This window comes from Podarcis gaigeae (assembly GCF_964106915.1).
Source record: "Podarcis gaigeae genome assembly, chromosome: 7".
Classification (NCBI taxonomy): Eukaryota; Metazoa; Chordata; class Lepidosauria; order Squamata; family Lacertidae; genus Podarcis; species Podarcis gaigeae.
In genome coordinates, this window is record NC_139683.1 from 1,205,560 (window position 1) to 1,307,578 (window position 102,019).

The 102,019-nt window shown below is 51.4% G+C and overlaps 3 protein-coding genes across 3 annotated transcripts; 2 read left to right on the forward strand and 1 right to left on the reverse strand.

The window, feature by feature from the left end:
• Positions 1-5,075: 5,075 nt before the first annotated feature.
• Positions 5,076-36,802, forward strand: DGAT1 (diacylglycerol O-acyltransferase 1). Its single transcript, XM_083749263.1, has 17 exons — positions 5,076-5,293; positions 14,351-14,438; positions 18,871-18,911; positions 21,096-21,181; positions 21,604-21,656; positions 22,386-22,491; positions 25,885-26,004; positions 26,899-26,973; positions 27,465-27,568; positions 29,371-29,409; positions 31,343-31,384; positions 31,733-31,777; positions 32,586-32,698; positions 33,304-33,369; positions 33,663-33,750; positions 34,363-34,425; positions 35,589-36,802. The coding sequence occupies exons 1-17, from the start codon at positions 5,091-5,093 to the stop codon at positions 35,733-35,735; spliced, it is 1,479 nt and encodes a 492-aa protein (XP_083605389.1). The 5' UTR covers positions 5,076-5,090; the 3' UTR covers positions 35,736-36,802.
• A 3,802-nt stretch (positions 36,803-40,604) lies between these two features.
• On the forward strand, positions 40,605-66,403 carry LOC310849205 (casein kinase II subunit alpha-like). Its single transcript, XM_083749308.1, has 14 exons — positions 40,605-40,833; positions 45,647-45,899; positions 54,215-54,350; positions 54,447-54,558; positions 55,639-55,740; positions 57,668-57,718; positions 60,224-60,283; positions 60,712-60,795; positions 61,558-61,668; positions 62,147-62,248; positions 62,977-63,077; positions 63,357-63,505; positions 64,562-64,651; positions 65,862-66,403. The coding sequence occupies exons 3-14, from the start codon at positions 54,250-54,252 to the stop codon at positions 65,975-65,977; spliced, it is 1,179 nt and encodes a 392-aa protein (XP_083605434.1). The 5' UTR covers positions 40,605-40,833; positions 45,647-45,899; positions 54,215-54,249; the 3' UTR covers positions 65,978-66,403.
• Positions 66,404-71,577: 5,174 nt separating this feature from the next.
• Positions 71,578-88,937, reverse strand: LOC310849280 (fucolectin-like). Its single transcript, XM_083749472.1, has 4 exons — positions 88,850-88,937; positions 74,685-74,776; positions 73,196-73,490; positions 71,578-71,800 (listed from the first exon to the last, which is right to left on the reverse strand). The coding sequence occupies exons 2-4, from the start codon at positions 74,773-74,775 to the stop codon at positions 71,641-71,643; spliced, it is 546 nt and encodes a 181-aa protein (XP_083605598.1). The 5' UTR covers position 74,776; positions 88,850-88,937; the 3' UTR covers positions 71,578-71,640.
• Between the last annotated feature and the right edge of the window lie 13,082 nt (positions 88,938-102,019).

Genomic DNA, 102,019 nt, shown 5'->3' on the forward strand with positions numbered 1-102,019 from the left:
GAAAGCTACACTCCCAGCCATCAGATCCACTTTGTTGTTGTTGTTGTTTAGTCGTTTAGTCGTGTCCGACTCTTCGTGACCCCATGGACCAGAGAACGCCAGGCACCTCTGTCCTCCACTGCCTTCCGCAGTTTGGTCAAACTCATGCTGGTAACCTCGAAAACACTATCCAACCATCTCGTCCTCTGCCGTCCCCTTCTCCTTGTGCCCTCCATCTTTCCCAACATCAGGGTCTTCTCCAGGGAGTCTTCTCTTCTCATGAGGTGGCCAAAGTATTGGAGCCTCAGCTTCACAATCTGTCCTTCCAGTGAGCACTCAGGGTTGATTTCCTTCAGTATGGAGAGGTTTGATCTTCTTGCAGTCCATGGGACTCTCAAGAGTCTCCTCCAGCACCATAATTCAAAAGCATCAATTCTTCGGCGATCAGCCTTCTTTATGGTCCAGCTCTCACTTCCATACATCACTACTGGGAAAACCATAGCTTTAACTATACGAACCTTTGTTGGCAAGGTGATGTCTCTACTTCTCAAGATGCTGTCTAGGCCTGTCATTGCCCTTCTCCCAAGAAGCAGGCGTCTTTTAATTTCATGGCTGCTGTCACCATCTGCAGTGATCATTGAGCCCAAGAAAGTAAAATCTCTCACTACCTCCATTTCTTCCCCTTCTATTTGCCAGGAGATGATGGGACCAGTGGCCATGATCTTCGTTTTTTTGATGTTGAGCTTCAGACCATATTTTGCGCTCTCCTCTTTCACCCTCATTAAAAGGTTCTTTAATTCCTCCTCACTTTCTGCCATCAAGGTTGTGTCATCTGCATATCTGAGGTTGTTGATATTTCTTCCGGCAATCTTAATTCCGGCTAGCGATTCATCCAGCCCAGCCTTTCTCATGATGAATTCTGCATATAAGTTAAATAAGCAGGGAGACAAAATACAGCCTTGTCGTACTCCTTTCCCAATTTTGAACCAATCAGTTGTTCCATATCCAGTTCTAACTGTAGCTTCTTGTCCCACATAGAGATTTCTCAGGAGACAGATGAGGTGATCTGGCACTCCCATTTCTTTAAGAACTTGCCATAGTTTGCCGTGGTCGACACAGTCAAAGGCTTTTGCATAGTCAATGAAGCAGAAGTAGATGTCTTTCTGGAACTCTCTAGCTTTCTCCATAATCCAGCGCATGTTTGCAATTTGGTCTCTGGTTCCTCTGCCTCTTCTAAATCCAGCTTGCACTTCTGGGAGTTCTCGGTCCACATACTGCTTGAGCCTTCCTTGTAGAATTTTAAGCATAACCTTGCTAGCGTGTGATATGAGTGCAATTGTGCGGTAGTTGGAGCATTCTTTGGCACTGCCCTTCTTTGGGATTGGGATGTAGACTGATCTTCTCCAATCCTCTGGCCACTGCTGAGTTTTCCAAATTTGCTGGCATATTGAGTGGAGCACCTTAACAGCATCATCTTTTAAAATTTTAAATAGTTCAGCTGGAATACCATCACTTCCACTTGCCTTGTTATTTGCAGTGCTTTCTAAGGCCCATTTGACTTCACTTTCCAGGATGTCTGGCTCAAGGTCAGCAACCACACTACCTGGGGTATACGAGACATCCATTTCTTTCTGGTATAATTCCTCTGTGTATTCTTGCCACCTCTTCTTGATGTCTTCTGCTTCTGTTAGGTCCTTTCCACTTTTGTCCTTTATTATGGAAATCTTTGTATGAAATGTTCCTTTCATATCTCCAATTTTCTTGAACAGATCTCTGGTTCTTCCCATTCTATTGCTTTCCTCTATTTCTTTGCATTGCTCGTTTAAGAAGGTCTTCTTGTCTCTCCTTGCTATTCTTTGGAAATCTGCATTCAATTTCCTGTATCTTTCACCATCTCCCTCACATTTTGCTTGCCTTCTCTCCCCCGCTATTTGTAAGGCCTCATTGGACAGCCACTTTGCTTTCTTGCATTTCCTTTTCATTGGGATGGTTTTTGTTGCTGCCTCCTGTATAATGTTACGAGCCTCCATCCATAGTTCTTCAGGCACTCTGTCCAGCAAATCTAAATCCTTAAACCTGTTCCTCACTTCCACTGTGTATTCATAAGGGATTTGACTTAGATTGTATCTTACCGGCCCAGTGGATTTTCCTACTTTCTTCAGTTTAAGCTTGAATTTTGCTATAAGAAGCTGATGATCTGAGCCACAGTCAGCTCCAGGTCTTGTTTTTGCTGACTGTATAGAGCTTCTCCATCTTTGGCTGCAGAGAATATAATCAATCTGATTTCGATGCTGCCCATCTGGTGATGTCCATGTGTAGAGTCGTCTCTTGTGTTGTTGGAAAAGCGTGTTTGTGATGACCAGCTTGTTCTCTTGACAGAACTCTATTAGCCTTTGCCCTGCTTCGTTTTGATCTCCAAGGCCAAACTTGCCAGTTGTTCCTTTTATCTCTTGACTCCCTACTTTAGCATTCCAATCCCCTATAATGAGGAGAACATCCTTCTTTGGTGTCACTTCTATAAGGTCTTGTAAGTCTTCATAGAATTGGTCAATTTCAGTTTCTTCAGCACAAGTAGTTGGTGCATAAACTTGGATTACTGTGATGTTAAAAGGTCTGCCTTGGATTCGTATCGAGATCATTCTATCATTTTTGAGATTGCATCCCAGTACAGCTTTCGCCACTCTTTTGTTGACTATGAGGGCCACTCCATTTCTTTTACGGGTTTCTTGCCCACAGTAGTAGATATGATGGTCATCCGAACTGAATTCACCCATTGCCGTCCATTTTAGTTCACTGATGCCCAGGATGTCAATATTTATTCTTGCCATCTCATTTTTGACCACCTCCAACTTACCCAGGTTCATGGTTCTTACATTCCAGGTTCCTATGCAATATTTTTCTTTACAGCATTGGACTTTCCTTTCACTTCCAGGCATATCCGCAACTGAGCGTCCTTTCAGCTTTGGCCCAGCCGCTTCATCAGCTCTGGATCTACTTGTACTTGCCCTCCGCTCTTCCCCAGTAGCATGTTGGACGCCTTCCGACCTGAGGGGCTCATCTTCCAGCGTCATATCTTTTATATGCCTGTTGTCTTTGTCCATGGAGTTTTCTTGGCAGGGATACTGGAGTGGCTTGCCGGTTCCTCCTCCAGGTGGATCACGTTTGGTCAAAACTCTCCACTATGACCTGTCCATCTTGGGTGGCCCTGCACGGCATAGCTCATAGCTTCTCTGAGTTATTCAAGCCCCTTCGCCACGGCAAGGCAGTGATCCATGAAGGGGAATCCACTACCTCAAAGCAGATCCCCAGTGAGGGACACCTCAAGATCTTTTCAGACTCTCTCCTGTCTCACACAGAGTTTACACATTATTCTCCTGAGCTGAGATGTGCCGGTGGGTGTAAAGGGTGCCCTGTTCCAGGGTCCAAAGGCCTCTTCCATTTAAAAGCCTTACGGAAAATATTATCCAGGCATCCATCTATGTGGAACATCACCCACCGGGGCCAGTGGCCAAGCAACTTGCCTAACAAATGTTATGGGCAGATCCCAAATTATAGCTAAGTTGGAACTGCAACAGCGCTTGCTGAGATATGCTACGTAATTGTTTTGCAGAGGAGTTTCCAAAATTGCAAAGTGTTGCAGCTCTTGATGAGGATGTGATAAGGAATGTAAGTGTGTATGTTCATTTATATATTTATTCATTCAGTTAAAAACCTATTTTAAATATTTCAAAGTAGACCAATTTTTTGTAAGTTGTACCCAACTTTACTCATCCTAATAGCAGACCAGTTTAAATCAGTGGATCCGAGTCACTTTGATTCATCCATAATGATCTCAGTGGGTTTGAGTTCAAATCACCTCTCAGCCATGAAGCTCACTGGGTGACTTTGGGGACCAGGCACTGCCTCTCTCAGCCAATCCTACCTCACAGGGTTGATGTGAGGATAAAAATTGAGATGAGAAGTGTGCAGCCACCCTGAGCTCTTTGGAGAAAAGGCAAGATAGGAATTGTTGTTCTTTAGTCGTTTAGTCATGTCCGACTCTTCGTGACCCCCTGGACCAGAGCACGCCAGGCCCTCCTGTCTTCCACTGCCTCCCGCAGTTTGGTCAAACTCATGCTGGTAGCTTCGAGAACACTGTCCCACCACCTCGTCCTCCGTCGTCCCCTTCTCCTTGTGCCCTCCATCTTTCCCAACATCAGGGTCTTTTCCGGGGAGTCTTCTCTTCTCATGAGGTGGCCAAAGTCTTGGAGCCTCAGCTTCAGGATCTGTCCTTCCAGGGAGCACTCAGGGCTGATTTCCTTCAGAATCAGATAGGTAGCCGTGTTGGTCTGCCATAGTCAAAACAAAAAAAATTCCTTCCAGTAGCACCTTAAAGACCAACTAAGTCAGTTCTTGGTATGTGTGTGTATCTGAAGAAGTGTGCATGCACACGAAAGCTCATACCAAGAACTGACTTAGTTGGTCTTTAAGGTGCTACTGGAAGGAATTTTTTTTGTTCCTTCAGAATGGAGAGGTTGGATCTTCTTGCAGTCCATGGGACTCTCAGGAGTCTCCTCCAGCACCAGAATTCAAAAGCATCCATTCCTCGGCGATCAGCCTTCCTTATGGTCCAGTTCTCACTTCCATACATCACTACTGGGAAAACCAGAGCTTTTTACTATACGGACCTTTGTTGGTAAGGTGATGTCTCTAATACTAATTTATTATTATTTATACCCTGCCCATTTGGCTGGGTTTCCCCAGCCACTCTGGGCGGCTTCCAGAAAAAAATAAAAAAAAATATTAAAACATCAGTCATTAAAAACTTCCCTAAACATATATCTGAAGAAGTGTGCATGCCTTGGCGCAACTTCCAGCAGGGACGCCCCGAAAGGGTTAACCTCCGAGCGGCCGCCTCCCCCCCCAGAACTACTCCTCCCGGCAGCCCCCGCGGCCACCCTCCAATCCGGCGCCTCCCAGCATGCTCAGGGCGCGGCGCCGGAGTACAAAAGGCCCCTCCTTTCCCTCGGCTCTCCTCCGACCCTCGGCGCCCCGTCCCGCGACTACACTTCCCGTGGTGCTCCGCGCGGGGCGTACGGCGTCCGCGAGGCGAAGTTTCGGCCGGCGGGGTCATGGAGGCCGCTTGCGAGGGGGCGGGGCGCGGGGACGCGCCTGAGGAGAAGCAGCAGCGGCGGCGGCGGCCGGAGGAGCCGAGCGGCGGGATGGGCGAGCGGGGAGCGGCGGGGCGGCGAGCGGCGGGGGCGCCGGCAGGAGGGGGCGACTCGCGGAGGGGCGCCGGAGACGCCGCCCAGCCCCCCGAGGGCGGAGACTTCAGGTAAACTCGGCGCCCCTCAGAACCGCCGCCGTGACAGGAAACCCCCCTCCCCTCAAGAAGGCCCCCCCTTCAGGGTCCTCGGGGGGGGAGGCTGCCCTCCGCCCCAGTGACCCCCCCCGTCTCCCCATCCCTCTTGGGGGGCTCGGAAGGGCAGCAAGGACAACGCCCCCACCCAGGGGCGCGGGGGGGTCCGAAGGGGTCGCGGCAGCCCCTGCTCTTTGGGGGGAGCGGAAGAAAGCGGGGGCCTCGACGGGGTCCCCCTCGCCCGGGACCCCCAGAGCGGCTCTTACCTGCGTTGGGCGAGGGGGGGAGGAGGCTGCCCTTTGGACGGGGCGGGACCCCCCGGGGGGCAGTGGGGTCTTCAGCTCCACCCCGTCTCCTCGTCCGTCTTGGGGGGCTCTGAGGGCAGAAAAGACACCGCCCCCCACCCAGGGGCGCTGCTGCCCCTCCCCTTTGGGGGGAGGCAGAAGAAAGCGGGGTCCTCGACGGGGTTCCCCTCGCCCGGGACCCCCAGAGCGGCCCTTACCTGTGGGGGGGAGGTGGAGGGACTCACCTGTTGCCAGGTACACGGGGAGGTTTTTTGGGGGGGTCCCTCCTCCCTTTGCACTACCTTGCGGGAGAGGTACCCCGTTTTCCTGAAAGTAAGACATCCCCCGAAAAGAAGACTTACTTCCAGTTTTGCCTCTGGCTGTAATATAAGGCCTCCCCCAAATATAACGCCTCCCCAATAATAAGGCAACTCCGGAATATAAGGCCCCCGAAGCTGCTGGAAGGCGTTGTACCGTATACAGGTAATAAATTTCCTTTTTTGGTGGGGTTCAACAATAAATGTGTACAGTATTCTTCTTCATGGAAAAATAAGACTTCCCCTGAAAATAAGACCTAGCGCATCTTTGGGAGCAAAAATTAATATAAGACGCTCTTATTTTGGGGAAAACAGGGTAGGCAAAACTCACAGGGGGCTTATGTGTTTCCCCCCTTCATTCCACCCCATGGGTAGGCAAACTAGGACCCGGGGGCTGTGCCCGACCCATTCGGCTTCTCAATCCGGCCTGCGGACGGTTCGGGAATCAGTGTGTTTTTACATGAGTAGAATGTGCCCTTTTATTCAAAATGCACCCCTGGGTTACTTGTGGAACATAGGAATTCATTCATTTTCTTTTTCTTCAAAATATAGTCCTGACCCCCACAAGGTCTGAGGGACAGAGGACCGGCCCCCTGCTGAAAAAGTTTGCTGATCCCTGTTCTACTTCCTTCTCCCCTAAAATCTAGTTTGGGGTAGAAATGGGTTGCTGAGATGATGGCTCTAGGGCACCCATTTCACGCCCTGGGTAAGCTCTGAGCAGAGTTGGTAAACCAACCCTTCTTCCCTCCTCCTTGTGCTCCCTGCCCCCAATAAAGTAGCTGGCCTCTTCTCAAGGGGCAAAGCAGGGCAATAAAGAGGAGCAGTGAGCAGGGTGTGTCTCCTGTCACCGTCCCCGCTTGGGTTCAACTTCTGACCCTGTTCTTGGCTGCTTTTCTTCCCCTTCTGCCTTCCTCCCCCCATGGCCAGGCTGCCTATCCTGCGTGACTCACCCTAGGATTTCACATACACTTTGAGTGTCTCTATATGTTCCCTGCAGCTGCAAACGTGCTCCCTGGGTATGCAAACCGACTGTCACAAGGAGTTCTTGGCCATGGCCCCGGGGAAATCCCAAAGCCCTGAGGCCCCACAGACTGGCTGGTCAAATGTGGCCCCCACCTGCCACTGCCTTCCTTTCCCAAATGTTGCCCATCTCCTAGACTTGCTCTATCAATAGTTAGGAGGAATGAGGGTGGCTGGGTTTGCCTACTAAAACGGACATTTCTCCTTCAGCTTTCCTGGCCTTGTAAATAGAGGCAGGGAGGGTCTCTGCAAAAGCGCCCCCCCCAACTCTCAGCAAAGCCCCCACGTTGACTTAGAAATGCTCAGGTGTTGGGAGGGCTTGATGCAGGCAGATTCCTTCGCATCGACCCTCTGCTTTGGGGCTCTTGCTGGTGGTGCAGAATAATATTTGGGTTGAGTTAGGTGTTAAATTAAGGGATGCGGCGGGCGCTGTGGGTTAAACCACAGAGCCTAGGACTTGCCGATCAGAAGGTCGGCGGTTCAAATCCCTGCGACGGAATGAGCTCCCGTTGCTCGGTCCCTGCTCCTGACAACCTAGCAGTTCGAAAGCACCTCAAAGTGCAAGTAGATAAATAGGTACCGCTCTGGCGGGAAGGTAAACGGCATTTCCGTGCGCTGCTCTGGTTCGCCAGAAGCGGCTCAGTCCTGCTGGCCACATGACCTGGAAACTGTACACCGACTCCCTCGGCCAATAAAGCGAGATGAGCGCCACAACCCCAGAGTCGTACATGACTGGACCTAATGGTCAGGGGTCCCTTTATCTTTTAGGTGTTAAATTGGGATTGCAGGAGGAAGAACCCAGTAGATGCAGAGAGGCTGAGCAGTCCCTGGTGGTATATTTGCAGATAGCTATGACGTTGTCCCATTCCCCTGTGAGGATGGGCAGGGGAGCCAGGTGCCCTTGGGCCATGGAGGGCTTTTGGTGGGGCAAGTGCATCTCATTCTTGCCCCCCTCCCTTCTTCCAAGAGCATCAGAGGGTTCCCAAAGGTGACAGGGCTGCCCCTTCCATCTTGCCTTGGGACCTGACTCCTAGTTTTGCTGACTGGGGCTGATGTGAGTTACGGTCTGAAACACTGGAGGGGGCATCAGACCAGGGTAACAGTAAGCCCAGAACATCTGTCTGGGTGAGGTTGCAGCCCGAGCAGCTGGGAAACCACGAAGCAAAGTGTGCATCCATCAACAGAGGTGGATCAGAGAGCTACCTGTTCTACAGGTGGAGCAAAAACCCATTTAGCACCTACTGTTGTCTTGGACTACCTGCCCAGGTACTTCTGTTTTCTCTGGAATGTGTGTCATTACACAGCCAGTCTCTTGTGCTGAACCAGCACTTCTGCTCTTTCACTGGAACTGCATGAAAAGAGCAAGTGGTTTTAGGTAGCACCTGCATATTGATTGTCCTTCATCCCAAATCTCCGGGTTGCCTCTCAGCAGCTTCAGGTGCCTGTTGGTACGCTTGCGGAGGAGGGCTGCACCTGACTGGCCTGAAATGGGGTACAAAGGATGCAGACTCCGTCTAGGACTTGCAATGCAAATTCTGCTCCAAAATCACAGAAGTGGTCTGGGGTGTTTGTGCGTCCTGAAGATGTGGGATACAGCAGGACGTTTTGCTACTACAAAGCAGGTGTGGACCTTGTGGGTACCTGTATGGAGGTATTCCAAGGAGCCGCCTTTGCACTGCCTTTACTGCCGCGGAGGGAAATGATCATAATTAAACAGTGGCTCTAGTTGTGGGTGGAGGAAGAGGGTAGTTAGACATTGCATGTTTTGAGGCATGTGATTTGTGCCAAAATGGAGCTGCTTCTGGACTGTTAAATGCCAAGAGGCATTCTTCTGTTTCATAGAAAGGAGCCTCTCCGAGACCTGAGTTACTAGTCCCTAGTGATCCTGCGCATGTTAAATCTAGCTGAGTGGGTCCCAACCTACCTGTGGAAAATGATTAGAACCATAGAATTGTAGTGTTGGAAGGGATCCTGAGAGCCGTCTAGTCCAGCCCCCTGCAATGCAGGAATCTCAACTAGGTCATATGCGCCAGGAGGCCACCCAACTTGCGTAAAAACCTCCGAGGAAGGAGATTCCACCACCTTTTGTGAGAGTCTGTTCCCTGACATACAGCATTGTTTCAGGTAAACTAACTTACTCCACAACTTTGGATCCTGCCTGTCTTTTGAGTCACCTCATTGGTTGCTCTACCTGTCTAAGAATCTGGACAAAAGATACCTGGCAGCAGGTCTCACCAGCTTGTGCCTCGCCTGTTTTGCAAACAAAAGTGGAGGGCCCTCTCTGTCCTGTTTGCCAGCCCTGTTTTATCGAAATGGCGACACCTTGGTCTCCTGCCTGGGGCTCTGTGCTAGGGTGGAGCAGATACTTGGTCTGAATTAGGTGCCTCATTCCCTCGCTTGCCAAAACCTGCCTTGGAAGGAGACATGGAGGTGGCCGTGCAGGGGACACCTGGCTCTCCAGCTTTGGCAGATCAGGAACGACTTATGGCACCAGGCTTCCTAGGGAGCCCACAGCTGAGCAACAAATGAGTCTTCCTTGGTCCAGTAGACCTGAAGGAGTGTCTCCACCCCCATCGTTCTGCCCGGACACTGAGGTTCAGCGCCAAGGGCCTTCTGGCAGTTCCCTCCCTGTGAGAAGTAAGGTTACAGGGAACCAGGCAGAGGGCCTTCTCAGTGGTGGCGCCTTCCCAGTGGAACAACCTCCCACCAGATGTCAAAGAAAACAGCTACCAGACTTTTAGAAGACATCTGAAGGCAGCCCTGTTTAGGGAAGCTTTTAATGTTTGATACATTACTGTATTTTAATATTGTGTTGGAAGCCGCCCAGAGTGGCTGGGGAAGCCCAGGCAGATGGGTGGGGTAATTATTATATTATTATTATTATTCCTCTTCAACTCCCAGCCTGGGATTGTGGACAGTTTGTCCCTCTATCTCTGTAAGGCAGTGGTAGGCAACCTAAAGATTGGGGGCCGGATGCGGCCCAATCGCCTTCTAAATCTGGCCCACGGACGGTCCGGGAATCGGCGTGTTTTTACATGAGTAGAATGTGTGCTTTTATTTAAAATGCACCTCTGGGTTATTTGTGGGGCATAGGAATTTGTTCATATTTCTCTCCCCCCCCCAAATATAGTCTGGTCTACCACATGGTCCGAGGGACGGTGGACCGGCCCCCTGCTGAAAAAGGTTGCTGACCCCTGCTGTAAAGCCTCCCCTGGCAGCAGCCTTGCAAGGACTTGGGCAAGGGCCTTTTCCCACGGAGGGGTCTCTGCCTTCCCTTGCAGATGCTGAAGGTGACCCTTGGGCAGGAATGGCTTTTGTGCCTCCTGGTGTCCCTGGGGAGGCTGGTGGTTGTAGTCTGGCTGGGAGACACTTGGTTCAGCGGCCTGATCAAAAGAGCGTCAAACGGTGTGGCTGCTTCAAAGCCGGAATGAGCAAGGACTATTGTGGGGCAGAGAGAAGCTCTTCGATTCAGGTAGCAGCAGGCGGCTGGTCTCCTGCGTCTCTGCTCAAAGGGCACAAGGAATCTGAGCTGAGCTGCCGCTGAGCATGGCTGACCCAGAAACGCTCCGTTGTTGGCGGGGTTTTTTTTTTGGGGGGAGCCCTTTGAACTCAGCCCCCTCCTTGCTGGGCTCTTGGCCTCTGTGTTGCAGTTCCAGCATCACAGCTCCTAAAAGTGGAAGGCGGTATTTTGAGACATTTGGGTTTTTAATAGTGCTACCTTGGGATGCAAACGGGATCCGTTCCGGAGCCCCGTTCGCATCCTGAACAGAACAGTAGACGCAACAGTGTGTCTGCGCGGGTCGCGTTTTGCCGCTTCCGTGCATGCGTGTGACGTCATTTTGACCATCTGCGCATGTGCAAGCGGCAAAACCCGGAAGTAACGTGCTCTGTTACTTCTGGGTCGCCGCGGAGCGCAACCCGAAAATACTTAGCCTGAAGCGTATTTATCCTGAGGTATGACTTTACTGGGACGTGGGTGGTGCTGTGGTCTAAAGCACAGAGCCTAGGACTTGCTGATCAGAAGGTCGGAGGTTTGAATCCCCGCGACGGGGTGAGCTCCCATTCCTCGGTCCCTGCTCCTGTCCACCTAGCAGTTCGAAAGCACGTCAAAGTGCAAGTAGATAAATAGGTACCGCTCCAGCAGGAAGGTAAACGGCGTTTTCGTGCGCTGCTCTGGTTCGCCTGAAGCAGGTTAGTCATGCTGGCCACATGACCCGGAAGCTGTATGCTGGATCCCTCGGCCAGCAAAGCAAGATGAGTGCCGCAACCCCAGAGTCAGGCACGACTGGACCTAAGGTCAGGGGTAAAGGTAAAGGGTCCCCTGACCATTAGGTCCCATCGTGGCCGGGTTCCCATCTTCCTGGACCACTGGTCCTGCTAGCTAGGGATCATGGGAGTTGTAGGCCAAAAACATCTGGAGGGCTGAGGTTGAGGAAGCCTGTTCTATACATTCTTGCCGTCCCTGTTAACTCGGCTCATCTCTCCCCTGGCAGTGAATCCTAAGAGCAGGAGCCGGCAAAAATAATGTTGCGGGGAAAACTGTGAAGCCAGCCCATGGCTCTGCGTAGCTCCATCCTTATTTTAGATATCGGTACAGTATATCAGTGTTTAGCTGATGTTGTTGAAAACCAGACATTGCCCAGCCCTACTGCATGCCATGAATAATTTTATAAATTTCTGTCATGGCACCTCTTATCTTTGTGCCGCTTCCCGTATCTAAACCACCTCCTGCGAGGGAAGGAAAAGTGTAAGTTTGCCTAGGAGAATGTGGTTTTCTCCTGCTAGGTCAGTTCCCTTTCTTGGTGAAATGTAGCTGTGGGTGGCTGGCCCCCAGCTCAGCCAAGAGATCGAGATAAAAGGCTTATCCAAACAGATTAAGGGCTGTGATGGATGCTCCAGCAACACTGCCTTGCTTGGGGCTTAATTCCTGGGATTAAGAAACACCCTGGGGTCAAGTAGGGGAAATGGCTCAGATTTGTGGAGGGGATGGAAGATTGTTGGGCTGGAGAATGCGGAAGAATCCCTTTTGCCGCATACACCTAATACAGTGGTGTCCTAACTTTTTTCAAAGAGGGCCAGGTTTGAAGTTGTTGAGCTCCCCCCCCCCCCCCAGGATTCTGCCCTGGGAATTAAACTGCAACAGGGGCCGGATAAAGCCAACCGCCAGATTAGGCCCCCATAATGGATTTTGGCCCCTTCATGGATCACTGCCTTGCCATGGCAAAGGGGCTTGGATAACTCAGAGAAGCTATGAACTATGCCGAGCAGGGCACCCAAGATGGACAGGTCATAGTGGAGTGTTTTGACCAAGCGTGATCCACCTGGAGGAGGAACTGGCAAGCCACTCCAGTATCCCTGCCAAGAAAACTCCATGGACACAAGATGGTTGGATAGTGTTCTCGAAGCTACCAACATGAGTTTGACCAAACTGTGGGAGGCAGTGGAACACAGGAGTGCCTGGCGTGCTCTGGTCCAGGGGGTCACGAAGAGGCGCTTCTCCCCGCCGCCAGCCTCCAAACCAGGTTGGGGGACAGTGGGATGGCGGCGTTCCGCCTCCCTGCTGTCCCCCGAGCTTGTTGGGCTGGCGGCAGGAAGAAGCACGCTTCTCCCTACCGCCAGCCTCCAAACCAGGTCGGGGAACCGAAGCCTGGGGTGCGCTGTGCAGCATGCCCCGGGCTTCGAGATGTAGGCTGCTATCCGCAAGCCTAGGGAGCCTGACGGGAACTCCTGCGGGCTCCCAAGTCTTGCGGAGAGCTTCCTGAAGCCTGGAGAGCGAGAGGGGTCGGTGCGCACTGACCCCTCTCGCTCTCCAGGCTTCAGCGAAAGCCTGCACTCGCCCCATATGACACGCACACATTTCCCCTTCATTTTTGGAGGGGAAAAAGTGCGTCCTATAGGGCAAAAAATACGGTACGTTTTGATTGAAATTTTATTGATGTTAGCTGCCCTGAGCCCGGCTCTGGCCAGGGAGGGCGGGGTATAAATAAAACTTATTATTAGTCCCGGATCCTGAACTCACAGTGGCCAACCAGGTGCCCCCACGGGAAATCCTCAGGCAGGATCCAAGCACAAGAGCCCCCCCCTCTCTCAAGGTTTTCAGCGACTGCGAGGGCAGAGCACAGCTTCTCTGGATAATAGTTATTGAGAGCCCAATCATAGAATCTGAGCTGGAAGCAACTAGGGCTGGGCAACACCTGCCCTCCAAGCATTGTGATATACAGTGGTACCTTGGTTTAGGAGCTTAATCCGTTCTGGAAGTCTGTTCTTAAACCAAAACCATTCTTAAACTGAGGCGCGCTTCCCTAATGAGACCTCCTACTCCTGGTGCCAGTCCACCGTTCGGATTCTGTTCTATTCTGACACTGTTTCCGGTTTGGCGGAGTTCGTAAACCGAATCGTTCTTAAACAGAACTGTTCTTAAACCAAGGTATCACAAGCTATAAACATTGTGATGTACTGATAGAATAATGATAATACGACTAAAATTTATTATTTCTATGCTACACATCTGACTGGGTAACCCCAGCCACTCTGGGCGGCTTCCAACAATATCTCACAATGTCTGAAATAAGGATGGAACTCTGTAGAGGCATTCATGGTTTCTCCCCCCCCCCCCCCACCTTGTGATTTCTGCACACACATATCATGATTTGTGATATATTGCCAGGTCAAAAATTATGCAACCAATATCATGATATGGACTTCAAACCAGTTTTTGGGATGATACTGCATTGGCCTGAATATAAGCCTCACTCCCCCCCCCCCAAATTCTGACTGTGAAAAGTTAAACTGCAGCTTAAATTCGTGACCTTACAAAAATTGGCTTTTGTAATATCGCCGCTGAAATAGACATGCGGTAAAATGGAATGGGTGAGAGTGCCTGCGGAATTTTAAGGGAGCGGCTTATCTTCGGGTATTGTCGTTTTTCTCCCCCCCCCCCCCCCGAATTTTAAAGGTGCGGCTTATATTCGGGCCAATACGGTATATCGCCCAGCTCTGGAACATTGCAACCCCCTGCGATGCAAGAATCTCAGCTGCAGCATCCATGACGGGTGGCAATCGAACCTTTGCTGAAAAACCTCCCAAGGAAGGAGAGGTCCACAGCCTCTCCTCTGTGAACTTGTCTAACCTCCTTTTGAAGCCCTCCCAAGTTGGTGGCCCTCGCCGCCTCCTGTGGAGCAGCCCCCCCTCTGCAAACCCCCCGATGCCTCCCAGATGCTTTGACTCCCAATTCCCATCCGCCCCAGTCAGCACTGGGGAGAAGCCACAGAAGGTTTTGGGCATGCGTGCTTTGGGGTGCGAATGTGGCTGTGCATTAACCTCTTCTCCCTGCCTGCATCTAGGGCCGGCCTGCTTCTGCCCCTGCTTCCTCTAACCTCTCCATCCTTCCTTTCTTCCTCCTTCCCTCCCAGATGCCACAGACTTCAGGATTCCCTGCTGAGCTCCGCCAGTGGCTACAGCAACTACCGGGGTATATTGAACTGGTGTGTTGTCATGCTGGTGAGTAGCAAGAATTTGCCCCTCTGCCCTTGCCCTCCTGCTTTGAGGCTGCTTGGCACCCTGTGCCAGGTCTCTCGCTGCACCTCTGCCCTCCTGAGTCTCAGCGGCAGCAGCAGCTGCCAATCTCCAGACAGAGGCACCCGGATACCTTCCCTGCAGAGGAGCTGCCCAGGAGCCAGGCAGAGGGACACACTCTAGGGGCAAGGAGGCCATTGTGGCCTTCCCTGATGGCCCAGAAGGGCTATTGTGGTGTCGATAGGCCGGCAATCTGGTCCCAGGATGCTGGCTCCTGGGGTAATAATAATAATAATAATAATAATAATAATAATAATAATAAATTTATTATTTATACCCTACCCATCTGGCTGAGTTTCCCCAGCCACTCTGGGTGGCTTCCAATCGAGTGTTAAAAACAATACAGCATTAAGTAATAAAAACCTCCCTAAACAGGGCTGCTGTCAGACATCTTTTAAAGATAGGATAGCTGTTTATTTCCTTGACATCTGATGGGATGGCGTTCCACAGGGCGGGCGCCACCACCAAGAAGGCCCTCTGCCTGCGGCGTTCCCTGTAACCTCACTTCTCGCAAAAAATGAAGTGAAACTGCGTACCTTTGCTGGGGGAGGAGGCATTAATCAGCCTGGGCAAAATGCTTGAACAAATCATGGGGCGAGATAACCCTCCTTCTTCTGGCTGCTTAACTCTTGGCTAGCATGGGGTCTGAGCTTTAATAATGATAATAATAATAATAATAATAATAATAATAATAATTTATACCCCGCCCATCTGGCTGAGTTTCCCAAGCCACTCTGGGTGTTCCACTTGAGTGTTAAAAACAATACAGCATTACGTATTAAAAACTTCCATAAACAAGGCTGCCTTCAGATGTCTTTAAAGATAAGATAGCTGCTTATTTCCTTCACATCTGAAGGGAGGGCATTCCACAGGGCGGGCGCCACCACCAAGAAGGCCCTCTGCCTGCGTTCCCTGTAACCTCACTTCTCGCAAAAAATGAAGTGAAGCTGCGTGCCTTTGCTGGGGGAGGAGGCCTTAATCAGCCTGGGCAAAATGCTTGAACAAATCATGGGGCGAGATAACCCGCCTTCTTCTGGCTGCTTAACTCTTGGCTAGCATGGGGTCTGAGCTTTAATAATGATAATGATAATAATAATAAATTTGTATTCCGCCCACCTGGCGGAGTTTCCCGAGCCACTCTGGGCGGCTCCCAATCGAGTGTTAAAAACAATACAGCATTAAGTATTAAAAACTTCCCTAAACAGGGCTGCCTTCAGATGTCTTCTAAAAGTCAGATAGTTGTTTATTTCCCTGACATCTGATGGGAGGGCATTCCACAGGGCAGGTGCCACTACCAAGAAGGCCCTCTGCCTGGTTCCCTGTAACTTGGCTTGTCACAGTGAGGGAACCGCCAGAAGGCCCTCGGAGCTGGACCTCAGTGTCCAGGCAGAACGATGGGGGGTGGAGACTCTCCTTCAGCTAATCAAGCAATCAAGTCAGTGGAGGCATGCTCCATCCATCTGAAGAGAGCCTCCAAGTTCAGAGGCAGTGTACCTGTGAATATGAGGTGCTGGGGCACACACAACACACACACATGCCTGAGGGATGTCTGTTTCTGCCTTCACGCTGACTTTGTGGGCTACCTGGAGCACTTACGGTTGCCATGGAAATGGGGTAGTCTGGTCCAGTACGTTCCTCTAGTAATAACAGTAATACTTATAATTTTTTTGTTTATGCCCTGCCCATCTGGCTGGGTTCCCACTGCCACTCTGGGCAAGGGGCAGCCCCAGCAGAAACTGGTCCTGCCAAGGTGCACAGAGGCATTTGCCGCTTTTATCAAAATTTATACCCCTACAACATTATTTGGAATCCTCCCCCGAAATTCTACGAAAATACCTTCTGGAAGATTCCTCAAGCTCAATATCATATGAGGTGGCCAAATTTTGCACTTTAGTAATCAGGAAGCGTAAATTTCTTCTGTTGAATGGCACACTGCGAAGTTCCCTTGTGTAATCTCTTTTTTTTCTGATGTTGCTGTTGATTTCTTTTTGTTTGATCTTGTGGTGTTCAGTGTCACTGGCTTTTGCCGCAATAAAACTTGGTCTGGTTCACAGGAAGAGAGCCCAGAAGTCACATATTCAGTCACCAGATATTGCGCTGCCATGATAGATATTTGACAAAAAATGATCTATGCTACAATTCAATCCTAAACGGAAGGCCCATATTATCAGATCCGCACTTCTGAAGCCATATAGCTGTGTTAACTGATCTTTTAATCTTTCTTATAAATTTTTATTCACCCATTATCTATCCTTAATTAAGTATTCTATGTATATGTTTAAATCTACGTTTGGTTCTAGCTCCTATTTATTTAATAATTATTCGCCTGGATTCATACTGTATGCTATTTATGTACAGTATATGTTTTGTCTATGCTGGTCTATGACCGTAATAAAGTACTTGAAGCTAAGCCCTGGAATTAGTCTGTGAAACTGAGCAGGCAGGACTTGGAAAGGAAGACGGGCAGTGTGTCTGTTCTTTTGCTTTGATGCTACTTCTGCAACACTCTTGGGTGGGGGGCGGCCTTGGTGCTTGGCTGGCGAAGGCAGCAGCTGGCACATACTCCAGAGCGCGCTCTGGCCCCGCCAGCCACTGGGCCCCACTCTGAGGCTGCCCTGCCTTGCCAGCTATGTGATGCTTCCAGGAAAGGCTCAACTTCCAGACTGGGAGGTTTATGGAAAATTAGCTTTCAGTGCCTGTTCTCTCCTACCCTGCAACTCCACTTACCCTTTTTGTGTAGGGGGCTTTCCAGTTTCAACCCCCAAACCTTTCTGCTTTGGGTTCAGCTGGAGCCAGCATGTCAGGGGCCAATCCCAAAAAGGCCCCGCTCTTTGAACTGCCGTCTGTGCATCCCCATCCCTATCCAGCTTCTTCCTGAAGCCCCCCTTTGCTGAAGTACCACCCTCCCACACTTCCTAAGGGGAAAACTGTGGCTTGTGGGCCTGATCCCTCCTGCTATGCCCCCTCTTTGTTGTGGGGTGCTAGGCAGGGGGGAGAACACTTCCTTGCCCTGCATGTCATGTTAAGGGTGGGCTGGGCGGAAGAAATGCTCCCTTTTTCCTCCAAGGCAGCCCGGATGTTGTTTAAACTCCCCTCGGTCCGTCTGTCCCCAGCGGAGGAGATGTGAGCTCAAGAACGCAGCAGGAGGGTGGTATTGAAAGAGGCAGGGCAGCCCCCCCCCCTTGCGGAGTCCCTTCCACCTTTGCTCCCCACGACCTTTGCTCCCGGGACATAACCCTGCTCACCCTCGATTGGGAAATCAGGAAGCAGGCAGGCTTGTGGTTCAGCCACATGCCTTGCTATCTTTCCATCTCTTTCCTTGTCGTCCTCTGTAGCAACTGCTCAGGGTGAAACTCACCCACACGGGCTGGAAGGTGTGTGGCAAGACGGTGTGGCTGGTCCTGCTGCCCACCCCACAGCAAAATGATGATGATATTAAGTTAATTAATTTTATCCGGCACTCTGGACGGCTTCCAATAAAATATAAAAACAGTAGAACATTGAGAACTTCCATAAGGAGGTGAGCTGACATTGCAGAATGGAGATTAAACAAAGAAATAGTAGAGGAAGGTAAAAATAATAATTAAAGAGTATTTTGAGTTTGACCTCAATCAAGGGGTGGATGAGAAAGGGGTCTTGGACGGAAGCAAGGCAGTCCTAGGGGCTTACTAATACAACAGAATGCGTATCTGAGGAAGTCGGAAGAAAGTAAAAAATTGGAACATATTAATATTGGGAAATTGGAAAATATTTAATATTGGAAATATTAAATGAGTTAGGAAGGAAAGGGGAAAAAATAATACAAAAACCTGGAAATGTAGAAATATTACAAGATTTACAATATTTACAATATTAAAAACTATTACAAACGGCTCTCTAAGCTGCCTGACCAGTTGCCAGAATTGTAGCTCTGTTGCCCCCGGTTGCTCCCCTCCCAAACTGATCAGTCCCGCAGAATCCTCTTTAGTGCTGGGGGAGGGAAGGGCCTGAGACCAGCCTCCCATTGCATTGCATTTTCTCATTTGTATCCTTATTTCACAAAATTTACACACCTCCAAGCGGTTTACAGAAAAGATAAAGCCATAAAAATTGGGGGTGGGGGCGAGAATTGCAATACATTAAAACGTGCAATAAGTTAAAACACTAAATCAGATTATAATTCCTTCCAGCATTTCTAAGCATGTGGGCAGGCTTGTCTGAACAGGAAAGTTTTAGCAGAAATTCTGCGCTGAAGGCGCCTGCTGGCTATCGAGAGACAGTTATGGCCGGTTTTTGAGATTGGGATTGGAAGGAAGGGGTTTGGGGTTGGCATTTGCTGTGGGATCTGCTGCTCACTTCCATCCCCTCTGTCTTCCAGGTCTTGAGCAATGCTCGCCTCTTCCTAGAGAACCTCATCAAGTAAGTCTTGTACTCCTCTTAGGTTGGGGTGGGGGGCTGGCAGCAGTGGAGAAACCTCCCCTGGGATGCTATAATTTTGCCATAGCAGATCAGAGTGGATGTGACAGGCTGCCTTTGGGGGCAGGCATAGGTAGACTCCAGCCATCCAGATGTTTGGGACTACAATTCCCATCATCCCTAGCTAACAGGACCAGTGGTTATGCTCTGCGCGGTGCTGCCCTTGAAGCTGTCCCAGAAACTCCAGCGGGTGTACAATGCTGCAGCGAGGCTCCTCACGGGGTCTCTGCCATGGGAGCATATTCACCCAGTGCTTTTCCAGCTGCACTGGCTCCCGGTGGAGTACAGGGTCAGATTTAAGGTGCTGATTTTGACCTTTAAAGCCCTTCATGGCCTAGGACCCTCGTACCTATGGGACCGTCTCTCCCGGTATGCCCCACGGAGAGCCTCAAGGTATGGCAACACCCTAGTGGTCCCGGGCCCTAAGGACGTTAGATTAGCTTCAACCAGAGCCAGGGCCTTCTCAACACTGGCCCCGGCCTGGTGGAACGCTCTGCCTCATGAGACCAGGGCCCTGCAGGATCTGATTTCCTTCCGCACGGCCTGTAAGACAGAGATATTCCGCCTGGCCTTTGGCTTGGAGCCAATTTGATTCCCTCCCCCTCTTTTCTTTTTCCTTTCTCCTCCTGTGATGAGGCTGCATTTTAATATTTTAATGTTTCAATATTTTAATTCTTGTATTTTAATCTTGTTTTTAAGTTGTAGTCATTCAACTTGTTTTTATTATTGCTTGTTAGCCACCCTGAGCCCGGTCTTGGCTGGGGAGGGTGGGGTATAAATAAAAATTATTATTATTAGTCCCAAACATCTGGAGGGCCAGAGTTTCCCTATGCCTGCTTTGGGGACCTGTCTCTTGTTGCTCTCAGAAGCAACAAGGAGGGCGGCAGATCCTGGGAACTTGCGGGGGGGGGGGGTAGGAGGGGAGGGCTGCAGCTCAAGGTCAGAGCACCTGCTTGGCTTGCAGAAGGTTGCTGCTTCAATCCTCAGCCTCTCCAGGCAGGACTGGGAGAGAGAGAGCCATGGCTGCCGGACAGTGCAGACCTGTAGGGACATAGGAAGGCACCGTCTGAGTCGGACCATGCAAGCTCAGCACTGGTGGGCTGGCAAGATGGTTTCCTGCTGCTCCAGAGTGGAGGACTCGAACCCATGGCTTCAAGGGACAAGGAGGTGCCAACTAAACATTAGGAGGCACTTTATGAGGGCGAGAGCCTTTCAGCAGCACAGAAGACGACCTCGGGAGATGGCTGACTCTCCTCCTTTGGAGGTTTTTAAGCAGAGCTTGGGTGACCATCTGCCAGAGATTGTTTACAGGTGAAACTCGGAAAATTAGAATATCATGGAAAAGTTCATTTATTTCAGTAATTCAACTTAAAATTCTACTTCTCAGAGGTCCAGTATTGCTCTATTTGCAGTCCTTGTTTTGCTGATTTCATTTATTCTAATTTTCTGAGATTGTTAATTTGGGGTTTTCATCAGCTGTATGTCGTAATCATCACAATTATAACAAATAAAGGCTTGACATATCTCGCTTTGCATGTCATGAGTCTATCTCATATATTAGTTTCACCTTTTAAGTTGAATTACTGAAATAAATGAACTTTTCCACGATATTCTAATTTTCCGAGTTTCACCTGTAGTTGTGATTCCTGCATGCCAGGGGAGCCTCAGAGGGCATGACCCCCAGAGGTCCCTTCCAACTTTATGAAAAACTTTTCTCCTACAACACAGGGCTGTAGTGATGCTAGCCAGTTCTGTCAGAGTTTGCCCATCTCTTCCAAGCCCTCTGGGTGCCTTGCCGGGGCTGGCTAAAATCTGCTGCCTTGTTTCTGAGCGGCTTCTAGTTTCTCCCTCCCCAAGTGGGGTATCCCTGGGCCTGGGGTGGCTTGATCCTGAGAGTGCCTCCTTGTCAATGCGCAGCTCAGCTGCCCAGCACGTCTCCTGGGAAGCCAAATGCCTCCCGTCGCCCTGCCCTTCTCCCAAAGGACATGGAGCCAGCAGACAGGAGAAGGCCTTCTGCATCAAGCAAGTTGGAACAAAGCAGCTTTCTCACGCTCCTTCCTGGGTCTGCGTTGTCCGACTGGGATGGAGAAGAGAGTGCCTCTGACCATGTGCTCCTTCCCTCCTCAGGTACGGCATTTTGGTGGACCCCATCCAGGTCATCTCCCTGTTCCTGAAAGACCCCTACAGCTGGCCTGCGCTGTGCCTTATTATCGGTGAGTCGAGTGATCTCGGCATTTGTCTTGAATTTCTCTGCGCGACCCAGCAGACGCCTGGTCTCCGCTTGGCTCCTGCCACTTGCACCTCTTGAAGCGCTTCTTGCTTAAAAAAACTCCTCGCGGCCTCTGTGTCCTGCAGCTTTTGGGTCCCTGGTGCTGCCGGTCTCCTTCACCGTTCAGATCAGGGCTCTTGAGTGAGGCAATGCATGTGTGTGTGTGTGAGAGAGAGAGAGAGGGGTTGGAGGTGGCGGGGGATGAGTGGATGGGAGTGCCTCTTCTGGGGTTCTACTAGATGAGCCTTGGGGTTCCCTTCCAACCTGCAGGCTTCCAAATTCCTGGGCTGGCTGAGAACAGGGACCCAAATCCTTGTTCCTGGTGCACTGCCCAGCAATGATTGCCAACATCTGCTTTCCCCCCAGTGGCCAATGTGTTCGCTCTGGCAGCTCTGCACATTGAGAAGAGGCTGGCGGCGGTAAGTGTGCTTTGGGGGGCCGGCTGGGATCCCTTGCGAAGCGGGCTCTCTTTAGGGCTTAGGCTCAGGCTATCTGAAGGATTGTGTTCAGCCATACGGACCTGCCTGGGCTCTGAGATCTTCAGGGGAGGCCCTTCTCTCAGTTCCGCCACCCTTAGGGGCATGCTGGGTAGGGGGCGCAGGAGAGGGCCTTCTCGGTGGTGGCTCCTCCAAGACAACTTTGGAGGCCCTTTCCTAGAGAAACCAGACTGGCTCCCTCCTTGTTATCCTCCTGCTGGCCAGTGAAGACTGTGTTTTCCCAACAGGCCTTTGGGAATACTGACTGTTCTTCTTTTTAAGGAAACGCTTGTCATAGTGCTGCACTGTTTTTATTACCAGTATATACATATACATATATATATGTGTATGTGTGTGTGTGTATACATATATATAAATATTATATGTGTGTGTGTGTATGTATATATATATATGTATAACTGTTTTAATCCTATTAGAGTTTAATTCCCCTTTTGACTGTTACATCTGATAATGCTTTCAGCTTTGTATCTGCATCATATTGATTTGTTTAAGCTGCCTTGAGTCCTGGTTTACAACACCCTGATATCTCTTGATAATGGGAGGTTTATAAATTGAAATAATAACAACAACAACAGGCCCCCCTTTTAGGGGTGGGCAGGTAGCGCTTAAGGTGGCCATAGAGCATTGCCCCTGTTTCCCTTCCTTCCGCAGGGCTCTATGTCGGAGCACCTTGGGGCCGTCCTGCACACCGTTAACCTCCTGACAATCTTATGCTTCCCTGCGCTGGTGACTCTTGCTGTCACCTCCATCACGCCAGGTGAGTTGTCCACTTGCTCTGAAAAGGCGGATTTCTATTGTGGGCTCCTGGGTGGCTGGGCCCCTAAATTGGGGCTGGGAAGCCTCAGGCCTGGGGGGCCGGTTGCAGGAGAGGTGTACGTTTCTTTTCTCTCTCTCTCTCTCTCTCTCTCTCTCTCTCTCTCTCTCTCTCTCTCTGCATAACTATCCTATTGTGCATAATAGTCGATCATGATCTTCTGGACATCTTTTGACATGGTCGATCATGATCTTCTGGACCACCGCCTCGCAGACGTGGGGATACAGGGCATAGCCCGTAACTGGTTGTGCTCTTTTATCTCTGGTCGGGGACAGAGGGTGGCACTAGGGAGGGAAATGTCGTCGCGCCACTCCTTGGTGTGTGGAGTGCCGCAGGGCGCAATTCTCTCCCCGATGCTTTTTAACATATTTATGCGCCCCCTTGCCCAGATTATCCGGAGCTTTGGGCTGGGCTGTCACCAATATGCTGATGACACTCAGCTCTATCTGCTGATGGATGGCCACACCGACTCAGCCCCAAATACATTGACCAGATGCTTGGAAGCTGTGGCTGGATGGTTTCGTGGGAGCCGATTGAAACTAAATCCTTCGAAGACAGAGGTCCTATGGCTAGGTCGGGATGGCATGGGGATGAGGGACCAACTCCCTTCTCTTGCGGGGGCCCAATTAGTGCCATTGCCTTCCGTTAAGAGTTTGGGTGTAATCCTTGACGCCTCCCTTTCCATGGAGGCGCAGGTTACAGCAACAGCCAAGGCGACATTTTTCCACCTTCGCCGCATCAAGCAGTTGGTCCCTTACCTTTCCCGCCCTGACTTGGCCACAGTGATCCATGCGACGGTCATCTCCAGGCTTGACTACTGTAATTCGCTCTATGCGGGGCTGCCCTTGAAGCTGTCCCAGAAACTCCAGCGGGTACAGAATGCTGCAGCGAGGCTCCTCACGGGGTCTCTGCCATGGGAGCATATTCACCCAGTGCTTTTCAAGCTGCACTGGCTCCCGGTGGAGTACAGGCTCAGATTTAAGGTGCTGCTTTTGACCTTTAAAGCCCTTCACGGCCTAGGACCCTCGTACCTCCGGGACCGCCTCTCCTGGTATGCCCCACGGAGAGCCTCAAGGTCCATAAATAACAACACCCTAGTGGTCCCAGGCCCTAAGGAAGTTAGATTGGCTTCGACCAGAGCCAGGGCGTTTTCAACTCTGGCTCCGGCCTGGTGGAACGCTCTGCCTCATGAGACCAGGGCCCTGCAGGATCTGATTTCTTTCCGCAGGGCCTGTAAGACAGAGTTGTTCCGCCTGGCCTTTGGCTTGGAGCCAGTTTGATTCCCTCCCTCCCCCCCCCTCTCTTTTTCCCCCTTCTTTTCCTTCTCCTCCTGCGATGAGGCTACATTTTAATATTTTAATGTTCCATTATTTTAATTGTTGTGTTTTATTTTTGTTTTTAAGTTTGTAATCATTCATCTTGTTTTTATTATTGCTTGTAAGCCGCTCTGAGCCCGGCCTTGGCTGGGGAGGGCGGGGTATAAATAAAAAATTATTATTATTATTATTATTATTATTATTATTATTATTATTATTATTATCAGCACCTGCATTTGACGTCCCATCCCCTTTTGCCTGGTCCATCCCACCCGCCACTCACATCTGGCCCCCAGGAGGTTGCTTTGAAGGGAATGTAGCCCTTGATTTGAAAAGCAGCTTTCCCACATGTCTGAAATAAGGTTGGAGCTACAGAGAGGCATTACCTAGCTTCACAATTTCACCCACATTGTGATTTTTGCATAGCGCACGCACAGACACACACGTCATGATTCGCGATATATAAGTGTTGGTGCTGACCTTTAAAACCCGAAACGGCCTCGGTCTAGTATACCTGAAGGAGCGTCTCCACCTCCACCGTTCTTCCCAGACACTGAGGTCCAGCGCCGAGGGCCTTCTGGCGGTTCCCTCCCTGAGAGAAGTGAGGTTACAGGGAACCAGGCAGAGGGCCTTCTCGGTGGTGGCGCCCACCCTGTGGAATGCCCTCTCACCAGATGTCAAAGACATCTGAAGGCAGCCCTGTTTAGGAAAGATTTTAATGCTTAATAGACTATTGTATTTTAGTGTTCTGTTGGAAGCCGCCCAGAGTGGCTGGGGAAACCCAGCCAGATGGGCAGGGTATAAATAATATATTATTATTATTAATAATATTAATTGCCAGGTCAAAAATTATGGAAACGATATCACAATACAGTGGTACGTCTGGATGCGAACGGGATCTGTTCCGGAGCCCTGTTCACATCCTGAGCCGAACGCAACCCGCATCAGCGCAGGTCGCGATTCGCCACCTCTGCGCATGCCATTTTGAGTGTCTGCGCATGCGTGAGCAGCAAAACCTGGAAGTAACCCATTCCGTTACTTCCGGGTCACCGCAGAACGCAACCTGAAAGCGCTCAGCCTGAAGCGACTTTAAACCCCAAGGTATGGCTGTATGGACAGTTTGGGATGTTGTATCGCTCTCTTGCCCAGGCCTACCGCTTGTGGCCCAGGCAGAGGCGGGCCGTGAACTGGGAGGTTTCTCCTTCTCAGAAGATGCTGGCGCACAAAGTCACCTTGTCCTGTCTCCCCCCTCAAAATAGCCTTTGAGAAGAGCTACCTCTTCTCGATGGGGGTTGGTCAGTGTTAACGGAGAAATCTGAGGGCTGGCTTGGACAAAAAAAGCAAGGACACCAACCAGGAATCCCAGAGCAAAACAGCAGCCAGTCGGCTTGGTCTTGTTTGAAGACTGTCGTGACAGGACTCCCACCTGCTTCAGGGTGGAACAAGATGGAAGCCCCAAACAAAAGAGCCCCCAAACTTTTATTAGCTGCTAATCCCCATGTTACACCCCCCCAAACTACATCACTCATACATCACGGTTACATCATGAAAGGGGAGGTCTGGTGGCAGTAATCTGAGCATCCTGGACCCTGCCCCATGGTTCCCCTTGCCCTCCACCAAACACCCATCAGGTGTAACAAAAGAGATATTTACATTTCCCTGTTTCCCTGCCAAGTCAATCACACCCTTTTCTCTTCATCTGGGATTATTATTTCTGGAATGTCTGACACTCAGGTATCAGGATTGTGCAGCAAAGGCCCTTTGAACAGATAGGAAGAAACTGTGATGAAGTGTTTTGTGGGGACAAAAGTCACAAACGTGATTGTTCTGATTTTGGTAATGGGCTGCATGTGCATGATATCTGCTGGAGGGGCAAACCCCCCCACAACCTATACATAAATTCCTGCAACATCAGTGAGTCAGGCTGGCTTCACCCCCTTCCTGCCTCTGGGGCATGCAGATGATCTGGGGCTGTGTGTGTTGCGTCTCTCACTCACCTGCTTCTCTCCTCCCTCTGCAGTTGGGGCCATCTTTGCTCTGAGCGTCCACACCATCCTTTTCCTCAAGCTCTTCTCCTTCAAGGATGTCAACAAGTGGTGCCGGGAGAAGAGGCAAGCCAAGGCCACCCGAACCCGCTCCGGTGAGCCCTGAGCCAGGCCTGGTGGGGGCACCTGAGACTCTCCCCGAGTGCCAACTGGGATGGCTTTGAAAGAGGGTTGGACAAATTCATGGAAGAGGAGAGGGGTGTCCGTGGCTACAAGCCGGGCTGGCTAGGCTGTTCCTTCTCTCTTGGAGGCCACAAGGCTCCTGATATGAGCTTCTGGAAACCACAGCAGGGACTCAGGTCCTGTGTGCCAGTTTTCCATCTGGTTGGCTGCTGCCAGAAGAGGATGCTGGACTGGTCCAGCGCCGAGGGTGCTTTGGTGGATCCCTCAATGCAAGAAGTGAGGTTACAGGGAACCAGGCAGAGGGCCTTGTTGGTAGTGGCACCCACCCTGTGGAACATCCTCCCTTCAGATGTCAAGGAAATAAGCAACTGACTTTTAGAAGACATCTGAAGGCAGCCCTGCTTAGGGAAGTTTTAAATGTTTAATGCTGTATTGTTTATAACACTTGATTGGGAGCCACCCAGAGTGGCTGGGGAAACTCAGCCAGATGGTTGAGGTATAAATAATAAATTATTATTATTATTATTATTATTATTATTATTATTAATTATGACCTCATCCAGCTGCCTCCTCTTCCATTCTAATGTCCTTTTCTGTGCACCTTTCTGGCTTGAGTTGACTTATGGAATGATAGAATTGTCGAATGAGAAGGGACCCTAAGGGTCAGGAATAAGGCAGCGACTGTGGGCAGCTCAGCTGGTAGAGCAGGAGACCCTTAATCTTGGGGCCGTGGGTCCAAGCCCCATGTTGGGCCCAAGATTTCTGCCTTGCGGGGGGTTGTTCTGGATGACCTTTGGGGTTCCTTCCAACGCTGCCGTTCTCTGACCTGTGTTCTCTGACTGATGCCTTTTCGTTGTCTGTTCCAGCTGCCGGGTCGCAGAAGGCCAATGGGAACGTGGCCTCGGGGGCCGTGGCTTACCCAGCAAACCTGACCTATAGAGGTAACATGGCCAGGCAAGACCTCCGTGGTGGGCGGTTCCCTGTGGCTCTGGCGGGGTTGGGGGTCTGGCGGCGACGCCATCCTGGGGCTTACACTCCTGACCTCCCCCCTTCCTCTGGGAGGCCAGAGCTTTGTGGCGCTTGCCTTCCCCTGGCGTGTGGTGGCTCCGAGGTCAAAGGTCCCCTGGGATTATTCTGCTCCCCACCCCCCACATTGGGGAACAGGGGAAGCTGCCTTGTTTGGAGTCAGACCATTGGCCCATCTAGGGCAGTGTTCCCTGCACTGACCGGCAGAAACGGCTCTCCGGGATTTCAGGCATTCAAGTTCCCCCAGCCTTGCTTGCCTGGGGAGATGCTGTTTGGGGGGGGGTAGGTTGGGCCTGGGTCTTACGCTTTCTCTGTGCCTGAGCTGTGGTCCTTTTCCCAAAGGGGAGAGGTCAGCTCCTGTTTGGTGCCTTCCCTTAATGCCTCTCTCCTCCTATTTCCATGGCAGACCTCTACTACTTCCTCTTCGCACCGACCTTGTGCTACGAGCTGAACTTCCCGCGCTCTCCTCGCGTCCGCAAGCGCTTTCTGCTGCGCAGGCTGGCTGAGATGGTGAGACCCCCTGTCCTGGGTCTGGTGGCGACCCGGCCTCTTTGCCCCCTGCCCGCCCCCAGCTCCCCACCTCCTTTGCAAGACAATGAAGGCTGTTATGCAGTCATACCTCAGGTTAAATGTGCTTCAGGGTGAGCGTTTTCAAGTTACGCTCCGTGGCGACCCAGAAGTAACGGAGTGCGTTACTTCTGGGTTTCGCCGCTCACGCATGAGCATATGCTCAAAACGACGTCATGCGCATGCGTGGAAGCGGTAAAACGCAACCCATGCATGCACAGATGCGCAGTCACGTCTTACGTTTTACTCAGGATGCAAACGGGGCTCCAGAACGGATCCTGTTTGCATCCAGAGGTACCACTTTACTTTCAAATTTGGTGAGTCTTTCCTTTGAGTCAAACATGGGGGAAGCGGGCTGCCAGTCCCCATGACGGTAGCTGAATATTTAACGCAGATTGCGCACACCTAAGGACCCCCCCCCCCAACGCCAAGAAGACTCTGCCTGCCTCCCCTGTCATATTGGGGGGGGGTCAGGAATGCAGCCAGTGTAGTGCTGGGGTCGTAGGGAGGGGGCGGGAACCCCTAGCAAGGAAGGCTCAGGGTCTTGGAAGGCCTGCAAGGTTGTGGGAAAGAGTTTTGGCCTGGAGGCTGGGTGTAGGGCCCATCCTACCTGGCTGCCGGCGGAACTGCCGATAGGAACATAAAGAGACCCCTGCTGGATCAGGTTAATGGCTTATCTGTGCTGTGGGTTAAACCACAGAGCCTAGGACTTGCCGATCAGAAGGTCGGCGGTTCGAATCCCCGCGACGGGGTGAACTCCCGTTGCTCGGTCCCTGCTCCTGCCAACCTAGCAGTTCGAAAGCACGTCAAAGTGCAAGTAGATAAATAGGTACCGCTCTGGTGGGGAGGTAAACGGCGTTTCCGTGCGCTGCTCTGGTTCGCCAGAAGCGGCTTAGTCATGCTGGCCACATGACCAGGAAGCTGTATGCTGGCTCCCTCGGCCAATAAAGCAAGATGAGCACTGCAACCCCAGAGTTGGCCACAACTGGACCTAATGGTCAGGGGTCCCTTTAAAGTCAGCAACCAGGTGCTTATGGGAAACCGGCAAGCACAACATGAGCGCAACACCCTGGTTTCAGAAGCCCTGTTTAGGGAAGTTTTTAATGTTTGATGTTTTATTGCACTTTTAATATTCTGTTGGGAGCCTCCCAGAGTGGCTGGGGAAACCCAGCCAGATGGGCAGGGTATACATAATAAATAATAAATAACAATAAAATAAAAATTATCATTAATTATTATTATGCCACTGTCCCCTCTAGGCATTATTATTATTATTATTTATTATTATTATTATTATTATGCCATGGAGAAGCAGGAGTAAGATGTGGAGATATGATCCAGAGATCCAGATTGTGGGGAGCCCCAAGAAATTAATAAATACAATTTGGAGTATAATTTGATTATTATTTTTTTAATTGAAGTATTATAATTAGATATTCAATTGGAGGTTTTTTATTGGAAAACCAATAAAAATGATTTTTTAAAAAATATGCCACTGTCCCCTCCTGGCTAGCAGCCATCGACTGTCTCCCTCTTCCATCCATGTGCCCGATCCGGCTTTTAAAGTCTTCCAGTGTGGTGGCCGTCCTGCCGCCTGCAGGAGTAAGTTCCATAGATTAACGAGAAAAAGGGACTTTCCTGCACCTGACCTGAACATTCCAGCCTCCCGCTTCCTTGAACATTATTGAGTCTTGTGTTGATGGTGTCTCACTCCTGGCCTCTCCTTTTTCTCCCCCCTTTTCCAGCTCTTCTTCCTCCAGCTGATGGTGGGGCTGATTCAGCAGGTAAGTGGGGGCAGGTGGGGCTTGCTCTGTACCTGCTGCTGACACCTTTGAAGCACAGGGCATGGCAGGGGGTCTGGCCAGAGAGCACCCACCTGGGCAGGGTGCCTAAAGCAGACCACAGGCTCTCTCTGCTTCCAGTCTAGAAGTAGTCAAGAGCTGCCCTGTGCCCCCTTCTGGAGGGTCTGGTGCAGAGTTGGGGGGCAAACGAGATGCTGCAGCAGACATGGGAGGCCAAGGACGGGAAGGGGTGCAGAGACGGTCGCCACCTTCCCTGATTCAACTGCTAAAACCGTTTGGAGGTACTGGAACACTCCCGTTGAACATCTGCCTGACTTGGCAGTTCTGCAGGGGTGCTGCATGTGGGCTGAAGCTGATCTGCCTAGATGGAAGCTTGTTACGTTATTACTTTTCGCTCTATAAGACGCACTTTTTGTCTCCTAAAAAGTAAGGGGAAATGTGTGTGCATCTTATGGAGCGAATGCAGGCTGCGCAGCTATCACTGAAGCTAGAGGGATTGGTGCGCACCGATCCCTCTTGCTCTCGTGGCTTCAGGGTTAGCCACGCAAAGCCTCTTGAGCGCAGCGGGAGTGCTGCTGCCTCTTCGCTCAGGAGGCTTTGCATTGAGGCTTCCCACTCGCTGTCCTGGCTTCTGGCTTAGTCACGCGCAGCCTCTTCCGGGCAGGGGGAGCCTTCATCCCGCTGCCCAGGAGAGGCTGAGCATGGCTGTCCCAGAAGCCAGAACAGCAAGAGGCTATCCCAGAAGCCAGATCCCTCTTGATGTTATGGCATCTGGGATTCAGAATATTTTTTTTCCTGCTTTCCTTCTCCAAAACATGGGAGCATCTTAGGTCTGGTGCGTCTTATAGAGCGAAAAATACGGTACTTATTTAAACTTTTGACATACCGCTTCGCTGGAATTGTCTCCCAAGTGGTGTGCAGAAAAAGTAAAAAATGGTGAAAGCTAAGATCAGACTTTGGTGGAAATTCCTGTTGGAATAAAAAGAAAAAATCTTCAGCAAGTGCTGGAAGTCCAAGAGGGGAGCAGGAACTGAAGAAGAGTGATGGTGGTTGGAAGAGGGGTCTGTTCAGAGGCTCTGAAACCTTTCTGTCTAGGTAGGGGTCAGAGCAGGGACTTTCCAGAACTTGGTGGTATGTTTTGGGTCCCAGTAGCTGGAGGAGTTGGGGCAGCCTTGCCTTGTGATCAGAGTTGGGGTTGGTTCTCTATACTGCACAAAGGTGACTTTTCTTTCCTCCGGTTTGGAAATTGTTTCCCATTTGGTTGTGTATTTTTTTTATGCGGTTTACTTATTGTTTGTTGGGACATGGGTGGCGCTGTGGGTTAAACCACAGAGCCTAGGACTTGCCGATCAGAAGGCCAGCAGTTCAAATCCCCACGATGGGGTGAGCTCCCTTTGTCTGATCCCTGCTCCTGCTAACCTTGTAGTTCGAAAGCACGTCAAAGTCCAAGTAGATCAATAGGTACTGCTCCAGCGGTAAGGTAAACGGCGTTTCCGTGCGCTGCTCTGGTTCGCCAGAAGCGGCTTAGTCATGCTGGCCACATGACCCGGAAGCTGTACGCCGGCTCCCTTGGCCAGTAAAGCGAGATGAGCACTGCAACCCCAGAGTCTGCCACAACTGGACCTAATGGTCAGGGGTCCCTTTACTTATTTATTGTTTATGACTTTTGTAATTATGTAAATCTTGCTATGCTGTAAGCTGCCTTGAACATTGTTTTTTAAACTGTGGAAAGGTGGCATACAAAAAATAAGATGATGATGATGATGATGACTTCTGTGCCACAGGGCCAAAGAACATTCCCTCAAACCAAGGAGGCTAAGCTGGGTTGTATCTTATGGGGCTGGGCTAGATGACCCCTGGCTTTAACCTCCCCCCTGGGCCCTATTAACCTGATTTTAATGTGTGCTTGTTGCAGTGGATGGTCCCCACAATCCAGAACTCCATGAAGCCTTTTCGGGTAAGTCATGCCCTGGGGACCCCCTTGGTGCTGAGGAACTACTTGTGGACACACCCCACCCAAGAAAGCAGGACTGGCCCACAACGTGCCCTGAGAGCTGTAATGGGAAAAGTGGGGAGGGAGAAATGAAAGCTTAGCTTATGGTTGGCCTGGTGGCCTCTTAAGTGCTCAGCACCTGCAACTAGGGGAGGGGTCTGCAAGGTGTGTTGGTTGCCAGCGTCCCAAAGGAGAGCTGCCTGGACAGCCCACCCCCCAAGAAGACACAGGGGCTTGGTGCTTTCTGCCATCCACACCCCGGATGGGTCAATGACACTCTGCAGCTGACTCTTGCTCTCCTCTCCCTTGCAGGACATGGACTATTCCAGGATCATCGAGCGCCTTCTGAAACTAGCTGTACGTACCACAAACTGGGCTTCCTTCCCAGGATACCTGGGCACAGAGGGTTGGGATGGGGATGAGAGCAGGCCCTCCGGGGTTGGATCCCGCAAAGTGAGTCACAACTGGTGGCTGTCCAGGTCCTTTGGACTACAGTTCCAATCACTCCCAGCCTCAAACGAACAAGATGGTGGGAGTTGTAGTGGGGGGCCGGACTATATTTTGAAAAATATAAATACCCTGTAAGCCGGTCCCGCAGTTGCCTCCGGACCTGGAGGAGGAACGCACTCTGCACGCGCTCAGGAGCTCTTCTCTGCATGCCTGCTCACCGGCGTTGTTGATGTGCAGCAGCTGCTCCATCAGCCGGTCCCCGCGGAGCTCCCAGGCAGCATGCACCATGCTCTGCGGCCCGTTGTCCGAGGCCAGCTTGGTGGGCAGGCCGCATGCAGCTCGCCCTCCAGCTGCTCCAGTGCAGCCGCTGAGCCGGGTGCCAGGCACGGGGCCAGTAGGCATGCCAAGCTCTGGCTGAAGCCCTGTGATGTGCCCGTCATGATGCCCGCCACCCGCCCGCCTCTCCGTCCATGGGCGTACTGGGTTTACCTGAGCACGCGGGTGCTGAGGCTTTGGATTGGCTGCAGGATCTTCCTGCAGCCAATCCGAAGCTGTGCCAGGGTCACGGAAATCAGTCCCCGCGTGGCGACTGACCGAGCGGGCGGCAGGTGGGCTGGATTTACGAGCGGGCGGCAGGTGGGCCGCATCTGGCCCCCGGGCCATAGTTTGCTGACCCCTGCACTAATGCTGTCCTCTGCCTTGCTGTCCCTGACAGGTCCCCAACCACCTGATCTGGCTCATCTTCTTCTACTGGTTCTTCCACTCCAGCCTGAATGTCATTGCGGAAATCATGCAGTTTGGAGACCGGGAGTTCTACAGGGACTGGTGGTGAGTCAGCTCTGCAGGGAGGGCCTGGCCTGTGTGTTTTGTGACTTGTGTTCTTTTTTTCAATTTTCAGGTTTTTAAGCTGTGTCTCAGATTGTTATAACCTGCCCTAGGACGACAGAAAGAATGGCAGATGGCTGTAATAATAAAAAATAAACAAATCTGTAAATGGCACTCAAAAGATCTGCTTTGGGCATTCAAAGCACCCTGCAGAGCAGCCAAGGCTTGGCTTTTGGAGACTTCCTCACTGTGGGCGAGGACTGGGAGGGTTTTTCCCAGCCCTAACAGGTGTGGGGGTGTGGTGGGTGGATCCCCATCACTTAAGATGATGGTGATTGATGCAGACGCCTACCTTCCGTGTGCGTTGTAGGAAGAGCCTTCGAGGCATCTGATAGGGACGATACTGGCTGGGCTCAGCCTTCGTTGTGAAACTCAGTGACTGAATCCTGTGCACAACCAGACCGCTCACATTTGACCCTGCAGCAATTGGACCCCCTGTCCAAAAGAGAGAGGGGGGACCTGTTTTGCTCTGTTAAGGGTTTCTCTCGATGTCAAGGGTTGTAGGGTTAGTTGATGTGCAGCAACACATGTCCCTTTTCTTCCTTCAGGAACTCGGAGACCGTGACCTATTTTTGGCAGAACTGGAACATCCCGGTCCACAAATGGTGCTTGAGGTACACCTAGGCTGAGTTTTGACAATCCTGGGGTCAAGGGGCGGGGGGTGCTGTAGCTGTCAGTGGGGGATGGCCGGGCTAATTCTGCTCATAGTACATTTTGGACAGATGAAAGGGAGTCCTCCTTCGTGCAGCACGTCTTTAAACTGTGGAACTCGCTTCTGCAGGAGGCAGCTGTGGCCCCCAACTTAGATGGCTTTGAAAGAGCCTTCTCTAGGAAAATTTCTACCAGCAGCCTCCAGGGTCAGATCCAGCAGCCTCTTCTTAAGTTCTCTCTCTCCTTTGCATTTAAGGCATTTCTACAAGCCCATGATGAAGAAGGGGGCTGGCAAATGGGTGGCTCAGACAGGCGTCTTCTTCGCTTCTGCTTTCTTCCACGAGGTTAGTTACCTGTGCATGAATGTCAACAGGAGAGCCCAAAGGGTCCCCCCCCTTTACTGGCTTGCAATCTCAGCCCTCTTCTTAAAGGCTGTGGATTTTGTACCAAAAAGCATCCTTGGTGGTGCTCAGCCAGCCTTTCTCTGCAAGGGTGCGAAAGAGGGAAGCAGCAACTGGTGCGAGAGAGGAAAGCAGAGAGAGGAAATCGAGAGAGGAAATCTGATTGAGGGGGGTGTCCAGGCGGACATGGCGGTCAGCAGAGCTTAGATCATTTCTGCGAAGACCAGTAAGGAAAAGGCTTGGGAGACAATTGCTCACTCCCAAGTTTTGCTTATAGCAAAAATGTGTGTGTGTTGGGCAGAGGTAAACATAAGTAGTTCCTCAGCTCTAAAAATCCACCTGAAAACTCCCAATTTGCGATAATCAGAGCCCCCCCCCCCGAACTTGAAACATGGGAAGTCCCAACAAAAATTTATAATTTAGGCAGAATATTTGGACTATTGGATATGTATTTGTATAATTTGGAACATTCAATGTGATTTGATGCCAGCCAAGCTTCCTTTGCAACCTCTCCTCTCTGGACTGATGTCTTTGTGGGTTTCTGTCCCCACCCAGTACCTGGTCAGCGTGCCCTTGAAGATGTTCCGGCCCTGGGCGTTCATAGGGATGATGGCTCAGGTAAGGATCGGGTCCTCACCACGGGATCACATTCACCCGGTGCTATACCAGCTGCACCGGCTCCTGGTGGAGTACAGGATCAGGTTCAAGGTGCTGGTTTTAACCTTTAAAGCCCTATACAGCCTAGGACCCTCATCCCTACGGGACCGCCTCTCCTGGTATGTCCCATGGAGGACCTTAGGGTCTTCAAACAAAAACTTGGAGGTCCCGGGCCACAGGGAGGTTAGGCTGGCCTCAACCAGAGCCAGGGCTTTTTCGGCTGTGGCCCCGGTCTGGTGGAACGCTCTGTCCCAAGAGACCAGGGCCCTGCGGGACTTGACATCTTTCCGCAGGGCCTGCAAGACAGAGCTGTTCCACCAGGCCTTTGGCCAAGCCACAGTCTGACCCCCTCCTTTGGTCATCCTCACAGAACTCTAGCCCAATGGTTGCCATTAATTTGACTCTGAATTGATTTTAGAATGAAACGATTTTAGAATGCTGTGTTACTTTTATTGTTGTTAGCCGCTATGAGCCCGACTTTGGCTGGGGAGGGAGGGATATAAATTATTATTATTATTTATTTATTTATTATTATTTTGCATGAGTGTCTTGGCAAAGGCCACTTGCCGCCAGCTCAGCCTTCCCAGAGGCTCCCGGTATGTCCCGGTATGTGGTGTCTTGGCAAAGGGGGTGAGGGTCAAGCAAGAGTCCAGGATGCTGCTTTTGCCACCACCCCAGAGAGTTCTGTCTTCTTTCCTGTGAGCCTTGGGGCCTAGGGTGGAGAATCATAGAACCACAGAACTGTAGAGCTGGAAGGGACCCCTCGGGGTCATCCAGTCTGACCCCCTGCAATGCAGGAATCTCAGCTGAAGCATCCATGCCAGATGGCCACCCAAGCTCTGCTTAGAAACTTCCAAGGGAGGAGAGTCCATCACATCCCAAGAGAGTCCATTCCACTGCCAAACAGCTCTTACCACCAGAAAGTTCTTCCTGATGTTGAATCTCCTCCTTGGAACTTGAAGCCATGGGTTCGAGTCCTCCCCTTCAGAGCAGGAGAAAGCAAGCTTGCTCCACCTTCCACCTTTTGAGATATCTGAAGATGGCTGTTGTGTCGCCTGTTCTCCAGGCTAGAAAGACCCATCTCCCTCCGCCATCTTTCCTCCCTCTTTCCTCCTCCTCCGCAGATTCCTCTGGCCTGGTTTGTGGGCCGGTTCCTTCGGGGCAACTATGGGAACGCGGCTGTGTGGATCTCCCTGATCATTGGGCAGCCCATTGCCGTCCTCATGTACGTCCACGACTACTACGTGCTCAACTACGAGGGCAGCCAGTGACCCACCCCCCCGGCGAGGCCCCTCCTGCCTTCCCACCAGCAGAGGGACACCTGGCAAGGGCAGAGCAGCCGTTTCCTGGGCGCCCCACGACTCTCCGCAGCACCAGCAGGGGCAGAGATGTTGCTGCCCTCCTCTTTGCCCTGGAAAGTTGCCTTGTGTGATCTTTTTCTGTGTGTGTCTGTCTGTAACGGCCGCTCGCCAGGTACTCGTTTTTTGAGTCCGAAGTCTGGATCAATGCAATAACTGTCAGTGGGGGCTGCCTTCTCCGGATTGACGCTTGGGCCGGCACCTGGGCTGGGAATTTTCCAGGTGACTCCTGCCATGGCTCAATGAGGGAGGTGTGGTTCCCCCGTCCAATGGGAATACGGTTCGAATCCTACTGTGCCCGAGGGTGTGGCTGGGAGTTGGGGGGTCTGAGCTTTGCCCAGAGCCTGGATGGCCCCCCATGTGGGTAGGCAAAGGCAGCTCCCTCCCTTTGGTGCTGACCTTCAGGGCGCTTTAAAGGACTGTCCCTCACTGGAGGGGGGGGGTCCTCTTCCGTCCAGCCCGAAGGCGTTGGGCATTCAGTTGTGTCCTAGCTTTTGGCTACCGGCAGCTCTTCTGTAGTGAAAGGGGTGCAACAATCCCCTTTTGCCGGCCTTGAGCCCAAGGCCTTATGGGAATAAGGAATGCTGGTTAGCAGGGGCTCCTGCGGCCGTATTTTGGTACTACTGCCTGTGGTGGCACGGGTGATTGGAAGCTTTTTTCTCCTGGGGGGGGCTGGTTTGGGTTCGTGGCAGTTTCTGCCCCTAGAGCTGCCTCTGTTCTCTTCCGTCCCCTTTCCCAGGATCCGTCCTCGCAGCAGGGGAGCAGCGACGGGGGGGGGGGGTGTTGCTCCCATTCCACAGCACCCCTGCTCCCTGCGGAGGTGGCTGTGTTGGCAACTGCTGCTGCCCAGCTCTTCTCAGCCAAGGTGGTTCTTGGCTTTGTGTGGTCATTCCCGTGTTTTGACAACCCAGCAACTTTTTAAAGAGTTTGCAGAATGTATCTGTCTCATACAAAAAGTGATTAAAGCATATTTTCAAAAATCTGTGTTGACAAATGGTTGGGGGGGGGGTCTCATTAAAGGGTCCACAGAACTGTACCTTGTTGACATGACCAAGTGGATTACACTGATTTCTGGCAATCGTTTCTTCACACCTGCAGCAAGAATATATTCCTGAAGTGCTCCTCTGTCCTGGGAGTCATCCAGAGCTTTCCTCTCCCATTCAAAAGGGTTGCTTGCAAATTTGCCTTTTGTTTTACATTTAAAAAAATACAGAAAGCATCAAACCCACCTTTAAGGTGCAGTTGGCATCTTAGAGCCATGCAGAGTGAGCCCAAATTCTGGGCTGGCGAGATAATTTTACCTTAAGCGCACTGCCAGGGTGGCAAGTCCAGATCACAAAAGGCCTGGGCAGATGAAGGTTTTTGCCACTGTCAACAGAGAAATCTGAGGGCTCCCTTGGACAAGAAAACAAGGACACCAGCCAGGAATACCAGAGTAAAACAGCAGCCAGTCGGCTTGGTCTTGATTGAAGACTCTCGCGACGGGACTCCCACCTGCCACCAGGTGGAACAAGATGGAAGCCCCAAACAAAAGAGCCCCCAAACTTTTATTAGCTGCTAATCCCCATGTTAAAAAGGTAAAGGGACCCCTGACCATTAGGTCCAGTCGCGGACGACTCTGGGGTCCTTCTGATTGGCAAGCCCTAGGCTTTGTGGTTTAACCCACAGCGCCACCTGCATCCTAATCCCCATGTTACACCCCCCCAAACTACATCACTCATACATCACGGTTACATCATGAAAGGGGAGGTCTGGGGGCAGTAATCTGAGCATCCTGGACCCTGCCCCATGGTTCCCCTTGCCCTCCACCAAACACCCATCAAGTGGAACAAAAGAGATCTTTACATTTCCCTGTTTCCCAGCCAAGTTCATCCCACCCTTTTGTCTTCATCTGGGTTTGTTCTTTCTGGCATGGCTACCTGTCTGGCCCTCAGATATCAGGAGGCCAGGGATTATCCCTCAGGCAGAGGGGCTGCTGAGCAGCTGAACTCACGTGTCTATAGGAATTTCTGAAGTTTTCCCAGTGAGCCAGTACAGAGATACATTTATCAGTGAATTCTTACATTTGGTATTGTGCAGCAGAGGCCCTTTGAACAGATAGGAAGAAACTCTGATGAAGTGTTTTGTGGGAACAAATCACAAAAGTCATAAAAGCGATTGTGCTGATTTTGGTAGTGGGCTGCATGTGCATGATATCTGCTGGAGGGGCAACCCCCCCCCCCAAACCTATACATAAATTCATGCACCACCTAGGGCCCCAGAGGAAGGACCCAAGTAGAATCTGGAATCTCTGAATATTCCCTGCCTGAAATCCTGGGCAACTTTGTGGGGAATCTCTAGTAGGGCTTCCGTGGAAGATCCTAATTGCCAGGTACGTTCATGGGAGAGTGGGTGGTGGTTGTGCTTTGGGGGTGACCTTAACCCCCCTGCTCTTCGTGTGTCAGCCACTGGGTCACCATTTACAAATCCAGTCTCCTTATGTTTGATCTACCCAAGATTCCCGCATTGCAGGGGTTGGGCTAGATAACTCCTTGGGGTTCCCTGCCAACTCTTGCCATCCTGTGATTCATCGCCAGCTCAAGGGGGATTGTCGTCGGAAGAACTGCGGGAGTCCCAGCGTGTACCTGCATCTACCTTTGATTGGCACCTGCCTGTCTTGGGAGACCAAGTGAAGCATGCACCTTGGGGAGTGGCCAAACCTTGGGAGACTTGCAGCACTTGCTGCGGCTGATGCGGGCAGGATCCGCACCCATATCCAGTGTAAAAGAAGCAGCCCAAGAGGCAGGCACTGCCCCCCCCCCGCCCTGGGAGGCCTGAAGGCTTTCTGCAAGGGGCGCATTGCTGCCTCATCCTGGTTCGGAGCCCTCCAGGGCCCTCCATGAATTTGCCCCGTCTTTTATTTAACTTTATTGCAAAACAAATTACATATAACAGACAATGCCTCAATGACAACTAAACATTAACAACACATTGTCAAACATCGCACATACGTTGACTGACTGAGCTTTCTACATATTCTTAACCTTTATGCATTTCCTGTTATATTTGTCACATATAAAATTCCAACATTTATAGCTTTCCTGAATATTCAAGATTCAATCTAGAATCAGAAGATTTACATTTTCACAATATTGCTTTAGATATTTACTGGTATATGTTATCCATTCTTTACACACTTTCTGGTTTTGAGTTTCCTCCTCTCTGTCATTTTTGCAAGTTCCAAGTCTTCCATCATCTTCACCTGCCCGTCAAGCTTTGTAGGCATTGAGTCACATTTCCAGGTTTTTTGCTACTAAAATTCCAGCTGCCGTAGTTGCATACATAAAGATGGTTCTCTAGTTGTTTTGGATTTCAGTGGACTTAATGCCTAACAAGCAAACTATGTCAAGTTCTTAAAGAAATGGGAGTGCCTGATCACCTCATCTGCCTCCAGAGAAATCTCTACAGTCAGAACTGGATATGGAACAACTGATTGGTTCAAAATTGGGAAAGGAGTATGACAATGCTGTATATTGTCTCCCTGCTTATTTAACTTATATGCAGAATTCATCATGCGAAAGGCTGGGCTGGATGAATCCCAAGCCGGAATTAAGATTGCCGGAAGAAATATCAACAACCTCAGATATGCAGATGACACAACCTGGATGGCAGAAAGTGAGGAGGAATTAAAGAACCTTTCAATGAGGGTGAAAGAGGAGAGCGCAAAATATGGTCTGAAGCTCAACATCAAAAAAACGAAGATCATGGCCACTGGTCCCATCACCTCCTGGCAAATAGAAGGGGAAGAAATGGAGGTAGTGAGAGATTTTACTTTCTTGGGCTCAATGATCACTGCAGATGGTGACAGCAGCCACGAAATTAAAAGACGCCTGCTTCTTGGGAGAAAGGCGATGACAAACCTAGACAGCATCTTAAAAAGCAGAGACATCACCCTGCCAACAAAGGTCCGTCTAGTTAAAGCTATGTTTTCCCAGTAGTGATGTATGGAAGTGAGAGCTGGACCATAAAGAAGGCTGATCGCTGAAGAATGGATGCTTTTGGATTCTGGTGCTGGAGGAGACGCTTGAGAGTCCCATGGACTGCAAGAAGATCCAACCTCTCCATTCTGAAGGAAATCAGCCCTGAGTGCTCACTGGAAGGACAGATCCTGAAGCTGAGGCTCCAAGACTTTGGCCACCTCATGAGAAGAGAAGACTCCTTGGATGCTGGGAAAGATGGAGGGCCCAAGGAGAAGGGGACGACAGAGGACAAGATGGTGGGACAGTGTTCTCGAAGCTACCAGCATGAGTTTGACCAAGCTGCAGGAGGCAGTGGAAGACAGGAGTGCCTAGTGTGCTCTGGTCCAGGGGGTCCTGAAGAGGCAGACACGACTAAACGACTAAACAACAAATGTCTACCCAAAAGGCTTTTCAAGCCACTTGGGGGGGGGGGGGAGTTCCGTCGGTTAACCACGCTGCTCCTCGAACCAAGGGGAGGCCGGGACACACACACACGTGTGCTTCCTTCACCTCCACGTTCGGACATACACGTGCTTTCTTCCGAGGCCCTCCCAGGGAGTTCAGGCGAGCGGGACACGCCTGGGTGCCTTGAAGCAGGGCCCCCTCCCCCCCCTTCCTGGCCGTACACGTGAAAGAGCCCTCCATTCACACGTGCGCCCTGTGCGCGTGGAGGCCGGCGCGTCAGCGCAACGATTGAATGTCCGCCTCTATGGTGCGGCCCTCGTGCCAGAGGGGCTTCTCCCCGATCGGCCCTTCCCTCCCCGCGCCGGAAGCGGCGAGTCCTGGCCGAGCGCCACCTGTCGGCCCGGCGGGTAAAAAACCCTCTCTCGCCCCTCCCTCCTCCCTCCTCCTCCTCCCGCGGCCGCCGCCGCCATATTGTCACCCCCCCAGCGGACCCGGGAGAGGCCAGCCCCCTCCCTGCCCCCCTCCTCCCACCAGGAGCGGACCCGGGAGAGACCTGCTCGACCCGGTCGCCGCCGCCGCCGCCGCCGCCGCCTCAGCGGCCCGGCGAGGTAAAGAAGCGGGAGAGGGGGAATGGGGGGGGGGAAGAGAAGCCCCTTCGCCGCCGGGAAGGGAAAATGGGGGGACCCTCTTCTTAGGGGGGGTCCTTCATTTGGGGGTGGGGAGGGGGCCAGGCTGTGTGTCCGTGGCGGACCTGGGGGGTGTTGGTGGAGGATATGGGGGGGGCCCTTGGAGCAGGGCAGGGGGGGCGACTTGTGGGGGGATGAGGGAAATTGGGGGGGGGGGGAGACAGAGGCCTTCCTACCTGGACGTGGGGTGAGGGGGTGAGAGAGAAGGAGAGAGCCCCCCCTTCCAGAGGTGCGAACTTGAATGGGGGGGGGGTGTTCCAGGTAAGCTCTGCCCCACATAATCGATCACATGACCTGGCACACACACACTGTTTGAATGGCAATGCCCACAATGCCCATCAAATTTTTTTTTGAGGGGGGGCGGGCAGGCGAAGGGTCCTCTTCCCCCAGGAGTGAGCTGGCTCCTCTGCCCGCCTGTCAAGTGTGTGGGGCAGCTATGGGGGGGGGATACGATCTGTGGGCTTGGGGGTGGGGTCAGGATAGGTTTGGGTGGCAAAGGGCCCCTTCTGAATGGGGAGGCCCTTCCTGTCATCTCTCTTTGAAATGGGGCCCCAGACACTGAGCAGCTGTGACTGGCCCCCTGGAGCAGGGTGCCTGTCTGGTAGGGGGTCTGGTACGGGGAGGGTGCCTGCACCTCAGATTCCCTCGGGGGGTTTGGCAGCCTGCTGGGATAGGTGGGCATGGTGCTGGGGGGCTTTGGCACCCACAAATTGCCCACCCCAACCTTCCCTGTTGTCTCCGAAGCTGCCCCATCCCCAGCGCTGGACCCTCATCCTGAGGGCATATAACCCCCCATCAAAGAATGACAAGTTCTGAGACGCACAAGACCCACTCTGCGACTGGAATCAATTCTTTGCTTAACTCTCACCTCTTCCGTTTGCATAGATGCATTTTTATTTTAGGGCCGCAGCTCAGTTGCAGAACACCTGCTTTGCATTCAGAAGGTCCTGGGTTGAAACTCCCTTCCTGAAACCCTGGGGAGGTGCTGCCTGTCAGGGTGGACAATACTGAACTAAATGGAGCAACGGTTTGACTCGGAACAAGGCAGCTTCTTCCTGTGTTCCTCTGATCCAGTGTCCCAAACTTGGGTCTTCTCTTCATGTGTTTTTTGGACTACAGTTTCCATCATTCCTGACCGCTGGTCCTGCTAGCTAGGGATGATGGGAGTTATAGTCCAAAAACAGCTGGCATTTGGAAAACGCGGCTCTAATCGGTTTAGGATCAGGCAAGAGGCTGTTGCCAACTAAGCGCAAGATCGTGCCCCGTGATAAGCCGCCTGGGTGACATGGGAGGAGCACATTGATTTCAGCAGGTCTGCCTTTGGCCTTTGCGGATAAAAAGTCCTCAGCACAAGCAGCCCAGTGCCGGAACGGTGCTCTTTCAACAGCCCAACCAGGTGATCCAGAAAGGCCTGTTCCCTTGTGTGTGTGTGTTTGAGTGCTTCTTTGAGCACTTAATGGGAGTCGCTGGGTTGGAAAGGACCTGCCCAGTGCAAGATCCGGCTTGTATTTCCTGGAGTTGTTCTCCGACAACTCTGGCCTCCCAAAGCAGCTCAGGCAAGGCAAGGGAAGCAGAGGGGAAAGATGGAGGCGAGGCCCCTTCTTCCAAGTTGTGACTCTTGCAATTTGCAGGGTCTTGGGATCCCTTCAATTCTGTGGAAGGCAGGCCAAAGTGGTGAGCTGGAAGTGGGCGTTTCTGCCCAGTTCTGGCCAGGCCAAACTTCCCCTGTTGGTGGTCTTGCTTAAACAGCAGCCCACGGCGGCTTTCTCTGTACAGGGTGGGGTGGGCAGAGTGGCCTCTCCCTTTGCTTCTGCTGTCCTGGGGCAGAGAAGTGGCAGTTGGAGCCAAGGGTTCTTTCCACCAGGGGATGCAGAAACAAGCCCCCTGCAACTGCTGCTGCTCCTCCTCTGACCAGTGGATGGGGCCAGACTGGCCTCCCCCTTGACTTGACATTATTCCCGGGGACAGTGGGAGCAGCCTTTGGGGTGCGGCTTTGGTCCCCTGGCCAGTATCAGGAGCCAGACTTTGCCGCATTGCAGAGGGTTGGACTACATGACTCCTTGAGGTCCCTTCTGACAACAAGTCTCTGATTCAGCTCTATAGCATCCCTGCGGATGAACGCCTGGCCTCTGCTGAAATATCCCCAGCGAAGGAGAGCCTGTCACCTCCGGAGACAGTCTCCTCTGCTGTCAAGCAGCTCTGGCCATAAGGAAGTTTCTCCGAATATTTAGCTGAAATTAATCGGGAAGGACCCATGAGGTTTGGGAAACCTTGGATCAGGTGCTGCATCTGCTGATGTTCTGTCTTATGTAGAACTGGACCAGCTCAGTGCTGTCCACTCTTGCCGGCTGCGGGGCCTTTGATTCTCTCAGACAGTGGCCTTTTCCGGCCCTGTCTCCAGAGATCCTTTCAAAGGCAATGCTGCGTCTTGTGCTCAGTCGCTGAGCTGCAGCCCATCTTTTGACGGCCTTCTGCACTCTTCCCTTTGCAAGATGATGATGGTGATGATAATAATAATAATAATAATAATAATAATAATAATAATAATAGTAATTTATTTATACCCCACCCATCTGGCAGAGTTTCCCCAGCCACTCTGGGCGGCTTCCAATCAAGCGTTAAAAACAATACAGCATTAAATATTAAAAACTCCCCTGAACAGGGCTGCCTTCAGATGTCTTATAAAAGTGAGGAAGTTCTTTTTCTCTTTGACATCTGCTGGGAGGGCGTTCCACAGGGCAGGTCCCACTACTAAGAAGGCCCTCTGCCTGGTTCCCTGTAACCTCACTTCTCTCAATAAGGGAACCGCCAGAAGGCCCTTGCTGCTGGACCTCAGTGTCTGGGCTGGACGATGGGGGTGGAGGCGCTCCTTCAGGTATAGTGGACCAAGGCCGTTTAGGGCTTTCAAGGTCACCACCAACACTTTGAATTGTGCTCGGAAACGTACTGGGAGCCAATGTAGGTCTTTCAAGACCGGTGTTATATGGTCTCGGCGGCCGCTCCCAGTCACCAGTCTAGCTGCCGCATTCTGGATTAGTTGTAGTTTCCGGGTCACCTTCAAAGGTAGCCCCACATAGAGCGCATGGCAGTAGTCCAAGCGGGAGATCTTTGTGCATGGGCCTCTTGCCTCTGTGAGCAAGCCTGGCCAGTACTGGGGTGCAGGCAGGCGGAAGTCTAGTGATGGCGCCTGCAGCATTTTGGGCTCTCGGTGTTGGAGCTTGCTCTTCTTTTCCATCCCTCCCCACCCCCAGGGTTGCTAAGGTGAGAACACAGGAAATTGCTTTATGCTGAAACAATCTTCCGTGGGAGGTGGTGGACTCTCCTTCCTTGGAAGTTTTTAAGCAGAGGTTGGATGGCCCTGTCATAGATGCTTTGGTTGAGATTCCTGCTTTGTGGGGGGTTGGGCTAGATGACCCCCAGGGTCCCTTCCAGCTCTGTGACTCAGACCGTTGGTCCATCTTGCTCAGCATTGTCTGCACTGACTTTTGGCTTTTCAGGATTTCGAGTTACTGGCCCTATTTGCAGAGACTGAACCTGGGACCTTTTGCATCCAAAACAGATGTTTTGTGGCCCTTCCCATTGCTGTGTTGGTTTGCGTTGTGCTTGGGAGCCTGATATATATGTGCAAGATCTGTAAGCATGTGCTGAACTTTCAGAGCAAGCAAGCCTGGTCTGGATAGCTGGACAATTAAGGCAGGGGTCTCAAATATGGTTCCCACCATCCCTGTCCACTGGCCCTGTTTCCTGAGGCTGGTGGGAGTCTGGAGGTCACCCCCATGCTAGGCTTGAATCAAGGCATAACTGATCTTTGCACACTCTCTCTTGATCCTGTAAAAATGGCTGGATCAAACCAGGCCCAGGCAATCTTTGCAGAAATCGCCCCCAGCAGCTGACAGTCAGCCCAGGCCGGTTGCTGTGTGTGTATCTCTGCTTTCTGCTCCCCCCATCAATTTTTATTTTGCTTATTTAGAAAAGTATATCTCGCCCATTACTGCTCAGTAGAAGGTGCTGTTCTCCAAGTGGAATTTGATTCCTTGGCACTGGAGCAGACGGGAGTATTTCCAATCAATGCTCTCTCTGGCACAGTGGGTCAGGGCTGCTTGTTGTTAACGAGAAGATCGCTGACTTCAGCCCACCCAGGGGTGGCTGTAGGCAGGATTCCTACATTGCAAGAGGTTGGACTAAATTACCCTTGGGTCCCTTCCAACTGTAAGATTCTATGATTGTACAGTTCTGTGAGTCTATGATCAAAACCCTTTATGAACCCTACATGTTTTTTACTTAGGAAATTGTTCTTTTAGTTTCTAATATAACCCTTTCCCTCCTCCATTTAAACTGCAGGTATATGGCAGCCCACTGTTACTCAGAGTAGACCCGCTGAAATGAATGAACTTGACTAAGTGAGGTCTCCTCTGAGTAGGACAGAGTTGCTGGCCTATCTGCTGGGATTTTGCCTCTAGCAGAGCCTTCCCCCAACATGGCATCCTCCATATGCTTTGAACTACGACTCCCATCAGCCCTAGCATCCTGCGGCCATGCTGGCAGGGGATTATGGGGAATGGCAGTCCAAAACACCTGGAGGGCACCAGGCTGAGGAAGTCCGGTCCGTACTCTTTCAGTTTAGCATACCGTTCACAACAGCTGAGGTTTTGAATTGTTGCTTGTGTTGTTGGTGAAGTGTGTGTGTTGCGGTGGAGATGAAGATGAGCTGCCTAAGCTTTTGCTGTTCTTCCAGGCACAGGGCGATGCTGTGAAGAGGCGCCTGGGTTTTCGGGAATCTCCTTTGCGTTTTGTCCTCCTGGGCCCGATGGAGACCTGCTGACCCCGTGGAAGAGTCTGACCGCCCCTCCTGAGCTCTGCCCGGCTGCCCACCCCCTTCCTCCCCCCAAAACCCCTGCCTGCCTGGAATGCTGCACGTGCCTTGCTCTGCGTCTCGCAGGACGGCTCCCAGAGGCTGCGGTGGAGCTGCAGATTAACCAAGGCTCAAGGTAGGAGGAGGCGACGAGGGAGGTGAACTCTCTGGCGGTGACACCCTCTCTTTTCTCAGGGCGAGAGGGAAAGCGTGCGCTGGTGCAGAGGCAAGCTTGGGTGCTGGTGCGAACGGAGAGCTTGCTCTGCTGCTGTCCCTGCTCCCTGTTTGCACCCTGCGTTTGGCTGTTTCTGTCTGGCTGTTGTCAAGGATTGCATGCTGATTCTCGGGTCCCGGATTCATTCATTTCTAGCATCTATACCTCACCTTTTCCTCCAAGGAGCTCAAGGTGGTGTACATAGGTCCCTCCCCTGGCCCATTTATCCTCACAACCACCCTGTGAGGTAGGCTAGGCGGAGAGGTCGTGGTCTGACCGCTACACTGGCTCCCAATTCAGAGAGTCTGCGCAGTGTACATGGGGAACCACGTGAAGGTGGCAACCTTCATCTCTTTTGCCATGCTCAGACAGGGCCTGGCGCTGAGGTTTTCTCGCCACACTTGGCCTGCGCACAGAGAAGTGGAGGAAATGCAGTGATTTATCATGTGCAGGAGCCTCAGACAGGAGACCTTTCTCAGAGTTCCAGCTGAACTCCACTTCCAGAAATAGGCGCTGTTTTGACTTAAATGCACACAACCTTGGTGCGAGGCTTACCTCAGGCTCCACTCTGTTTCTTAATGCACCGAAGCACTGTAAACACAGGACTCGAGTTACGTGTTTAAAACCACCCCCTCGTACAGAAGTCCTGGTCAACCAAGGCAGGTCATGCAAATTTGGGTGTTGTGCCTGCGTGACCTTTTCTGCTGGGTTCTGCCTATATAGAGACTTTGAAATATTTTGGGAGGGATTACTGTGGCCAGGGAGGAGTGGGTGGGAAAAGCTCTCTTTTGCTCAAGATTTCAGTGGATGCTGTCTGAATGTGCAAGCACTTGTGTTTTCTCCTGCAATAACATGCTGAGATTCTTGGTGAGCCAAATTCTGCTCTGGAGCCTCGGCTGTCCTATGTGACAAAAAGTATTCAGCAACTGTAGGGTCAGAGAATGAGCATTCAGGTGTGCAGCTGAGCATGAGAAAAATCTAATCAGTGCTCTATTTTTTTATTTAGTTAGAAGAATTTGTCAGCCCCTTAGTCAAAGAGTCCCTAGGCAGTTATATAAAGGAATTGTCAATATACAACTATAGTCAGCAACGTCGTCGTCATCATCACCATCATTATTATTAGCCCAAGTAAAACTTGCATACGTTTCTAGGTAGGTTTGTCAAAACAGAAAAGTTTTGACCAGGTGTCAGTCAACAACAACAACTTATTATTTATACCCTGCCCATCTGGCTGGGTTTCGCCAGCCACTCTGGGTGGCTCTCAACAGAATATTAATAATGATAAAAAAGCAATAAAATATCAAAAATTTGAAATTTCCCTAAACAGAACTGCCTTCAGATGTCTTCTAAAAGTCAAATAGTTGTTTATTTCCTTGACATCTGATGGGAGGGCTTTCCACAGGGTGGGTGCCACTACGGAGAAGGCCCTCTGCCTGGTTCCCTGTAACTTGGCTTGTCACAGTGAGGGAACCGCCAGAAGGCCCTCGGAGCTAGACATCAGTGTCCGAGCAGAACGATGGGGGTGGCGACTGTCCTTCAGGTATACTGGGCCGAGGCTGTTTAGGGCTTTTAAGATCAGCACCAACCCTTTGAGCACAACAAGGCTGTCTGCTTAATGTTACTAGGCAGATTTCCATTTCACAGGGGCTGCCACACTGAAAGATCGGCTCCTCACAGACGTGGAGCAAACTCCATAGGGTACTTGCAAAGGTACAAGTTCCACAGATCCAGGTGGTCACTTGTAAGCTTTGGCAGCTGATTTGCACCCTCTGCTGCATCCTGGGGCCATTTGCTGGGCAGTACCTGTTTGAGAAAGGGCAGCGGCTCAGGGACACATCCCACAGGGGTGCTTTGAACACAGAAAAAAAGCAGCCTCAAGTCTGCTGCACCTCCAGGCAGGGCTGGAAAGGACCCCTGCCTGAAACCTCGGATTGCTGCTGTCGCTCAGTGTGGAGTAACAGTCTGACTCTGTGTCGAGCAGCTTCTGGGGTTCCATATTCCTGGTCATTGCAGGGGGCTGCCCTAGATGAGCCTTTGGGCCCCTTGCAACTCGCATGCTTATGGGAGGCAGGACGGCAGTGCCATTTCCTGGAGCCAAGCATCGAAGCCGCTCTGACTTGGGCTCCCAGCAGAGCGGGCAGTGTTTTTCTCAGGCCTCCGCTGCGGCTCCAGAGGATATCTTTGACCCGTGGGTTACCCAGCGTGGCCGCTGCTTCCAGGTGAAAGACAGCCTCGGCGCTGGCAATCTCTGCTAGATCAGTGTTGTGCTCATTTGCCAGTCAACAGAGGTCAGCCGGGGATATTAGTGGCCCGGCTCAGTTTCCTTGCACTGCGTTCCGGGTTCCTTGTTGTGTCTGGAATGGGCTGGAGCCGGACGGGACGGGGGCCGTGGAGAAGCGCATTCCTACGGCTGCGTTCGTCATCCACTGGCCGAGTGCCCAAAGCAGCCTATGGCTTAGGAGTAAGCGGATTCCTCCGTTGTTTTCGGGAAGTGATTCTGAGAAGGTAGCATGTTAAAGGGAAGAATGCTTGTCATAACTGAGACAACTGACTATCCTTCAGGGTCCCTTCCAATTCTCTGATTCTAATATTTACATCCTTTTCCTGAACTGGGGCTCGTGGCTGCTTACACAAATTAAAACAAGACTGATGAAATACAAAAAGCTAAAAACAGATGAAAGATCATCATTTTAAAAACAATTAAACTTTAATACATTAGAATGGAAACAATAATAAAAAAAGTTAAAATACAGAGGATGAAAACAGCTGTAAAGTTACAGGTAGGTAGCCGTGTTGGTCTGCTGTAGTCAAAACAAAATAAAAAAATTCCTTCCAGTAGCACCTTAGAGACCAACTGAGTTTATTATTGGTATGAGCTTTCGTGTGCATGCACGAATCTGAAGAAGTGTGCATGCACACAGAAGCTCATACCATAACAAACTTAGTTGGTCTAAGGTGCTTCTGGAAGGAATTTTTTTATTTTAAGCTGTAAAGTTGTTGTTGTTTTAAAGGTGGGGAGAGATCTGAACATGCAGTGGAAGGTCCTCTGTGTGAGGAAGACGGAGAAAAGCTATTGGGTGTCGGAGAAAAGGCGGAACCACTCAACACCTAGTTTGCCTCTGTCTTCACCCAAAAGGAAAGCAGTGCCCAACCTGGTGATAAATGATGTAAGGAGGGAGCTGGGGCCCAAGATAGGAAAAGTGGGGGTAAGGGAACAACTAGCCACTTTAAAGGAATTCAAATCTCCAGGGCCTGATGAGCTGCATCCAAGGGTACTAAAGGAGCTTGCGGATGTAATCTCAGAGCCTTTGTCTATTATCTCTGAGAATTCTTGCAGAACAGGTGAGGTCCCTACAGACTGGAGGCGGGCAAATGTCCCCATCTTCAAAAAAGGGGAGGGGGGGAGATCCAAGGAACTACCGACCGGTGAGCTTGACATCAATACCAGGGAAGGTCGTAGAACAGAGAATTCAACAGTCGGTCTGTGAGCATTTAGAAAAGGATGCTGTGATTACTAAGACCCAGCATGGGTTTCTTAAAAGTAAGTCATGCCAGACCAATCTGATTTCATTTTTTGATAGAATTACAAGCTTGGTGGATCAGGGAAATGCTGTGGACATAGTGTATCTTGATTTCAGCAATGCATTTGACTTAGGCAGGAAGGTAAACAGCGTTTCCGTGCGCTGCTCTGGTTCGCCAGAAGCAGCTTAGTCATGCTGGCCACATGACCTGGAAGCTGTCTGCGGACAAACGCCGGCTCCCTCGTGGCGCTGTGGGTTAAACCACAGAGCCTAGGACTTGCCAATCAGAAAGTCAGCGGTTCGAATCCCCGCAACGGGGTGAACTCCCGTTGCTCGGTCCCGGCTCCTGCCAACCTAGCAGTTCGAAAGCACGTCAAAGTGCAAGTAGATAAATAGGTACCGCTCTGGCGGGAAGGTAAACGGTGTTTCTGTGCACTGCTCTGGTTCGCCAGAAGTGGCTTAGTCATGCTGGCCACATGACCAGGAAGCTGTACGCCGGCTCCCTCAGCCAGTAAAGCGAGATGAGTGCCCCAACCCCAGAGTCGGCCACAACTGGACCTAATGGTCAGGGGTCTCTTTACCTTTAAGGAAAACTGAGACAACCTGGGATCAAATAATCAGAGTGGCTTCTCTAAATCAGGGGCCTCCCTGGAAAAAAGGGACACTTGGAGGGTCTGACCTTAGTGGGACTCCTGGCCAAGCCCTTTCGCTGGCAGCTCCTGCCTCCTTCTCTTCTTCCTGCTGAGCAGTCCTTTGCCGCTTGCTTCTCCTGTTCTCTGTGTGCCAGCCTGCCCTCTCTCTTCCTCCTCCTGGAAGCAAACGGGCGGAGAGGGGGAGGCTCTCCAGAGACACCGCTCAGCTGCCTTCCTTTGAGCCAGCCTTCCCTCCTTCGCTCGCTCAGAGCCTCGCCTTTGAAGCTGCACATTGCAGCCTCCAGGAGGGATGGCGCTGCCCCTGCCCAGGCAGGCAGAGTCCAGGGATCCAGCTGCCTCCCACCCCACCCCCGCTTGCTGGTTTCCCCCAGCAGGACTTCTGAGGGATGCAAATCCGAGTCCCAGGTGGCTAAGACTCATTCGAGAGAGCCTCATCCCTGGGAAGCTGCTGAAACTGGTGCCTATGGACAGCTTTGCAGCTGATTTGCTGAGGTGGCTGCGGAAGCAAGCGGGGCTGCAAGGAAAAGGAGACCCCAGGGAAGGGGGCAGTGTTGGGCCCCCAGGCCGTCGTCCCAAGCTTGGCCTCTGTTTAGAAACTGCTCTTCCGCCTGCTAGCAAGGTGCCCATTTGCCTGGGAGCAGGGTGCACAGGAGAGCAGAGTTTTGCTGGGATTACTTGGAGGAACCTCGCTCGACAGCAGGTGTGGCTTGGGGGCCTTCCTTCGCTTGGATCCCCCCCTTTGAAGCGGAAAGAGCATCCTAGTCTGGTGCTGCTGCTGCTGCTGCTGTCAGAGGAAGCTTTCTGGCGTCTTTGTCAGGAGAGAGTCGTACATAAAATACCACAGGAAGCTGTTTTCCATGGGCAGAGCCTGGTCCCTCTCGCTCAGCTCTTAGTGTCTGCACAGACGGCGTTAATCAGGGTGGTGAGTTGGAGGCTGAAATTCCCGGTGCTGGGGACAAGCACACCTTCTAGTCCTGCTTGTGAACTTCCTGGAGGTCTCTTGTTGGTGCCTGTGGGAAAGAGGATGGTGGACCGGCTGAGCCTTTTGTTGCACAGTCTGCCAGGGGATGCTCTTAAGCGCCCTGCCTACACGTGAGGAACCACCTGCAGCCTGAGTCTGATATTTCCAGGTGCTCTGATAGTATTCAACCAGCAGAGTCTGGCTAAGTTGATAGTGTGAAGAGTCTGGCGAAGGTGGGTGTGGGTGTGCGCATGCACATTGCTATCATCTCACTACGTGCAAGCCCTCACCTGATTCAAAGGAAGCCCTTTTGCAGCTGGCTGTTGGGGAAGCTGGAAGATGGCAGGCGTGGTCTGAGGGGTCTCCTCTGTGCTAGGACAAAACTCCCTTGAGGTGCTTTGCTTTCCTCTCTGCTCCCCCTGCAATGTTGGTTGGAGCTCCTGCAGGGCCCTCAGGTTGGGAGGCATTAAAACGGAGTCATCAGTTGGGAACGGACCCAAAGGGTCATGTGGCCCAATGCCCTGTAATGCAGGAACCGCAGACGTATTTCTGCTGATTTCTGCATTGGCCTCCATTGTGGGGTTCTAGGCAGGTTCACTTTCCTGCTCATGGAGCCGGGCTGACCTGCCATAAGAGCCTAAGAAGAGCCTGTTGGATCAGGCCAATGGTCCACCTAGTTCAGCCTCCTGCTCTCATAGTGGCCAACCGGATGCCCGGTTTCCATCAACTGCGATTCAGAAGCATGGCTGCCTCTGACTGTTGGAGCAGAGCAGAGCCATCAGGGCTGTTGGCCATCAGTAGCCCTCTTCTCCTCCATGAACTTGCCTAATCCTCTTTTAAAGCCATCCAGGATGGGGGCCACTCCCGCCTCCTGAGGCAGCGAGTTCCGTAGACCCTGGAGTTTCCCGCCGGACTCTGAAATAGCCAGGAGAGGCTTGGGAAGTCCGCGTGGGGATCACTGGGCTTTAGAGCTGATGGATGTCCCGGCCAGGAAGGCTGGTCCTCTGGCTCGGCATGCCAAGGGGAAGCTGGCCTGCACCCAGGATAGGCATTAAAACCAGGATGGCACCCTCACTTCCTGGGCCTGAGCCCCAGCAGTGGCAGGAGGCAGCTTGGTCCCAGGTGTGGGGTCAGACAGTGTCCTCTGAAAGGGCTTCCTGGAGTAGCAGATATTTAGGGCTCTTTGGGGCCTGTTCTTCATTGCTTCTTGGCACTGGGAAAGCGCAGAGAGAGCAGGTTCCTGTTGCTGGCTTAATTGGCCTCCGGGGCAGAGAGCGTGTGGGTCTGGTGCCAGGAGGAGGAGCTGCCAGGAGGGCTGTTGGCTCTGCAGAGCCCGAGCGCTTCCTGCATCGGCCGGCCTCCCTGGAAGGCAGCAGGGCAGGCTCCTTGCCCTGACAAGAGACCTGCTGGCTGTTCCTGAGGGGCTTTGTCTGGCGATGGCAGCCTGGCGTCTGAACGGAGGCAGAATCCCTAAGAGCCTGCTTGGAGCCCAAGGCCTGTTGCTCAGCACCACAGGAAACAGGCAGCCTCCTCTTTCCCTCCACCTTCCAGGCTGGGCCTGATTCTGTCTAGGGAGCCGCAGCTCGGTTGAAAGTGGCAAGGTCTCCACCAGCTCTGCTCTGAAAGAGCAGTCTGCTCCTGCTGCTCTCCCGCAACCCCACCTGTGGTTTCCTGCTTTCCCTGCAGAAGGCCGCAGGATCGGTCCAAGCATCTCCATGCAGGGTTGGGAAAACGCTCCTGCTTGAAACCTGGAGAGCCACGGCTGTTCGGATTGATCAAGGCAGGTGTCAGATGCTGGTGTGGTTGCTCGAGAGCAAACTGGCAAGACTCCGACCTGTCTCTTCCAGGCTTTATTCTTAGTGCAAAACCATTTACAGTGAAGAGCATGTCTGGTGCAGTTGCTAGCAGAATCTGCGAGTGGCCGGTATTGGACCTCCCCCAGCATAACAGTCGCTTGACCCCCAACCTTCTCCTCCCCTCCCTGCGCTGAAACCTCCTGAGCAGAGTGGGGGCTGGCAAAGGGGTACTTCCCTCCCCTCCGGCTTGCTCAGGGTCGGTGTTGAGGCTCTCCCTAGCATCCCCTGGTCCCACCACCTCCTCCCCACTGGAGGTGGGGCTTTCCTCCTGGCCAGAGGAGGAACTGCTTCGCAAGACTTTCGGAGGTTCCCTATAACACAACTGCCCTTCCACCTCTCGCGTCTGAGCTGATGGCAGTTCCCTGCCAGCAGGCAATGAGCTGAAGCGCTATCAGGCACCCCACCCCTGCTCCCAGATCAGTTTACGATCACAGATTACATGTGTTGGGTGTGAAGGATTTCAGCTATGTGGTTGAAGGCCAGCCGGTTGAAATTGCACGAATTGAATGTGCAGAAGGTAGAGAGCTTTTTTGCATATGCACGCCACCCCCAGAACTTCACCCCCTGTGACGTGATACTATGGATGCAATCTCCGCATCCATCCACCATGCTGGCTCCTTGAGAACATGAGGTGTGCAGGCCTCTTGCTCTTGCTGCTTCAGGTCTCATCCTGAGGGCTTGGGCAGCCAAAGGGCGAGGCTGGCAGATGGAGCGAGGCGTGTGCCCCTGTGTGAGCATGGGCACGTGGGCCTTCCAGGTTCCCATTGCTGGTGCTTCTTCCTGCCTCCTCTTCTCCTGGGCTCTCTCTTGCCACCAACCCTTGACCAAAGCTTCACAAGTGCCCCAACTTAGAGGAGACCCTTCAGAGCTATTTTGGCGGCTTCTGGGTTTGCTTTGTTGTTCTGAGCAAAAGATCTGGGGAGAAGAGCTTTCATTTATCATTTGCTTACTGCATTTACACCCCGTTTTCCCCCTCCAAGGAGGGAATCATGGCAAACATGGTTTTCCCTCTCGCTCACTTAAGCTCCACAACAACCCTGCGAGGCAGGCTGGGCCAAGAGACAGTGAGTTTCATGGCTGAGCGAGTGGGGAGATTCGAACCCCTGTCTCCCAGGTCCACGTCTGACACTCTAACTGCTATACCCCTTTCCCCTCCCTCTTCTCGTTTATCTTAGTGCCTAATAATGACCTTCGGTTCCTTTCTGTAATGCCCCTGTGCTTATCCTCTCCTCCCCCTTTTCCCCAGAGCAATTGAGGCGCTGACCTCCAGGCTGGGAGAGCATGTCGGGCCCGGTGCCAAGCCGAGCGAGGGTCTATGCGGACGTCAACACACAGAGGCCCCGTGAATATTGGGACTACGAGTCGCACGTCGTGGAATGGGGGTAGGGGAACCACAGAGCCCTGTTGGATTAGCCCACAGGCAGCCCACCTGAGCATGCCAACCTCTTTGAAAAAAACCCCTTCTTCTTCTCCAACAGCAATCAAGATGACTACCAGCTTGTTCGGAAGCTTGGCCGTGGCAAATACAGCGAGGTCTTCGAAGCCATCAACATCACCAACAACGAGAAAGTCGTGGTGAAAATCCTCAAGGTGGGTGGGGAGCAAGAGGTCCTGAATTTCTTGCCTGTGACCCCTTTCTCCTGGTGGGGGTGTGTGTGTGTGTGTGGTGTCTCTTTGGCCAGGGGTTGGGCTGGGAGGTTTCCAGTTCAAATCTCATCCCTGGCAGGCACTTGCTAGGCAGCTGCGGGCAAAGCCCTGCATGGGAACAACAGCTGCCTACCTCACAGGGGTGTTGTAGAGGCTGCTGAGGTGGCAGACGTGAAGTGCTACAACCTCTTGAAAGGTGATGTTTCTGCTTTGCTGATGATTTGGTGTTCACTTTACAAGATCCAGACTCCAGTGCAGGAAAAGCACTGGAGCTGATTCAGGAGTTTGGGCAAGGAGCAGGATTCAAGTTAAATAAGAGCCAAACCAAAGTGTTGCAAAAAAAATTAGATAACAAGGAGAGAAAAATCCTTCAAGAAAAGACAGGCCTTGTTTTTGTGAAGAAAGTGAGATATTTGGGTGTGAATTTATCGGTGAAAAATGTGAATTTATATAAAGATAATTAAGAGAAATTATGGAATGAAATTAAGAGATATCTTGAGATCTGGTCAAGTCTAAAATTGTCATTAATGGGCCGAATATCAGTGGGTAAGATGAATGTATTGCTAAAGATGTTGTTTTTATTCCAAGCTTTACCAATTATTGATAATATTGAATGTTTTAAAGAATGGCGGAAAGCATTGTCTAAATTTATCTGGCGGGGGGGAAAACCCAGAATTAAATATAAATTACTAACAGATTTAAAAGAAAGAGGAGGGTTTTGTGTTTATGCATCTTAATTGCAAAAGCAAAGCTTGAAATTGCATTGAACAGCCTCGTCTCCTAAAGGATAGGAAACCTGAGGAAGTCCCAGGTGGAGTTCGTGTCCTCGGGGGGCCTTTGGACCCTCGCCTCCTCCATCCTCTCACCTTTGCCGTGGAATTGCAGGTGCTGCGATCCTCAGCCAAGAACCATAAAACAAAACCTGAGCTCAGTGTGCGTTTGAGTGTGCAAAGTGCTCTGTGCTCCCGGTTGCCTTGATTCCGGACCTTTGCGACAACGACTGTGTTGCACTCTCTTTTTCAGCCAGTAAAAAAGAAGAAAATCAAGCGTGAGATCAAGATCCTCGAAAATCTCCGAGGAGGCCCCAACATTATCAGCCTTCTAGACATAGTCAAGGACCCCGTGGTAAGGGCTGGTGTGTGTGTGTGTGTGTGTGTGTGTACGTGGGGCAGCATTCATGCGCACAGCGCTTGATGAAGCGCAAGGCAGCTGGTCCCCTTTCAAGCTGATTTTCAAAAGAGGCAGGAAGTTCTTGTAAGTGGGGCATGGAAACCTCCCTGGCTTCTCTCCACCTGGATCCCAGAGACGCGGCCTGCCTCCAGCAAGGCAGCCGTGCTGGGCAAAAAAAACAACACCGGGAGTTGTCATTTTGTGGCTGGGAAGAGCATTCCCCCTCTCCGCCATGTTCCTTCCTCCTGGAACCTGGAGCTGCCTGCTGAGCCTGCGCCCTTCTGGGACCCCCAGGCTGCCCTCTCCTGGTGGGCCACCCTAGCTCAGGCTCTGCCTGGAGGGGGCTGCCTTTTGGCCAGAGGGCAGGTCTAGGTGAGCTCTTGACTCCCTGATCCAGTACGTGTTGGTGCTGACCTTTAAAGCCCTAAATGGCCCCAGCCCAGTATACCTGAAAGAGCGTCTCCACCCCCATGGTTCAGCCCGGACACTGAGGTCCAGCGCCGAGGGCCTGGCGGTTCCCTCATTGCGAGAAGCAAAGCTACAGGGAACCAGGCAGAGGGCCTTCTCGGTGGTGGCTCCCGCCCTGTGGAACACCCTCCCACCAGATGTAAAAGAGAAAAGCAACTACCAGACTTTTAGAAGACTTCTGAAGGCAGCCCTGTTTAGGGAAGCTTTTAATGTTTAATAGGTTATTGTATTTTAATATTCCATTGGAAGCCGCCCAGAGTGGCTGGAGAAACCCAGCCAGATGGGCAGGGTATAAATATTAAATTATTATTATTATATATCAGGCTATGTGGGGTGTTTATTTTTATCCACAGCCCATAGCCTACTTCGTTCCAAGCTCCAGGCTAGCAGAGTGTGTCAGGGCAGTTTTTGCAGGGCCTCTCCCTGGGATCCAGATATAAGTTGTTTATTTTAAAGTTATGCTTCCATTCGGCTTTTCTTGTATCGGCTCAGATGGTTATTAGGTGTGTGATCTTTGCCGTCTACTTTGTTGTTTCTTCAGCCTGCAAAGTGCCCTGTGCATAGTACAGTGGTACCTCGGGTCACATACGCTTCAGGTTACAGACACTTCAGGTTACAAACTCCGCGAACCCAGAAATAGTACCTCGGGTTAAGAACTTTGCTTCAGAATGAGAACAGAAATTGTGCTCCGGTGGTGCGGCGGCAGCAGGAGGCCCCATTAGCTAAAGTGGTGCTTCAGATTAAGAACAGTATCAGGTTAAGTACAGACCTGTGGAACGAATTAAGTACTTAACCCGAGGTACCACTGTAATATAGAAAGGCAGAATACAAAGTGAAATGAAATGAAATCCAGCCGTTCTTTCTTGGCTGCTGGAGCCCAGGCCTAGAGCCCCCTAGGACATTGTGTGCTTCAGGACCCCTTAGGAACATAACTCAGTATTTACCCTGACCAGCTCTCCCGGTTTCTAGGCTAGGCATCTCTGCCAGCCCTACCTGGAAATGCCGTTGGGGTGCAACCTGGGCCCTTCTGCACGCAGAGCAGGTGTTCTGCCACTCGGTTACATCCGTTGCCCACCTTGAGCCTGCGGTCCTGCTTCAGAGGGGAACAGGCACCTCTATGCATCAGACCCAAGTCTTCCCTGCCCAGCTTCTTTTTCAAAAATCCTAGCCATTGGTGATCCCCCAGAACTGAGCTGGGAGGCTTCTCAGGGGGCTGCTGTCTCCCTTCAGCCCACCCCCATCCTGGCTCACCTGCCCCATAGATGCAGCGTGGCCACAGTAGCTTTTGGGGGGCTAGGGGAGAAGGAAGACTGTGCTCCTCTCTGCCCCTTCTCACGGCTTGAGACTAAACCCTTCTGGTCATTCTCTGTTTTCTCTCTCTCCTGCCCTGGAACGCTCTGCGCTGGCTCTGCAGTCCCGGACACCCGCCCTGGTCTTTGAGCATGTCAACAATACAGATTTTAAGGTGAGTGGAGGCCGGTTGGGTGATGCGATGCCTCTGGGTCTCTTCTCACTTTCTGATGTGTGTGCATGTGTGTTAGGTGGGGTGGGGTGGAGCTTAACTATGGGTCTAAAGTCCTGGAGACGCAGCGCAATGTCACCCTTCTGTTCCAGGGCTGCTGGAAAACCCATCTTTGACTTGGAGTCAGTGATGGCCGGACTTGGGGGAGGGATGTGGTGTCAGCTTCATTCAGGTCTCCCCCCTCCAGCTCCTCACTGTTGCCCCTCCTTCTATCTGTTGCCCATCACACACACACACACACACACACACACACACACACACACCACCTGAAAGGTGTGGAGAGCAGATGTCAAAGGCAGTTACGCAGGCCCAGCTGTTAGCTCAGTTCCTCCCTGCCCCATTTCCTTTGGCTAATTTAATTTGCCCTATACCACCCCCGAATTTGTGGGGATGGGGGCACTAGGCAGAATGCCCTCCTGTGGATCTTGGTCTCCTGGACGCTGTCTCTGATCCGCACCGCTAGCTGCAAGAACTTCAAAAGGAACAATTAGGAAGAAGCGAATGCACATATTTCAAGGAAGGAGGGGGGAGTAAAGACTGCTAACTGAAGAATTCTCTGATAAACAAGACAAGTCAGAGGAACAAGAATCAATCATGAGAAGATATACCACCTGAAAGGTGTGGAGAGCAGATGTCATCCAAAGGCAGTTACGCAGGCCCAGCTGTTAGCTCAGTTCCTCCCTGCCCCATTTCCTTTGGCTAATTTAATTTCCAGATTAAAGAGCCCTGTCCTTGTTTGGGCCATGTGTGCGATGCTTTCTTTCCTAGGCCACCACCATAAAACCCATCTGAGAGCAGTCAAATGGGTTTTTCTGTCCGCTATTCCTTTGGTCTCTTAGTCCTAGGACGCCTACTTCCTCCCAGTGTGGTGTAGTGGTTAAGAACGGCGGACTTGTAATCTGGTGAACTGGGTTCGTTTCCCTATTCCTCCACCTGCAGCTGCTGGGTGACCTTGGGCCAGTCACACTTCTCTGAAGTCTCTCAGCCCCACTCACCTCACAGAGTGTTTGTTGTGGGGGAGGAAGGCAAAGGAGATTGTGAGCCGCTTTGAGACTCCTTCGGGTAGTGATAAAGCGGGATATCAAATCCAAACACTTCTTCTTCTTCTCCCGGACATGCCAGGGAGGCTGAGGGATGGCAGAGCCGCCTCTCGGCTGGGCAGTGGCTGGTTCCTCTCCCATCTGAGGAGATGGTTTCAGTGCAGGAGATGGCGATGTGCCGTTAGGGGAAGGGGGCGGCACAGGCAGCCTGCAGGAGATGAGGCGAGACAGCGGCTCCCAGATGGATTCGATGCTACTCCCTTCTCCTACAGACCCATCCCTCGCCCTGTGCTCAGGCCCTGGAAGTGTTGGGGTTTCAGGTGGTGAGACATAGCCAGAGGGAGACTTAAGGCTGCCTCCTCCCTGATGGTTCTGCAGTGCGTTGCAAAAAGAGAACATTCTTGAAGAAATTACATCCGAAGGGTTGCCACATGGAAGATGGAGCAGGCTTGTTTTCTGCTCCAGAGTGCAGAACCCAAACCGATGGATACAAACTGCAAGGAAGGTGATTCTGAGCACAATTCAAAGTGTTGGTGCTGACCGGCCTCGGTCCAGTATACCTGAAGGAGCGTCTCCACCCCCATCATCCAGCCCGGACACTGAGGTCCAGCACCGAGGGCCTTCTGGCAGTTCCCTCATTGCGAGAAGCAAAGCTACAGGGAACCAGGCAGAGGGCCTTCTCGGTGGTGGCACCCGCCCTGTGGAACACCCTCCCATCAGATGTCAAAGAGAACAACAACTACCAGACTTTTAGATGACATCTGAAGGCAGCCCTGTTTAGGGAAGCTTTTAATGTTTGATGTATTACTGTATTTTAATATTGTGTTGGAAGCCACCCAGAGTGGCTGGGGAAGCCCAGCCAGATGGGCGGGGTATAAATAATAAATTATTATTATTATTATTATGACTAAACTTTAGGAAGAACTTTCTGACAGTAAGAGCCATTCGGCCGTGGAACGGACTCCCTCGGAAGGTGGCAGAGTTCTCCTTGGTTGGAGAAGTTGGGTGGCCTTCTGGATTAGGGATTCTTTAGCTGCTGTTCCTGCATCGCAGGGGGGTGGACTAGATGACTCCTGGGGTCCCTTCCAACTCCACAATTCTGTGATCCTGTTTGGAGGGGACGTGCGTGAAAGTCATCCTTCAGCTTTGCTGTGAGCAGGGTGGGCTTCAAAGTCTCCCTTTTAAGCCCTCTAACCTTGAAGCCCTTCAGTATCCTTCCAGACCTGACGGGTTGTTGTGATCCCTCGGCAATGCGCAGAGAGGTGCTCTGAGCATAAGTCGAGAGGTGCTGTGCTGGCAGCGCATTGCAGATGCCAGGGCAGAGCCTTGCTGCTGGAAACAGATCAAGCCCAGAGCTCTGGGGTTTGTCTTGCTAATGGAACTTCTGCAATATCTCTTTTCTTCCAAGCAATTGTATCAGACGCTCTCGGACTTCGACATCCGATTCTACATGTATGAAATCTTGAAGGTAAGCAACTGAGAGCAGGGAAATTGGGTGGGGGAGATGAGCTGATCTGTGCTTTGGTTAGCCCCACACAGTGACTATGCCGGGTTGGGGACAGAGCAGGGGCTCCTGACCTGTGACCCAGGAGCCCAAGAGAAGCTGCGCGCATGCTTCTCACTATGGGTGGCGTCCAGTCCTTTCCCTGCTTTGCCTGTGGCTCAGTAGAGGAGCATTGCCCTGGCATGCAGAAAGCCCCAGATCCGCTCCCTGTCGTCTCCAGCCAGGGCTGGGAGAGAACTTGTGTGGTCGTGGGGAGTAGGCTGGCAAAGGGGCCAGATCCTGAGCCCAGAGCTGCTTCCTTGCATGGCTCTTCTTTTGAGGCAAGGCAAGGATGCTCTTCCCAATGCGACCTGTTTGCCGCTGCCCACCTCTCTTCCCCTCTTTCTCTGCAGGCGCTGGATTACTGCCACAGCATGGGCGTCATGCACCGGGACGTCAAGCCTCACAACGTGATGATAGACCACGAGCACCGGAAGGTAAGGCCGTCGCGGGGCAGGTGTTGCGAGGAGCCATGGAGGTTTCCTCGCCTGGCACAGCCAGCTGGCTCAAGGCCAGTTGGCCGGTCCAGCAGTGTCCAGCTAGGGAGCGTTTTCCACAGTCTGGAGACACATCAGGATCTGTGCCTCAGTAGAACAGAACAGAATAGAATAGAATTTATTATTTATACCCCACCCATCTAGCTGGGTTTCCCCAGCCACTCTGGGCGGCTTCCAACAAAGTATTACAATACAGTAGTATGTTAAACATTAAAAGCTTCCCTAAAGAGTTCCCTGTAACTGACTTCTCACGGCGAGGGAACCAGCGCTGGACCTCAGTGTCCAGGCAGAACGATGGGGGTGGAGATGCTCCTTCAGGGATACTGGGCCGAGGCTGTTTAGGGCTTTAAAGGTCCCCCACCTGCCCAAGATTATGTATGTATTTATGCCCCTTCTCCACCCCACCCGCCAGAAGCGGGGCTCAAGGCGGCTTGCAAAAAATTAAAATACAGATAAATCACACAGAGCTAAAAAGATGTAGAAGGTTTTTTAAAAAAACAACAATTATTAAACGATCTGTCACATCTGTTGAAATGCACATAGTAATAAACAGTGCACTCTTTGGATCCCTTTACTTGAAAGCAGGCTTCCTTGGGCAGCCTGTTTGCTCTTGGCTGCTGGGACCAGGGTGGGGGTCCTCTCCCCCCTCCCGGCTTCCTCTGGCGCTCAGGGCCCCCTGGCCTTTCCCTTCCCTGCCTGCAGCTGCGCCTGATCGACTGGGGCCTGGCCGAGTTCTACCACCCGGGGCAAGAGTACAACGTGCGAGTGGCCTCCCGGTACTTCAAGGGTCCAGAGCTCCTGGTGGACTACCAGGTAGGTTGGAGGCCAGGGCCTTGCTCTGCAGCGCTGCCTGGCGCCCAGCCCATCCCTTCCAGGCGGAGGGAGAGCAGGAGGGCACCCCGGGCCCTTTCTCCATTCTCGGGAGAGAGCCTGGGGGCGCCTGCGTGCGAAGAGGGGGCTCTGCTGCCCAGGCACCTCAAAACAAGGGTGTTTTGGCTGGAGATGCTGCTTGGGACAGGCATGGGCTGGACCATCCATGCCACCTGGTTCTCCAGAGGGGCAGGGGGTCGGTGTCCCTGGGGGGCTTGCCCACGGCAGTGGGTTCAGCTGGAGATGGTCTGAGCCGACGGAAACAGAGGGGTGGGCAAGGCTGGGCAGGGGGCAAAGGTGTTTGTAGCCTTCTGAAAGCTTGGTTCTGGGGCAGGGGAGGGGGAAGGTGTCCTCTCTTGGTGGCTCTCTCCCTGCACCCCCCCAGCTGCTTCACTTCTCCCCCCCCCCTTTCCTTCCGCAGATGTATGACTACAGTCTGGACATGTGGAGCTTGGGCTGCATGCTGGCCAGTATGATATTCCGCAAGGAGCCCTTCTTCCACGGACACGACAACTACGACCAGGTGAGGCAAACTCTCATTTTGGTTCTGGCTTTTGCCCAAGGGGGAGGAGGAAACAGGCAGTTTGTCTGGGAGGGGGGTGTCATTAGAGTGGTACCTTGGGTTACATGCACTTCAGGTTACAGACTCTGCTAACCCAGAAATAGTACCTTGGGTTAAGAACTTTGCTTCAGGATGAGAACAGAAATCGTGCGGTGGCAGCAGGAGGCCCCATTAGCTAAAGTGGTGCTTCAGGTTAAGAACAGTTTCACGTTAAGAATGGACCTCTGGAACGAATTAAGTACTTAACCCGAGGTACCACTGTACAAAACACACAACAAAGAAAAACACTTTACAATATAGTAAACTAAACACAAAAAAGAATTATTTCTTCAGATACCTAATTCTCATAACATTAATAACTGACTTCCTCGCATCCCCTCTAACTGAATTTCGTTCAATCACCTGTATGACAGTTCTCCAAATTCATATTTCTAATAATATTGACTCCTAAAATTTACTAAGCTCTTCTCCTTTATTAATATTCTAATCCTTAATATTTACTAGCCCATATTCTGCCCCTAAGCCTATTTCTTACTTCCAAGAATTTTCTAATTCTGCACCTGCTTCAGTTCTAGCCGGGCTGGGCCCTGTCCGCTCCCCTCGCTCGGTGCGTGGGTGGGATCCTGTCTCCTCTCTGCTCCCCCCCCCATTCTGTGCTTTCTCACCGTCTCCTCCCCCTCCCTTCCCAGTTGGTGCGGATCGCAAAGGTCTTGGGCACAGAGGACCTCTATGACTACATTGACAAGTACAACATTGAACTGGACCCCCGCTTCAACGACATCCTTGGCAGGTGAGCGCGGGGCACCCGGAGGCCTTGCCAGGACATTGCAGGGGGTTGGGCTGGATGACCTTTGGGGGACCCTTCTGTGATTCCGTTCCTTGCCAGGCCAGAGTCACTCTCTCTTGGCGAGAGGGGCTTCCAATCAGATACGCTGCCCCCCCAAACCCCTTTCCCTTGTGCGTGGGGTGTGTGGGTTAAGGTCCCGGGGCCCTGGCCTTGCAGCGCATGGCTTCGGGGCCCTTGAGCGCCAGACCTCTGACTCCCCCCGCCTGCCTCTCTCCCGCCCAGACACTCTCGCAAGCGATGGGAGCGCTTCGTGCACAGCGAAAACCAGCACTTGGTGACCACTGAGGCCCTCGACTTCCTGGACAAGCTGCTGCGCTACGACCACCAGACCCGGCTCACGGCCCGCGAGGCCATGGAGCACCCTTACTTCTGTACGTGCCCCCCCCGCCCCTCCCTCTTGGGCCCTGGCTGCCAGCCTTCTCAGAGGCAGGGCCACCCGCCACCGGGGTGCCCATCCGCCTGGGGACCCATTGCTGAATGGTTGCATGGTGGGAAAACTGCTGCTCTGCTCCCACCTCGGATCAGGCCGCAGCCCTCCAGGTGAGGACCCCCCCTGCCTCCCCCTACAATGGCACACTCGGACACCAGGTTCTAGCTGGCCAGTTGCTCCACCCTGCCCTGAGGGTCTGTGGCCCAGCGCACGACTCTGCCATGAGGGGTGCCAGGCCATTTCTCCCAGGCCTTTGCCCACGACCCTGCGGCGGTGTCGTCAAGCACCCAACGTTCACTCCTGGTCTCGCCTCGGGCTCTGCTCAAGCTCTGCAGGCCCTGCCAGTGCCTCCCCCTTGCCCTCTGGGGACCCCAAAGCTCTCCCTCCTGCTCCAGTAGCTATTGGGGTGCTCTTTGGGTTGGCAAGCAGTGGGGACCAGCACAGGCCTCATGATCAAGGCAAGTCTTTCCAGTAGGTCTTTCCTCGATGAGGCAATTGTAAGGACTGAATGTCACCCCCCCACACCTTTCCACAGTCCCCTCCTCTCCAGGGTTTCCCCCAAGCAATCAAAGACTGTGTCTGCATGCAACCAACCTCTCCTCCGCTCTTTTTGTGTTCTGGGAGACCAAGGGGGAAGGGAGTTGGTTGCAGCAGGAGGGAGAGACTCCCTGGATTCTTCAGCAGCCGGTCTCCCCTCTGTCTCCTTTCTCTGAGTCTGGACTGCACTCTGCCACAGCCTCTTCCTGCTCACTAAACCCTGTTGCTGCTCCAGCTTCCGGCGCCATCTCCCTGCAGTCCTCTCCCCCTTTGACCACTCAAGAGTCGCCCCACCGCCAATCCCCAGGCTCTGACCCTTCTCCCTCTCTTGGTTCCTTTGGGGGCTCCCCACCTGGTGCCCCCCACTATTTCTCTGCGCCCACCCAGCCCCTGACACTAGATTCCCCTGGGGGTTCCCTTCCAACTCCACCCCATCTCATTTCTGTTCTCTCCTGTCCAGATCCAATAGTGAAAGATCCGGCCAGGATGGGCTCCTCCACGGTGCTCTCGGCAGCTAACACGCCCGTCAGCTCCTCCAGCATGCTGGCAGGTAGGTTTCCAGAGCCAGGGGTGCCCGTGTCTGCCCTGCTGTGGCGTGGCTCACGCAGAAGAGGTTTCAGAGAATATGGATGAAGTTCTAGTGCACTGTTACCGTCTTGAATGCAGTCAACGCAGTTTCCTTCCTTTGGGTAACATGCTGCTCTGTTTGAATACAAAATACTTAGATCCTCTGGACTTTGGATTCCAGAACTAATTACATTTTCAATTGCTTCTGAGTATCTGAGGACGGCCTCTCCAAATTGTCTGCTTTTAAATAATTCATTTCCTTCAGCTTTCAGTGTTGCTGCAGTGGAAGGGAACAAAGTAGAACTGTTTTTTCCACACCTGAAAAAAAAAAGACAGCCGAGGTTTTACGGGATTCTGAAAATGAAGTAAATGGCTATCTGGACAGTGGCAAAAATAATAGTGAAAAGAAGGACGTAATACAGAAAAATGCAGAATCTTCAGCAGCTAATCTAAGTATCCAGCAGCAAGGGCCTTCTGGCAGGTCCCTCATTGCGAGAAGTGAGGTTAAAGGGAACCAGGCAGAGGGCCTTCTCAGTGGTGGCGCCCACCCTGTGGAATGCCCTCCTATCAGATGTCAAAGAGATAAACAACTACCTGACTTTTAGAAGACATCTGAAGGCAGCCCTGTTCAGGGAAGTTTTAATGTTTGATGTTGTATTGTTTTTAACACTCTATTGGGAGCCGCCCAGAGTGGCTGGGGAAACTCAGCCATATGGGTGGGGTATAAATAATAAATACATTTTTTGCTCTATAAGACGCACCAGACCATAAGACGCACCTAGTTTTTGGAGGAAGAAAACAAGAAAAAAAATATTCTGAATCTCAGAAGCCAGAACAGCAAGAGGGATCGCTGTGCAGTGAAAGCAGCAATCCCTCTTGCTGTTCTGGCTTCTGGGATAGCTGCGCAGCCTGCATTCGCTCCATAAGACGCACACACATTCCCCCTTACTTTTTAGGAGGGAAAAAGTGAGTCTTATAGAGCAAAAATACAATAATAATAATAATAATAATAATAATAATAATAATAATAATAATAATGTATTCAAACAGAGCAGCATGTTATCTAAAAGAAGGAAACTGTGTTGACTGCATGCGGCACATGGGACCCGAGGGAGGGCTGATGGGCCCCTGCTCCCCCACCCCCTTCCGCCGGGGCCCTGACGCTCTGCCCTCTTCCTCCCTCTCTCTCGCAGGGATCGCCTCCATGTCCGCCTCTCAGCCCATCGGCAGCCTGGCAGCCTCCCCCGTCATCTCCTCTCCAAACACTCTGGGCTCGCCGGTGCCCGCCACCGCTGGAGCGCAGCCTTGACCTCGACGGCACCACCTCTGGCTCCCAGCACCGCCAAGCCCGCGGCCTTGCCCCCCGCCTGCCCATCCGCCTGCCTGCCTCTGCAAGGCTCCGTGGCCCCCCACCCGCAGCAGGCAGGAGGGGGACAGCGTGGGGGTGGGCAGGTGCACGGAGGGGGGCGTCCTGTCTCTGGAATATGATATTATTATTATTTCCCCCCGTTTGTTTTTGTTGAGTATGTCAAAGAGCCAAGCCTGGGCCGCTGCTGCCGCCATCGCTCCTCTCCTCCTCCCCCTCTGCGGCAACGAGCACGGACTCTGGCAACGGGCGGAGGAGGTCTGTCTCGAGGGATGCCGGCTGCGCTCTTCCCATGAGGGTGGTGGTTAGGGATGCAGCCGCCGTGTGGGCACCGAAGCGGAGAATAAAATTTATTTTCTATGTCCCTAACAGGGCAGTGTGGCCAAACACTCGTTCCTGGTTGTGTGTGTGTGTGTGTGTGTGTGTGTGTAAAAGGAGAAACAAAAAAAATTCCTTCCAGTAGCACCTTAAAGACCAACTAAGTTAGTTCTTGGTATGAGCTTTCGTGTGCATGCACACTTCTTCAGATACCAGTGTGCATGCACACGAAAGCTCATACCAAGAACTAACTTAGTTGGTCTTTAAGGTGCTACTGGAAGGATTTTTTTTTGTTTTGACTATGGCAGACCAACACGGCTACCTATCTGTAACTGTGTAAAAGGAGGTTATCATGGAACAAGCTTTTTTCTTTGGTGCTCCAGGGATCAGACTCCAACTACCCGGAAGGAGAGTCCCACCAAGTATTAGGAAGAACTTGCTGGCAGTAAGAGCTGCTGGACGGTGGAACAGACTCTCCTTCCTTGGAGGTCTTTAAGCAGGGGTTGGACAGCCGCCTGTCAGGGATTTGCTAGCCGTGTTTCCTTCATTGCAAGGGAGTTCGACTAGATGGCCCTCAGGCGTCCCTTACAACTCTCAAATTCTGACTCCCTTATTTTATTTTAAATATATTTTATTTTTACCAACCACCAAAGCACAAACAGTGAAACCCCCAGGCGGCTGATACATTGGGTATACAATATTCAAAAATATACCTATTCAATAATATTCAATAATAACATATTCAAATTAACCATATGTACACTTCTATATAGGGGATGCGGGTGTCGCTGTGGGTTAAACCACAGAGCCTAGGACTTGCTGATCAGAAGGTCGGCAGTTCAAATCCCTGTGACGGGGTGAGCTCCCGCTGTTCGGTCCCTGCTCCTGCCAACCTAGCAGTTCGAAAGCACGTCAAAGTGCACATAGATAAATAGGTACCACTCCGGTGGGAAGGTAAATGGCGTTTCCGTGCGCTGCTCTGGTTCGCCAGAAGCGGCTTAGTCATGCTGGCCACATGACCCAGAAGCTGTCTGTGGACAAGTGCCGGCTGCCTCGGCCTATAGAGCGAGATGAGCGCCACAACTGGACCTAATGGTCAGGGGTCCCTTTACCCTTTACCTTTACACTTCTATATACCTTAACACTCCTCCTTCCACAATGTTTATTTAACTTTTAACATTTTAATAGCCCCAAATTGTTCAAACCTACCCTTATAAGACTGACTTTGGAGAGGTCAGTGCTGAGGACAGACACACCCCTCCTTCCCTAACCCTGAATTGTGGCACACAAAATACTCCAAGCTTCTGCAGCCTCCTTACAAACTGGGTCGGACCACTGGGCCCATTTTCCACAGGGCTGTGGCCGATTCTCTGTGCCATCGGGATCAGAGGGTCTTGCCTGAGATGCTCTAGCTTAGGCATAGGCAACCTTCGGCCCTCCAGACCCTCCAGACATTTTGGCCTACAACTCCCATGATCCCTTGCTAGCAGGTCCAGTGGTCAGAGATGATGGGGATTGTAGTCCAAAACATCTGGAGGGCCGAAGGTTGCCTATGCTTGCTCTAGCTGGAGGGGCCGGGGATTTTCCCTGAGCCCACCGGCCTGTCTTTTGGGCTGCGGCCCCTCCCACCTCGAGCAAAACACAGTCGGGTGTCAAAACATAAGGGTGGGGGGTCATCCTAGGCCCCTGAGTGACACACAACAGCCCCGCCCACCCAAAGCCAGGGCTGCATCTGCCTTTAGACTGTCCCAGCTCTGATGGTTGGGGAGGTAGGAGGTCTGTACAGCAGTGAGGGGTGGATTCTGATCCGGGAAGCCTCCACAATGTTTTCCCACAAGGCAAAGGTGTTCAGGCCCAGTCCCGTCATGTCCTCAGGGAACGTGAAATGGCCAGGCCGTTGGACTGATCCAGATATGGGGAGGTGACAAGATAAGCTATCTTGAAATAGCTGAAGGGCTTTCTTTGCGTGGAAGATGGACAAGCTTGTTTTCTGCTGCTCCGGAGGGTAGGACTCGAACCCATGGCTTCAGGTTACAAGAAAGATTCTGACTAAACATCAGGAAGATCTTTCCAATGGTAAGAGCTGTTTGACAGTGGAAGGTTGTGGACTCTCAGTTCCTGGAGCTTGGGTGGCCACCTGTCATGGATGCTTTAGCGGAGATTCCTGCATTGCAGGGGGTTGAGCTGGATGATCCTTGGGGTCCCTTCCATCTCTATGATTCTGTGGTTCAGCAGGCTCTTGATGTTCTTCTGCCTAAGGACAGAGGTGGGACTCCTTCAGTAGTGAGGATGAAACAGGCCTGGAGTGGGCTAGTGGTCAGTTTGGATCTGGAGGCGTGAAGTTTGGCCCTTCCGCTGCTCGGAAATGGGGAAATAGAGACTGTTCTCAAGAGCTGCTCTGTGGGGCACAGGCTTCTGCCCCATCAAACAGCACTGGGGTATTAGGTAAGGGGCCTGAGGACTCCTTGGCCCACTGGCATCCTGGCATGCCAAGGGGAAACATCTCAGCGGTTGGCGAGAGACCAGCTGGGGCTTGGAGCTGCTGCAGAGGGCGTCCCAGGGTCCCAAAGGGGAGGCCACAAGGCCCTGGGCTGGTCCTGTTCCTGGGTCAAAGCAGGAGGGCGGGTGGCCCTTTCCAGACAGCTCCATTAGAGGAAGCACCTAGCTTCTGGGTCAGGGGTCAGCAAACCTTTTCAGCAGGGGGCCGGTCCACTGTCCCTCAGACCTTGTGTGGAGCCAGACTATTTTTTTTTTGTGGGGGGGGGGGGAAATGAACGAATTCCTATGCCCGTATTTTTTGCTCTATAAGACTCACTTTTTCCCTCCTAAAAAGTAAGGGGAAATGTGTGTGCGTCTTATGGAGCGAATGCAGGCTGCGCAGCTATCCCAGAAGCTAGAACAGCAAGAGGGATCGCTGCTTTCACTGCGCAGCAATCCCTCCTGCTGTTCTGGCTTCTGAGATTCAGAATATTTTTTTTCTTGTTTTCCTCCTCCAAAAACTTGGTGCATCTTGTGGTCTGGTGCGCCTTATATAGCGAAAAATACAGTAAAAGGACACATTCCACTCATGTAAAAACACGCTGATTCCAGGACCCTCCATCGGCCGGATTTAGAAGGCGATTGGGCCAGATCTGGCACCTGGACCTCCGTTTTTCCTATCCATGTTCTAGGTCTAGCTTCTTCTACACTCTTGTGCAAATTAATTGAAACAAACAATGTATTTTATTGTACAAAACTCATATATACATGTACAAAACTCAAGTATACGTACATTAGTAACGGATATGCCCTCCGCTCTTTTTAAGCAGTATTTGAACACGGTTTGGCATGGAGTCTCCTAGTTTCGAACAGTCACTGTTGATTTTCAGATCCCTGCGCCACACTTGAATCAGCGCCTGAAGGAGCTTCTCCGGAGTTGTACAGTCTGCAGCACGGAGGCAACTTTTGCATACAGCCCACAAATTCTCAATGGGATTTACGTCTGGGGAATTCTCTGGCCAATCAGGTTTCTGTATTTGCTGCTCTGTCATGAATTTCTTTGCCACTTTCAATGTGTGACAGGGGTCTAGGTCCTGCTGCAATATCCCAGGACCGTCAGGACACCTTTTTTCCATCTCTGGAATAACTCTTTCGTAGAACCTCAATATATTGTGGCGAGCGCATCATTCCCTCTATTGGCTGCAGGCTTCCGACACCATAAGGATCAACTGACTTGTTTTGAGTACAGAATGACGAGTAAGATAGAAAACATGCTTTGTTTCAGTTACACACACACACACACACCAGCCCCAGACCCTCCTGAACAGATCCCAGGGACTCTAAACCCCACGAAGCTGCTTTGCTGCCACCTGGCGGAGTCACTCGGCTGCTGCTAGCCTTGCCTGCTACCTCCTCGGTAGCAGCGTCAGAGCCTGCAGGATCAGGCCAGCGTCATCTTCTGCCAGTGCCCGCGGGAAAGCACAAGGGTGTAGGTCTTGCTTGGGCCACGTTTATGTGCCTCATCCTGGGATTTGGGGCCTGAGTGATCTTTCTGACTCAGAAATCCAGCCTTCCAGCTTCCCTGTTTTGGACCAGCTCCAGCCTGGCTCTGCTTGGCCTCCGCAGCTGAAGGCAGCCATGCTTCTGATCCCAGAAGGGGAGAGAGAGGCTCTGGGGCTGCTTGCGGCTTTCCCGCGGGCACTGGCAGAAGATGACGCTGGCCTGATCCTGCAGGCTCTGACGCTGCTACCGAGGAGGTAGCAGGCAAGGCTAGCAGCAGCCGAGTGACTCCGCCAGGTGGCAGCAAAGCAGCTTCGTGGGGTTTAGAGTCCCTGGGATCTGTTCAGGAGGGTCTGGGGCTGGTGTGTGTGTGTGTGGGGGGAGGCTCAGGAGTCCAAGGTGGGGGGGCACAGATCCCTGGGGTGCACAGCCTGTGGGGTGTGGAAGGGGTCGGAACTCCATCTGAGTCCCGCATCACTAAAGTCGCCACCCTTGCTCTCTGCCCCCCCCGTGCCAAAGGGACCCCCCCTTCTCTGAGTTGCTCTCTTCTGGCCTCTGCAACTGCCCTGGTCTCAGAGGCTTTAGCTTCTTTTCCCAGGCTTTGCTCGGCAGAATTTCCCCTGGGCAGAAACTCCCCTGGAATTGCCGGCTGCGGTTCCCATTATTCCAAGGCATGATGTTTGGAGCCAGTGATAGCCTTCTACTTCTCCACGCATTTGCCTAATCCTCTCTGAAAGCTGGTGGCCATTACTGCCTCAAGTGGGAGGGAGTTCCACAGGTTAACTGTCAAGAAATCCCTTCTTTTCTTGAGTGCTTTGGTTAAGAACAAAGGAAGAAAATCTCTATCCACTTTCTCTGTGCTATATATAATTTCACACGCCTCTTATTATGGCCCCCCTTCTTTTTCTCGGCTAAAATGCCCCCAACATTATGACCAGCTTGACTTTGGAACAGTCTCCCCTTCCTTGGAGGTTTTTAAGCAGAGGTTGGGTGGCCATCTTTCAAGGCTGCTTCAGCTGAGATTCCTGCATTGCAGGGACTTGGATTAGGGTCTCTTCCAACTCTACAATTCTATGATTTGACCCTTTCCTCTCTGTGATGAAGTCTCAAGGCCTGAGTGTGGGTCTAATGAAGACTTGTGGGTCAACCTTAGACGGTAGATGGCCTGTTCTGTGCGTCAGGCCAAAGGAGAGCATCTCTCACAGTGTGGGATGCGGGAGAGACAAAACAAGCCAATTCAGAGGAAATTTACCGAAGAATAATTCTTTATTTCACCACCCCCAACACACACACGCCGAGACTGCTGATCCCTAGCACTGGTCTTCTGCCTTGGTGCCATAGACCTCCACCTCGCACAAGGTCAAGTATTCGGCCCTTCCCGGGATGTGGATGCTCACATAGCGGCCCTTGAGCCAATTGCAATACAAGGTGCTGACGGAGCCAAGGCTGGTGTCTGTGATGGTCCCACAGCTGGAGAGAGAAAGTGGAGGTGAATCCAAAACAGCTCAGTCTATGGGGATATTCATACATTTATTCATACGTTTTGTTTCTATGCCGCTTTAGATTTTAAAGGGAAAAATCTCAAAGCTGTATGTGAAAGGACTCCCAAATGTCAGCCCTCACCCATTCCTATCGCTCAAAGGTGGCTTCCCAAATCCCCCAATTTTCACCATTAACCGCTGGCATTGTTTTAAGGTTCCACTGCATGCCCAAGTCTTTACAAAGACTGGGGGGGGGGGCAGATGGCTGTGCCAAGGCAGGACAAGGGGCTTCGAATGGATCTCCGAGCGGAGGGATTGGAGGAAGGGCAGCGGCTTCTGGCCGAAGAGAGCAGACAGGAGGCGGCCAGGTGGAGTCCGAGGAGGACCCAGGAGGAGGGGGCCGCAGGGGTCAAGGGGGGTGAGGAGCTGGTGGCGGAGCAGAGATTTGGCTAAGGAAAGCGCAACTTCACAGAGGAGGGGGAAGCGAAGTGAATTGGCGATGCGCTGAAGAGGTCGGGCAGAGGAGGGGAGACGAAGGAAAGCCTTGACTCCATCTCTGAAGGAGGGATTGGGGTGGGGGGGTGTTTTTATTTATGGCCTGTCTTTTCCCCAGATGGGACTCAGCATCGCTTTGTCAGGTGTGCGTGCAGGAGCCAGGCCCTGTGACCAATAGGGCTCTGCAGGACTGGGGCCTTCCTAAGTTTGTTCTAAAGAGGCAAGGTGCGGCCTCACAGGTGAGGCTGATTGGTAACTCACAGCACCTGGTGGCAAGATTTTCCCATTGGCTCTTTAACACAGCAACACTCCCTGCCTTGCTGTGTTTGGCTTCTTGCTTCCTGGACCTTGAACCTCAGCTTTGTGACCCCTTGCTTCTTGATCCTTGGACCCCTGACTTCGTGACCCTGCTTCCTGACCCTTGTACTCTTGACTCCTGACTCCTGGCTTCTGGACCCCCGTTCCTGCTCCCACCCCGCCATCTTGCCCCTGGTCCTGATGTCCCCTGCCGTGGCAGGCTTACAGATAAAAAGAAGAACTGCAAAACATACAGAAAAGCAATCATTACCAAAAAACCCCCCAATTAAACGTTGGTAGAATTAAAACTGTACACATCGTGTTTGCTGGGACCTGTGTAGAGGAGGGTGACCCAGATGGCCAAGAGTCTGGGAACCAAGTCTTAATGAGGAACGGTTGATGGAATTGGGTATCTTCAGCCTAGAAAGGGAAAGATGAGAGCCATCTCCAAATATCTCAAGAGCTGTCACCTGGAAGATGGAGCGAGCTTCTTTTCTCCTGGGGTGGAGGGGAGGACCTGAACCAAGGACTCCAAGTTACAAGAAGGGAGATTTCTGGAAGGAGATTTTGGGAAGAGGCAACTGCAACTTACAGGGGGTTGGACTTGCCATGGTCAGCCACAGAGTCTCCCACGCGGATCTCGGCTCCCTGGAGTCTCTTACCACAGCAGTCCCCACGATTCTTCACCACCACAGCAGAGATGGCGTACTGGTGGCCCAAGTCCACGTGCCACCAGGGCTCCGTGTCCAGCTGCGTGTGGGTGCAGGTGCCCGTTTCAAACCAGTCCCCACTGCAGTTCCCATCCACGGCTTTGCTTGCTGTTCCAATAATCTCGTGGGGGAAGACGGAGGACTGACAGGTTGGGCGGCCTCTGGCCAGGTTGCGAGCTGGAGACAGAGAACGACAGAAAGAAGATGGGGACAAGGACAAATAATAATGCAATAAGAGACCAGCCCGTCTCACCCAGCACCTGCTCTCGCAGTGGCCACTGAAATACTTCTGGGAAGCCCCCAAGCAGGACAGGAAGGCAACAGCAGGCTCATTATTATTTTAAAATTTATATTTCTTTCATGCTCAGAACGAGCAGTGACACTAAAGAATACAGTACCACTGATGTGGTAGCATTTCTTAATTACACTGCAGCCATGTGCCCTACTTGAGAGAAGGAAGCCCCACGTCCGCACAGAAGCTCAGAGAAATGAGGAGGTGCTTACAGAACAAAACTAGACTTTCTATTGAATTGCACTCGCTTACTAGCAGTGCCTGTGATAAGGATCTAGGGGTCTTGGTGGACCACAACTTAAGATGAGTGATGCAGAAGCAAAAAAAATGTGAATGCTATTCTAGGTTACATCAGTAGACGTCTAGGGTCTAGATCAAGGGAAGTAATTGTTCCACTCTCTTCTGCCCTGGAATACTGTGTCCAATTCTGGCCACCATAATTTAAGGAGGATGTTGACGAGCTGGAAGGTGTGCAGAGGAGGGCGACCAAGATGATGAAGGGTCTGGAAACCAAGCCTTATGAGGAACGGTTGAAGGAGTTGAATATGTTTAGCCTGGAAAAGAGGAGCCTGAGAGGAGATATGAGAGCCATCTGCAAATATCTCAAGAGCTGTCACCTGGAAGACGGTGCAAGCTTGTTTTCCCCTGCTCTGGAAGGTAGGACTTGAACTGATGGCCTTATTTTGCAAGAAAGGAGATTCCTACTAAACATTTGGAAAAGCTTTCTGACAGTAAGAGCTGTTCGGCAGCGGAGCAGGCTCCCACGAGAGGGGGTGGACTCTCCTTCCCTGGGGGGTTTTAAGCAGAGGTTGGATGGCCACATGTCCTGGGTGCTTGAGTTGAGATTCCTGCAATGCAGGGGGCTGGACTAGGTGACCCCAGGGTGCCTTTCAACTCTACAATTATATGATCCTATGAGGCTGACCCAGGGTCTCTCTCTCCAAAAACAGCAAGGGCAACAGACTGAAACTGGACTCTATTTGTTGACTTAATAAAGTCTGTCTCCTGCTTGCTTGTAATAAAACTCCGAAGTGTTGCTTTGACCCATAGACTGGCCCTTGCGCCCCCCCATGTCTTACCAATAGCTTGCAGTTCTGGCTTGCAGCTCTGGGCCTCCGCCTGGCCTGCCAGGAGCACCAGGGCCAGCAGCCAAGTCCAGGTGGGGAGCATCCTGCAAGGGCAGAGGGGAGATGGCAGTGAGGGACAGCCGCCTGCAGGAGCCATGGGGGTCTGGCCCCCCTAGCAGCCTCAGAGGGCTTTGCTTGCAGCCAGGAGTGCTGAAGAGGCATTCAAGTTAATCAAGGACCACGTTGGACAGGAGAACGGTTGTCCTCCAAATATTCCTTACAGTCCTATATAAGACCTGAACAATAAGAATGCCATTTCAGATCTGCCCATTCAGGGTCAAGACTTCCAGGCATGTTCTAGGCTTCAAGGCTCACATCCAATGGATTTCCCAGACTTACCTTGGCTCTCTTTCTTGGGATCAGCACCTGTTGTCCTTCTTGGTGGCTTGGCAAGCCCAGGTTTTCCTCTTGAAACTGACACAGAGCCCTCCCTGCTTCCAGCTGAGTCCTCTCCCTCCTGGTTTTATCCCCTTTCAAACAGGCAGTTCCTGTTTGACTCAGAACAACCCAACCAATCAGGAAGGCGGGAATTTGGCTATCAAGATCCACTGTTTACATCCGTCTTCTCACACAGTTTGTGTGGTTTCTACATCTCTGCCAAGAGGGGGAATTTGCACAGCCTTATCACCAGGGGATCTGCCTTGAGTTTAGCAACATATCCTTGTTGCATTTAGAGGGCAGGTGGATGCTAAAGTGAGTACAGTAATGCCTTTAGTTGAATGTGCTTTGGGTTGAGCGCATTGCGCTCTGCAGCAGCCCGGAAGTAACGGAACTCGTGCATGCGCAGACACGCCATCACATCTTGCGTTCTGTTCAGGATGTGAACAGGGCTCCAGAACAGATCCCGTTCGCATCCCGAGGTACCACTGTATTGGACGCAGCCAGTGTGGGATTTCCTGAGCCCTGCCATGACCACCACACTCTGTGATCTATGGCAGTTGAGTGCCAGACGGCAACTAAGGCCTTCGATGGCTGCTAGTCATGGTGACGATGTTCTTTCTCCTCTGAAGGCCAGTTGCTGGGAGCCACAAGTAGTGAGAGCGCTGTTTCACTCCTCTCCTTCTGGTGGGCTTCCCATGGGCACCTGGTTGGCAACGGAGAGAACAGGATTCTGGGCAAGGAGATGGACCTCTGGTCTGATCCAGAAGGTTGCTATGAAATTCTTAAGAGAGCCTCTTTACCTCACATAGGTAGACTTTGTTTACAAAGCTACTGTACTGCCAACCTTGCTGTCTGCTTGTGAAACATGGACCACGCCATCTCCAACTCCTCAAAAGATTCCATCAATGGTGTCTCTGGAAATTTTTACACTTCACTTGGGAAGACAGTGTTCTGGAAGAAGCAAAGATCACCAGTGTCAAAGCAATGATTCTTCAACATCAATTTCTTTGGACTGGTCATGCTGTGCGGATGCCTGATGATCGTCTTCAAAGCAACTACACTATTCTGAAGTTTAAAATGGAAAGAGTAATGTTGGTGGTCAACAAAAGAGGTTTAAAGACTGTCTCAAGGCAAATCTTATAAAATCTTATAAAATGTAGTATAAACATCGACAATTGGAAAACACTGGCCTGTTGGAGAACAGCCTTTACCAAAGGTGTCCTGGGCTTTGAAGACACTCGAACTCAGGACGCGAGGGAGAAACGTGCTAAGAGGAAGGCACACTTGGCAAATCCACAGCGTGATCAACTCCCGCCTGGAAACCAATGTCCCCACTGTGGAAGGACGTGTGGGTCCAGAATTGGCCTCCACAGTCACTTACGGACTCATTGTTAAGATTGTGTTTATGGAAGACAATCTTACTCGACTACAAGGGGTCGCCAAAGATGCCTCTGAATGGCAATTGCTGGGAACCGCAAATAGCGAGAGCGCTGTTTCGCTCCTCTCCTTCTGGTGGGCTTCCCATGGGCACCTGGTTGGCAACGGAGAGAACAGGATTCTGGGCGAGGAGATGGACCTCTGGTCTGATCCAGAAGGTTGCTGTGAAATTCTTAAGAGAGCCACTTGACACTGATATTATCAATGCTTCATCAGACTATTGACTTTGTGTTTTAATGGGCATGGCTGGGAAGTGGCCAAAATAAATATGGCTTTTAGTGTTTGTTGCAAACATGTGTTAAATGAGAAATTGGAGGCTTCATATATTCAAATCACTTGGCACTGCCTAGGGTCAAATATTGCTTCCTCTTGCAGGTCAGAGTCTGCGTCCAGTTGGAGGGAACAGAGAGTTCTAGGAGTCCAGAAATTGCATTTTTTTGAAGGCAAGTTCCAGTCCCTTGGAGATTTACACTCCTCAGAATAATTAAGCAAGACTGGATTTGGCTTAAACTAGGTTTAAATGTGTTGTTTAGACATGCTAGGCTGCCCAGTGGTTGTCCTAATTCACCTTCCTGCCTTGTCTTTAAACTCACCTCCTTTTTTATTATATTTTGACCTGGTTATGAAAAAAATTCTGGGGTGAGAGACTACTCAACAGCCCAGCTCCTTGGGGTGCAAGTCCCCTGTGGGTCTACGCAGTCAGTAAAAGGAGGAAGTTCCAGCCCAGAAATTTGGAGCAAAACAGCAGTCAGAAGACCATGATCTTTATTGTTGCGCAACAGGTCCCCCCAGGAGTAAGAACCCCGAGTAAGGGGTGACCTCCTCTTTTAAACCTTCCCTCTTTCCCCCAGAATACACTTCGAGAGGCATCACTGAGACATCATCACTACATCGCTGGCATGTCACAAATGGGTGGGGGGTAAACAAGTCCAACATGAGGTCACTTTCTCAGACCCCTTTCCCAACACCTCTTAAGTCCCCATCACCAAAAGAACAATAGAACTCTTGACATCTCCTTGCCCTCAGTCTGGAGATGGGCTTTCAGAACATCGGACTTGCTCAACCGCCTCTGCGGATGTCTAGTGTTGCCCCCCTGGTCGCTCCCTGGGTAGGGGGCCATGTCTGTGCTCTCATGCTTGGGGGATTGTGGCGGGATGCCCTGTTCCTGCTGCCTACAGGACTTCCTGATTCTTGGCTCATGGAGGGAGGTGGAGCCCAAATTCACCTTTCTTTAAGGGTTAAAATGGCCTTGGAATGAGGAGAGCTGGTAAAAGTATGGATTTTCTACAAATTTATAAAGCTAGGTATCTTCCCTGAGCTGTCAAGTCAAAAGGATACATTCAGGCATGATACTTGTAAAATTGTAACAACTTTAAAGATGTGCCCCCCCCCCCATTTCCGTAACAACCTCTTTTGACTTATCAGGCAACCTTTACCTTGGTTCTGCTCCGTTAGCCAGAGAATTTGCGTTCTGTATCTTTGCAGCTTCTTTTTGATACAGGCATGAAAAGTCAACGGGCTGACCCTAATAAGGCTGTATTAATTCTCTAGGGTTGCTGAAAGAAAGAAAACAGTTTTTCTGCTTTTGTCCTGAATCGGTTGTGCTTTCATTGGAGTGCAAGGGTGATTAATCCTCCCTTTTCTGATGTCTCAGTGTCCTTCCACACAGAAGGGTTTTTTCAGTTTCTCTCCTGGTTAGAGGCTATTTACTCCCAGGAGTTTAGGTCTCCCCCCTTTTATGACAGCAGGAAATCTGCCTGCAGAAGACAGAAAGGGCAAGGGACAACTTGGATCTAAATGTCATTAAGAGAAGGAGCCGCCACAGTTTTCCTCCAAGCAACATTTCTGTGGGTTCTCCCTGCTGCTTCCAGAATCCATTTCTTCTTCTTCCCAATTTTTTTTATTGATTTTCCACATTTATCACAAAAGCAACATAACAAAACACACAACAAAGAAAAACACATTACACTACAAAACTAAACACAACTGACAAAGGGCGCATGTGCGTCGGGAGTGAGGCCAAAGAGATACAAATAAGGTAGAGAGGTGGAACTTCTGGGCTCTGTAGGGTTTTTCCCTGGGCTTGGGGGGAGCCTGCCTCCCTGCCTCTTGCGCCCGAAGGTGCTGGGTGGCTGTGGTGGAGACAATTGCCAGGCAGGCTGGATCTAGCCCATGGACCGTAGTTTGAGGACCTCTGTCTTAGTGCATAATTCTCTGGCCTCCCTCATTGTGCGACCAGTTCTCTTTGTGAGGGATCCCTGGCACATAGGACTTGCAGTCTCCACAAGGCGTCATTTGGCCTCCTCTATGGCTCTGGCAAAATCACAGAGCCCCTTGATTCTGACGAACAAATTGGAGAGACAAAAGAAGGCTGCTCAAAGGATGTTTATTGGACAACCAATATTGATTCCATCAGTTCTGCCCATGCCCCTTTCGACACGACACACGGCTGGTTATCTCTGAGGTTCATCCTCCAACTTTGTCCCATAGACTTCCACCTCACACAAGGTCAGGATAGCTAGCTTTTCCGGGTGGTTCACGCTCACATAGCGACCCTTCATCCCTTGGCAATTGATGGTGCTGATGGAGCCAAGACCATAATCTGTGATGGTCCCACAACTACAGAGAGAAACAGGAGGTCAACGTTGGGGTGGAAACAATTCAAAATGACTCCATCTACCCTCTGAGGTATTTCCATGGCTGCGGGAGCCCCTGGCTCACTAGAGGTACATGTGAAAAGGATCTAGGGGTCTTGGTGGACCACAAACTGAACAGGAGGCATGAGTGTGATGCAGCAGCAGCAAAAAAAGCCAATGCTCTTCTAGGCTGCCTCAACAGAAGTCTAGTGCCCACGTCAAGGGAAGTAATAGTCCCCCTCTATTCTGCCTTGGTCAGAACATGCCTGGAGTCCTGTGTCCCGTTCTGGGCACCACAATCTCAGAAGGATGTGGACAAGCTGGAAGGTTTGCAGAAGAGGGTGTGGCGATCAGACAGGGTCCCCGGACGTTTGCCGGTCTATTGATCCCTGTGCCACCACTATGATCACTACCCCGCTGCCACCGACCCATTTCTGTCGGGTACACACTGAGTCCAGACAGTTGTTAACATTAAAACAAATAATCAAGTTTATTTTATAAGGCTTAACAGTCTTATGGTTTCAGATAATTTTTCTTGTCAGTTTCTTATCCTTAGTTTCTATACCGGCCTATACCTTCCTAGTAACTTCTAACTGATTATCCCAACTGTCTATCTGACTCCTCCTAACAGTTCCTCTCACTCTCACATCAAAACTAGACCAACCCACAGACTTGTCCTCCCTCTTCCTTCTCCAACTCCCAACTGACTTCCAAACAACTCCAACTCTAACTCTAACTCCTCCTCTTGGGTTCCCACTGGCCAATCACTTCACACTCATTTAACCCTTTCCTTATGACCCACCTAGGAGGGCAAACGCCACAAAGGGCAACCAAGATGATCAAGGGTCTGGAAACCAAGCCTTATGAAGCACAGTTGAGGGACCTGGGTATGTTTAGCCTGGAAAAGAGGTGACTGAGAGGAGGAATGTCACATGGAGGAGGGAACATGCTTGTTCATCTCGAGGGCAGGATTCAAACCAAAGAGGAGTCCAAGGAGAAGTCATGGCTTCATGCTTGATGAAGAAGGCAGGAGTGTCAGGGAAGAGGGAGAGTGAAAGAAGAGGGAGGGGAGGAAAGATGAGAAGTTCAGTCTTGGACTTATGAACTTGAGACACCAGTGAAGCATCCGAGTGGAGAAGTCAGAGAGGCTTTTCCACCCAGGAGCAGGAATTAGCATTTGCCATTCCACACAGAAGCAGGTCTTGAAATATGGGCAGAATCCTCTTCCCCCTGCTCCCCCCACCCTGATTGGGAATAGAACAAAGGAGCTACAAGTGAATGAATCTGCAGGTGATGATCTTGAGAGTGTCTCCTGGGATGCCTTTGCTGAAGGACGAGTGGGGAGGGGAGGGGCAACGGGAACTTACAGGGGGTTGAACTTGCCATGGTCAATCACGTGGTCTCCCACACGGATCTGGGCTCCCTGGAGTCTCTCGCTGCAGCAGTCTGCACGGTTTTTCACCACCACAGAGGAGATAGCATACCGGTCGTCCAATTCCACATGCCACCATGGTCCATATTCTTTGTGGGTGTGGGTGCAGGAGGCATGATCGAAGACCCCGTCAGAGTTACCATCGACAGCTTTGCCGGCTGACGGATCTGTTGGATGGGGGGTAGTGGAGGACTGACAGGCTGGGCGGCCTCTGGCCAAGTTGACAGCTGGAGCAACAGCTTGAGGGAAAGAAGGCGGGGCAGAAGGAGGAGGAGGAGGAGGAGAAGGAGAAGGAGAAGGAGGAGTTTGGACTTGATATCCCGCCTTTCACTCCCCTTCAGGAGTCTCAAAGTGGCTAACATTCTCCTTTCCCTTCCTCCCCCACAACAAACACTCTGTGAGGTGAGTGGGGCTGAGAGACTTCAGAGAAGTGTGACTGGCCCAAGGTCACCCAGCAGCTGCAGGTGGAGGAGCGGGGAAGCGAACCCGGTTCCCCAGATTACGAGACTACCGCTCTTCACCACTACACCACACTGGCTCTGCAATTAAGGGAGAAGTAAGAACACAAGAATAGTCCTGACGCAGCAGGATCAGGCCAAAAGGGCCCATCTAGTCCATCATCCTGTTCTCCCAGTCGCCACCCATATTAAGAACTAGCAGTTAACCTACAGATAACAGCAGTGCCAATAAATGCCATTCTGTTTTACAAAATTTATATTGCATTTGCCAGTCATAAATCCTCCGAGTGGTTTGCAATCATCATACTCATCCTGGCCAGAATGAGACTTTGTGGGCGATCAGTTTCCAGGTCCAGAAGTTGGGGGCTTCCCCGTTGCCAGATGAGATTGCGAACCCTCTGAAGGATGAGGTGCAGAGTTTTGGGGGGCTCCCAGATCCAGATTTTCACTATCAGAAACCAGCTTATAGGCCATTGGTTGGGGGAGGAGTGAGAGTGCCCTCTGTTCATGGGGAGGGGCCCCGTTTTGCTTGCCCACAGGCAAGTTCCCCTTTCCATTCCCTTTTCCCCGCTCTTACTGGTACTTTCCAGGTCAGGCTCGGAGCTCTGGGCCTCCCCCCGCCCTGCCAGAAGTACCAGGGGTAGCAGCAGCCAAGTCCAGACGAGGAGCATCCTGCAGGAAGGAGCAGAGAAGGCAGTGAGGAGAGACTATGAATTTATAGCAGAAGCGGTGCGTATGTCGTGTGTGTGTGAGTGTGTGTGTGTGTGTCGTGTTTGTACAAACTGAATGATTGGGGGGGGGGGTTTCCTGCAACAAGTGCTATTGGGCTGGCCTGGAGAACTCTTATTCTCCAAAGTGCTAGAGGTCCCTGTGGCGTTTGCCCTCCGATGTGTGTGACATCATACTGGGTTCATAGGGAAAGGGTTAACTAATTGTAAAATGACTAACCAATGGGAACCCAGGGGGCAGAGTTAACTGTGTATAAGGTTTAAGCCCAGAGGGTTTTTGAGTGAGTTAGAGTTGGAGTTGGAGTTGTTGAGAAGACAGTCTGGAGTTAGAAGAGACAGGATAAGTCTGTGGGTTGGGCTAGTCTGGTGTGTGAGAGAGAATCTGTTAAGAGGAGTCAGTCAAACAGTTGAGATAATCAGTCAGAAGGTATTAGAAAGCTAAAGGTAAAGGTACCTGTCAGGGAACTGCCATCGGAGTTAGAGGTGCTGGACAGGCTCCAGCAGAGTAGGAGAGACTCTGCAGCAGAAGCAGGAACCAGCAGGGGGAGTGCAGGAGTTACAGCGGAGGGGAGGCTCTCAGACGCTTCTAGTGAGAATAGTGAAGAGGTAACTAGACCCCCTTTAGGAATTCCCTCCCTTCGCCGGAAACTGTCACGCAGAGAGTCACGAAAGCGCATGTCCGTCAAACAGCTTTTATGTTGGCGTAAATTCCGTAGACGCCCACTGTCAGATTCTACCAGCGACTGACGGAGTCATGCTTTTGGGGGCTCCGTTAGTGCCTGGGTTTGGATGACCGGCCAAACCCCAGCGGGATCAAGCTTTTACGCACAAGCAGCTCATTATCCCATCATAGCAATCTGACAGTCTCCGAAAGCTGTTTGTGCAAGCAGAGGGCATCATGAGTGAACCAGCAGGAACCGGGGCAGCTGGAGCTGGAGCAGATCCAAGCCTGGAAGAAAGGTACAGGGCGTTGGAGGTCCAGCTCGCACTGCAAACGGCGAGGCTGGAGGAGAGGAGGGCTCAAGATGCAGATAAGGGGAAAACCACCCCACTTGCCAGAAGGGTGCCTGGATTGGTGCAGAAATTTGGGGGGAATCCCAGGAACTATCAAGCCTTTAGAACAGAGATGCAATATGCTCTCAATCTACTGTTTGATGACTTCCCCGATGAGAACTCTAGAGTGGCGTACGTGATTGGCCATCTAGAGGGAGGGGCGAGGGACTGGGTTCGCCCCCTGATGGCAGCCAATAATGAAATCTTAAAGGACACAATGAAGTTTTTTCGCGCCATGGACTTGATGTTTTCCAGCGAGATTGAGCAGGGGATGGTGCGCAGGGAGTTGATGGCTTGTAAACAGGGGAGCCGATCTGTACGTGAGTACTGGACTGAGTTCACCATGCTGATTCATAGACTGGGGTGGAACCTTGCTAGTGAACCTATTCAAATGCTATTTGAAGAAGGTCTCTCTCCGGCAGTGAAAGATGAACTTTCCCGGGCGCCTAGGGCGGAGTCTATGGACCAGCTGACTAAATCAGCGCTGTCCATAGGAGCACGCCAGGAGGCTAGAGCTTTGGAAAAGCGGGAAGGAAAGGGGGAACGTTGGAAGGACTTCCGCATTCCAGAGATTCCGGAGCAGCCTTTCCCGCCAGCAGAGCCGATGGAACTTGGAGCAGCGCGCGCGCGCACAGTTTCAAACACCAGTGAAGGGCGGAAGAAGGAGGGAAAGAGCGGCAAGAGATGCTATCTCTGCCAACAGCCAGGTCACTTTGCCAGAGTCTGTCCGCAAAGGAAGGAATGGCAAGGGATGGCAGGAACTGTTGGGGGGAAGGAGGAGGATGAAATGAAGGAGCAAGTAAAAGCCAACGCCTGGCTGCCACCATCAGGGCACAGCAGCCAGGCCAGGGAGTAGTGAACGTGCCCACGCCGGAACCCCCAAGACCAGCACTTGTGATAGAGGTGTTGCTGGAACTGGCAAACGGACACCCACTAAAGATAAGAGCGCTATTGGACTCAGGTAGCTCATGTAATTTCATGAGTAAGGAGTTTGCAGCTGAGCACCAGATACAGACTATCCCATTAAGTAAGCCTTTGCAGGTTACCACGATTGATGGGAGGGAGCTGTTGGGAGGAGAAGTGAGCCAACAGACTGTACCAATGATAATGAGGGTGGCACGGCACACAGAACTGATAGCGTTTAACGTAGCCACCCTGGGAGGAGCCCCTATTATCTTGGGAATGAGCTGGCTGGCACTACATGATCCGCTAGTAGGCTGGCATCAGCGCGTGGTTTCCTTTGGATCAGCACATTGCCTAGAACACTGCAAGGAGGGAGAGGCCCAGGCAGGCAGCAGGGCCACTCTAGCAGGGGTGGAAGTGATGGACAAGGGGAAGGTGCCACCACAATACGCTGACTTGATTGACGTATTCAGCGAAAAGGAAGCGGATAAATTGCCCCCGCACAGACCCTTTGACTGTCAAATTACCTTACTCCCAGGAGCACAATTGCCAGTGGGGAAGCTGTATGCAATGTCAGACAGTGAGATGCAGGAGTTAAGGGAGTTCATTGACAAGAATCTCAAGAGAGGTTTCATCAGAGAGTCACGAGCGGTGGGGGGCAGTCCAGTGTTCTTTGTGGACAAAAAAAACACGGGCAAGCCCAGACTTGTGTGTGATTTCAGGTCCCTGAATGCAGTGTCAGAACCAGTGACTTTCCCTATGCCTAGAATTGATGACATTCTGACACAGGTGAGAAAAGGGAAGATTTTTACCAAGCTGGACCTTAGGGGGGCATATAACTTGATACGTGTGAGGAAGGGGGATGAGTGGAAGACCACTATGTTCACCCCCTTGGGGGCGTTTGAGTACCTCGTTATGCCTTTCGGATTACAAGGAGGCTCCGCCTGTTTTCAATCATTCATGAATCACGTCCTGGGGCCATTGCTCTACAAGAACTGCGTAGCGTTCTTAGATGACGTCCTGGTGTACTCAGAGAATGAGGAGCAGCATGTGCGAGATGTAAGAGAGGTACTGAGCAAACTGCGAGAAAACCGGCTGTGGGTGAAACTGGAGAAGTGTCAGTTTCATACTAGGGAGGTGGAATTCCTGGGGTACCGGTTGTCTGACAAGGGATTGGCCATGGATCCCAGCAAGGTTCAAGCGGTACTGGAATGGAAAACACCAAAGACCAAGAAGGACGTGCAAAGGTTCCTGGGGTTCGGAAACTTCTATAGGAAGTTCATCAAAAACTTTGCCCATTTGACCGCGCCCATCACAGATTGTCTTAGTAGCAAAAAGAAATTTGTTTGGACGGAAGAAGCGCAGCGGGCGTTCGAACGCCTAAAGCAGGCGTTTGCGTCGGAAGAACAGCTTCTGCACGTGGATCTACAACAACCAATGAGAGTGGAGACTGACGCGTCAGACCGAGCAGTGGGGGCCGTGCTTCTCCAGCCGGGAAAGGATACGTCGGAATGGAGACCGTGTGCATTCTTTTCGCGGAAATTGAACAAATCCGAGAGGAACTACACAGTGTACGACAGAGAACTGCTCGCCATTCATGAAGCATTCCGGAAATGGCGGCACTTGCTGATTGGGGCGCAACACAAGGTTCAAGTCCGAACTGACCACAAAAATCTGGAATATTGGAGAACAGCCCGTGTCCTGAACCAGAGACAAGTGCGATGGGCCCAGGAGTTCTCCAAATTCCACTTTGAGATTCGTTACGTGCCAGGTTCAGAGAACGTGAGAGCGGATGCCCTTTCCAGGAAACCTGAGTACTTAGAGGGGGAGGGAGCGCCTGAGGCAAGGCATGTAATCTCCGAAGACCGCTGGGTGTGTGGGGCGGCATTGGTGGGGCAAAGGGAACTGATGGAAGGTACGGAGAACGATGAATACGCCCAAGAGAAACTCAGAGAACTCAGGAGGACAGAAGAGAACACAGGGGGATTTGAAGAAAAGAACGGGGCGTTGTATTACAAAGGGGCACTGTACATACCAGATGGGGAACTGAGGGGCAGAGTACTCAAGCAGTTGCATGACAGCCCCACAGCGGGACATTTTGGACAGCACAAAACCATGTGGTTGGTTACCAGGGAGTTTTGGTGGCCCAAGGTGAGGGAGGACGTGCGGGAATATGTTAGGGGTTGCGACAGGTGTCAGCGAGCAAAAGGAGAGAGGGTGGCGCCAGCGGGGCTATTACAACCCTTACCCACGCCAGAAAGGCCTTGGGAGGCAGTATCCATAGATTTTATGACGGACCTGCCAAAATCCAAAGGCAAAACAGCTGTCATGGTGGTGGTAGATCTATTAACCAAAATGTGTCATTTTATAGCCTGTTCACATGCGGTTACAGCGGAGGAGACCGCCAAGTTGTTTGTAGAGCATATTTTCAGGTTGCATGGCGCCCCCTTGAGGGTGGTCAGTGACAGAGGCAAACAATTTACTTCCAGGTTCTGGAGGAAACTTATGAGCTTACTGCAAGTAGAACTCAATTTCTCCACTGCCCGACACCCAGAAACTAATGGGCAAGCGGAAAGGGCAAACGGCATTTTGCAACAATACCTGAGGTGTTATGTAAAGGACAGAGAAAATGATTGGGTAGATAAGCTACCGCTGGCCGAATTTGCCTACAACAACGCGGAGAATGTGTCCACAGGGATGAGTCCTTTCCTGGCAAACTATGGGTGCCATCCCCGGGCATTCCCAGGAGAGGGGGGGGAGAGGTGGAGCGTGCCGGCAGCGGAACATTTTTTTGAAGAGATGGAAGCGATCCACCGTCAGCTTCAACTTAACTTAGAGAGAGCCAAGGAAGAATATAAGAAGCAAGCAGACAGAAATAGGAGGGAAGGTGAAATCATAAGGGTGGGAGACCGAGTGTGGTTGTCCACCCAAGGACTACCGTTCAAGGGTGGGAGTAAGAAATTGAGACCCAAGAAATTGGGACCCTTTGAGGTCATACAGCAGGTCAACCCAGTAGCATTCAAACTCAGACTGCCCAGTCACATGAAATTACACCCAGTATTTCACAGGTCATTACTGTCGCCGTACCGAGAGGGACGTGAGTGGGGGGAGCGTGAGAGAGAGGCCACCCAAACGCTCGTGATAGAAGAGAGAGAGCGCGACATGAACGTGGCAGGAATCATTGATTCCAGGTGGAAGGGGAATCAGGTGGAATATCTGGTAGAATGGGAGGGGGAAGTAGAGTCGGAAAACACTTGGGTGCCAGCAGAGGTAGTGAATGACGAGATCTTAATAGAAACATTTCATCAGCGTTTCCCAAGAAAACCGCAACCCGTGGCACGATTTAGAAGGGAACACTTTGGGACCACCGATGAGGAGGGAGAGTTTGAAGGGTTCCCAGAGTCAGGGGTGGGTGAGGAAGCTGCCTCCGACGAAGAAGAAGAAGACGGGGAGAGAGACGGGACGCCGTGGCTAGAAGTGTTTGAATCCTCTGATGACGAGGATTGCTCTTTCAGGGGCTTTCCGCCCTCACCGCCAGTGGGAGAGGAGGCGGGAGGGGGTGAAGGGGGGCCTGGGGGGGAGGTGGATGTCAGGGAACTGCCATCGGAGTTAGAGGTGCTGGACAGGCTCCAGCAGAGTAGGAGAGACTCTGCAGCAGAAGCAGGAACCAGCAGGGGGAGTGCAGGAGTTACAGCGGAGGGGAGGCTCTCAGACGCTTCTAGTGAGAATAGTGAAGAGGTAACTAGACCCCCTTTAGGAATTCCCTCCCTTCGCCGGAAACTGTCACGCAGAGAGTCACGAAAGCGCATGTCCGTCAAACAGCTTTTATGTTGGCGTAAATTCCGTAGACGCCCACTGTCAGATTCTACCAGCGACTGACGGAGTCATGCTTTTGGGGGCTCCGTTAGTGCCTGGGTTTGGATGACCGGCCAAACCCCAGCGGGATCAAGCTTTTACGCACAAGCAGCTCATTATCCCATCATAGTACCCTTGACCGTTAGGTCCAGTCGTGGCCGACTCTGGGGTTGCGGAGCTCATCTCGCTTTATTGGCCGAGGGAGCTGGCGTACAGCTTCCAGGTCATGTGGCCAGCATGACTAAGCCACTTCTGGCGAACCAGAGCAGCGCACGGAAACGCCGTTTACCTTCCCGCTGGAGCGGTAACTATCTACTTGCACTTTGACATGCTTTCAAACAGCTAGGTTGGCAGGAGCAGGGACTGAGCAACGGGAGCTCACCCCGTCATAGGGATTCAAACCACCGACCTTCTGATTGGCAAGTCCTAGGCTCAGTGGTTTAACCCACAGCGCCACCCGCATCCCTTAGGAAGGTATAGGCTGGTAAAGAAACTAAAGTTAAGATAAAAAAGGTAAAGGTACCCCTGCCCGTACGGGCCAGTCGTGTCCAACTCTAGGGTTGTGCGCTCATCTCACTTAAGAGGCTGGGAGCCAGCGCTGTCCGGAGACACTTCCGGGTCACGTGGCCAGCGTGACGAAGCTGCTCTGGCGAGCCAGCACCAGCGCGGCACACGGAAACACCGTTTACCTTTCCGCTATAAAGCGGTACCTATTTATCTACTTGCACTTTTAAGGGTGCTTTCAAACTGCTAGGTGGGCAGGAGCTGGGACCGAACAATGGGAGCTCACCCCGCCGCGGGGATTCGAACCGCCGACCATGCGATTGGCAAGTCCTAAGCGCTGAGGTTTTACCCACAGCGCCACCCGCGTCCCTTAAAGTTAAGATACTGACAGGAATATTATCTGAGAAACCATAAACTTGTTATTGTTTGTAAAATAAATTTGTTTTTTTGGCTCACTTTTAACAACTGACTGGACTCAGTGTTTTACTAGAGAGTAACTGGTTGGTGGCAGCAGGGAAGCGAGCACAGTGGTGGCACAGGGATCAATAGACCGTTAAACGTCCGGGGACCCTGTGTGATCGCCACAGTGCCTAACCGACGTTTAATGTCAAGAAAAGAAAACCACCGTTTTAGATATGCCCATTCTGTGGGGCATTCAGGGTCCAGACTTTCTTTTTTGGGAGGTGTTCTAGGCTTCAATAATCATATCCAGTGGGTTTTCTCGACTTACCTTGCCTCTCTTTCTCGGGGTCTGCAGAAGCGTCTGTTGCTCTGGGTGGGAGAGGAGACACAGGTTCTTCTCCCCAAACTGGAACTGAGACTTCCCTGCTTCCAGAGGAGTCCTGCACCTCCAGGTTTTATCCCCTTCCCAATGGACAGCGCTTGCCTGACGTGAATCAACCTGGCCAATCAGAAAGATGGTGACACCAGGATCTAGGGATCAAGATCAAGTTTTGACATCCTTCATCTGAGCAGGGTCTGAGTGGGCTTGTGTGGTTTCTGACTCTCTCCCAAGAGGAAATAACGGCACCTCCTTGGCAGGAGATGATTTTAGAAGAAGACATCCTCATTCCATTTATCCCATTTAGAGGTCAGATGGGTGCCAAACTGAGCGCTGATACTGGCAGGTCCCAACCACATCAGCCAAGCTCCAAAATGAACACTTTGTGTGGTCAGCCTTGTGGAGGGAGGGGTAGGCACTTCTGAGTTGAAACGGCCTCTTCCAACCCATAGAAACATCTCTGCCTCCCTCCCCTGGAACAAGGTCCAAGTAGGCCAGCTGGCAGCAGTCAGTTTAAGATTTCCTGAACAAAAAAATTCCTTCCAGTAGCACCTTAAAGACCAACTAAGTTAGTTCTTGGTATGAGCTTTCGTGTGCATGCACACTTCTTCAGATACACTGAAACAGAAGTTTCCAGACCCTTTTATATAGTGAGAAGGTGGGGAGGGGTATTACTCAGAAGGGTGGTGGGAATGGGTGATTGGCAGATAGCTGTGATGAGCCTGTTGACGACTCTTAACGACTGCAATAGGTCTTACAGGAAAAAGCAAGGGGTGAGAAGGTGAAAAATGGCTTTGTCATGTATAATGAGATAAGAATCCAATGTCTTTGTTCAGACCAGGTCTCTCCATGGTTTTAAGTTTGGTAATAAGTTGCAATTCAGCAGATTCTCTTTCCAGTCTATTTCTGAAATTCCTTTGTAGTAAAACAGCTACTTTGAGATTTTGTATAGAATGTCCTGGGAGATTGAAGTGTTCTCCTACTGGTTTCTCTGTCTTGTGATTTCTGATGTCAGATTTATGTCCGTTTATTCTTTGGCGTAAGGTTTGGCCTGTTTGTCCAATATAGAGAGCTGAAGGACACTGTTGGCATTTGATGGCATACACAATGTTAGACGATGAGCAATTAAATAGTCCCGAGATGGTATGTGTGATGTTGTTGGGGCCAGTAATGGTGTTGTCCGGGTGTATGTGGCAGCAAAGTTGGCATCTGGGTTTATTGCAGGCTCTGGTGCCAGTGTCCATGTTAAGTCTGGTTGTAGTATTATTGTGGGTTAGGAGTTGTTTAAGATTGGGTGGCTGTCTGTAGGCAATGAAAGGTCTTCCTCCCAGAGCTTGAGAAAGAGAACTGTCATTGTCCAGGAGAGGTTGTAGATCTCTGATGATGCGTTGTACTGTTTTAACTTGGGAGCTGTATGTGATGACTAGAGGTGTTCTGTTATTTTCTTTTTTGGGTCTGTCTTGCAGCAAGTTCTCTCTGGGTATCAGTCTGGCTTTGTTGATCTGTTGTCTAACTTCATCTGCTGGGTATTTTAGTTCTAAAAAGGTTTGCTGTAGATCTCTTAGGTGAGAGTCTCTGTCTGTAGAATTGGAACAGATGCGGCTGTAACGTAGTGCCTGGCTATATACAATGGACTGTTTGGTATGTTTGGGATGGTAGCTAGAGGCATGTAGATATGTTTGTCGGTCAGTTGGTTTACGGTATAAGGTGGTGTCTATGCGCCCATCCTGTATTTTTATAGTAGTGTCCAAAAAATGTATTTCTTGCATAGATTGATTCATTGTTAGGTTGATTGTGGGGTGAAAATCATTGAATTTCTGGTGGAAGGTGTCCAGGGTCTGTTGACCATGTGTCCAGATGATAAAAATATCATCAATGTATCGCAGGTACAAGAGAGGTTTGAGTGGGTAGGAGTTTAGGAAACCTTGTTCTAAATCTGCCATGAAGATGTTGGCATACTGTGGGGCCATGCAGGTGCCCATTGCTGTGCCGCTGATCTGAAGGAACAGGTCATCACCGAATTTGATCACGTTTCTGAGCATTATTCAAAGATTTCCTGAGTCCTTCCATGACTACCAAGGTCTCCTGTCAGGATTATCAGAGTGGAAATAAGACCTTTCGTGGCAACTAGGCATTATGCTGAAGTCCTTCCTCAATCCTCCTAATTCTAATTACTGCAAATCACAAATGAGGAGAGTGTTGCTACACTCCTCTTCTGCTTGCAGACTTCTCATGGCCATCTGATCGGCCACTGAGCGAGCAGGATCCTGGACTAGTAGATCAGACTCCAAGTGTCCCTATTTTCCAGAAACACCCCCGATTTAGAAAAGCTGTCCCGGTTTCTGATTTGATCTCGGAATGTCCCGCTTTTCCTTGTTATTGTTGTTGTTGTTTTGTCGCTTAGTTGTGTCCGACTCTTCATGACCCCAACCCCTAAACCTAACCCTAACCGTAAACCCTAAACCCTAAACCTGGTTTCCTGAACTTGCTCTCTTGCAATTAGAAGATGGATGGTGGCTAACAGATTGAGTTTGAATCCTGACAAGACAGAAGTACTGTTTTTGGGGGACAGGGGGCGGGTGGGTGTGGGGGATTCCCTGGTCCTGAATGGGGTAACTGTGCCCCTGAAGGACCAGGTGCGCAGCCTGGGAGTCATTTTGGAGGCTCAGGTCAATTATGTGTCCAGGGCGGCTGTCTACCAGCTTCATCTGGTACGCAGGATGAGACCCTATCTGCCCACAGACTGTCTCGCCAGAGCGGTGCATGCTCTGGTTATCTCCTGCTTGGACTACTGCAATGCACTCTACGTAGGGCTACCTTTGAAGGTGACCCGGAAACTGCAATTATTCAAGAATGCAGCAGCTAGACTGGTGACTGGGAGTGGCTGCCAAGACCACATAACACCGGTCCTGCATTGGCCCCCAGTACGTTTCTGAGCATTATTCAAAGTGTTGGTGCTGACCTTGAAAGCCCTAAACGGCCTCGGTCCAGTAGACCTGAAGGAGCGTCTCCACCCCCATCATTCTGCCCAGACACTGAGGTCCAGCTCCAAGGGCCTTCTGGTGGTTCCCTCCCTGTGAGAAGTGAGGTTACAGGGAAACAGGCAGAGGGCCTTCTCAGTAGTGGCACCCACCCTGTGGAACACCCTCCCTTCACATGTGAAGGAAATAAGCAGATATCCTATCTTTAAAATGCATCTTAAGGCAGCCCTTTTTGGGGAAGTTTTTAATATTTAACGCTGGATTGTTTTTAACACTCAATTGGGAGCCGCCCAGAGTGGCTGGGGAAACTCAGCCAGATGGGCGGGGTATAAATAATAAATTGTTGTTGTTGTTGTTGTTGTTGTTGTTGTTGTTGTTCTTCTTCTTCTTCTTCTTCTTCTTCTTCTTCTTCTTCTTCTTCTTCTTCTTCTTCTTCTTCTTCTTCTTCTTCCTCTTCTTCTTCTTCTTCCCTTCCACCCACCACCAATGGGCTGCAGCAAGAGCCTGTTTCAAAGCCTTTTGCAAATTTGAAGCAATTAAGCCTCATTAGCTCAAGGACAGTCATTACCACTCACCTATAACTCTTCAAGCCATTGTGTGAATTTGACAGTCATGAGGCAATAAAAAAACATTAAAGATAAATAATATGAACCAAATGCAGCCAGGGTACGTCTTGTTTGGGTTTCTCTGTTTTCCTTGCACCTGCCAGGTCTCTGCAGGCATCACTCACCTGTTCCACACTTGGGTGTCACACTACCATCAAAGAGAAACTGCAGCATAGCTCAGTGGCAGGTGTGGTTGGCACACAGTGGTGAGTTGGCCAAAACTGAGCCCAGGAGCAACTCTCCCCTCCTGTGGTTTCTGCGAAGAGAAGGTGAGAGCAGGCCAGGGGCTCTTCTAGTCCAGCATCCTGTTCTCACAGGGGCCGACCAGATCCCTAACCCTGAACCTAACCCTAATCTTTAAACCCTAACCCTTAACCCCTAATTCCTAATCCCAACCCCTAACTGCTAATCCCTAACACTTAAACTCTAACCCTTAACCCCTAACCCCAACCCCTAACCCCCTAACCCTAAACCTAATCCTAGCCCTAATACTTAAACCCTAACCCTTAACCCCTAACCCCAACCCCTAACCCCTATGCCTAACCCTACTCCTACCCCTTCCCCTAAACCCTAACTCCTAAACCCAACCCCAACCCCTAACCCCTATGCCTAACCCCTAACCCTTAACCCCAACCCCTAACCCCAACCCCTAACCCCTAAACCCAACCCTAACCCCTATGCCTAACCCCTAACCCTTAACCCCAACCCCTAACCCCAACCCCTAACCCCTAAACCCAACCCCTAACCCCGATGCCTAACTCCTAAGCCTACCCCTACCCCTGACCCTACCCCTTCCCCTAACCCCTTAACCCCTAAATCCAACCCCAACCCCTAAGCCTAACCTTAATCCCTAACCCCTAAAGCTGGTTTCCTGAACTTGCTCTCATACCTTCCACCCACCACCAATGGGCTGCAGCAAGAGCCTGTTTCAAAGCACTTTGCAAATTTGAAGTAATTAAGCCTCATTAGCTCAAGGACAGTCCTTACCACTCACCTATAACTCTTCAAGCCATTGTGTCACTTTGACAGCCATGAGGCAATAAAAAACCATTAAAGGTAAATAATATCAACCAAATGCAGCCAGGGTACGTCTTGTTTGGGTTTCTCTGTCAGTGCCCACTTTTGCGCCTGCCAGGTCTCTGCGGGCATCACTCACCTGTTCCACACTTGGATGTCACACTACCATCAAAGAGAAACTGCAGCATAGCTAAGTGGCAGGTGTGGTTGGCACACAGTGGTGAGTTGACCAGTAATTTAAATCCTCCATTGTCTTTCAACAATAAATCAGCATGTTTCAACCATTTCCTCTCCATAGTTTTATGCAATTCTTAATGAAATATGTATTTCATGTACATTGCATGCACAGTTTTGAATAATGTCATGCAAGCTTGTGCCATAAACTAAGCATTCTTGACTCTCTACAAAAACCTATTCCTACATTTTGGCAGTAGGGTGGTGCGGCCTCATCTTGTTATGAGCATTTGTATGTTTTCACAAGCAAATCCCATGTGAAGGCAACAAAATGATTGTGTGAATGTGAATGCAAAAAAGACAAAGAAAGGTTATGTGATGCAGCTTTGCTGTGTAACACTGCATGTGTGTGAAAGGTCATGTACTTAGCTCTGGGTAGCAAAGAACGGAGAGATTTACAAATGTGTGTGAGATAGACGTAGTCCAGAGATGTTCTCCTATTGGGCTGCAATGGATTGTAATGGATTGCTTTGAAGTCATTTCAGCACCGGGGGGTGGGGGTGGGAATTCACCCTAAGTCCCCCCCCCCCCATCCTGTCCTGTATTTTGCAAGAGGAAAGGTGGCAACCCTAGTTGTATCTTGTCGTGTGGTTTTGCTTTCCATGCTTCATTTCTATTCTTCGCTGTCATAGTATCTCATGAAATAAAGTTCGGAGATGCAATGTTTGTGGGGAACCTCTGTCCTATGCTCAGGCTGTATATATGCGCAAATAAAGCCACGGATCCTAAAGACACCACTGGTTCTGCTGACCTTTATTCCAAGGAACACCTGGAGTCTTTCCCCACTTGGAAACTGAGGTGACTTGTAAAAATATTATCACAGGCTGTCTAGAGGGTTCTACAGAAAAGCCTTTCCGCTTGTCTGATTTAAAGGTCTTGTGGAGTTGATGGTATTGTAACCAATCTGACAGCGGGGTCTGAAGTATGTCTGTCCCATAAGCTGTCACCACTGAGCCAACAGTGTGATGCAGCAATAGAAAAAGCTATTGCAATTCCAGGCTGCATCAAAAGAAGTCTAGTGTCCCAATTAAGGGAAGTCATAGCACCACTCTATTCAGCCCTGGCCTACCTGGAGACCTTTGTCCAGTTTTGGGCACCACAGTTTGAGAGGAGAAGGACAAGCTGGAAGGTGTGCCAAGAAGGGCGACTAAGAAGACGAAGAGCCTGGAAATCAAGTCTTGTGATGAACTGTTGAAAGGATTGGGTATGTTTAGCTTGGAGAAGAGACGGGGAGGGGTGACATGAGAGCCATATTCAAATGCCTGAAGGGCTGTCCCATGGAGGAAACTTGTTTTATGTTGCTCCAGAAGGTAGAACTCGAACCAGTGGATTCAGATGACAAGAAAGGAGATTTCAATTAAACCTTAGGAAGAATTTTCTGGTGAATAGAGTCACTTGACAGCATAATGGACTCCTTCCTTTGGGACTTCAAACAACTGGGTCTGTGCAAACTACAGTAGTACCTCTGGTTACGTACTTAATTCGCAAGATCACAGTTATTTCATCCAAGATCACGTTACTGTAGTTGAATATGGAAAGTGAAATTACTACATGCAGCCGCTGGGAGAGATCATCAGGGGGTTTGGGCTGGGTGTTCATCAGTATGCGGATGATACCCAGCTCTACCTCTCTTTCAAATCGGAACCAGTGAACGTGGTGAAGGTCCTGTGTGAGTGTCTGGAGGTGGTTGGAGGATGGATGGCAGCTAACAGATTGAAGTTGAATCCTGACAAGACAGAAGTACTGTTTTGGGGGGACAGGAGGCAGGCGGGTGTGGAGGACTCCCTGGTCCTGAATGGAGTAACTGTGTCCCTGAAGAACCAGGTGCGCAGCCTGGGAGTCATTTTGGACTCACAGCTGTCCATGGAGGCGCTGGTCCATTCTGTGTCCAGGGCAGCTGTTTATCAGCTCCATCTGGTACGCAGGCAGAGACCCTACCTGCCTGCGGACTGTCTTGCCAGAGTGATGCATGCTCTGGTTATCTCCCGCTTGGACTACTGCAATGCGCTCTACGTGGGGCTACCTTTGAAGGTGACCCAGAAGCTACAACTAATCCAGAATGCGGCAGCTAGACTGGTGACTGGGAGCAGCCGCCGAGACCACATAACAATGGTCTTGAAAGACCTACATTGGCTCCCAGTACGTTTCTGAGCCCAATTCAAAGTGTTGGTGCTGACCTTGAAAGCCCTAAACGGCCTCAGTCCAGTAGACCTAAAGGAGCGTCTCCACCCCCATCCTTCAGCCCAGACACTGAGGTCCAGCTCCAAGGGCCTTCTGGCGGTTCCCTCACTGCAAGAAGGCAAGCTACAGGGAAACAGGAAGAGGGCCTTCCTAGTAGTGGCACCCACCCTGTGGAACGCCTTCCAGCAGATGTCAAAGAGAAAAACAACTACCAGACTTTTAGAAAATTCCTTCCAGTAGCACCTTAAAGACCAACTAAGTTAGTTCTAGGTATGAGCTTTCGTGTGCATGCACACTTCTTCAGATACACTGAAACAGAAGTCACCAGACCCTTCTAAATAGTGAGAAGGTGGGGAGGGGTATTACTCAGAAGGGTGGTGGGAATGGGTGATTGGCAGATAGCTGTGATGAGCCTGTTGACGACTCTTAACGACTGCAATAGGTCTTACAGGAAAAAGCAAGGGGTGAGAAGGTGAAAAATGGCTTTGTCATGTATAATGAGATAAGAATCCAATGTCTCTGTTCAGACCAGGTCTCTCCATGGTTTTAAGTTTGGTGATAAGTTGCAGTTCAGCAGCTTCTCTTTCCAGTCTATTTCTGAAATTCCTTTGTAATAGAACAGCTACTTTGAGATCTTGTATAGAATGTCCTGGGAGATTGAAGTGTTCTCCTACTGGTTTCTCTGTCTTGTGATTCCTGATGTCAGATTTATGTCCGTTTATCCTTTGGCGCAAGGTTTGCCCTGTTTGTCCAATATAGAGAGCTGAAGGACATATGGTTTACTGCATTTTAATATTTTGTTGGTAGCTGCCCAGAGTGGCTGAGCAAACCCAGTAAGATGGGTGAGGTATAAATAAAAATAATAATTATAATGATAATTACTATTGTTATTAGAGAGCCCACACGGCAAGGGCTCGAGACACAGCACAGCAGGGCAGGAGGTGCCAGAGGTCTTCTTGGTTCTGGCTAGGGCTGCCTGACGTTCCCTACATTCTCTGTATCCTTCCACAGCTGTGGTGCAAAAGATGAAACTTCCCTTCTCCCGACATGGTAGTCCTACTGTAAAACTCCCTCCCCATATCAACTTTTTCTAAAAAAGACCCAAACCACTGACAACACCACACACTTAATGTCATGTGCAGTAAGGTTCTCAGAATGTTTAATTCCAAAAATATTTCTAGACTCTTTTTCCTTTTCGTTGTATTGTATTTATTTGTTACATGCATATCTTCCAGGGGTCTCTACGGGGTCGTCGTCCTCCTCCTCCGCACCACATCCCTGTGAGGAGGACCAGGTTGAGAACCTCCTGGCACCAGGTCGAGGGATGGCGTAAAGTTGCCCCGAGGATGGGAGGGGGGAAGTGGCGTGTTGGGGGGGGGGGAGCAGGGGGTACATCAGGATCTACTGAGTGATTCGTGGTAGATCTCCTAGGACTTGCTGGTATTAGAAGAAAACAACTTGCAGCGCTTTTTGTGGTCCCGGATTGTTTAACAAGAGCTTTCAAATTCAGCTCTTGGAACAAATGAAGGCTGGTTTTTTTTGGCGGGGAGGGGGAAACCAGGAAAAGCTCTTTGCCTGTGAGAAACAGGAGCTTGTTTCCAGGACTGAAAACAAATACTTGGCCTCAGAGACTGCTGCAGGGATCGCCTGCTTGCCTCTCAAGGATCTCTCGACCCCTTTTTCTGAGCTTGATCTAAAGTAAAAAACAACAGCACACCTTTCCCTGCCCGGCTGATCTTAGCAATATGCGCTTTACGCATCAGCCAGCGGTCAGTCCGTCTCCTGCGTGGCCCTCATGCCACCGACTGGGGAGTCTCGGGAGGCTTTTCAGACGGATACCGTGCATCCCCTGCCTGTTTGATTTGGGCTGGGGACCTGCGAGGCCATGAAATGGGGGGGGCGGTGGGATTTAGGAGCCTCCCGTCTCTCCCGCGTGGCGAAAAGAGTCGGGGCATCCACCCGGGTTCTTTGGTCGTCTGAACTTTGGCAGCGCCTGAAGTCCCGTGTCGTCTTCCCACTTGCCGCGGGCCCCAGCAGCAGAAGGTTGCCTCGGTCCAAGTGGGATGGCGGGGGAAGAGAGGGCTAACGGGGGGGGGGGGGACATAAATGCTTCTGGATGGCAGCGGCTGGGAGAGGAAAACACTCTTGCGCTCGGATCCCGCTTGCGCGTTTTCTGCAAGAGACACCTGGGTGGCCACCGGGAAAACACGAGGCTGCACGGATCCAGCCGTCTCTTCTGATGCTGCTCTGTTCCTCTATCTCGCCCCCCTTCCGGCAGCACCGACGGCTCTCCCCCCAGTACCGGCTCTTTCGGCCGCCAAGGCAGGAGCCGAGCTCCGTCCGCCCTCGCCGAGGCTCCTCCTTGCGCCGTGGGTGGCTTTGGCTTCTCCGCCGCGCGGCCGACCTCTCCGGCAGCCCCGGGGCGAGCAGATCAGCGGGGGCGGGCGGAGGAGGGCAGCGCGGGCCGCTATAAAAGCGGCGGCCTCTGCAGGGCTCCCAGCTTCGCCACCTCCCGCCACCCATCGAGCAGTTCGACCCTCGCCTGCTGCCAACGTGGTGCAGACTGCTAGAGAGCGCGTGGGGATCCAGTTCGGGGTCCCCTCGAGCGACGATCTGGGCGGCGAAGCGTTGAGGTAGGCTCAACGGGGCGTCCAAGGGAGAGAAGCCTAGTCTGGTTCCTCCCGTCCCGTCCCTTTTCCTGACGGCCCCCCTTCTCTCCCCGCAGGTTTTTCCAGGACACCGTTTGGTCCAGGATGTACTTCCCGCACTTCCACCCTCTCCCCGTCTCCAACGACAGCGCCATCATGAACCTGGACAGCATCCGCATGGACAACAGCGATCTGCACGCCTCCAGCCTCCGCGTGGACCCCTCTAACTTCAAGGCAAGCTCGCCGACGTGGCGGACGAGGGCCAGGAGGGCGCGCCTTGGGTCTTCCCTTGATCCTCCTCCCCCGAACGACCCCCCCCCCAACCTGACCTTCGTCTCTCTCTCTCTCTCTCTCTCTCTCTCTCTCTCTCTCTCTCTCTCTCTCTCCCTCCCTCTCTCCCCTTTCCAGTTTCTGCCCAGGCGCATGCACGTGCCACTGGCTTCCAGTCCTCTGACATTTCCTCCTTTTTAAAGCTGCAATTTGCTGCCCTGATGCACCTGGGAATAAGCATCCTTTTATTCGGGGAAACAAAGTATTATCGGATGCTTTCAAAGTGAACACAATAAATTGATCGTGCCGGAAGAGCCCGGCCGCTGCCTATTAAAAGTTGTTTTTGAACATACGAATAAAACAAGGAAAGAACTCAGAAAGAGTGCCGGGGCGACCGCCGCCTGCTCAGACGGGCCCCCGAAGCCCACCCCTGTCCCGGGACGGAGGCGAGCCTCTTCGCCGCTGCCTGGCATGTGGGCGCCCGCCCTCCCAGCCGTGGGCCCAGGACTCCGCCCTCGAGGGGCACCCCAAGTGGGGAAGGGAAGGGGCAGACGCCCTGCAGCACCCGCAGGCCCAGACGGGGGGGGGGGGGCGCGAGCCTCCGATTCCAAAGGAGGCCTCGATCACAGTGTGTGTGTGTTGCATTATGTAATTCCATAGTATTTACATTAAGTATACATATTTCCTGACAAAATTCTGTTATGGGGTGTTAAGAGCATCGGTGAATTCCGTACGCCACCATGTGTAATTTGACACATGATTTCACAATATTGAAATATTTACATGACAATAGTGGGTTGCTGCTCTCCTCAGCACCCCTTGCCTCACCCAAGTACCCAATTTTCAATGCATGAAGGTGGTGAAGGTCCTGTGTGAGTGTCTGGAGGTGGTTGGAGGATGAATGGAGACTAACAGATTGAGGTTGAATCCTGACAAGACAGAAGTACTGTTCTGGGGAACAGGAGGTGGGCAGGTGTGGGGGATTCCCTGGTCCTGAATGGGGTAACTGTGCCCCTGAAGGACCAGGTGCGCAGCCTGGGAGTCATTCTGGACTCACAGCTGTCCATGGAGGCGCAGGTTAATTCTGTGTCCAGGGCAGCTGTCTACCAGCTCCACCCGGTATGCAGGATGAGACCCTCCCTGCCCGCAGACTGTCTCGCCAGAGTGGTGCATGCTCTGGTTATCTCCCGCTTGGACTACTACATGGGGCTACCTTTGAAGGTGACTCGGAAACTACAACTAATCCAGAATGTGGCAGCTAAACTGGTGACTGGGAGCGGCCACTGAGACCACATAACCACCGGTCTTGAAATACCTACATTAGCTCCTAGTACGTTTCCGAGCACAATTCAAAGTGCTGGTGTTGACCTTTAAAGCCCTAAACGGCCTCGGCCCAGTATACCTGAAGGAGCGTATCCACCCCCATCGTTCTGCCCGGACGCTGAGATCCAGCGCCGAGGGCCTTCTGGCGGTTCCCTCATTGCGAGAAGCAAAGCTACAGGGAACCAGGCAGAGGGCCTTCTCGGTAGTGGCGCCTGCCCTGTGGAACGCCCTCCCATCAGATGTCAAAGCGATAAATAACTACCTGACATTCAGCAGACATCTTAAGGCAGCCCTGTTCAGGGAAGTTTTTAATCTGTGATATTTTAGTGTATTTTTGGTTTCTATGGAAGCCGCCCAGAGTGGCTGGGGAAACCCAGCCAGATGGGCGGGGTACAAATAATAAATAATAATAATAATAATAATAATAATAATAATAATAATAATAATTCAAACTATGGCCTTTTAAATGTGTCTCTCTGTGTATAAGTATTCTTATATACTTGTTTTTATGTTATGCAACCTGTGGTGGGGGTTCTCCTTTCAAATTCTAAACCACCCAGTGATTTTTTTAATCAAGAGTGGTATATAACTATAATAAAAAACAATATCAATAAATAACTAAAGAGGGTTCATGAGGTTAGATGCTTCTTTCCTCCTTCCCAACCTGGGTAGCAGTTTGAGCTTGGATTTTATATGATACTTTGCTGCCTTGAGACAAGAGTTTCAGGCTTCTGAATTCCACTTCTTAACAGTGTTTTGTTTCTATGACACTTTTGGCTTAAAAACTCACCCACTCTGTTTATTTCCCTAACCACAACAAGAGTCGTACAAAGTTGTTCTTACCTACGCCTTGGCACTTCCTTCTTGCAGAGTAAATAATGGGCCCTCATTAGCTGAAGCTGTCTTCCTGAAGGGTTCTGAACCTCTTCTGAACTTCATGATAGCAGCTTGAGGAAATGTCAAATAAAAACGAAGAAATAAATTATATGTCGTAGGGTTGCCAAATGATGACAGAAAAAGTTGTTGAACTCCTTTTTTGGGGAAATTGCCTTGAGCTTTTTTGGGGACACCCACTTCCTACTGATTTAGAAAAATTCCCCCTGGATATCATCCCGAAGGCCTTTAGGGAGTTATTCTTACATGCAACGGCCGCAGCTCGGACTTTGGTGGCAAAGGGGTGGAAGGAACAAGAAGGACAAGAAGCCCTGACAATAATGGACTGGCATTACAAGCTACAAAATTTTGCTGAAATGGCGCAGTTGACAAATACCCTGAGAGGCAATTCAAAACAAAAATTTATGGAAAAGTGGGATGGATATTGTCAGGGGCTCAGGAGCAGAAGCACAGGGAAGAGAGGAAATGGAGAGTGAAGGGGAAGAATCTGAGGGCAGCGTAGGAGAAGATGACAGTGGCCCGAGAGATTCCATGAGCCTCTCCAGCGAATCGGAAGATTCACAGAAGGGGGTGCCGGTGGCCAGGGCAAGGGGGGTCCCAAGGGGGACACTCCAGAAGCAAGGGGCCAGCGGGGACTCCCAGAGCAGCAGTTGGAGATCAGGACCAGCTTCCCCACCAGAGCATAGTGGGGGGGAAGAGTCCCAGGTATCGGGGCCAGCGTATTCCCCAGCAGGGAGAGAAGATGAGTCAGGGCTGACCACGCCTCCATCGGAGAGTCAGGCAACGGAGGGGAGGTCAGGTCCAGCCAGCATCCCGGAAGAGGGAAGCAGTGATAGAAGCAGTGTAACGGTCAGGAGGAAGGTCACTGGGTTGGCGCGAGAGCCAAGTTCAAATGTACAGGCGCGCGGGACAGCAGAGAACGAGGACTGGGAACCAGGTCCTAAAGCCCGCCGGAGGCAGGGGGAG

Bases quoted from the DNA above. Each gene is read 5' to 3' on its own strand.
- LOC310849280 (XM_083749472.1), bottom strand. From the start codon at position 74,775: ATGCTCCCCACCTGGACTTGGCTGCTGGCCCTGGTGCTCCTGGCAGGC. The intron at 73,491-74,684 runs GTAAGACATGGG...CTCTGTCTCCAG, and splicing joins GCCAGAACTGCAAGCTATTG to CTCGCAACCTGGCCAGAGGC. The intron at 71,801-73,195 runs GTAAGTTGCAGT...TTCTCTCTCCAG, and splicing joins CATGGCAAGTCCAACCCCCT to CTGTGGGACCATCACAGACA.
- DGAT1 (XM_083749263.1), top strand. From the start codon at position 5,091: ATGGAGGCCGCTTGCGAGGGGGCGGGGCGCGGGGACGCGCCTGAGGAG. The intron at 18,912-21,095 runs GTAAGTCTTGTA...TTCCCTCCTCAG, and splicing joins TTCCTAGAGAACCTCATCAA to GTACGGCATTTTGGTGGACC. The intron at 29,410-31,342 runs GTAAGTGGGGGC...TGCTTGTTGCAG, and splicing joins TGGTGGGGCTGATTCAGCAG to TGGATGGTCCCCACAATCCA.
- LOC310849205 (XM_083749308.1), top strand. From the start codon at position 54,250: ATGTCGGGCCCGGTGCCAAGCCGAGCGAGGGTCTATGCGGACGTCAAC. The intron at 54,559-55,638 runs GTGGGTGGGGAG...TCTCTTTTTCAG, and splicing joins TCGTGGTGAAAATCCTCAAG to CCAGTAAAAAAGAAGAAAAT. The intron at 57,719-60,223 runs GTGAGTGGAGGC...TTTTCTTCCAAG, and splicing joins TCAACAATACAGATTTTAAG to CAATTGTATCAGACGCTCTC.